At 33.6% G+C, this 144,179-nt stretch overlaps 1 protein-coding gene across 2 annotated transcripts; it reads right to left on the bottom strand.

Moving 5' to 3' along the window:
• Positions 1-40,038: 40,038 nt before the first annotated feature.
• On the bottom strand, positions 40,039-127,929 carry LOC115452486 (thyrotropin-releasing hormone receptor). Of its 2 annotated transcripts, XM_037440165.1 has the most exons (4): positions 127,771-127,929; positions 75,746-76,347; positions 62,289-62,469; positions 52,475-53,520 (listed from the first exon to the last, which is right to left on the bottom strand). In XM_037440165.1, exons 2-4 carry the CDS (start codon positions 76,251-76,253, stop codon positions 52,488-52,490), a joined length of 1,722 nt encoding a protein of 573 aa, XP_037296062.1. In that variant the 5' UTR covers positions 76,254-76,347; positions 127,771-127,929; the 3' UTR covers positions 52,475-52,487. The 2 variants fall into 2 exon arrangements, with proteins under 2 accessions (XP_037296063.1, XP_037296062.1); XM_037440166.1 differs by lacking the exons at positions 52,475-53,520; positions 127,771-127,929 and adding an exon at positions 40,039-43,960 and having other exon boundaries at positions 75,746-76,272.
• Positions 127,930-144,179: the final 16,250 nt, after the last annotated feature.

The raw sequence follows: 144,179 nt of genomic DNA, 5'->3' as shown, positions 1-144,179 counted from the left end.
TTATTAAATAGCTGGAATGTTCTAGGGCAACTATGTCCAAAGACCTTATTCCTACTGCTAGAGAAGTTATTTTTATATAATACCTATGTTCATCGTTGTTAGAGAACAAATTGCATGATTGTAGAAGTATCAATTTATCGGCTCTTTAGAAATGTACTTTTCCTACAAAATATTATAAATATTCTTCTTAGACTGCCTCGGTGGCGTAGCTGTATTGCATACGCAAACGACACCGCTCTGAGGTCCCGGCTTCGAATCCCAGATCGGGGAAAGCGCTATTAGATTTTTCTGATCAGTATCAGTCCGGAGTTTGGAATTCGTGTCCGATATGACGATAGGTTTCGTCCCTATCACATCATGAATCGTAACGCACGCGGTGAAAAGTGATTTCTTTGGTTGCATCTCTCCTTACCCCGACGGCGATAAAGGCGTGTTATGTGGTTGTTTGGTATGACTGACACACCGCACCGGTAGGTGATATTATGGTAATATGGGTGTAGAAGCCTGAAATTTGGTACAAAATTACATTATGTAACATAGGTGTACTATACGAAAGGACTTTCGGAAGTACAGAATAAAATAAAATCATAACAGGGCTCTCAACTAAAACTATATAAAAATTCCATAATTTTACGATAATAAATTTAAATTCTTCAAAATTCGTTATTTTCCAGACGTAAACATTTAAAACAATATGCGTTAGGGAATTAAAACAGAGCCGTTACATGTTAAAGTGGGTCCGACCCACAAATTGTTTGAGACACGTACAGATTGTTCTGTTTTTTGTAAACTGGGGGAAGGTTTTGCGTTAGCTAACCCGTCGTATCCATTTTAAAACGCTCAGCGCTCGGCCGCTCGCTTCTCAAATTTAATTTTATACTAAACGAGATTTTGCCTCGTCTCCTCTAGAATATAAGAATATACCTACCGTCGAATACATGATCGTAAGCTAGATTTTTGAACGATTAATCATGGTGGATTAACGAAAAGATTTATTTTTATTTAATGACATTAAATAGGATTATGTGAAATATTCATACCAGAAAGATTTATAAGCAAACTTTAACATAATACTTAAGGCGGTAGTCAAGATTCCTTTGTACAATCTTTAAAATTAATATAAACAGAGAACAGGAATAATATATCCTATCTATAAATTTATAGTTAGTATTGTCATTATTCATGACGTTAGGGTTAATAATCGTAGAAAAAAACAAACAGTAGATACACCATACAACACCTTGAATTAAAAAGTATTGGGTATTCCACTGCGCTCGCCATCCTGAGGTATGCGATGTTAAGTCTTATTATGTGAAAATGTAATCACATTAATATAATTTAGCTTGGCTGAATGTTTCCATAAACACATACGAAATGAGTGTTTACGGTCGACTGTTAGGGTCCCCTCGAGGCTTACATATATTTATCTCAAAGTTAGTCTGTACTCGTATAAAAATAAAACCGACATTTATTTCCGGAACAATTGTGAAAACAACTTTAGGTTAGAAAATTAATATTGACGAATTTGTTCCTTACAACTAGTTCTTTAGAGCCTTAGAGCATATAGGCCGTAGGGTCCTTGGGAACAAATTAATGTGCTAAACATGTATACAATTGTTTTCGCTTCTATCAAGCATGTCTATAGAATTTTATCCCAAAACTTTATTCTGTTTTCAACGTTTTAATTTGTTCTTGACATGCGTATATGACGATATAGGTATGTGATTTAATTTTACCTTCTACTGTCCTTATTTTTGAGATAGCAGAGACATCCGCGTCTCCGACATCGTCTGGCATCAAAAAAACTGTGTCAAGAAGGAAAATGAAGAAAAAAATGTTATCCAACAAAATGAAATTTCAGCGCTCGAGTAATATATGCTTTGGACGTGTCGTCTCTGATATATTACATTGTTGCTAATAAATCATAACCGGGGGTGGGCAGAGACTTCGCTGATTGACCTAAGTTAGATAGGAATTATTGATCATCCATTTACCTATTGCCATAAAAGTGTAGTGGGTGAATGATTTATTTTATTTTAGACTAGGTGTTGCTCGTGGCTTTGCCTGCGCAGAAAACTCTTCGCGTTACAAAATTCCCTAGATCAGCTTAGTCTCTTAAATCTCTCAATCGCTTATAGATAAATTTGAGTGACCAGTTACATGTCGGATATATTAAAAAGATATGTTTTTATTCTAGCATGAAAAGATGTCTAAAGTATAAAATAATAAGAACCAACAGCTAGTTTAGTTAAATTATTATAATTGCACAACCAATAAGACGTGGCGTTCCGATTTTTATCAATTTTGTTTTACATGAAGACATTATCCACTCTCTATCTTTCTTGGTTATATTGGTCGACCTTTGCATCTTTCGCTGCAAAAATACAAATAATTATATTATTAGATAGGAACATTATATTACAAAAATAAATGTTATAAAACATTCTATAAATTACCACGATAGTCTTAATTCAAATTATTTATTCCAGACCTTAGTCCATAATTATTGTTATTAATTATTACGTCTGGGCAACATCAGCAAATGTTTTATCTGAAGGCTCATACTATTTATTTACTTCCATGCGCACCGAAAATAATAGGGTTATGTAAACAGAAAAACAGGTTATAAGTGTACACACATAAACCTAAACTTAAGCTCGTATGGACTTAGTCACGTCTAGCCATTTCGTTTTATTTGGTTTAGGTTGTTTGCCAAATATTGAAATCAATCAATGTTTCATTTACGAGATTTATTCGACCATTGACAAGAAAATTATCATGAATCACCTACGAACACTGACTCCTTGCCCCGATGGAGTAGGGCGCAATTAGTGACCACTTTTCGCCGTGTGTATTCCATCCCATGATGTGATAGGAAGTGAGCCTATGCCCATATTGAGAACATATTCCGGATTCCGGATTGATATAGAGTAAAAATCCAATATCACTTTGCTAATCCCGGGGTTGAACCCGAGACCTCAGCAATGCAGTCATACTATAATACGCCACCGAGAAAATCAATTCAATACTATAGGACTTAGGGACTTGTCATTGTAATTCATGGTATTATATGTGAAAAATATATATGTATATTTTATAGATTTATAATCATTTCTATGAATATATCGTGGAATATGTGCTCGAACAGAATTATAGTTCATTTGAATGGCGTACTTTCACTAACTTCTAGACTGTCCAGGGTTTAAATGTGGCCTTCAAAACCCACACAACCTAAATAATTTCTATGTTTTGAAAAAACAACTCTTTTTCAAACGTCGCTTGAATATGAAAAGCGTCCGCGGTTACATACACGAACACGAAAAGTAAAATGCAAATCTAAGCGTCCTACATCCAGGATTTCAGGTTGAGAACACTTTAAAAATAAATGAAGAACGGGGCTATTTGCATAAAGTTCATCTCAGTAATTGTGATATGTTGTGTTGACAGAATTGTCTTGGGGCCGTATTTATAAATAAAACTCACAATTGAATAGGAACTTAAGTAGATATTAACAGTCTTACTTATAAAAAAATCGCAAAGCTATGCTTAGTTAAAACACAAATTTACTCGATCGGCTGTAAGTCAAAACCCGCCATCTTGCCTCTTAATTATGTTTAAACTAGGCACCGATGATGTTTTTGACAGCTATTTAAGCAATACTCACCCATCTCTTAACGCTAAAACATGTTTATAAGTAAAATAATATATGTATTAAACAATTCGTCAATCTTCATTCAATCTTAAGAGCTTGTTTTCAGATGAGTCGATGCTTTATAAACAAATCTCAACTGTTGAATTTAATCTGTAAAATTATTTAATAAGCCAATCTTAAGCTGACATTTTAGAGACTGTTTTCAGCTGTGTCGCCACTGTTAAAAAAACTCTGCTGTCAAAATCCGAAAATCATGCACACATCTAACTTACAGTGATATTGTTTTTGTATTTCACAAAACGGTAGTGGATGATAGTCTAGTTGGGAATGGAACGGTCTGCTGAGACCGATGTCCGTTGGTTGAAAACTCAAGGCACAAACCTCTAATTTTTCGAAGTTATGTCTAATTTGTTTATCAATTATCGTTCGCTTTTACGGTAAAGACGTCATGAGGAACTCTAGCTACCTAAAACTTCACCAAAAATATTTTCTATAGTATGTGAAGTCTACTCACCAGCACTAGGCCAGCGTGCCCGTGCTTAGCAGTGGGCAGTATATAACACAGACCTGGTGTTATTATATTTCCCAAAAAAATTAACTACCGAAGCACTAAATAATTGTTCATAAATATATTGTACAATCAAGCAAATTACCAGTAACAATAGAGTATAATCTCTGTAGCTACTAGTAATTTATGTATATTAAAAGTATTTTATACGAAAGTATATATCCCATGCCATAACAAGAAAATTAACAAATTACCATACCGACATGTGACGAATTAATCACATGTAATAAAAAAAGCAATCACCCCATTTCGGGCCATTCTTTTCCAATCTAGGTCTAGTGTTGCCCCTGTCTATTTAACACGATGTTTTGCGTAAATGGGCCCGTTTAAATACGGCATAGGCCCAGTATGTGTTTAACGGTCCACGTTAAATGGTACAGGGTTGTACGCCGCCGCACCACTTACTGCGAGGGTTTTCTTGATATCGCCGGAAAAAATAACATTATTCTGTTAGGCTGGGCGTAGTGTGGCGGTTGTGTTTGGCGGTTTATTTTTTATAAATGTATTGTCTATTTTGATTTGTAAAATTTATTTATTTATTAACACGTATTCATAACAATATCACGGATAAAAAAGAATCATTCTTTCACGAATAATATAAACACAGATTTTAATTCGCTCTACATTTGCAGATTTATTTTTATGTATTATGAATTATTTCTGTACAAACTTGATACTAAAAAGCTATTTATTAACCTAACCTAATCTAACCTAACCCACAGCTATTTCGTAACTACTTACTATTATTTTAATTAAGTCGTGCGTAATAATAAACTTATAACAACTTCAATGGGTAATTCTGTACATTGCTTGAATAGACTTGGCTATATGTACGTTTGAATAGATACGTAACCATAAGATACGTCTATTATTATCTTATTCAGTACAAACGTCACAACATGTAATGTGGCTAATTGTGGTAGATTATGTTTCCGATATCTAATTAATTAATTATAACACAATGCCTTTTGTATTCATCACCATACACCTGAATGTTTGGGGCTGTGTGCTTACAAATATTATAATAGAACTCCTTAATTTGCTTTTAAGTTATTTTACTCTTATTGTAGTCATTCGAAAAAATATATTTTTTAGACTCTATTTTGTGTAGTTTATATACTTCCACCTTATTAAATAAACGTGGTGCAACACGACTGACGGACTAATTGAAGCAGATTATTATTCGATCTTAATATCCATCGATGTATTCCCCAATGTACAATTTTATTTGTCGAGATTTAATAAACGCTACGTGTAAATCCAGCCTAACACAAATCCATTAAACTGGGCGACTTCTCAGTACATTTGTCAACGAGTGCTCGCTGGCATTAAGTTTTGGTATTCGGCACAAAACGCCAACTTTCGGACAAACAACTCATCTCATGAGCCCACTGAGGCTTACATCACGCGAACTGTTACTCGCCTCCACAGAATGCGGTAGTGCCGGTCTTTACATTCCAGCATGAGTGGGATCGGCTTATTTATATTAAAGGAAGTATATAGCAACGTGATAATATAGCAGCTTGGGTTGAGAGCGTCTAAACTTTACGCCCAAATGTTCAGTTTCGCTCAAGTCAACGAATTTTCGTAATACTCGACTCGTTTCAAAGGTCCTTCAAAACGTCATCAAACTAACTTAGTACTAATAATACAATCATATGCTCAATTAACAACACCACCACAAAAATACGATGAGTCGTAATACACAGTAGGTATATAGTTTCGCTCACAGCCAAAAAAGCAATATCCGAAAGTTGCAAGGCGCTAGTTTTCCGTTGAGTATCCGGTTAAGCATAGCGAGCATCGTTCATTGGTCGTGAAGACGCGTCTGCACCGCACCTATGGCAATGAACCCCAGAGACGCATTCAGGTTAGATGTGGGGGGGGGGGGGAGGCATAATATTTTATTTCCTTCATGGAGAAAACGTATTACGTTAAGTGAGTATTTGGTAAATATAAGAAATCATTATGAGTATTTGGTCTTGATTCATCCATAGACAAATGAATATATTTAATTTTAGTTTTTAATTTAATTTCTCATCTATGAGTATTTATCATGAAAATGAGAATAGTTAAGGTTGAAAAAACACGCTGACGTGCTATTTGTACTTATATTTTGCGGTTGACACAGGTCCATGGAGGCCTATAGAGACTGCAATAGCATATTACGGGTTCGCCCCGTATGCATCGCAGAAGCTCACCGCGGGTTTCAGTAGGTATGCCAGTGTATGGCGTGTATGGGATTCGGCTCAATGCTCGCCTTAATGACGCTATATTATACTCCCTAGGTTCGACATTGGGTCGTAAGCTCGGTGGAACCACTACTTCCACTCATACCTCTAGTGAAGGTGGAGTTAAAGCGTTATTTCCCAATAAGCAAAAACAGCGTCTTATGGGGCTTTAGTAATAATTATTTGTTTCCTTTGAAGCTATGTTTTTTTATTAATGTTATATTTGTGAGCCCAGCGTGATACATTAATCAATGTTGAATTATTCTGAACGATACAAAGCTTGGGTGGAGCTTAAGAATAGTATGTGAAAATAAATAGATTCTCCCGAGCCCAAAAAAAAAAAATCCAACTACGTTCCCGTTGAATATAAAGGGTGCTCTAACTTTTGTTATAAATATTTTTTATTCGGCTTTTTATTGGGAAAGGGGAGCGGGTACAGACATACTTTAGCCAATTTGCGAGCATAGTTCAGGAGTTTTTGTTAAATAGATATTGTTTATGCCACGCTATAAGCAGTGATGGTGCTGAAAATTAATAGTTAATATACAAACTAATACTGTAAATGGCACTAGTGTCGCGTCAGACACTCATTATTAAGTTTTGGTTCAAAAACATCAAAATGAAAAGTAATTTATATTGCAATTAACATAAAGTACTTCTTCGAAAACTGTTCGTACATACTGAACTTGTTTATAAAATATGTATTATGCAGCTACGTTTATTTATACGCAAATGGACTTTCAGATATAGCGAAATAAAACTGCTCAACTTGAAATAAATAGATCTTTTATTCAATTATTGTTTTTTCTTATAATATGTGTTTCTTAGTGTTCAATCACAGTTATTGTAAGCATTGTTTACTTCGTGTAGCAAATTATATTTGTTTTATTGTTTTTTATGGAAAAATCTACTTTAATTAATCAATAAGACTAAGGAGGAGATATAAGTAATTTTAATTATCCCATGAAAATAGTTGAGTAGTTCTTCGTAAGAAATGAGGCTTTCCCGTATATTTAATGTCCGTCCTGTATACTGTCCCACTGCTGGGCACGGGCTTTCTCTACTACTGCGACAGACTAGGCCTTAGTCCACCACGCTGGCCTGTTGCAGATCATCAGACTTCACATTTCCTCAAAATTCTTAAAGAGAACTTATCAGGTTTCCTCACAATGTTCTTCACCGTTAAGGCATTCCATACCTAAATATTTTATCTGTGGGTATAGTAATATAATTACATGGACTATAAGTTCATTTATGTCACTCCGTTTCGCCATTTCTTTTTACCGCGCACGTGCAAACTCTGGAATGAACTCCCTGCATCAATGTTCCCCGAGTGCTATGACTTATCCTTCTTTAAACAAGAAACATCCGGGAGTGGACCAGTATCACCTCCGTTGAACCTGTTCCGCCTGGTCAATGATAAAGAGAAATACAAGCTGACGGCTCATCTTTAACAATGAAGAGGCACTTAAAGAAGAAGAAGAAACGAGGCTGAAAAAGAATTCTCACCTCCAGTTAGGCAACGGCTTGGCTGTGCCTCTGACATTACAAAGTCCATGGATGCTGCTTTCCATCAGGCGGACCGCATGCTAATTTGCCTATTAAGGCAATAAAAAAACCTCCCTTAAGTAGCGTGTGCCTGATACCAGTACATATTGAAAAACATCTTGCATAGCCTTACATTTCTTTCCTTATAACATCAACAAAGTAAATAAAAAAAATATTCAATTACAGTACAAAAAGACATGGCGATATTTCCTCTCGGGTCATTTGCACGGTGACCTCTTACTAAACGCAAGCGTATAAATACTGCCTTTGGCAAATACCATAAACAGACTAGAGGGGAATGAGGGGTGGGAGGTGGTGTTCTATGGTATTTAGTTATGGGATGGACTTGGATAGCGTTTTTATAGTCGGATAGTTGAATATGTTTGTGGCAAATGGAATTTAATAGTCGACCAATGATTACAGTAATTCATTTAATTAATTTATATATTTATTCAAGAAAAGTACGAGTAAAATATTTTTTATATTTGCCAGTGGCACCCAAACTAAGCTACGCGTAATAATTAGTTTTAAAACGATACGACGTTTCCAGCCCAATAGGTTCACATTCGAGAGGTGAACATTTATTTTGAATTGCACTTTAATTTCTATTTGACTCACATGAATTACTGTAGTCAAGATAAAATCCTAGAAATCAACACCCTAAAACGGGGGTCCTATTATAATTCCACATTAACTGTGACCCGCACTTGACCCTGACCTCATATATGAAAATGAAAAGGTTATCAAGCTTTCATTATTTCTCACCCGTGGCTCGGGGAAATCGTGCGGAAGGATTCTCTGATTGCGTGTATTTTATTACGCAGTCCTTTCAAATTCTCTTTATTTATCGCATTCGCATATGCGATATTAATTATTAATAAGGCTGTGACGCATTAATGATTATTACAAATCCTATTATGTTTTATAAAATAACTAACTGACCCGACAGACGTTGTCCCGTCTTAACTATGAATTTGCAGCGCGCATTCTGTCAATCGCTGACAGTTATTTCAAACAATTGACAGTTATATAAAATTAATATTTTCGTTACGTTTTCTTAAATTTTCTAATTTCCGCGCAAATTTTAAATTTTTTTCTTTCATAAGAACCTTATCCTGAGAATAACAAGCGCAACAAAAAAAAATTTGGAAAATTGGTCCATCCGTTCACGCGTGATGGCGTGACCAAGGGAAATAGGGATTCATTTTTATATATATAGATACACACACTTACGCCTTTTATCCCATGATGATAGGAGGTGAGCCCATCATCATATAAGGCACAAATTCCAAACTCCGGGCTGATACTCTGGAGGAATACCCAATTTTTTTTTAAAAAAAATTGTTGAATATGCGATTAGTAAATAAAAAATTGTAACAATAAAATTCTGAAATTCTCATATCGAGGTTCGAGGTCACGATAGTCTAAAATTATTATAATAATAAAGCTCGATGACTCTAGTTATAGAGACAGAGTCGACAGCCGTTCAGTTTCCAGAAAAAGAAAAATTAAGTACTGGTAATAAAGTCGCACTGTTGTGGATATATTTAACTATAACAAGAATAGGTGTCCCCGACTTAGGAAGTATGATGTGAAGTAAGTTACTGTTGCATTTTATATAATGTATAATTACTGGAGATGTAAACATCCTGCTTTCCTAATCCCTATTACACGAAATACAATACAATACTGTTGTTTTTTATTATAAGTATCAGCATGCTATTTGGAATTTGTACCCGATAAGGCATTAGACTCGCCCCCTATATCATGGGACGGAACACACTCGGCTAAAAGTAGGTGCGCTAGTCACGTCTCTGTCTACCCCTTTCAAAGTAAAAAGACGTGAGTATCTGTAATACAAACATTTATTTGCACGTTATGAAAAACCTGTTCACATCCTTTAACCCTTCCTTTTGGTATTATGCGATTCTATGGCTGGCGGATGTTACAAAAAATATTGAATAGTCGGGAAGCAACATCTATCAAACTTGAAGCGACATATTCAGCAATCCGAGTGGCTGACATAAAAAACCACCAAAAGTTTTACAAGTACGTGTAATCTAGCCTCTCAGAGTGACCGTAAACTGTAATCTATCCTTCACCCTTTTCACGTAGTTAATGGTTAATGGTTTCAAATTTACCCCACTGTAGGCTTTTACCACATTGTAATAGGGACGATGTTTCTTTGAACTTGCCATTAATGTGTAAAGTAAAGGCTTTTGCATAAAAGACGATGAGTAACTATGTAAGTGCTGAAATATTTTTCGATTAAAAAGATTTTGTAAATCTGTAATCTTTGGTTATGGCGAGATGTTTTTTCAAATAAATTAATAAGCTTTCAGTGGAATTAAAAAATATGTTAAATATTAATAGAGACTAATGTTAACGAGTATGTGTGAATGTTTTAACCGATTGCAGAAAAAGAGGAGTAAGGATAATGTTCTTAGTACTAATGAATACGAATTATTCCTTATTTATAACAAAGGCCTATATTAAATAAACAATTATTCCTATAAATGTAACTTTAGTAAAAAATTATCATCATCATTATCATCCAGACATCCTGTGGCTGATGATGATTATGATGAAAGAATTATAACGGCCTCCATTGAGAATAACTTAGTTGACTGGAGTCACCATTCCTACAATTAACAAAGCGAAACACATCAACAGAATGTTCTCGTCTTCATGTTTTTTTTCTTCAACTCAGTTCAAAAATACCCAAGCGCAATCGTGTGTCCACGGGCTGACTAAGACCGCTATAAAATTCTATGATAAAGTTCTGATATACGTACTTTACGATAATTTTACGTACTGCAGCCGTCTTGAGTAGCGATATTCTAACGAGATAAACTGTGATTTTTGTCGACGATCAAGATTTTTTGCTACTTATTTGCTGTCAAGTGTGTTTGATGCTTGACATAATAGTATAATAATAATATCAGCCCAATATATACTGTGCCACTGCTGGGCACGGGCCTCCTCTGCTACTGAGAGAGATTAATTAGCCTAGTGGTTTGGCAGAATTCACATACCCTACAAATTCTTACAGAGAACTTCTAAGGTATGCAGGTTTCCTCGTGATGCTATTCTTTACTGCAAAAAATATATATATAACTTTAAAAAAGTCATAGATGGGTGCGCTTGGGATTTGAATCTGCGGACATTCCTCCGTTCCATTCCCAACTAGGCTATCGCCGCTGTAAGATAATTGATAATTCTTTATCAATTTATACTACAACTTTAACCTAATAAAAATATAGTATACAATAGTATTATTTTTTTGTTCATCTATTTAATGCTTCAAGATGTCAAGCGCAGTTCAGTACCATGCAAAGCTTAGTAATTCGATTTTGAGGATGGTATTCCAACCGTAACCAACAGACTGGCTCATGTATTCGATTGGTGATATAAAAACACAAGTACGAGCAAAACGTATAGATCTAAATACGCCATGCCATTAACGTTATAAATACCGGTTTACGTGATTGATACAGTTCCGATCGTCGAGGAGTTATTATGGATTAAAAGATTTCATTAATGAAATGTTCCCGATTTCCCCGAACCGATAGCAGTGAGATGAGAGATAATGTCAGCCCTCTACATCCCAAGAGATATATGGTTAATTTAAACCAACGTACTCCCTTTATGATGAATTGTTCGGATTTTATAATGATGTAACGTAATATTTTTATACAATTATTAAGTATTTCTCAAAATAAATGTACGTAACGAAATAGTTTTTAAGGAATGTTTTTGCGAATTTTTTGTCCCATTTTCTTTTTATTTGTTTTAGTACATTCATTGTACACATTATTTGATGAGAGAGAATTTTTTGTAACAATATTACGTAAAAACTATTTTTTTTTATTAATGATTTCACTTGTTATTTATTGTCTCGATTAAAATTGATTTAAATTACAGATGGCAGAATGGGGCGAGGTTCTGTTTAATACGTAGTTCGCCCCCCTCGTAAAAATAATTTCGTTACGTACATTCATTTTGAGAATACTCTGTTGCAGGTAAAAATGGATAACCACTAATTATATAATTTTAGAATAATTCCGGATCGCATGCAACTCCTTCCTAGAACTAATATTGGTTTCCATATTTAACGCTAAAACTGGTGGCAAAATAACATGTTCCATATGAGAAACCTAAGATATTGCTAATACAACTCAAAGAGCTGAAAATCTTTTCCCACCGATGGCGACCCTGACATTTTAAAAGAAAACAACCTTTTGTATTACAAGTTAGGGTTGTCATTTGCCCGTGTCTAAGGTCCCTGGATGTTTGTAGTTGTAAAGTGTTCAGGTGCCCTAAGGGGGCGATTGTGCGGAGTTTTAATCGAGCGACATATCAAAGTTTTATACTTCGCGTTCCATAATTATTTTGTAACAAAGTTTTCTATCTATGTTAAAAAAAATGAGTGAAGTAATGCCGTCTTCGTTATAGTAATTAGATGTAAAAACTAAACTGCCCTTTCAACTATTTTATCATCTCCATCCAATGGAAGAGATCGCCTCGAGCGATAAGACCGTCATTAGTACCACCGATATTTAAATTATTTCCATCATATGTATAATAAATTAATAAATAAAATAAAAAATGGCAGGAAATCTTTCAGGATTTCATCATGCCGATATTGTAGTCTATACTAAAGAGCCGGTCAATTCGCCAGCCCTATGTCAAATCTATGTTTCGCGTGCCACCTACTCCGGCAAAGTAGACTATTCGTAAACAAAACTGGAATGCATTGATGCGACGAACATATATTCAGTGTTCACGTTTGGTTTGATGAAGTTTTCGTTCACTTCGATATGACGTATGGTAAAAGAAATGGTTGTGTTCTTAAAAAAAATCTACAGTTACACGAAGGAGACATAATAAGACTTAACATCTCATGTCTCAGCGAGCGCGGTATTATACCAAAAAATACTTTTTAATTCAAGATGTTGGATGGTATTTCTACGGTTTATGGGTGGTCGTATCGCTTACCACCAGGCGAACGACAAGCTCGTCTCGTCATTCAAAGCAATAGAAGAAGGAGAGGTATTAATAGCAAATCAGAAAATATTCTTCCGAAGACGCGTAGATTCTATGCTTGACAAACAGAGGTCTTGGTGTGCTTTGGCATTCTATTATACAAGGTGGCTTTTAGGGACGAGATTCTAAGGGCACGTACCTTAGCCACGGAAGCTACGAGAATACTTTCATAGGACTCTATATAATATCTTCAAAAATTATAAACAGTATCCCAACAAAGTTTTTTTTTGTAAGAACAGTAAGGGATTACTACTCCGTGTTGAAACATCCTGTATACGGTGTCATAAAAGTAAAACTCAAACCACCGTTTAAGAGAGTGCAGAAACCAGGTGATGTGGTAGACATCGGAGACTTGAGGAGTTGGAACATCTCAGTAGCTATAGGGAGCTGTTAAGGAACCATCAGTCCTCCCGCAATGAAAAGAGATAAAACACCTCTGCGGGTAAAAGTTTCAACCCAGCATTCCATGAAACTGTAAAAAATTTATACGTAAATTATAAATTGAAATAAAAGACTACTACAATGAAACGGGTTGAACGGTACAAAAGTGTCTTCGATAACTTTTAATTGGGTTTCTAAAGGATTTTAGGGACTTCCATTAGTAGCGCACAATTTCGAGATTCTTTAGAACTGGACATTGTTTGGATAAGGCACGCGATCAATATATCAAAAGTACTATAAGGTCGTATGGGATTGTATTTAGTTACTTACTTATTTTATTTATATTATAAATGCGAAAGATTGTGAGCACATCCAAAATGATGTTTGTTAAAAGTATACGCAGAGAGAACTAAACGCATTAGGATGAAATTTGGCATACGTGTAAACCATGTCCCGAATTAACATAATATAATCGTTTTTATTCCGGTATTTACTTCCATAGAATATAATATATTTTTTAATCTGATTTGTTGAGTAGATGGCGCTGGTGTCTAGATGACGTTGCAGTGTTCTAGACTTTTATAGAGGAAAAGACTATTCACATGGGGAATCCGCGTCCAACACCTAGTTAAGAATACACGCTCATAAGAAAGTTAACATGCTCTACAATTAATAAATGAATCGCCCATTTTGTCAATACCGATATCATAATTTTCGAATCGTTACGATCAATGTTCTCATGACCATTACTCTAATTAGAATTTATCAGAAAAATATACTTAATTATGCATTAAATTACGCACTCTATTGAAAACAAATGCTACCTTTTACGAAGTTAACAAACCTGTTTATTTTAAGTACACTGTATTTTAGCTCAATATATTTGTTTTAAGTAACGTTGGGGCGTATTAAGAGAAACCTCTAGTTCGCAATTTGGTTGAGTGCAATTTGGCAAAACGCCTGCCGTTTTGCCTCCCGCGATATTTGATGCCAATCAAGGATTACTGGTTGGTAAGTGGTTAGCAACATTCGCTTGTTACGCTTTTTAAAATCGTATTAGTATTTGAATTTCAAATGGTTTTATTTAAAAAAAAAGAATAGAATATTATTTAAAATGTTTAAAACAATAGTCAACATTTTGTCGTGTTGTTACGTTTTCTATTTTCGTGATTAACCATTTAAAATGTTTAATTCCATGGCTATTGTAGATTAAAAATCAAAATACTTATCAATCTCGAATTCAAATTGCACAAAAGTAAGTTAAATAATTGGTAACATAATATACTAATTATCTTTCACACTGCTATGTTGTAAGACTTCATGTTCCTATGTTTGAAGTCTGAAACCTAACTTAGGATTAAGAATAAAGCTAAAATATTACACAACTGTATTATCTAGTTAAGTTACTTTCAGAACATTAGATAACAAATCTTTTAGGTTTTAAGCCCTGGAATCTTAGATATAGTTATTCTCCAGCTTGGTTTAACACAAGCTGAGAGTTTATTTTTATTATATTAGGCGAGTTGAACAATGTTGTTATAACAGTATGATTTAATTATATTTATGATGCTTATATGACATTTGGTGTAAAATATAGTACATGTAAAAACGCGTTTGCTTTCTGCAATATCAAAAAAAATCAACTGTTCTAGGCTATATGCTTTATACACGTGTAAAATATATCTACCAATATCAGTAAAAATTAATTTAAGAAATATATGTATAGTACCCAATATATCTAGTAGATATAGTATGGGCCGCGGGGCAAGTTCTCTACGTCATATATAAATATACTTACCATACACTACTCTTTAAAATGATTTTATTTTTATTTTGTGTAAATAGTATTCAAAAAGAAAAGCGGATAAAAATATTGAATTCACCTGCAAAAAGGTTGCTAGCCCCTGGCCGTGTGCGCAACAATTCAGCTTTTAACAAATACTTATTTTCACTAACCTTTAACAAAACATTTAACATTGACCGTTGTATTGTTTCGGTATCGTTACTCGTATAAACGCGAACTGCGAAAATAATACGGGTACACTCGTCTACAAAATCTTTACATATGCAAAAAAAAAATATTTTTAGAGCACAGGCTGACTTCTTTGTCGGTCTATAAGTGTGTCATATTGTTAAGTCCACAGTATAATCAGCCCTACATAATCAGCCGGACATAATATGAGTAAATTCATTAATGCGCTGTTGGTCTTTTAAAATAGACTATAAAGTGTTAAAAAAATATAACTTACTAATATAAATGAGAAAGTTTATAAAGATGTTTTATGGTACGGATGTTTGATAGAAATAAATGCCGTTACCGCTGAATGGATTTAGATAAAAGTTGACACAAAGATAGATCATGTTCTGTATCAACATATAGTATACTTCTATCCCGGAAAAGTGAAATGAATCTTATAATAACCATACGGGGTAAATATTTCACTCAGGCGGAGCCACGAGCCACACTTAGTATAATATATAAACTGAATTCTTCTATAGACAAATTGTTTTAGAAATAGATGTTGTTGTATTCGTATTGTGAATTTTGTCGGCGGGTGTACAACTTCGGCCAATATTATTTTTGCCCTGGAATTTCGTCACAACAAATTACGTTGGGGAAAGTTTTTATTTGATAACTTGGAGGTTTTCATTACTGAAGGCGGTCAGGCCATTGGCCCTGTAACTGAGTAAAAGTTTAATTTAAATATATTTGTCTATGCTCTCTTTATTTTATGGTGACGAAACATGTAAATTTCCCTTTTAATATTTATATATGGTTATCTTATTTTAAATTCTTTTGGTAAAGCGGGAAACAAAAAATTACAGGATTTTACGTCTCTTTAAACCTGATTACACAAGTTAGCATATTCAATCGTCATCATTACGTCAGTTAGCAGCTTACATAGATAGTTAAGGGCTGGGATCACCTAATAGCGCGACACCTCTTCTCACCTACGATTTTTAATATATACTAACCTAATTCGCTCTCCGATACCAATCCGTACATCGTATTTTCTTGTATTACAATCCTATTTATTAAAGAAAAAGTCCTCGAATGTATGAGAATGTAATTATTGTGGAATGTTTTCTCTTAATTTGCATTTGTTATTCAATATAAAAAATGAGCAAAATTTGGACGTGTTTTTTTCATAAAAATACGTGATGTGCCGGAAATATGTCTGGCGAGCCTTGTTGATAGAGATAACACTGGAAATGTCACCATTTTTAGGCACGAGTGAAATTAATTCTTGAATATTTAAACCTTTGCTCGAAATATTCGACGTGCTATGTGAAGTGTGGCGATAGGCAACGACTGCAGAATATCCAAAATATATATCGCGATAAAATTCGTAAAATAGTTTAATTTAAATGTCTAACATTCGCGTAAACTTAAGAAATCATTATAAAAACATTTACTCCTTTGCTGGTATAGTTATATTATGGTACGACTGCAGTGCCAAGGTCTGGGGTTCGATCCCCGAGTCTGCCAAAATGATATTAGGTTTTTCTTCTGAGTTTCAGCCCGGAGTTTGAAATTTGTGCCTGATATGGTGATCGGCTCGCTCCCTAGTACATCGTGGGACGGAATACACACGGTGGAAACTGGATGCACCTGTTGCGCCTCTGCCTACCTCTTTGATAATAAAAGGCTTGAATGTGTGTGTTACAAAAATGTAAATTGTCTATTCATCATACTAGTTAAAGTAAAACTATTATGCGGATTTTACCGCGGTTTTTATATTATCATTTTCTCCTGACGTTTTGAAGAGTTTTCAGCCTACATGGTCACGGGGCAGACGGAGTTTTAATTTAATGTATAACATTCGCGTAAAATCATTATCATACTAGTTTTAATAATAAAGAAATCATTATGGAACAGTGGAGAAGCGTCCATACAACTCGATTACTACCGGCTTCCCTTTTAGGTTTCTTTACGTTTGTCTTTTTGTTTTATGTTAAATTGACCTAAGGATTTTTTCATCGGGTTACCTTTTGAAAAATGTCACCCTTCGCCCCTGTTATGGAATCTTAACGTGATGAAAGTTACGACTAATGTTTTAACACCACGCCTCTGTACTATGAATTTTCAAAACAAGCAACGATATCCTTTGCATGTACGGACGACTTCCTGGGTAGTGACAACATTGGCCTAAATCTCACAGGATTAAGGGTTGGACTTATGCCTAAAGCAAACTATTAAGATCAGTCGTAATCGCTATGGTGTCTATTAAAAATAGATAAATGGGATGTTTTGTGCCAATTTTTCCGCCGAAAGTAGAATAGGCTCGTTCACAGAATTAATATATTAACATAAATGTTTATGGATCAAAGGCGTGATTAAGGATAGAGGAATTCAGTATTAATTACTCCTATTCACATTATTTGGATGAAAATATCCGGATTTCTTTGTAGACTACAATGAGATACGGATATTTTGATATCCTTGTTTTAAAGTATTTTATATTATAGGTACTTAATGGAAATATTATTATGTTATTATAAAAATTAAATAATAGATCCAGACATAAAAATCAAAACACCGTGTAGCGATAGTAATGGTGATAGTAACTAAAGCCTGATAGAGTGTATAGACTATGCATAGTGCACGATATAACTAATATCATACTCTCAAAAAAACAGCCTTAGGATATAAAAAATGGTAGTTAATTATCTTTAACTTATTTTGCTTTAAAAAAAATTGTTAATGTATCCAATACCTCACAACCATTATTACTCGCATTTACGCATCCCCATTTCCATTCACATACGCTTTGACACTATCGCACGTTTCCTTTCAGAATTCCTTAACAAATTCTATACTGGAATTAATTCAGTGTGCTGAATGGCTTCCATACATTACAGTGACATCAAAGGGCTAGCTTATCTCGACGCGGGGACCGTTAATCATAGTTCTATTGTAATTTATCGAGCTAGGCTGAATTTGGTGTTTTCCTTTGGCAATATCACTTACGGTACATAAAATATTATGTGTTACTTTTTGTTCAGATTTGATGTTTGAGGTTATTTTTGTAGTGTGCCAATTGAGGCGGAAATTGGACGATAAAATTATGTTATTTTTTATACCTAGGTCCTAAGAATAGTATATTATACAAGCTTATCACCAAGGAGTATTAAAACTATGTTTTACGCATCACGATTAAGACCTTCCCCAAGCGAAATGCCTTGACCATTCGTTCCATACAAGTTTAGCGTACGAGTTACGGCGGAAATATGTAAAAATATACAAATAATAAAAAAGAAACAGTTTTACGTCTGAAAATTTCAACGTACTGAATTATTCTTTGTTTAATAGTCTATTTAATAGTGTTGGTTGCAGATTAAAATAGTGTGTCCTTAGGAGGAGATGTACAGAATAAAAAAATGTACTATTTTTATTGTGAAATAATGACACAATAAGCACATTATAATTTTGAAACTACCAGGGATAAGATAACATTGTAAAAAAAAAATGTTTGATTTCTTCTCTATGTTTTATAACTTTCGAGTGATAGATTTTAAATATACGATGAGCACGCCGTTTTACAGAAGGTAGCGCTTTAATTTAAACCTCAATGAGTAAAGTAAGTTTCATTGAAAAGATTAAAAAACCAAATCTATTCTACGTCTAAACTGTTCATTAGCGGTCCTGCTACTTAAAAAACAACCCACTATACATGACTTTGCTCTATATCTCTATGGCATTACTCAAGCAAAAGCCCTATTCGCGATTTGTTAAAAGTAGCCACTACCATGGATTTTCGATATCTAAAACGTTGAATGAAACAAAATTTCTCAAGTTCCATTTCACCAGTTGTAGGTTTCCAATATCGGTTTGAATTCTTGTAAACTATCCCTCGCTTTAACGACAAAGGAAAAAAACATCGTGAAGTTCCTGAATACCTATTTTTTTTTTGTTTCGCGGAGAAAGTCCCTTATTACTACCGCCCGGCCTTCGTGGGGGGCGACTGAGCGGTTATGCTGGGGTAACCGTGCCTTACGGCCCGGCGTTGAGCCGCCCGGATGGTGACCTTCGGGCGACCGCCGGGCCGAGTCCCTAACCCTATATACAAGTTAACCTATGCACGGCCTACCAGCTAAAACTCCGCGGTGGCCCTCTTCGGCGCATTAGAAGTTTCTGCATACCTGAGAAAATCTCTATAAGAATTTTTGAGTAATGTCATGTCTTTTTTTTATCCTAATTATTCGAAGTGGGCTTTAATGTTATCGATGGGTGACGATTGTGTCTCACATAGGGCGAGGGGGGGGGGCGAGGTTCCGCTATTTGATACGTAGTTCGTCCTCCCCGGTTATGTAATGTCTAGGAATACGCATTAGGTCAGCGTGGTCGACTAAGGCCTAATCCCTCTCAGTAATAGAAAAGAACCCGTGGCCAGCAGAGGGACAGTATACAGTTCAGGGCTGATAGTATTATATTATATTATTAATGCCAGTTGCAGTCATTATTCGTCAATAATTACCCGAAGTTCGTGAGGTATGATGTCAGTGTGGCGCGCGCGGTTTCTATTAAAACTTACCAGCTTCAAACTTGCTTCGATTTAGTTTCATGGACAGTTGTAAGGCCAGTAAGTTAGCGAGCATAATTTCTTATGAAAAATATCGTAAAATGTGATAGAATATATTTTTTTTATTTCATGTCGTCAGTTTTTTCATATTTACGGAAATAGCAGTTATATTTGATATCATTCTAGAAAAAGTTTTAATTTAGCGCTTAATCATGAAGCGTTGATTCTTACATCGTTTTTTTTCAACAATGGTAATTAATTCAACATGAATAAATATTAGTAATTTTATTTGTATGTTTTTCTACGAACTAAGCACGTCGTTAGTTTCCCTCGTAACCAAAGTTATAGTTATACTGTTGAATATTAAAAAGCATTCTCTACAATCTACAGATTTAATTTAACTCTGTTTTCGTGGCCACACATACTCAACAAACTCACTCGGAGTAGCTGTGGACAATATCTGTTTACTTGTTTGTTTCACTTCCATACTTCTGTCATTTCGCGTGTAATTTTACCTTATTTATGTAAACAGAATGATCGTGTGTCGTTGCCCTTTATTTAGTGCTGGATGGATTTTAATAGTCTACATAAGATGGTAGCCTAAATATTTGGTTTAACAGTGGACGTGGCGGGAGGTAATAATATACAATAATATCAGCTTCGTATTATATACCTACTGTTCCACTACTGGGCACGATTAGGCCTTAGTCCACCACGCTGGCCTAGTGCGGATTGGTAGACTTCACACACCCTCGAGATACCTATAGAGAACTTCTCAAGTATGCAGGTTTCCTCACGATGTTTTCCTTCATCGTTAAAGCAACCCATAATTCACGAAGAATACACACATATTTTTTTTAGAAAAGTCAGAGGTGTGTGCCCTTGGGTTTTGAACCTGCGGACATTTGTCTCAGCAGTCCGTTCCACACAACCATATAAAAAATTATGTTGAATAACTTTCGTTACTTTGTTACTAGGTCAAGTCTGTGCAAGCGCCGTGCGTGCCCATCTGCCAAGATTGTTGAATCGTTGTTAAAACACGCGTTGACCCACAAAGTTGTAATTTTATGTAGACGAGTGCTGTAAGTTCTTTATAATATTCACGAAAGGGTTAAAATTGTTTACACATGAGACACACGTATAATCAACCAAATGAAGTTTACTATTCCATTGTTACACTTGGAATTTTGAATAAGGATTTTAAAGTCTATTTTATTTTATGATTAAATTTCGTAGAATTTTGGATCGATTACAGAATAGTAATTGCATGTCAGGGGCTATGACAGGACAACGAAAAGCATAATATATTCAATGCATAGATAGATACACATCCTCAAAATTGCTGACCAAAAACTCCAACTTAAGGAATACGTTTTGCCGGAGATAGAATATATTTTATATCCGCCCGGATAACAACTACCTTATACAAGTTGTTAAAACCCGCCATAGTGGCCCACGTAAATGTGTGGCGTACCGAGATCAGCCCGTGTAATATTCGGTTCCAACAGGCCGGCATAAGTGTGTCGACTGGCGAGGGGTAATCGTCAGTCCACAATTTCACGTCAATTCTATTGCACCCCACTACACTTACCATCAGGTACTATGGAGTGATTATGCCGTACTCGTATAAGAAAACGTTACACTGTTTATCTGATTTATCCTTTTTCGTGGTGGATTCATGACGATTCAAAATAAATTGTGAAAGACTATATAAAAAAATTGAATTTTGAGTTTAATTGGAATTCTTATTCACTCAAGCTTAATGGAATGTATGTGGCGTAATTCGGGCTCTGTTTAAACAAAATGAATTACATTATCATAATGTTCCAATACCAATTGAATTATGGGGCTATAATATAATAAAGTCTGTCACGCATTTGAATTATGATCTGATATAATAGTAATTATCACGATTATGACAATTAATTATTACAATCAGTTATTATGTCGGTGTCGTCACGTCCGCGTCGCGTCGCCGTCACGATGCAATTAACACAATGTGATCAACATGTCGGGCACGTACAAATTGGGGTTAACTAACTGATGATGCACTCCATGCAACGGCGATGCATTCGACCAGTTTGAAATTTAAAATTATAATTATAAAAAAAATTACTCTTTTTTATTTACGGAGGTTTTTTATATATTACTATAATCGTTTCGTTTAGAAAACGATTATATAAGAACGGAAACTGAACGGTCAGTATAAACTATAAACGTTGACTTAATTTTTTAAAATATATTATGTAGAGGTTTTATGTTATATATGACACAAGTATTTTTCTCGAATCAATTAATTTATCAGAAACCTTCAATTAGGTCTTAATGCATACACATTACCATGAACAAAGACCTAAATAAAACGAATTGTATGCACTTGTTTCCAACCAAAATAACTGACGTCAATGAATCACAGCGCTCGTATTAATGTCGTGTTACACATTTTATTTTAAACCGCGCACTCCGACGCAGGTGCTAGCGATGTGATAAAACACAAGTCATGTGCGAGATTGTAAAAATTTTATGACCCTTATAGAGCTAGAGTGGGGAAATTGAAGTCTATGATTCCCTTCTTTTGTAAAACGGAGTTTTTAAACACTATTTGAATTTAGCAGGTTTTATTGAAGGAGAAGATAAAAGTAAATTGCAAATAACTAAGCTATATCTATTGGATATATAATTATCTATTGGCAATCTGCATACTTGAAAAGTTCTCTATAAGAATTTTGAATTGCATTGAATTTTCGTCTGTGAAGTCTGCCAATCCACACTAGGCCAGCGTGGTGGACGCCCAACACCTCTTAATAGTTGAGGAGGTCTGTGCCCAGCAGTAGGACAGTATATGCTAGGTATATATATATATATATACCTAGCATACATGTGTGTGTATATATACCTAGCAGCAAACTACATCTTAGCAATGGTGTATATTCTGGTATAATATAATTTAAGAAAATTAATATCTAATTCGTAATGGGACGAAAGGCTCGAAACAAATGAGAACGTTATGTATTTGAATTGTAGTAGGTTGTTGTTTTATATATATATATATATATATATATATATATATATATATATATATATATATAGTTTCTATCAATTCACATTATATTTCTTTATCCTGCCTAATAAATTCTTTGTTAATTGTACAGATACAGAGTAAGATCATACGTTACATTAATGTAAAAAGAAACAATGACACAAATAAATCATTTAATTACTGTCCACCATAAAAATTTACACGAAGATAAAGTATGTATTTTAAAGTATTCTACAACCGAACCTAATTTATAGTCGTAAACAAGAGTCACTTTATAAAATGTCACAAAACGCGGGAAATTTCTTTAGTTCTTTGCAAATTTCTTGCATTTATCCAAAGCGTTCTCATTAAATTTCCCCTTTTAACCTTATTCCTGTTACTATTATTGGCTGTTGGAAGTGAGTTTCATTGGATTGTGAATGCACAGTTTTAGGGATCGTTTAATTAAAATGTAAATTTATGTATTTACTTATTTTCGCTCGCCATTTTTTTCAATAATATTAAGAATATAAGACTGTACTCATACCAAGATATCAACGTGCCTTCTGCTTGAACATTTATAATAACAAAACCTTGCAAATTGTTAGTACAATTTGACTTCGAATCATAGAACGATTTGTTACTATTTGAATCTATTATATCTTGCATAAAGATCTTTGAACGAGATGTAATGTCTAAATATACCTGAGAGTCCCACTTGTTTAACGGGATTGAAAAAAAGTAGAATAATGCGGATAATGCAGTTATAAACACCTATCATACTGGCGTATAGCAAGCAATGTTATTGGGGCGCGAAAGCGCAACGGATTCGCAGCTAATACCTACACAGCGTACGCATAACAAACACGCTGCTGGTGCGCAGTGGAAATGCTGCAAGCACAATGTTTTTTAGACAGTCGGTAATAGGAAGATTCTGATGAAGAAATATTGCTGCTAGGTTTATTAATTCGAAGACGCAGAAACCGAACGCGAAAGCAGGTACATCTATGAATTTAAGACGCCATTTTTAACGAATCAACTGGAAAAGGTCGGCTACTATATTATTATTTTGCAAACTAATGAAAACTTTGTTCCTACATGAGAATGTCAACGCCTGTGTACATTTTATGAGTTGCATCTGATACAAATTAGTAAGGACGATTCACACTTATGATATCTAATTCAATTGAAGAAAAGTGTTGTACGAGAGTGCACAAAACGATGTCGGTGAAGCGAAGACGTTGCGCACCCGCGGCGTGAGCACTGAATATTCCCTGTTATTTCGCTATTTATTCGACAATTTGATAAGAGGCTTATATATTATTCTATCCTTTTACACCTAGGGACAGTATTCCACTTTCGTTCATACACACACACAGAATATCACGCATTTATCCCCGGGGGGTATGCAGAGGCGCACAAGGGCACCCGCTTTTCGCCAAGTGTGTTTCTTCCCATGATGTGTGTATGCCTATCGCAACGTCAGGCACAAATTCCAGACATCCGGCTGATACTGAGCAGAAAATCACAAATATCACTTTTTCCGACCCGGCATTCGAACCCAGGACCTTGACGGCGCTGTCGTACCACGCATGCAGTACAACTACGCCAACGAGGCTTGTTACATAGACAAAAAAAACACAAAGGCCCAAATAGCATTCCATTTCATACTTGTATAGCTTTCAGTACATTAATAATATCACATGAATATCAACTCAAGAGCTGCCATACTAAAATGTAAACAGAATATAAAATTTTCCTCTTCGGCGAAGGAACACAACCCATTCTTCCACATAGATGACCTCAAATACCTATACTTTAAAAATCAATCTCGTCTAAAGATTGTAAAGAACCACCCCTCCGTAACAGCAGTGCAAAGGCGTTTATCTTGGGCATTATAAGCGTTATAGAGCTCAGGAATCACCGGCCATACTCGCCTTAGATTGAACGCGATTTACGGCCAGTATATTGTTATGGACATCTTAAATTGGGAGCCAGAGCTTAAATTTTTATTATTCGATGGTAACATTGGAAGAAATAAGACCGAGTATATTCAGAGTTCTTTCTTTAAGTGAAGTAAGATTCTTGTGCGTTAAAACGCAAATCTATCACTACAAATCTATTATAGTATTTATTTTAACAACTATCTAATTTATTTGGGAGAAAATAATAATATAAAAAACCGCGATAAAATCCGTTTAAATAGTTTTTATTTCAACTATTTAATGTTTGTTAATAGAAAGTGAAGACCGCGTCTCGGTAAGCGTAGCGTAGGACGATCTCCGACCCGCTGGTCTGACGACATTCGCAGGATCGTCGGTGGACGCTGGATGAGGAGAGCGGAGGACCGAGCAACGTGGCGCGCTCTAAGGGAGCCCTATGTTCAGCAGTGGACATTTGTAGGCTGTTGAGATGAGATAATAGAAAACGCTCTTTAATTTAGTCAGATAAAATTTTGTCATTCTTTATTTTTAGCAGTGCTAGTTTTATTTCAATATTATGTTTATCAGTGAAAGGTCATATAAGGACGATATAGATAATGTAATAAAGTATAAATTAGTATTATCTCAACAAACAGAATGATCATGATAGGACACGAACAAACGTGTGCAATGCTTTTTAATTAAAAATCTGAAAACTGAATGGTATAATATAAAAGCCTATCAAGGCATGACGACTGAGGCCTATATTCATTCACGATATATTCATTCATTCACTTCATTCACAAAAACGCGCCTCATCAACTTTTGAGCGGGACTATAGACTGAGTAAGAAGACTGATCCAAACACTTTCCCCGACGCTATCCATGTGTGCGTGTGCACTTATGCTATTCACGCACACTGTAATCAATTAGAAAAAGTAGTGGGACGCCTGTATGTAAATGAAACGATTTTTACCGTCGAAATATCTCTTTTCTTTTTTTTTTGTAAAAATAATGTATAACTATTTTATTTACCAAATACCCGTATGTAACTTTTTTCTACAAAATATAAATTCTCAAAGATAAATGTTTCAATCTCAGACATGCATAAAGAGTTTGTGTTCTCAGATCTAATATCAATAAAAATATACTGTCGGTTTTACTCATCAAATCATAGTTTTATGTACTGTTGTTATAAAGTCCTTCGAAATGTCCACAGCAAAGTACCGAGGCAGATCGTAACTTGAAACTAGATTTTATGTTTTACAATAAAAGTAATACATAAATAAGAAATACCAATATATATTTATTTTTGTTTTACACATTACTAAGATGCTTATACAACCAATGCGGTAACGGTTCCATTGAAAACTTACTTCATTTTAAAATCTTTATAACATCCTTTCATGGAAAAATATTAGGAAAAATCTTTAATTAAATGAAACATATCATATCACTGTATATAATATTATTTAGCATTAAAAGAAGTAAGAACAAATAGCAGATATTTTTGCATTACAGAAAAAACAAACATAGATTGTGGGCCATGTTAAGTATACGATACAATCTTCGAACACAATACCTTGGAATGTTTTTCTTAATGAACAAAAAACATTTTCTGATCAATTCTATTACTATATGATATATTTAGTCGTTACTACAAGAATGATCTAAAAATATAATTTTCAGTGCATTCCAGTAAAAATTAAATATATATTTATCGTAAAGATTTATAAGCCAAAAAGAGCTTATTTTCTAAACCAATAAATATTGCCACAATGTTTAAACCAGTCCTTATTTAGTAGATATCAGTATCCAAAGTTTTTCAATATCTAGCACTAGAATGGCTGCGTGTGAACACAGGGAAATGCAAATAAACGGTCGGCGCTTGTTCAGTATTTACAACAAACAGAACGGAGCGAAATTAACCGCGCGCCGTGTAACATGCAACTAGTCTGCTGCTGACGTGCGGAATTTGAATTTCAATTAACATTTTCGTATATATTGCCTGACCAGGAACATAAAACCACCATTAAGGGACTTTCGCTTCTTCGTTTTAAAGTTTACGTCAGTGCAAGAAATTAGCTCCATATTTTAGCACAACATTGCGATTTTTTTCTAGTTTCCAAATTTCGTATGAAGATAATTAGATACCTTAGAAAGCTACTTCATCACAGGCAATAATATAGTGGATCTTTTATTCCAGATAAATTCTTTCACTCGGCGAAACAGCGAGTAAAAACTGCTGTAACTATGATAGTAATACTCAGCAAGTTTTAGAAAAAAAATTTTTTTTTGACTCTAGTATTTAGAACGATAACGTATACTTAGTCCTTAAGTCTTAAATCCCTTCGTTAATAAGACAGTATATAAATCTTTGAATAAAAGGGATAAAACTATTTAGTTATGTGTTTCTAAAAACTCGTAATTCTAATGTAATGGGACAATTTTAGAATTTCACTTTATCTCCCAATTTAATTACAAATCTCATTTTTGTCGTAACGTCTCCCAAATTAACATTCTTCGTGTAAAACAGTGCATTTCTACGCAAATCCTATCAACTCTTAATTAAAAACTCGCTAAATGTTAGCACAGCTCTCACTGGCGGTTCCGTACACTACTTGCCTCTGAATAAATTCTTTTTTAATTTTTTTTTTTATCAAATAACACGTACTAGGCGTGTTATTTTTTTTTAACTGTACTTCTTACTATCTTATTAATAGGTATTATAATTGCGAATGTTTGAAACGATGTTTGGATGTCAGGAAGTAAATAAGAAGTAAACACAAACTGCTGAATAAATTAAGATTTAATTTAGTTGCCAAATAGAAGACATTGTGACAAAAATACAGACTTCTTTTTAAGTTTTTATCTCGAAATAGTGACCCGTGGAACTTTTTCCGAAAATGGTGTTTGATGCGGGCAGAACCCCGAGCAACCATTATTAATGTACTTTAAATAAATAAATAGGTATTATTGTGGGATTTTCGTGTATTACGCCTTCTGTTTTTCGTAGTATAGAACGCAGTGTAACAAAAATATTTTTTTTTTTATAAAATATAAAAAATTCAAATACTCAGTTTTGCACACATGAATCAGCTAAAACCCCTTTGTTACAAATATAGCATATAAAGACGGCCAATAAGTGTGAAGTGAAAGGTTCCTAGATTATGGGTTTGCACGAGGGCCGCTGATTAAGAGAAATGGACCCTAGCCGAGACATTGACCTTCTAGGGTCGGGTCATGTATCGACTATCGATGTTTCGTACGAGCCAATCCTACGAACTCGCATGTCTAAATTATCTATGTCCAAAGAAAGGGATTCCAATATTCTTCGATATTTATCAACATATCGATATTGTGTACCGATTTTAATTTTTAAATGTGTCGTGTTTGATGATTATAATTATTTGTTTAATTAGAATATATTTTTATATGGCCGCACATTTCATAGCCTAAAAAAGTTTATTCTTTATGCGACATCGATCAAACGACATCATAAACAAAAAACGGTCTCATTTTAGTGGTACTAATAATAATAGAATGTTGAAGAAGCATACATAGGAAGCATTTCAACACCACTTCATCATTATAAATTTTCAATTCAGATATCAGAGTTGCAACCTAAGTATAACATACGAAGCTACTTAAAGGCATCGATCAAGTTGAAAGATTTATTCCCAAGTCCAAAGTCATAAATCAAGCCCTAACCATAAGTTAAGGCGTGGTATAGTAGGTTATTATTCGATTTAGGAAACTGAAAAGAAACATTTCGGAAAGAGCAAAGTTTTATTATTGAACTAGCTTTTGCTCGCGGCTCCGCCCGCGTTATAAAGTTTTTCAGGCTAAAGTTTTCCATTATAAAAGTAGTAGTTTCCCGGGAGCCTATGTTCTTCCCAGGGTTTCAAACTGTCTCCATACCAAATTTTATCTTAATACGTTGGGTAGTTTTTGAGTTTAAGACGTTCAGGCAAACGGATGCAGCGGGGGACTTTGTTTTATAATATATTTTTTTAGAACCATTTAAGAGGAATAATCCCGACATACATCATTGTTGCATAACTTTAACCGTTTACGCAGCGCACGCAACGGAAGCTCTCACAACGAATAAATTGTCCCCGTATTTGTAACATGTTTCATTGCTGCTCCGCTCCTATTGGTCATAGCGTGATGATATACAGCCTATAGCACCCCACAAATAAAGGGCTATCCAACACAAAACGATTTTTTCAGTTCAAACTGGTAGTTCCTAAGATTAGCCATTACTGCTCCGCTCCTATTGGTCATAGCGTGATGATATATAACTTAGAGCACTCCACGAACAAAGGGCTATCCAACGCAAAAGAATTTTTCAGTTTGGACCGGTAGTTCCAGAGATTAGCCATTGCTGCTCCGCTCCTATTGGGTATAGCGTGATGATATATAGCCTATAGCAATCCACAAATAAAGGGCTATCCAACGCAAAAAGAATTTTGCAGTTTGGACCGATAGTTCCTAAGATTAGTAAACAAATATAATGAGAAAGCTTCGAACTGCTAAGCTATCGGGAGTTACACGTGTCATTGTGAGTCAACCATAAAAGATAGACATATGCTGTCGTGGGATATTTTTTACATAATTTTAAGGAGAACATTTCCGTCATACATGATTTCTGTGTAGCTTTAACCATTAAGCTTGCACACGCGACGGAAGCTTAAAAATGGAGTAACTTCTCCCGTTTTCCCAACATTTCCCTTCACTGCTCTGCTCCTATTAATTGTAGCGTGATGAAAAGTATACTATAACCAGCACAGGAGTATGACAAATAATTGTACCAAGTTTCGTTAAAATCCGTCGAGTAGTTTTTGTTTCTATAACGGTTATACAGACAGACAGACAGACAAAAATTTTACTAATTGCATTTTTGGCATCAGTATCGATCCCTAATCACCCCCTGATAGTTATTTTGGAAATATATTTCATGTACAGAATTGACCTCTCTACAGATTTATTATAAGTATAGATATATAGAAGATATAGAAGATAATATTACTTTTTACTAGATGTTACTTGCGGATTCTCTCGCGTGAAAAACATAATAAGTTAGATATAAATCACAACATAAGTTGATATAAATCACAATATGTATGGGGCTATGGATGTATATAACGATCCATAGCGCCGTCTATACGACTTCAGCGCCATCTACTAAAAATAAAATTTAAAGTTTAAATATTTCCCACAGGAGCATATACCGGGTTCAAAAGTCTTCATGTTAATCTAGAACATGGTCTTTTCCTGGGTCAAATTTCAACTGTTCAGTAATTACTTGTTCAAATATTGTCACAAACTAGAATTTATATTATTAGTCAGATAAGATAGCATTTCATCGTTGACTTGTTTTTATTCTAATTCGGCTATTAAATGTTTATTAATTTAATTATTGTACATAAAAGGAGAATATGATTATTGTTGTTTGATTGAAGTTCTTACATATACATATATACACTTTACAATCAAACTTTACCAGTTTTTATTCTAATTTGACAATTAATTAGCTATAAATTTTATTATTCTAAATAAAAGCAAATATAAGTTCTAAGATATATATACGTTTTTCTTTTCTTTGCTTGTATGGAGCATGCAAATAAATTTGTATAAAAATGTTTAGGTATATAATAATTTTAATTACTCATATTTAAAAATTTATCGAAATTCCCGCATCACTAAATATTTAAAGCACTGTTTCACGTATCTGGGCGGTCGCGGCCGCAGCCGCGGCTCGCTGTTCAAGCCGCGGAAACGGAATGCGTTAATGAAATACCCGACTGTTTTTCATCTTTTTAAAAGCATGATAAATAGATTTACCAAAAATAACACGTAGAATTAATGTTACAGATTTATTAAGGACATGGTAACAAGAATGCGCTATTTGAAAAACCGGAAGGTTTATTATTACAAAAAACAAACATTTTTGTAAGTTTTCATACTATTATTTTCTTAAATTCTTTTGAAAACGCCTTAATTCATCTGTATTCATATACTTTTGAATGCCCGAGATAATTGGCCATCTTAGTTATAAAATAATGCCTTATCTTTGTAACCTTTAAAGTTTAATGAATATAATCCATTATAATCCTGATTACCTATCCCATCTAATACTCCACAATCTTCTACGTTGAATTAATATAATTCTTAACTAGTTATATATATTATGAAAATAACCTCTTCATAGTATGCATATTTAAACGTGCATAATAAGTATATACCTATATATAACATTCATTCAGCGGACATTATGTGAAACATTAGTTCTCGACGAATAATCTCTGAGTAAAACATTTGCATTTGTTGATCTTGATGTTGGGTATGCATCGATGGAAATTTATGCAGCGAAGCACGTTATTTGCAACATCTAGTGGCATTTAAATCAATTTTGTAAAATATTTATATTAAACAATAGTTTTGGTCGCGGTTCCGTTCGGACACTTACGGATAATATAGCTTCCTATTAGTAAAACTCTTTTCAGAATCGGATTAATAGTTTCGGATATTAAACCCATAATTACTTCGGTTGCAGAACAAGAACTAAGCTGTTAGTTCAGGTTAGCTCGCATATCCGTGAACATTACACATAGAACATAATTTATAGCTTAATTTATATAGGTATAGTTCGCGGTCTGCACATGATATGTAAAATATGTTGACAATGTGAACTTGCTTAACCAATTCAGCTTAGTTTTCGGTCTGACACCCGCATTAAAGTTACAAACCTTACCTTTTATTTCTGTAGAAACGAGATTATGTTATCACTCTTAATATTATAAAGGCGAAAATGTGTGAAAATATTTAGATGTTTGTTGGAAGTAAAAGCATAAGGAGTCGAACGGCTTTCGATGAAATTTGGCACACATGTAGGACACACGTTGGCATAAAATATAGGCTATTTCTCCTGGTAGTTTGCTCCTGTGGAAAATATTGACGTTTATTATCTGATTTTTAAATAGATGGCGCTGGTGTTTCAGAGGTTTTGTAGCGGGAAACGGTTTTAACGCGGGTAAAGCTGCGAGTAACACCTATAAATTGTCTGTGGAACCAAACCCAAGTAGCCGGGAATAATAGCTGGTATACCATAAATTGACTGTGAAACTAAACCCAAGGAATCTAAGCCGATAACCAGTAGTCCAATGAAGTGATATAATTTGAATAATACTTTAATAAATTAAACTTAGTCTGAATACTGGAAAGCATTTACGTTTTATAGATGTCTCCTTAATTCGCGCCTTAAAAATAAATGGGTTCTGAGCTGAGGAATCGTAACTCGGTTTTATAGCTTTAAACACCATTTTAATATTCTGCTTCACTCTCCAGGTGAATAAACTGAGATTTTTATTAAATCCCATATAATTTCTCGAAATGATTATTTTTTGTACGAGTCCTGTTCTATGAACATTTATTTTGCTTGAATACCAACCTATCTTTAATATTTACTTATTGTTTTCGTAAAATATTTCTGTATAGTAGCATTAAGTTAGGTTAGGTTAGTTTTTTAAGTCCATAATACCTGGACGCTTAAGACTTTCAAACACGATTCCTGTTTAGTACGAGTTAGAAAATGCTCCATAGTTTTTATATTCCAATAAATCTTAGCTAGCACTAAGTTGTTTCATCATTAATATTCATCTATCTTACAAATAAGTACCTTTTACCCACGGACTTATCTACTTCACTTTTCCATTTCTGCATAAATGTGATTTAGAATTTGCTTAAGAAACCTTGAAACCTAACTCGAACCTGCACCTCTACACTACAAGGGGTACCACGTGGGCGCCAAACTTTCGCAGTAACGCCCACACAACTTGAATAAGTGCATTACCTTAAAGAATATTGTATCTCATAGTTTGCGCTAATTTAAATGCGTTTTTAACGAATTCCTTGGCCTGGATGTAGTGATAGCTTCAGACAAAAATATACAATGTTTGAACAAAATATAATACCATCGCATTCTTTAAGGTCTATTTAGTTGGTAAAGAGCAAATTGTGAGACTTTTTTGTACGGGCATAGCAAACTAACCCGCTGAACCTGATGGTTAGTGAAGTGGGGTCCAATAGAATGTCGACTGACGAGAGATGATTAACCCTCGACAGTCGACACAATTATGCCGGCCTATTGGAACCGTCTATGCACAGGCCTCCTGGAAGGCCTCTATGGTAGGTTCTAAAACTTGTGTATGTTGGTCGCCATCCAGGTGGATATAAACTATATCCTACTACCAGTAAACTTGATGAAATGATATAACTTGATAAAAATAAGGTAATGGCTGTAGATCTGCCTCTTTAACCTGTTTCTATCATCTTTGTGTACATTTTAGAGAATATATTATATTTGCGTCTTTAATCGAAATGTTTTAGACCAAAAAAACAATCTAACCATATAAGTAATCAACTTATGTTAGCATCTTATTCTAGTGAGTATAATATTTCATACTCTTATTACCTGTCTCATCTCTGCATCGCCAAAGGTAGAATGTAAGAGAATGCCTCAGACATTAAGTCCACCTATAAACATTAATTGTATATCAAGTGTAATATATAACCTAAATGTCTGTATCATCAATGAGTTCCCAGAACGTTTAACCATAATATAAACTAGTGCTTGCTTTATCTATACAATTATTCAGCATTTTCAGAAATACATTTAAAATAAAGTACAATTTCGATGGTAACGTCAGCAAAGGAATTCTCTCAATCCAAACTGGTCGGTCGTAAACACCATCACAACGGAATCGATGTATTTTCGATACTCAGGGATGTAATTAAGGTTTACGTTACGGCTATTCTTACCCTTAGTTCCGAACGTGATTAATTCTCTAAGGATTTGATTTTCTGAAGTCATTCATGAGGAAATAGTTAATACTTACCCATTTGTCGAAGAAATCGTGGGTCTGTAGATAAATTAATGATTCTCGTAGAATTTTAGCATCGGATAATTAGTTTTAAATTGTAACCAATGAATATCTTCTGTTCCAAGATTTCCAAATGCCATTATTGCACCGGTGGAATTATGAATTGATTTTTATTTCTTTAGATAATAAAATGTAATCAGAAAATACTATAGCCAAGATGAATAGACAAATATAAAACAATGGGTCGAACCCCCAAAATCGCAAAGCCTCGATTACGCCCCTACAATGCAAATATCGTTTGGTTTGAAACAGACCGAACGATCGTAAACTGTTCGTCCAAAGCTGACACATTTTTATTTCTCTCGTATTACGTTATTCGCGATCTGTTATTGCTATTTATTACCGTTTAACGGTATATTTATAGTTTAAAATAATGCTATTGTAAGTGCCGCTTAAAGTATAAGAAGCAATAAAACTGAGTATGTTTTGAAACCATGCAAATGTTTACCCCATCACTCAAGAGAAAATCTTTGGATTATATGATTGCCGAGTAGGAAAGTTATACATAGTGAAGTATCGATACATTTTTGTTATATACCAACATTGTTGCTCTGCGTCGGAAAATTTATTATAAGATGTGTGTTACAGAGGCGAAAGGTCCATATAATGCGATTCCTGAAGACTTTATTTGTTTAGAAGTAGTGTAGAATCATCGGCGCCGCTAAGATTAATTTAAGGGAGGTGCATCTGCACCTACACACTATACTACACAATATCAATAAGTTTTTTTTTTTCAAATTCAAATCACGCGGGTTGTTTGGAAATGCTTTATCATAAAAAACCTCTGCGTTCGATAGTTTTCACTATTACAGATTTATTCAGTGACTTATATTTTTTGTGATTTTATTCTGGGCAGGGAGGTGCACGTGCATCTACTTGCACCCGCCTCCAAGCGCCCATGTGTAGAATCTAATTACCATCAGAACAATTTGCAGACCGCAATATGTATATTAGTAGGTACCTATAGGTTGTGTTGAGTTCCCATTCGAAAAATTTCACCTTTCTCCACTGGTGTGGTACCAAATGTAATTACCACAAAAATAATATTGGTCTGCTAACGCTCCACGTGCTGTCGATATATTGGGCGACAGCTTATAAACAGTAAACATAATAACCAGATCTTTTAATTTACAGAGTACACATTAATCTGCGCTGGTCATGATGAGACATGAGATGTTAAGTCTCAAATTGTCCAGCAACAACATTGACTACAATGTCCTGTAAAGGGACCGTTCAAGTATTAAATGAAAGGAAATTTAGAATTTTTAATCCCCCTTGTCAGCAAAAGTAAGCAATGGTCTTACCCCCTTCTGCCATGCTTACGTTAGGGTAGATAAAGTTTACAAAATCAGTTTCAATTTCTTTCTTATTATTTATTTAAAAAATAATTATAAAATTAAATAAATATTGCTGACTGTTACTGTTCAGACCTCCCGTCCTTCGTGACATTGAAAATAATCATAGACCTTCCTGTTTAGCACTTACTTTAATACTTGGACGTCCCTAAATCGGAACACAATGGGCCTTGCACATTACTAGTTACGGGTAACAATATCTGTATTTCGGTAGTATGTATCTACTCAAGCTAACTGGCACGCGAGATACCTGCCTTGTAAAGTGGTATTGTAAAAATGTTTATCCTCATTGTATGCCGCCAAAACCAAACCCAAATCTTGTTCACATGACTTTATTATGGTCAACATTATATTTTTACTGTTATTGTGAAGTAACTTGCCTCATTAAGACTTGCATTTAATTGTATTTTGATACGAAGCTGAACATAAAGAACGTTCGGCAAAAATATTTTTTTAAAATATGTATTTTTATGGCTCAATTTTACGAGTTGAAGATAAGATTTCGTAATTGAAAGCGATATGTAAAAGCGGCGAAGAAATAGTATGTTAACAAGTTTTTAAAGTACAATATTAATTTCGTGGTTGAAAAAGGAATGCCGGTGGCCACAGATTATAAAATATTCTGCACTGTCGTCGAGTGTTTGATCCTTTGTCGATTATTGTGTTAGTTACTTTATTATAAGTGTAAAACCTTGTACTTCTTCGTCATAAATAAGAACTAATAATAATGATAAATTCCTTTAGATATTATAGAGTATACAGACGGGGTTAGCAGCGAGCGGCGATAGGTTAGTTGGGTGTGGAACGGACTGCCAAGACAAATGTCCGCAGGATCAAAACCATGGGCACACACCTCTGACTTTTCTAAAATTATGTATGTATTGTTTGTGAATTATCGCTTGCTTTAACGGTGAAGGAAAATATCTTGAGGAAACCTGCACATCTGAGAAGATCTCTATAGGAATTTCGAAGGTGTGTGAAGTCTACCAATCCGCATTAGGCTAGCATTGTGGAAGGCCTAATCCCTCTCAATAGTAGAGGAGGTCCGTGTCCAGCAGTGGGACAGTATAGTATAATAAAGGGCTGATATAGTATAGATGGGATAATGTGTGGTTTCTGACTTTTATTTTTTTGATACAATACCCAAATTAACGTGGCTCTATCTAGCAATATAGCAACCTTTTTGGCCATTATAATATATATATATATATATATATATATATATATATATATATATATATATTTGTATATTGTATATAATATTGATTTGTAGTTATATCATAGAATTTTGTATATCAGTATTCATATTGATCACTGGCTTTATAAATATCACAAGGTGTCCTAAGATTCAAGGTCGCATTTTACCACATCATTTTTATTCTATGTATTATGTGAGTCGGTGCAATAAAACTAAAATGAATAATTTGTAAACATACATTTATTCCAATTTTGCACATATGAAGGCAGTACGAGAATACATTTTCGTTTACTTTTCTTACACATACATATTTTATATTCCAATATGAAATCATCTATGCTGCGATTTATTGAGAAAATTAAATCAAATTAAGTACCCTTTTGGCTCATGTTAAACTACATTATATAATATATCTAAGGCAGCATAGATAATATATTCTAATTTGTTCTCTAACACACATACAAAGTTTACAAAATGAAAAAATACTCGTTAGTTTGACTAACAATTTTCTGTACCATGTGCAGTCGGCCACGAAAGTAGCTGAACAATGTCAAAACTTCAAAACGCTTCTACCAATATATTATTAATGAACTTCCATCTAAATATTTTTTTCATGATCTAAAATAAATTCAATCCTTTAAAGTTTATTTTACTAAAGAAAAAACGATTGTCCATAAGAACACAAAAGGTAAAAAGCGATTGAAAATTTTGTATTTGTTCAACTACTTTTGTGGCTGACTGTACATATTGTGACTAAGTCATCAATGAAATAATTAGCTTAGGTGATAAATGCTTAAATATGCTGAAAAGATTGTATTTTGACTTTGTCCAAAATTAATACAAGTTTCAGTAAAATACGAGGTGTGAATACACCAGAGTTTTAATAAACTCTCAAGAAATAATAAGAAGCGATTTATGATGGAAACTTCTTCAAATAATTATATTTTTCTAACAGGGGCAGCAAATATGTGTCCCAGTATAAAAGTAATTAATTAAGGGCAGGAACCCGCTGGATGCAATCCGCTTTTAACAGGTTGGTCTGTCACCAAGAATTCCGGTTTTAGTTTTCTGATTCTTTAATCACTCTGAATTTTAGTGTGAATTTGGTGTGTGCGTGGGGTTTGTATGACTGTAAATGTGAAATTACCGCTGTGACTCAATGGCTGTGACGAATTCTAGAGTAGTAGTATAGGAATAAGGGCGTGCAAAATTAAAAGTATATTTAGTAATATTTATTCTGTTCAGAAGTCATTTTTTTTTAAATTTACATATACGGTTAGAGTAACTCATTATAGTGTTATTTTCAAGAAATTAAGTATGTGGTTTCTTAGTAACGCAATATCAAAATGACCCAGTTTAATATCTATTCATTCATCGACATAATATAGACAAAGATACAGCTTTATGCCTTTGCAACGAAATATACGAGAATCCGAAGAAACTATTTGCTTCCACAGTAGTCAATATTACGGGCCACTATATTGGATCTTTTTCAAACAGACAACAAAAGCCGTAGCTTTAATGTTGCCATTGTAGTATTGGAACTATTTAAATGCCTATTTGATATCGTAAAGAACAAGCCAGGCGTCGATGGCGGGAACAACATCCAATATATACATTTCGCATAAGTTGGTAAAATTGTGTGTGAAATCTCGTCCCATTTTGAATTTGATGGATTATCTCTGTATAGTTACAGTTTGCCTCGGTGGCGTAGTTGTACTGCATGCGCGGTACGGCAGCGCTCTGAGATTCTGGGTTCGAATCCCGTGTCGGGGAAAATTATATTTGGGTTTTTCTGCTTAGTATCACCGCGGAGTCTCGAACTTGACGTGGCGATAGGCTCGCCCCCTGTAATCATGGGACGAAACAAACTTGGCAAAAAGTGGGTGCCCTGGTTGCGCCTCTGCATACCCCTTCGGGGGTAAATGCGTAATGTGTGTGTGTGTGTGTGTTTCTCTCTTTATGAGTGTTAATATCTACTGGGAAAAGGTATTTGAGTGTGTTTAGATTCGAGAGCTGGGGTCATCTAAGGCGGACCCCGGTCCGCATGCGGACAGCGTAGTATTTTAGTTTTAAGAAATCGACCTATAATTTAATTATTTTTCCGCCGCTTTGTTTTTCCTGCTAACAATTGGACATCGGACGAACGTGGCACGTGCGATCTTCAGCCACCATACCTAAAGATGTAAAGCCAGGCAGAGGAAGGAGGCGGGGTTTTGATCCCGTATAAACCGCAATAGTCATGTTATTTGGAAAAAACTGACCACAAATGGAAGTAATTGTCGGCCTTTGTTCCAGAGTCTCGACAAATTTGTATTAACGCGCGGCTAACGTGAACGGGCAATTTATATCATAATATAATTATTAGATATCGTAAGTAAAACACAAAACCATATATTATATTATAATTAGATATATATGATTTTTCTCTACTTACGTACTTACAAATGTGTGTTAGTGTCAGTCATAACTGAATTGTTAACAAATACTTGTTCAGATATCAGGAGTTCCGCGTTATTTTTATACATACATAACATCACGCATTTTATCCCCGAAGGGGGTATGCAGAGGCGCAACTAGGGCACCCACTTTTCGCCAAGTATGTTCCGTCCCATGATGTGATAGGGGGCGAGCCTATCGCCATATCGGGCACAAATTCCAGACTCCAGGCTGATACTGAGCAGAAAAACCCAAATATCACTTTGCCCGACCCGGGATTCGAACCCAGGACCTCAGAGCGCTATTGTACCGGACATGCAATACAACTACGCCACCGAGGCAGTCATGGCGTTATTTTTATACTCAGTCAGATATCTAGTAATGTGGCGGAATGTCAGGCGATAAAATGAGCATATTTAACCATTTACACCGGTGTATTAAATACATGTTTCATTTACAATATCCGTTCTTATACTTTCTATATTTTCGTCACATTTGTTCATTTCCTCGGTCCATTTTCGTTATTTCTAGAGGTTTAATTCACGTATAAATTAACGACATTTACCCGTCGAATATAGAATTTGAGAACAAAATGTCCTCTGTAAAATAAATAAAATTAAAATAGCCTAAAACTACTTGTGTATCGTAACTACTGTATATTGAAGGCGATTTCTGGAATTGATACATTTTATATATAATTTGATATCCTACATGAAAAAATTCTATTCAGTAGAATTGTTTTTGGTGGTTGGGTACTTGTATCAGTCTAGATAGAAACCACCGTACACAAGGTGTATTACTCGCCACTGAGCCGACCGCCGATCTCGCTGGCATCAGTCTCTATGTGCGGTTTCGCTAGCGCCATTTCAATATATTTTCCATTGCTAGACGAGACATAATCTCTCGTCAGTCAACACTCTTTCTCGACCTCAATCTGATTCAATGGGTCACTTTATCCGACCTTAATAAAAAAATGTGACATGCACGTACTGGCATATTTCAGAGATATCACTTTTGCATTGAAACCACACTGTAACTTTATTACTATTAAAATAAATAACAAAAAATATTTAATAAACAGACTGGCTACACTAAAAACAATACTTAATTATTATTATTTTATTCTGTCGAAATACGTCGTATTTGCAAAAATAATAATATTTTATGATCGCATAAATTATTCAATAATTGTGTGACAAATCGCCGGAAATATTTATTAAGTACATACTTACTTAATTTCTACATATTTATTAACACATTCATACATTTTCGTAAATATATTTTTTATATTCTTTAATACAGGGTGCGTACGAAACGAAAGAGCGCGAGCGAACGCGAACGAATGATTTTCAACGCTCGGGTCCGCATGCTCGCAACTGAGACACCTTCTGTGAATCGTTTTTACATACTAATTCGCGTTCGTTCATTAGCGTTCGTTCGCGCTCGTTCACTTAGTCTATACCCGGCATTCTTATACTATTTTTGGAGTATACGAATTGTGTTTTGTTGATAGTACTTGATTCTGGCAGTGTATAGTTAGCTTTTTTATTTGGTTAGCGGAAGTTAAATAGAATGAATTTATGTGTAAACAATTGTATAGTTATAAATTAAAATCAAGATATTATACCTTACACGAACAACTTAAAAATAAAAATTATTTATATCGGTTCAGGCCTCAAACATTATACTATCCTTACAAAGGGACATAAAATTTTAACCAAGAATATCTTTCCTTTTTGAATTATAAAAATTGTTTTTATTTTCATCCAATAAAAAGCAAGTACATCGTTATTAGGCACAATCGTTTTGCTCATTTTGCCAATGTTCACTTTGGTTTCATTTAAACTCAGCTGCAAATAATGGACAAGGCTTTTACAGTAAACGTCCACATTTTTAGCCGACGCGATACTCTAAAAATACCGTACCCTTTCACAAAAATGTTAGTTTTAAACCCCACCCGTCTACCAAACGTGCTTCCGACAAATAAAGTGAATTAGAATTCTGTGCTACGTAAATATATCTCTCTATATCTGTTAACAAAAGTTATGACTGCTCATGAAGAAAGTAAACGATTATGTTAAAAAGATGTTTTATTCCGAAATATCTTAATAGATACTATAATTTACTAAAAACTAATAAACTTCTTTGTTCTTCATTTACGTCAATTTTATTGTGGAATTAATGTTAAACGTAAAAGACTTGATAACTACGCTGAACTAGGATGTAAAGTAAAAGTTCTTTTGTCTATAAAAAGATATTTTCCAAGAACATTTCATATACTCCAAAATTAACTTATACTAAATTGTCTCAGCTTGGTCTGTACATTGATCTAATATAAACTTAGCAGTTAAGATTTCGATTGTTGTTCAAATCAAATGTTATTGTCATTCTCTTAAACTATGATAAAATATTAGAAATATATTGGAACACGCTGTGATGTTTTGACGTAAATGCGTTCTTTCAAAGGAATGTAAGTAAATGTATAGTTTGTAGTTCATACCAATTCATGCTCGTAATCGTAGTGGCTAGTGCGACTTTATTGTAGGTAGAAAAATAGTGTGAGTACCGACTATATACCGACTGTATACTGAAGTGACGTGTGTTCGAATTTCAAATGGCGGAATTTTCCGTGACATGACTGTTCGAATTTCAAATAGGAGAATGTGGATGGAATGAAATCTTAAATCCTATTTCACAAATCCATGTTAAGCTAACAATTCGTTGTTGTAAATATTATAATCTAAGCTGCTTTTACTTAGCTGATGTACGTAGTCACCTAATATTGAGTACCCGAAATTAAATGACGCGGGTAGTAAGAACTAAACACCCATTATTATTTGTCATACAATGTCAATAAAAGAACCAATTATGTATGTTATTCAAATAAAGGATAGACAAGTCTAATTGAAAACAGTCTGTCCCGTAGAGGACTTGTATTGTAGCTGGCGATCAACTCACGCGATGTAGGCTATGTTAACAAGAATTACGTCATAGTTCGGTGCAATCTATGTTGGCTAGGATTTGCCTGTACCAGATATGTATCGTGTTGTAAATTTATACGTTGGCAGAACAGCAAGTCTTGCTTTACTGTAAATTATGTGAATAAGATTCAAAAATGTTTCTCTTAATATTTTCTCATCAAAACATCACAGTATTTAAACGTTGGTCTATTTTCACATAAAGGTTTTATCGAAAACTAGAAATGTATAAAATGTGTACTACAAAAAATAAATGCATTCAGAAACGTGATAATATATTAAAATAGATATTGGGATGGAACTTCTAAAGAAAATGTTTTATAAGATAGCAAGTACATAATAGTTAATATTATTTTAATACCAAAATGCATGAAAAGATTGATGAAGGTGGAGGAAGCGAAAGAAGTATGCCAGAATCGTGTAAGGTGGCAATCCATAGCCTACCCCTACCCCTATGGGATTGAGACGCGATACTATGTATGTATTATTACCAATATTGAGTAAGTATATTAATAAAAAAGATAATTTTAAATTGAATAGTCTCTGCCAATCGTGCTGTGTGGTTCATGTCTTTAACCGTGATTGATAGAGCGTAGTATATTTTCATGCATATTCATTTCTATCTAATTACGAAATCAATTAATAGTCTCTTAAGCTTCTAAAACTGTTTCAAGATATTTTATTCGAATTTACTAAAAATGCTCCAAATATCTGATATTTTATAATTTAAAGTTATTATTAGATCAGACGGGGTAAAAGCCGTTATCAGTTATTAAGTAAATGTAGCCGGCCCACTGCCACTCGAGCTATCCAATTTGAACCGTGACGACAGTGTTTGCCTATCCAATCAGACTAATCCACTTTACCACCGAAATTAAATATTTGGAATATTATTTATCTGTCTGCAATACCTTCGATGTGACCTTAATTATGTATATTTTGGTCTTAGTATGACGGAGTAATTTTGCAAAAATCTGATCTTACAAACGAACTAACTGAAATTGATGTTTAGTTTAATGTAACCCAAAATTAAAAGAGGTTACTATCAATCGCTTTCCATTTAACAAAAACCATGGCCCCGAAACATGACATTATAGGCAATAATCATTAATATCAGATTTTTTCGTAATTTAATCTTCAGAAGTTCCACTCCAATTGTTCTGAAATCAAACAAAACTCTCCTTAGCATTATAGTTACATATGTATATATTATTTTTATATTCAGCATCTTGCGGGATGCACATGAACCTATTTCCGCCTTCATTATTTACATCTAAAGTTATTGAATAAACGCTATTCGTCTTTTTGTCTAAATTTAATATATGTATTTGTTTATTGTGTTCCGTATACTCTGACGCTTCGTCCACTGCTTCAATGCTTTCGTTCAAAGCAGCTATTACTTTCATACTATTTCTACGTGTGTTCTCTACGTTAACAATCTCTCCGATCTTAAGACTCTGTTTCCTTTCTGTGTCTTGTAACCTTTCTTTATTCAATATTATCTTCTGAGACGATGTACGGTTACTGTACCTTCTCCAGAAGGAATCGGACGTGTTCTGACTACTGGAGAATCCTGTTGACGTCGTTGTATTAAATGTGTCTCGTCTTTGCATTGTCTCCCTCAAATTCCTACTGTACCTCATTAACTTATTGATCTTCAACAACTTCACGAAGCCCTCGCGGAATTTAGACGACATCAAGTTGTACAATATAGGATTAATAGCCGAATTTAAATATAGCATAACTCTACAAAAATATAACAGAATGTAATAACCATCTATACCTAATGACATTATTGTCTCTGGTGGGAATATTATGATCCATAGTGTCAATGCTTTAAAAGGTAGGAGGCATATGAAGAACGATAGTACAACGGTCCCTAACATGAGAATGACTTGTTTTCTGTATCGGACGACGTTGCCGGAGCCAGAGTTCTTGTTGTTTTGGGCTATGATGGCTGGATTCTCCATGAGGTTCTTGGCTATGACGCTGTAGAGAACGAGCAGAACTCCAAGGGGCACGATGAAGAAGACAGCGATGGTAAGAATGAAGAACAGGGCAGACCAGAAGGTGTCGGCTTGGGTGAGGCACACAGGAACTTCGGTGCCATCTGAATACTTTTCATAGGTGAATTTTGCCACTCCCAGGATCGGACTGTGGAGAAAAAATATAGTTAGTACTTAGGTTGTTTACGCGAATTTTTTTGTTTAACTTATTGCTAAGTTCGGTTACTGAATATAGAAACGCTTCTGTTGGCTTTCACCCCTGTCTAATTGAATTACTGTTAGTTTAATAAATCAATTAGTATCAAAGGTTACTAAGGCGATAGCTTTCTAAACTTTTAACTAATAATCCAGCGATGGAATTAAATGTCGTGCTATATACATATTTTATAGTGGTATTTTAGGAAGTTTTAGCGAACCAAACTATTAAAACTTTTGATTAATTTTGATGATCTATTTTAACTTTTCGTATCAAAGGAAGACGGATTTTTTTTTTTATTATTTGCCATTTTGGATATTTAAAAATACACATATTATTATGACCAATTATTATAGCTAGTGTATACTAAATAAATTTTAATAATATTAACTCGTCTGTACTTTTACGTTAGTACAAAGCTGACTACAACCGTGACGCTTTATTATCAGGTGGCCGCAAGCTCGGCTGTCTTCAAAGTCAATAATAAAATACTATATATTCTGTGGTTTTGTTTTCAATGGCCTATAAAATGAAGCCTGTAAGTATTCTAGATTTTGCTTGTAAAAATTATCACTTCTTAGTTCCTACCACCTTTCGATATTTTGATTATTATAAATATGTAGTTTCTGTATCGTAATTATTCGCCACCTTCTTGCGGCCTGAAAAAGCTAAAATCCAAACCGATCATTCGATTTGTTGATTCCTAGCGAAAAGAACAATACAGATACAAATATCCGTGCGATTCCCTAAAAGAATAATTTGGGAACAATTGTAGGTCCTGGGGGATTTGGATATTTATTGGCAATAATGCGGGAGCTATATGGAAAAATATTACCGAGTTCTGGACTACGGACGCCCACGAATCGACGGATATGTACCTTTCTTACTCTATGTCGTGATGTAGTTATTGTATTTATAAGTGTTCTGAAAAAATCTTTGTTTTTGGAATCAGATCAGTACTCTTAGATACCTTTAAAAAATATCCTTTTAACTTAGATAATAATATAGATACTGACTGTCTTTGTGACGCAGCGGACGTTTGGTAGTCTATGAAACAAAATAATACTTTTTCTGTAAAGGCTAAATCAAATGTTTGCGTAGTTCGCAAATATATATTTCGGGCTTTACTATGTGTGGTATAGTTTTAATTATATATCATAGATAGTATTCGACTTTTCATCAAATCGGTCATTCATTTAAGAAAATTATTTCAACAACAACCTTTTTAATTTTTGATGCGTAACAACTATGACCGCTCACAAGATCAAATCATGCTACTGCATAATATAATTATCATTTTTAGCCGATATATACACAGTCACAACATTTATTCCCAAGGAGGAGAGCAGAGGTGCAATTGGTACACCTACTTTCCGCCGTGTGTATTCCATCCCGTGATGTGATACGGACCGAGCTTAACGCCATATCGAGCACAAATCTATACTCAGAACTGATACTGAGTAAAAAATCGAATAATAATTTGCCTGTCCCGAGGATCAAACCCAAGACCTCAGCACTGCAGTCGTACCGTAATACAACTACGTAACCGAGGAAGTCCTATATATTTGTAGCAAAAAGCACCTAAATACGTACCAAGTAACCCTTAATTAATCCCAATAACTTGTATTTTTACGAGACGGTCGTATTTTTGTAATAATGTATGCAATAATTTTATTATTCAAGTTGATACCCATCGGAATTTATAGCCCCTCCTATTAGGGGTAACGACGGTTTTACGATTATCTTTTATTCGTGTTAGTCGAGTGGTTTTGTTCGATAAACCAGCGATATAAGAAACGAAATCGTTCCTTGTCGAAGTATTAAATCTGTTCTTTAGTACCTCGAAGATCTATAAACCTGATGGCAAGTTAAGTAGGCCAGTCTAGTGTAGGATTACCAGAGTTATTTTCGTTTAACAGGTGTTAGGCAACAACATAATGTGTAAATGGAAAGTGCGGTTACAGACTTAAATTTTACAGTTTCACTGAGTCTTCGTGTTCACTGTGGCTTGGTGCCATTTGTAGCGATTCTCGGAAATATAAGGTATATTAACTCGTAGCAACTCTACCAGTATTGCAATCCCATATTTTTGCACTATTGAACAGATTTTAAAATTTTCCCACAAGTTTACTACCATTTTTACAATTTGAAAGTGTTGTATCTTGTCGTTAAAGTTCCACAGCACTGAATATGTCGCAATATCGGTTTCCGTACACTTTACCAGTAAATTGATTCGATAAAATTATGGATTTATGACTGCGATCACAGTTTACGACGCATGTTGTCGTTCTTCCTTGCTAACAATGTTTATGCATGTGGGTATTCGAGTATGGATATCTTCGTATATTGCTTTTTCAGTGATACCGGATCTAAAGGATTTCCTCCATATTTGAGCGTTTTTGTAATTTGGTAGATGAAATATTTCGATTGAAAATTGGACAAAAAATATTTAATATCGTTACAATTTTGAACAAATAAAATAAAATTAACAGTTCACATAGCAAAATCGATTAAAAAAATTTAGAGATTTTAAAAAATGGGTTTAACACTTTTCTAAAGGTTTCTTTCTCGAATTGCATTTTTTGTGAGTTACTCAATTACATTAGAGAGTATTACAAAGCAGCCATCTGGCATCAGTGCTCTTATTCATCACTGTTCGAGACACAAACTATTTCTTAAAGACTTTAAATTATGATGAATTGGGACAAGAGTATTATAGTAATGACGCTTTCAAAATTAAAAACCAAATAACCCACAGAAAATGTATTTTTATTAAGATGAGTCATGTACTTAATGGTCTGAATTTATAGTTTCCCGTGCCCGCGTCTTCGCCTGAGAGGAAATCAGTGTGTCACCAAGTTTTTCCCGCGTAAATCCCGACCCACGAGATTTTTTACAATCACGCGACCTCTTCACTAGTAATCTTTATATTTTAGTTAATTTACATAAAACCGTAATGTACTATTAACCTAAACCTTCCTCCTTCCTTCTAAGAATTGACTCTCTTTTAGTACAACGCGACGGTACAAAATCCGTTCAGGGGCCTTATTCTCTATCCCGCACGTTATTTTGACAGTGCGTAACAAGCACGTAACACAAAGCATCATGTTTAGGACTGTAGAAATTTGGCCCACAGAATACCATTCCACGCACATTTCTCGAAGATAACATGACACGGCCGCGTTACGCGTTTACACTATCATACAGAATAAGGGCCCAGTAGATTTTAAGAAAATCGATCACATACATACAGACAACTTTTGGGGAGTTTGTTTTATAATATGTATAGATTTTTATATAAAAATCACATTCACATAAACACATACTAAAACACAAAGGTTGCGACGAACAATCAAAAAGGTTTTGATTATTAAATTACTTTAATAAATTCTTCCTAGAATTAACATCCCTCTATCGCAATTATAATAACAGCTTAATACAAACATATATAAATATATCTTCGTAGTATAACATAGTACATTTTTATTCATGTAAAGCTACATAAATACAATTTTATTTAATTATTCTAATAACTCAATGACTAAGAATACGATTATTATATTCTGAATATATTTTTACTAAATCACTATTATGGAGCGGCATAAAGTTTAGTTAACACTACATTCACTAAAAGGTGAGCGTCCTATGCTAGTTAGTGCCAATGATAAAAAAAAAACAAAATCTTATTGATAATAAAATAATTATTGTGTTATCCTCAGATATCGAACAATTTTACAGAACACAACATCACGCATTTATCCCCGAAGGGGTATGCAGAGGCGCAACCAAGGCACCCACTTTTTGCCAAGTGTTTTCAGTCCCATGATGTGATAGGGGGCGAGCCTATCGCCATATCGGGCAGACAACTTTAAATTTATATTATTATTATAAATAATAATTATAAAAAGAAAATTGGTTGATTATAAGTGAGAACGGTTATGTACTTACCTACCCAATACCCATATCCGCTTATACAGGATAGTTTTAGTGTTGTTAGATATTGTCATGTTACTTAACAGGGAAGTAAGCAGTCTGGTATAAAAATAGTCCCATCTATAGTGATGGTGCTCAATACGAACCAATATGTCACCACTAAACATAGATTTAATTAATCGCCAATCTTTAAGTTGTAAAACGCATGACATTTCAAAAAAGTTTTGCGTGTCCAAATTCCAAGTTTAACTTTAATGTTTGATGATAAAACAATTCATTTTGGATTCTTATTAAATCTATTATGAATTGCCCGCTCTTCTAAATTTAGATATAATAAATCCAGTTGTCAATCCGTTAGGAAACAAATTAAAAGTTGGAACGAGGAAACCGTACGGAAAGCTGACACTTAATGGCAAAAGTTTTTTTCTTTTAAATCTTCGGTTGAATTTGAAATTTGATTTGGTGATATTAGAATACTAGAAATCTTTCGTAATTGAAATTGAAGTTTAATTTAGGCACACTTGTTGATTAGCATGCTTTAAAAACCTCTTGGGATTTTATTCATTACATGGTTTGTGGATTTTCCCTTATACTGCTTAATTATAAAGCGTTTCCTTTGCTAGCAACTTCTTCTCGACCTTGATAGCCCCTTGAGACACCGGAGACTGTTTTAAGCTCATTAAAAATGGCTCCGATATTTTAATTTAGAATTTTTATTACCTACAATATTAATTAATTTTCAAGTAGCGTAGTGCAAGACTTACGCAAATTCAGAAAGATTAACACTGAAGCTAAAGTCAATATTAAAATTCCAGAATCGATAATCAAATTTTGAGAATTTTATTAGTAACAAATAGTTAAGGAATGCCAGTACTATATCGAGCGGGTTGGGGGATAAAAAAAGAATTTAGAAGAAATGGAACTAACAGGTAATGTTTTAAAGTTTCATAAAAGGACAAGAATCAATGGAACCATAGACATATTTGAATATTATATAGAAAGTAGAAACGCTCACCTTCTAGTAGATTTATAATATTGGCTAAGTTTTAACCAATAGATTTAGAACAATGTTATGGAATATACATAATAACAAATCAAACTATATACATTTATATCAAATCTATTTATATACATAGTATATTTGGCCGTACAGCCAATAATTTTATATGAATTAATATATTTATTCTTCTACAATTTGTATATAAACCTCTATATTTTTATATTCCGTATTTCACTGGGGAATCTCACTAATTATTACTAATGTGCTAAAACATACTTTTAATGGAGTTAATTGCGAATAACTGCAAGCCTCTACAATCTGGCTACGTTAACTACACTAAAAATATTTTCATCATAAAATAATGCTTTGCAGAATATATATTCCTGTATTCCACATTTTCTCTACTTATTCTTAACACTTTAATAGTAATTTACATTTGTCGCAGTATACGTATGCTGGTTGTAACAATAAACAAAACATATTATCGTCGGGGATAGTGCAATATCGGGTAACCAACACTGGCAAATGACGTGTAAGACAAAAAGTCAAATCGAGATTAATACACAAAAATTCAAAGTAGTCACCGACACTTTTGCCTTTTTAATCGTGGTAGGATATATTTTATATCCGACCTGATAGTGACCACCGTACACAAGATGTTAAAACCTGCCATAATAGCCCCCGTAAGTGTGTCGCGTTCTGGGATCAGCCTGTGTATATTCGGTTCTAACAGGCCGACATAATTGTATCGACGTTCTCTTGAACCTCACTCCACTTACCATAAAAGCAGTGGGATCACTTTGCCGTCCCCATTATAAAAAAACTCTTTCCTGAAAATCATTTTTTTTTCACTTACGCGGTATTTACTTTTAGTAGTTAAACAATAAAACTTGCTCTGTCCCCGACGATACCACCCATTAAATTTAATACGCATTCGTAGTATATAGCATTCATTTAGATGTTATTAGTGTTACATGTATGTAATACCTAAATGTTAACCAATCCACAACTTTAGACCTTTCAATTACACAATATAATCTAGATTGTTCCTCTTTTTACATTGTACACATTCTTTTAGAACTAACCTACTGTATAACTTTCAACAATGGCACAAATTAAATTTATTAAAATTAAGAAAATTTGCAGAAAAACTTATATAACAATAATAATTAATTTTAGCAATATGTTTTTGAGTAATACTACACTATAAATCGGCCTCTCAGAATAAAAATAATTTTAAAAGTAACGCATAGTACTACAAAACATTTTCGAGCAGAAATGTTCATAAGTAATTAATATAATTTCCAAAATAAATATAAACACTTAAATGTAATTAATTATTGTTATGAAAGTTTTACTGCCATACATTTTACATGACAATATACAATACGTTTAATGGACTTAATAATAACTCATAGCGACAATAATATAATGAAATATAATGATGTCTTTAATAGTTGCTACAATTAAGATTTTTCGAAAATTTTACAATTTATTGTAACGGACAATAAAAAAAAAACACGTAACAAAAATTGGAATTAAATTAAATTTTGAAAATTCACTGTGTATTAATGTTTAATATAACGCAAATGACACCATTCGAATACGTAGCACAATTAAATGTTCTATCTACAGTGATAAGTCTAATATTAAAACTGTGTCTATAATATTACCGTCAATCTTCAATCAATTTAAATTAGAACATTTTAGCCCCGAATATCAATATAATTGAGATCATGTAAATGTTTTAACAATAATATTTTTTGTGATATCGTGGACAATAGACAAAACTTAAAATGTAATCGTGTCCACTACCGTCTATTTGTTTTAAATCTTGTTTTCAGATTCAGCTTGAGGTATCTACATTAAATTAATATGGAATTTCTACTAAATTCCGTAGCCTCATATTAATGTCTTGATACATTATTCGCTATTAATAGCGTAATACCGAATGACAAACTCTAGTGCTTCTTTGGATGCAATATTTTCAACTTAAATGCATACAAATAAATAATGCACAGTACAATTTTTTGTATATTGTAATTCAATTATTATTTAAACTTTCAATTAATTAAATTTATTTACATTTTGTATTTTGTTTAATACCAAAAACATATTTTTATTTTATTAAGATTTTATATGTTATGTGATATTTAAGTAACAGTGCCAGCTTTTTTAATTTATTTTTGTAAAGTAAGTTATTAGTTATTCCATAAATAGTTACAATGTTACTTTTCTACATCATCATTAATTGAAGGAGCGACATATTATTAATTAATTATTAAAAAAACAAACCTAATTTCTTAAAAGTAATGTATGAAAGGTTTCGAGAAGATTTAGAGGTCCCGCAGGCAACATAACATAACTTTATACTTAATTATACCTATACCTTCATAATATTAGTAGTAAGTAAATGTGCATTGGCCTGTCTAGATCGAAACATTCTTAAAACATCTTTGGCACTCATATTTTACGACCGCAATTGATAAGTAAATCTAAAAATACTTTAATATTTAAAACGGGCATTGATCACGTCATATTGAACAGTTTTAACATGTCCCGACCTGTATCAGCTGCAATATTACATTATGTATTAAGTTATACAAAGTTATCATTAATGTAGTTAAGTTACAGCAACATTCAAACATTATTTTACATTAACTTAATTTACTTTATCAATGTTCCAAATCCGATTGAAGATAACAATAGACTCTTATTTTTCAGGTCAACGTTGAACATAAATCAATTCTCTACCTTTTTCTACCAGCCACATTAAATCAAAAACCTCTTAGAGAAGATATCTGACCCTTCTAGATAAAACGATTGATTCAAGTTATTCAGAATGAAATCTCATTTATAGCCGTTTCCTCTTTCAATTTAGAAAATACAGGGAAAATTAGGCCTAAAATTAGTTCATCGGAACAAATGGTGGTATTAAAATTTTATTATCCTTTTGTCACGTACAAATTAATCCCAAGCGAATAATTCGCTGCCTTTAAGTGAACTAAAAGTTTTAAATGTTGTAACGTTGTAGTCTGTCACAAAATTGGAAGCCAAAATTATTTTTCACTACTGCATAAAATTTTACTTTTTGATGTTTCAATATAACTAGATCTTATTAAAAAATTATCGTATAAGAAGTTTATAGTATACTATGACTAATAATACTTTTCCTTAGTACATTATGCATTACCTGCGCATTCTTTATTTGTTTTTTTATTCGCGGCATACGTCAATATTTTGTATCTGACTTGGCTTTTAGACTTGTATATACCTAAGTGTTCAAAAAATAAACGCGATCCTAAAATCAGCTCATGAAACAAAAACGGCTCGTTGACCTTTGCGAGTTACTTTATTCTAGTCATAAGATTTTTTAATATAAATTCAGATTTAGTTTATTCTCAAATAAAGATTTTTTAATATGCATGGACAAATATATTGTATAATTAAATGTATCACGGCAAAGAAGTGACCAGAGTCCCTTTCATTTTAACATCAACAAGAGCAGGGATATTTACCAATAAAGTAAATTGAAACTACTACAAATCAAACGAAACTTTCGGGAAACTCATAGTCAACACTTTTAGACTTCTGAAATGCCACAACACAATCTACCTTTATCTTTTGGTAGGACACAAACTTTTTATCCGAATCTACGCTCTTAGCCTTCGCGCTGTTGATCAGAACACTGCGCCTTAGCGAGTTAGCTCGCGGCATATCCAAATCTACACTGGACCTTATATTTTTATTATTAAAATTGGAATTGGAATGAACTCGCCCCACATCTTCAATCTTGTCTATTTCCATACAACCCTCACTTCGCATTCGGTTAATCTTGTTAGGATTGTTGCTGGAGCATACTGGTGCTGATTGTTGTCTGATAAAGGATCTGTTGGGGAATATCCTCTCAAACAATCCCTTCTCTTCTTCTCTATTGCAAGACTCTATTTCGCTCCTTTCAACACTACCTCGGTGACTGAACAACTTCTTCAAACTGTTCGTAGTTCTTGTCAAACTGCTGCTCGTTGTGGAACCATTTGTGATAGTCCTTTGTGCTCTCCGATTCAACTCTTCCTCCTTCTTGTAACAAATACAAACTTTGCAAAACCCGATTCTGAATTTTGAGGACATTAAGTTGTACAGTATGGGGTTTATAGCCGAGTTGATGTATAACATAACTCTAGAAAAATATAGTATATTGTACCATTTCTCAGAGCTGACATCGTCGAATCCTGTGGGTGTTATAATGATCCACAAAGTTAACGCTCTGTATGGCATTAGGCAAAGGAAGAAACATGCAACCACAGTCCCTAACATTAAAATAACTTGCTTCCTAGCTCTTGCGTTATATGGATCAACTGTCTTATTCATAACTACTTTAGAAGCTGCCGTAATCAAATTTTTAGCTATGACGCTGTACAAAACGATCAGGATAATGAGAGGTAATATGTATAAGAGTATTATTATCATAACGAAGAAGCTAATCTGCCAGAATGTGACTGCTTGGGTGAGGCACTGGGAGGTGGTGGTGCCGTCGTGGTGGACAATGGTGTGATGCTCAGCGATGGCCAGGATCGGACTGCAACAGAAAAAATGGGACCATAGACTATATAGATATTTTCCAACATTGGTACTTAAATCTTTTTTTACAATTAACAGCCAATATTATTACTATTGCTATATTGCAATGTTCAGTGTTTTCTTACTGACAAGTTAAATTATAAATTTTGGCATAAAATTTATATTATACCTATTTTAAATATATTCTAGTACACGTCGTTATTTGGATATTTGTTCCAAAGTATTACTTGTACAGTGTAGCGTGAAGCGAATGTTTTTTTGACTGTCAAACTCCCTGTTAAATTGTCAAATAAAACTTGATGAAATTTACAAAACAAACGTTATTCGTGAAGCCAATTTATTTTTTATAGTCCTTTTACACTTATTTGGTGTATCAAAACGTCACAAATAAATATGTTCTAGATTCTGACCATTGCATAAAAATTATAGATAGCATTAATAAAATCTACTTATTATATATAACTCGTTTTCACCGTACAAAATCTAAAAATAAATAAGTTCCCTAGAGTTTATTCAATAGTACATAAACAATTTCCTTGTAGATTAATCTATATCGAAATCTTAATTTTTGTCTAGGACTTGGATACGAGGAGGCGCAATGTTTGGACAACAAAGTGTTCTATCGTCCCATTTGGCGCCGAATCCGGAAAATGAGTCATCTAATGAAACCGAATTAGTGGAGTCAGCTTTCTATCGGTCAGTTCCGCCCACTGGCGATTTCTGTTTAATGGAACGCGGCATTTTCGGAACTTCCTTATTCGGACAAATATTTTATGTAAAAATTCATAGATGGCGTTGACTACAATATTTTATAAAGACATAAAACATAACCTATTCAAAATTTCTCGATTTTTTTAAATAAAAGCATAATATATATAAATAATAAAAGCGATATTTCAAATAACATTGAATATAAGTTATTTATAATAGCGCTGCCCTATTAACTTGTAACTTGTTAGGTAAACGTAAAAATTATTATTAATAATGAATATTTAATCTGTAAATAAATAACAAAATGTCACCAGTGTCGACTATAACTAAGTAGATCTCTTTTGTTATTCAACTAGAAAATGTGGTTGCGAACATAAAATGTCTTGAAATATAAAGTAATAACAAAATTATTATAGCATGAATCACCATAAACATAATTAAATTAAACAATATTTCAAAATGAAATTACATTTTATAAAACGCATTTATACCTAATCAAGACATTTGGATTCAGTTTACTAACTTTCATCGTCATATCGTATTATTTCTAAAATAAAAACCTCATATGGAACCTACAAACGTAAAAACGAGCTTAATATTTTGCGATACGTGAAGAGAAAACACTATTTTACTAGACATATGTGACGGGTTAATGAAAGTTTCATTTTTTAAATTAATATTTTGTTGAATGTATTTTGACAAAACACATTCAAATGCTAAAAAATACATCTATGTACATAGATTAGCAACAAATGATGTCCTAAATTTAAATCATTCAAGTAAGTCAAATTCCGTTTGATAGTGTTACAGACAATTCGCGACTTTATTATATAATTTACTTTTAAGTTACAATAACCAAAAATGTATATATATTTATGAAATATAAATGATTTTTATAAATTACTAATAAAGGAAAATTTAACAAAATCAGGTTACAAACTTAGTTATACACTTTTGTAACATAAAATTACCTTATGTATGTATTTATTTCAATAATTACTACTTTCTCATCTCCATTTAATCAATATAATGGAAGAATAACAAAATTAAACTTGACGATTTAGAATGTAAAATGTTTATCCCTATATCCCTATATCCCTGACGTGCTAAATAACGAAATTATTCCGAGCCCCATAATACTAAACTAATATTTTCGTTTTTTGTTCTTTGTTACTTTAATAAATATAGCATCTAGTCAAACCCAATTTCGGTTACGGACACTCTCTCCGAAACTGATTATGTATAAAATAATTAAAATATTGTCTATCAGTATATAACAGATACTCTGTCTGAAACTGATTATTAATAAAATAATTTAAAATTAATATGGTGTATATAACTTAATTTATTTTGGCGACATTAGCTAGGTCTACATTTGTCTTCTAATATTTTCTCAGCCAACCGTAATCCTAGCCGCATAAGTACTACCATTGTCCCCATTGTATCACCATATAAATTCCCATTACACATGGGTCGTCGACTTTTATGATATGTCTTCGGATAACTTGCAAATTGAAAATAAAATCCTTGGGGAGAGTTTGACAGTCAATGAGAGGATTACAACGGACAATACATGCAATAGAAAAACGGTGTAAAAATTAACAGAGCGACACAGAAAGCATAGTTATGGCGCACGGACGGACAAAGCGGGAACACAGAGCTTACATGACATTAGAAATGAGAATTTTAAAATAATATACATTTCTTTAGTGTTCAGTTTTTGATCCTTTCCGAGTTAGGGTTTCAAAAATTTTTTTTTTTATTAGGAAACTTATTCGGTTTATAATAACAAAGTGAAATAATTCCTTTTATAGACGTTAGGTGCAGCCTGTTTGTACTTAAATTATTTGATTCTGAACTATTTTTTTTTTCGTTGATTACGTAACTCGAATGACTTCTACGTAAAGATGATATTATAGAATGGATATATAGATCTTCAAATTGGGCCTTATCGACCTTGGATTTTATAATTAGGCAAGGTAAAAATCAGGACACTAACAAATAATACCCCCAAATTATAACAATGATTAAACAAAAATTCTTATTAGGACTTGATTTAAACTTGGGAGCAATCTCCATGTGAACTGAAAATATATCTCAGTCGTACATTGTCACGTAAGCTCTGCCATTCCCATTACACACAATAGCTGTTACATTTATATAAGCGAAAATATGTACGAACCTTGCTTCTCAAAGGGTTTGTCAAGAGCATTATAATTTCACATTCATTGTTAATTTTTTCTTGATAAAGCCACGTCATAATCTGTGGAGTGTGAACCGGGCCGATATGTCAACAGAGTTTTCATTTACAACGTTTTTTTGATAATTTATTTTCACTCAAATAAATTACTTAAAATCTAATTTCTTTAAATAAAAATGGATTCGCAATGATGAATCGAATATAAAATGTTAGGTCAGTGAAAAACATATGGGTGAAATTATATGGTGGCATTACTGGCAGCATTCCAGGGGTTTTCGTATCTAAAAGAATCAACCGACATAACGCAAATAACTGTTAGTAGTTAGGAATTATATTCGGTTCATAATTTAAGAATAGCTTGCCTCGACCGGTGTGTAATTAATCTACCGATAACTATATAGATATGTATAACGCACGGAATTTGGACTATCGTAGTGATGATCATTTGGGATGTATGCAGTTTTTATTATAAACTATTATTTACTTATTTTTTGGTCGTCTATTAAAAAAATAAGACGTATTTTCAAATGTTTTGTGTTTGGTTTATGTTTACATAATCTAATATTGGTATTGTAATTCTTTAAATAATTATAATACCTATACTAAAGCTATGTTTATCACTTTAACTGTGTTGGTTTTTGAATTGGCTCACCAACTGCCTGATATCGCATCTATTTATGAAAAGTCCTTTAGAACTCTACAAACAATCATATCTGGTAATACATTTACATAATTAGAGAGGTATAAATAAGTATATACATATTCTTTTGTTAAATAATAAAGGAATACAAGAAGCCTATGGATCGTCATATTCACTAGACAAATTATTGCTCAACATGATCCGGAACTATCAACATAGAGAGATTTATTATTACACAGCATCTAGTAACACAAATCTTAATGAGCATCATATGCAGTGCAATAAATATCACTGTGAAACTTAACCATGTTAAAAATTTGGTGAACCAGTCGTAATAAAACATGGCGGAAATACCAGTAATTCTTGCTTTCAACGCCACCTATTATTTAAAACGCGAACCAATATCGGCTAGTCTCTACTTGCGACGTCCGCTTTCCTTCAATAAACTGGGGGTATATTAAAAATTCTTGAGAATAATGTAGTGTTTGCCGAGCTCCAGTGCCGCAGAATCTTTTGTTATGTGGCGCCTTTATTGCGTAAACTTGCAGGCCATTTGTATCTAATCTTGGAGATATATTACTATTGCAGTTGTTACCATCCATCTATGCTAGTAGTTTTGCATGTTATGAGTTTTAAATTTATTGAACAGTTAACTCCTCTATTTTAAAATAAATAGGTGCAAACTATCAAGTGACAAAAGACTAACCCCCTCATTCATAGACGTTATTTATCTAAGGACGGAGCATTGCTGTTATAACAAGTCTGTTTCTCAACTTTGTTTACCTGACAGCTTGCTGGTTGTTCAGTTTTGTTTATCTGACAGACAACTAGATTACAGTTGTATCTCAATATTATCCAATCACAACGGCCCTAACTCTACGCACTGCGAAGGCCGTCAGACTGGGAAACAGACTCGTTATCACAGCAATGCTCCGTCCTTAGATAAATAATGTCTATGAATAAGGGGGTAAGGTCTTAAAATTCAGAGGAAAACAAGGGTTTAAGAAGAAAAGTGCGACTCGACTATGGGTAACAACTTATTGCTTGCGACACTTATGGCAGCGAGGGTCAAAAATGAAGATGGGGGGAACTCCGTTGCCCCTTTTTGCGATCTAATTATGTCCGCAAAAGAGACGGCAAAAACAGGAAGAGAGTGGTATTTTAGACTTCTATCTAACAGCATACGTAGGAGAGACAACCTCTGGCGGGCTGTTAAAACCGACCATTTCGACAGAAATCCACAAATGAATATACCCGTGTTAAAAAATGTAAGGACGAAGACAGTATCACGCCACAGAGAAGAGAAAATGAGCTTATTAAATATGTTTATAGTAGTTAATCTCTCGTTTCGTGGAACTGATATATTATAGTTGGATAAAAGGGAGAAGTCAGATGTATAACGTTTTTATTGTTTCAGATGTTTTTATAGTAATTAAATAACGAGCATATTTGAATAAAAACCACCACGTTTTAACGTCAGAATCCACACTTAATCTAATATTCGCCACAAATGTAATTTTCACGTCAGTTTTCCCAAAATGGGCAAACACAATGCAAAACGTATGTGGCCAGTCTACAGATGTTCGTAATAAAATGCAAAGCGTTGGAATTCCTTGCAAGTAACGTTCTGGCGCACCGAACAGTTTTATGTGCGATGACCTTAATATCCCCGGGATCTGTCGCCGGGAATGTGACGGGACTAGCATACGTCCTGTTTTCTATTGATTTATAAAATTAGAAGTTGAGATGTTATTATAGTCAACTGAATAACTTAAGTCTCAAGGCTCAATGTAGTGGTAGGTAAAATTTTGACATTAAGCTATTCAAAAACTGCAGGTCCTTCATGCTTTTAGCCATCAGTCGAGTAACTTGTGCCCTGAAATATCATTCTAATATCATTATACAGGGTAATTTTGATACTGCGTTAATAAATGAAACATACTCGTCTACCTCTGCTTACATAGTGTTAAAACCATTAATGAATAATGAGTATTTTTACTAAAAATCCCGCTTTTACTTTTCTGTTTTTTTACCGTTTTGCAGTTTAGTGCGATATGGCTTAGCGTTAATGTATTTCAGACTGAAAGTATCATGTTGCCATTGCGACGAATTTAGAATAGTAGTAGTGGCATTAGGGCGTGTAAAATTAAGTTACTTTTTATTGATATTTATTTTGTTCGAAACTTACACCTTTTTATTTTACATCAACAGGTCAGGATATTACAAAGTGTTATTTTTAAGATTATAAGTATGTGGTTTTATTTAGTATCACAATGTCAAATTGAACCTGTATAGACAAGATAAATAAATTGTTACGCGCCGCTATCCTAGCCGATAACATCGGGCGTTTCCGGAAGTATTCGGCTGCGCGGGCAGACTGGCAGAAGAGAAGATATGTCACACGGCGACTATTCTATTATTCTCTCTGGTTGCACGTAGTCAAAAAATGTCTAAAATTGTATTCTGTAATTATTTTTGCTAATATAATGTTTAATACTGTAAAAAGAGAGTTTACCAAAATATTTAACATAATGTTTTCTTATGTTTACGCGAATGTTAGACATTGAAATTAAAAACGTCGGGAGAAAATAATAATATAAAAAACCGCGATAAAATCCGTTAAATAGTTTTTATTTCATAATATTTAACACATAAAATTGCCACTCGTTCAATATAGAGCTTCACCTCACCGTAGATTATTCTCTGAAAACATCATCAGCCCTAAATCTCCCTAACCTCAATACGTTCAGCTATCGTTGATCTATTCAACATTCTCAAACTGGGACGGGACATAAAAAAAAACTTTTCACGTAAATATTGTGCTTAAACTCCGTCAACTCTGGGTGTTCGACCAAATAGGGTGGCCTGCGATCACCACGTATACTTATATGACAAGTAGGCCTCCTTAATTTGCCCGGATTGGAGGAAATATGGTCGTATACTTTAACGACTGTTATCAGACGCGTCAACGACTAAAAAAACAAATGTATCGAGTTGGCAATTTGTATCGTAAATATTGTTGTTTTGGATAACATATTTATGTGTTTCTAGAAATTTCTTTACAAAGTTAAAAAAATATACTCGCATCAGTAATTTATTGTAAGAGCCTAATGATAATAAATAGGATACTATTTTTAAAATAAGTAAGTAGTCAATGTATGTTTAACCCTGAGTAATAATTGTAGTCGATTATTGATTTTAAGGAATCATTCCCTGCATCCAGCACCATAGGTTTGTATTTGTACGATCACGGCAAAATGATCCTAATGAATATGATGGTAAGCGGAGCGGAATCCATATAGAACGTCGACTCACGAAGGGTGACCCCTAGGCAATCGACACAATTATGACGGCCTGTTTGAACCCAATATACCTACACAAGCTGATTCCGGAACAAATTGTGATAATGACACTAACGTGGGTCACTATGGCGGGTTTTAACACCTTGTGTACAGTGGTCGCTATCCGGGTGGATACAAATTATATCCTACTACTAGCAAACCAGATTGCCACCAAAGCCCTTTTTATAGGCTTCAATTATATACCAGTTACTGATCATAATTCATTTCCTTGTCTTCTTCTGCATTCCGAAGAAAGGACTGTACTCCTTGATTTTAAATATGTAAGCCATCATAATTAACCTCACTAGAAAATTTACAATGGTTAGGACAGTAACAGTAATTGCTTCGTGAATCAGTTTTCTTTTTTTGCGTGTTATGAGCGATCAAAGGTTAAACGCTTTATATAATAAAGTATTTCGAACATGGATTAATCAATAACATATTTGTCATGTCTAAACCAGTTTAGTCTACAAATAAATTTAAGCATCTTAGTTTCCGTAAAACGATAGGTTCCTCGCTTAAAACTACGATAAAATTTTGCAAATGACCACATCGATTGCAATAAGAGCTCGAATATGAAATGAGGATGTGATAAAATGTAGAGGAGACGCTGAATATGTGAATTTTAGTGCGTCTCCGAGGGGTGGAAGTTTCTACTACGGAGACTTGTTATTGACATAAATGATCGGAATATTTTTATTGTGGCTCGTGTATCCTTGTAGAACTAGACCAAATGCGATATGTTTAACTGTCTTGCTATTCTGATGAGTGTAATGTTTTATTAGGTGGCGGCGTAGTAATATTGATTTCTTCATTTATTGTTTTATTCGTGTGCTAATTGGATTTCGTTTTCATTGACATGATTTGTTCATAATGAATAAGGTTGCTAAATGAAATACTTGAGCACGTGTAACTATCCGATAGCTCTTTGACCAAATAAATATCTTGTATATAATTTTATTTTGTGATTTTTATTTCATGACAATGACGAAGATTTGATAATCTGGAAATAAATATCGTACATGTCCCACGCGATGTCTGGTTATGGTTTTACAACCAATTTTAAAGATAATACATAATATACACATTAGTAATAAGTTTCCATAAATGTTCACGACGAGTCTTTGAATCATAAGCAATGCGAATATAATTATTAATATATTTTATATGTTTATATTGCAAGAAAATTTGTTTAAAGACTTATAAAATATATTTTACATTATTTCGTATCCAATACAAAGTATACCTTCGTCATTTTGGACAACGTTGCTTTTTAATAGTAATGTTGACAGCATTTTATTATTGATCCTAATCAAGAATTCGTTAAGTATATTACAATATCTCCCGTAATAGTATGTCGAATAAAGACTATTATAGCTTGATGCAGCCCGACATAAGATACAGCATTCACAAAGCAAATTTTCACTCAACGTATTCTGAGCGTGGATTCTTCACAGAATCTTTGGTATAGTGTACATTATTGTAAAGCCACAGGTCACATATTAAGACGATCGATATATTAAATATGGCGTAAGCTTAACACTGTATATAATAATAATTCATAATGCATATGACACATATGTATTTAGGTATAATTTGTAAATATTTTAGTTCTTAGTAATTAATGTCATTAATTGATGTTTAGATTTTGATTCAATTAAAAAATAGCTACCTTTATACCAATTGATTGTTGATTCAATAAAAGCACTGGTCAGTACAATTCGTGTAGCGATTTTACAAGAATCCATTGGATTTCCAATTTCTTTAATTCTGTCTTCGAAATATTACTTCCATAATCCTTATCAAACATTAAAAGTTTACCCAAACCTTCAAATATAACCCTTATTTACATCACAATAAGCCACATAACTCACCTAGTAAACAGAGCCGCGAAGAACCACACGAGCGCGCAGATGAGCGTCGCCCGAGTTTTTGTGCAGACGTATCCAGCTCTCAGTGGCTCGCAGATGGCGTAGTATCTCTCGAAGCTGATGGCGAGGATGGTCAGTACTGACGCGTGTGTGACCGTCAGCTCCACGAAGGGGACTGCTAGACCTGATGAACGCGGTAAAGGTTAGTAGGAACGAAAGCAAAATTGTGGTTGCCGCTTACGATGCCTTTCTGCAATCGTTAACGCTAATGGCAAACAATAAATAATGCCATATCCTAGCGATGGGCTTATCGATAAATCTGATTATGATATTAATTGTGATGAAGGTAGAAAAAAGGCGGTGGTAATATGACAGCCTCTGAGGAGTACCTTAATTTGAGAATAAAAGTATGTTTTTTCTCGGGATACAAACTTACTTCTTATCCAATGTCATGAAAGACATAATTATATTATTAATTTATATTATTAGTAGCTATATTAAAATATAAGAGAACAGAGTGATTTATTAGATATACTGATTAACTCTTCTTATAAATTCTCGTGCACAAAACTAACTACTTTCCAATAAAAAAAATAACTTTTCAGTAGCCTGAACCACATACCATAGGGTATGGTTTCCAAATCCTTGTGGTGCTTAGTAATATTATAAAATAGATAATCAGGGTTCTTACTACAAAATATTTAGCAATCATAGTAACAATTGCGGGGGTAGAAAAAGGCCAATGCTTTCGATCTATCGAACTTATTTAATAGAAAAATGGTAAGCTTCATAAAAACCTATTATCTTAAAAGAATACCTGGCATTTTCGAAACAAGATTTTTGATAATAATGTACGAAACTTATGTGTGCGTAATCTGAGAGAATTCCTTTTATGACTATTTGTTGTACACAATTTTCTTTACTCGTGTTTCGCAAACGATGTGAGATTTTGGGTATAATAAAATATATATGTATGTTCAATTCATTTTACTTTTATTATAAGCATTATAGTCATGATAGGATAGGGGAGGCAAAGATTCAATTATCATATCTACAGCATAATTAAGGCGTTTAAAAAAACGGACAATTCCAGTTCGACTCGCGCTTCGAGGGTTCCTTGTAAACTAGCATGTATTGATATTAAAGTACATATTTACAGTCTTCAGATTTTTTCCTTTACATGTGTAAGACACTGCTTCTTGCCAAACTAACAATTTAAGGTCAACAGCAAATACACAAAGATTTAAATTCCCTTGAAAAATCGCAAAACATGCGATATAAAGGGTCATATCTTTTGATCGCGTTCACTTACAAGTTTAAATTTTTCATAGTTGAAAAAAACCGTCGACACGAGTATTTGATATAAATAACTTGATATCACCACACGTTCCTAAGAAAAAGGCTCTTGACAGAATGCCAGACGGACAAATAGCTAACATCCTATAAAGGTAACGTTTGAGGCACGCCACCCTAATTACATAGACTACCAAATATTTAATAAATAATTATCCTTAAAAAACAATATGTGTCTACTTTCAATTGCCAGCGAAGAGTATTTTCACTTTTAGTTTATTAGACATGTTGATAACAAAACTCTGTTAGTACAATTTGAATACAAATGTCTATCGGGCCACAATAAATCAGCGTTGGAGCCGAAAATCCGTCGGCAGATAAAACGAAAAACTATTAGCCGGATCATGCGGGCGGAATTTGTAACTAAATCTATAACTTCTGTATAATATCAATTAGATACAATTTACTGTATTTTGTGTTTACTTTTTACTTGGTATTAAGCTAGCAGTAAGTTGACTGCCTCGGTGGCGTTGTTGTAATGCGTATGCGATAAGAGTACGTCTACCACGCTAAGGTCCTGGGTTTGAATTTCGGGTCGGGTCAAAAATATAGCTAGCTGGGTTTTTATTTTTTTTTAAATCACGCAGTCGCAGCCCAGTGTCAAGAAGTTGGCAGTGTGATATCCCCGTTCCTCGGAAAGCGCGTACAGTCTGCCGCCTGTTATCTCTTCGGTCATGTCATGTCAGATTGCGGTCTCAACTCTCACTAGACTATGAGAATGAAGGAACAAAGAGTGCACCTGTGCATTGCGCGCACACTTATGCACTATAATATCTCCTACGTACCTCGCTGATCTCCGTTGAGATTGACCGCCATAGTCGAAATTCGAGAAGGAAGCATTCAGTAATAATTTTGTAATAAGTAGCTGGTAATAAGTTATTTGTATCTCTCAAATAGCACTTGCTGCACACAAAAAGCAGAATTTCAAAACATCTATTGTAAACAATAGAGTAACTAATAATTTATTTAAGTACTTACACCATTGAAATAGACAGACTGACTCGGTGGCGTAGTTGTATTGCATATCCGGTACACTAGCGCTCTGAGGTCCTGGGTTCGAATCCCGGGTCGGGCAAAGTGATATTTGGGTTTTTCTGCTCAGTATCAGCCCGGAGTCTGGAATTTGTGCCCGATATGGCGATAGGCTCGCCCCCTATCACATCATGGGACGGAACATACTTGGCGAAAAGTGGGTGCCCTAGTTGCGCCTCTGCATACCCCTTCGGGGATAAAATGCGTGATGTTATGTTATGTATGTATGTATGTACCATTGAAATATGATGATATCATACGGGAATCGTTCATATATTTAAAATGAATCGATAAAAAGTAGTATAATTATATTAAATCATGTCCTTTAATATGCAAGTTGTCACATCGCGTAGTACCGCATAGTGGGATGGCGCCGGTGGTCAAGACACTTGGCACACAGCCCGCTACGCCACACTGTGCAGTGATTTATGGACATAGCCACGTAGCAAAATAAGGATAAAAATGTTTGATTTAATAGCTACAAAAAATATTTAATAATAACGTTTAGGATTTATTTATGTTTTTGGAAACAATGTTTAATGCTGATGTAGTTTGTGTCGTAAACATTTTCAGAAAAGTATACACTAATTCTGAACATTTCCAATACGTACTGATATAACACTGCTTTGAATTTTGGTTTCTAGTCTGACTAATATTATGATAGATATACTATCAATTTATTTTTTTGTGAAATTGGTTGGTTGTCTATTTGAAGTAAATGCAGCAACTGATTTTTTTATTATTTTGAATGACGAGACGAGCTTGCCTTTGGCCTGATGGTAAGTGATACGACTGCCCATAAACAGTAGAAACACCATCCAACACCTTAAATTACAAAGTATGGTTTAGTACTCCACTGCGCTCGCCATCCTGAGACGTGAGATGTTAAGTCTCATTATGTCCAGTAGTTACACTGGCTACAATGTCTTTCAAACCTGAACACAACAGTGACTACACACTGCTGCTTGGCGACCGAAATAGACATTACGGTGGTATCTACCATAGCGGACTCTCACATCACATATGAGAGACCTTACTCTAGTAAATGACCTGCTTAATGGATTTGGATAAAATTTGGCGTAAGGATAGATTATGTCCTAAATTAATTTAGGCTGCTTTTTAACCCGGTAAATTGCTCCCTAGGAAAAAAATACAATGATTTAAGGACTTCTATAACGAGTTAAGCTTGTCACACAAGCAAAGCCGTGAGCAACACCTAATGACCTAGCAAAAAATAGTGATACTCAGGTCTTCTAAAGATTCCCAAATTGGACTGGAACGCAACCAACCTAACAAAAACATCAAAGTTTTAGACTCACCTCTTGGCGGTTAGGAAATCATTTTTAATAGTTAATTACATACAATGAGTCCTGTTTTAAAGATATTTAAAAAAATCTCGCCCATTAATGGCCATACGTCTGTTAGCCCAAACGTTCAATGTATTGTTCTATTTTTATAGTCCACCCAATATTATGTCTCGCGAACCATAGTTTGGGAAATGCTGCTATGGATTGTTTCTTATTACTCTGCTGCATCAAATAGTCGCTATATAACACTAAATAAAGAATAAACGACTAAGTGATTAACAGTTCTAAGACATTTTTGTGTACGGCAAGAATTCTTTCAATAAACGCTAACTACTTAATTACTAAACTCGTAACTTTAACGAATTTATTTATTACTCCACATTTACTTTTTGACTTGCATCGTAAAACCGAGCGCATTGAACTGTTTATTATCTTAACAATTAGAAAGACTCCAAGCTTCTTACCTAGGGAGATGTTAAGAAAACAAAATCTAGCTTTTAATGTAAGCGATATTCATATTTTATCTAGGAACGACGATGTCATTCGCAAAATTTAATATCACTCAGTTTATAACCCTTTGTATACAGAATCTGACAATACAGAACGTTTGGACGGATCTATTTTGATGGGCGAATTACGAGGATTTTTTTATGTCGGCGTTATGAAACCAAGGAAAATTGGGGGCGGGAAGCAGGAAAACTTGTAGATTATTCGACGTGGCTTCGTTGGAGTTATTTGGCCTAATTCGGTACTAAATAGTCATTTCGGTAACATGAGTGTTATATAAAAATAACAGAATAAAAAATAAGTAGAGGTTTGCTTTTTATATATAAAATAATATGATTGGTGTTTCATATGACGATGATGGTGGAATGTATTTTATAAATATTTACCGGCGACAATAATTATTAGAAATTCATAGTTATTGCGCCGATTTTGCGACCAGCTCCAGTAACCGACCACTTGCCTAAATAACTTTTCGAAATAAAAACTTCTTTAATATTATTTGAATAAATGCATCATATTTTATTGCATTTTATACCAACCGCTTAGCCTAAAATAAAGAAGATAAGCATCTTCGTGTTGACTGAGAGGTCTATGGACATGCCGTAAAATAACAACAAAAAAGGCACGCGGCATTCAAAGGGTAAGTTTTCATTTCCTGAAGTATGAAGTGTAGTTTAATAATTATATATTTTTTTCAATTGTATAATAGTTTTAAAGTATTTTTTTACCTTACATACAACTAAAAGTGGCGGTTGGCTACTTCAATGCAAATTTTATTAATTCGTTAAAAAGCGACCGTATAATTTTAACAAGTAAAATATTATATTTTTTTGCTTATTCTATTGTTAATATTTAGTTAAAGATTATCAAATTTATCAGTTGGAGTTGTAAAACCTTAAACGGTGTAAACGTTTAGTTAACAAACACATGTATTCTTGATAAAACTTTGTCTAATTCACTCATGTAAACTGGGTTTCTTACTGATATAATTCACAAAGTACGATCGATGGAAGTTTGCAACCACCAAGACTTTAACGAAACAAATTATGACTGCAAACTAAAATAAACCGCTTAGATGTGTTCAGAAGTCGACCCCAAGATTTTTAGTATTTTTTTTTTCTTCATTTAATGAAAAAAAAATCAAGTCATTGAATACTATTTGTATTGATTATTAATTCGTATTTAATTATATTTAAAGAAAACACATAATAAAAAAACATTCTGGATCTATAAACGATGTTTTAATAATTTTAATTTATTCTTAAAAATAGTAGTCGCAATCTAACACTTTAGCTATTTTTGTACGATTACTCTTATTTTTCATAATTTATTAACGAAAGTGCGATGTTTTATGTTTTGTTTAATAACTGGACTATGTTTAGGAGTAATGTATATGTTCACTATCTATTTTACATATAAAATACATATTTTTTTACTTGACTGAAGTTAACAACTCAAATAAGTGGTTACCAACCGGCGCAACTACCCTACATTCACTTGTCTTTCTCCGCTTCTCATTTAATAACCCAAAAATATAGAGTATTAAATAATTTTATTATAACACTTCTTACTGGACACCAGATCAAGCTTATAAGTAAACCAGTAATATAATTATACACAGGGATATTTATCCAAAATTACCAATCATTCAGAGATAACAGTCACATCGTGTAAAGCAGAACTTAAAAATAAATTAAAGGATCATCAACATTTGCAATCGAGTCGTTGGTTCGTTGAACTCAATCAAAATGCATTTAACGATCACTTTACAGTAATGTCAATTTTGTTCCGCCGAGATTATATCAAGAATCGTAATCGTAAAGATTTTAATAAAAATATCGCCTTGTTAGTTAACGACAGTATACCTTATGAAATTTACATGTTATTGGTTTAATGACAAAATTAATAAATTATGTTTTGTTAATTTATTTATTTCATGACAAGAGTAACAGTTTAAAGCAAATAATAATATTAGCCTGTAAATATATGTCCATGTAAATATAAATTTAAACTAGCCTTTGCTTAAGGCTTCGCTCGCGTGAAGGATTTTTTCCACGATAAAAGTCTCACTATATATTTTCCCGGGCCTTATAGCCTTTAACCTTCCCAGAGTCTTAAGCTATATCCATACCTAATTTCATACAAATCTGTTTTGTAGATTTTGAGAAAATCGAATACGTACAGACTTTTGGGGTCTTTGTTTTATAATATGTATAGATACCAAATAGACAAGAAATATCTAACTAGGCAAGAAGACCGTTACATCAAGATTCTGGATCGTGTGTCACGACTCGAGACCGTCTCGAGAAGATAGATAGGGAAAGTATTATGTAAAAAGTTAAATGTTAGAAACAACAACAAAAAGTTTGCTCTAGGACGTATACCACGACTTTTCCATTTCGCAGACTATATGGCTTCTTAAATACTCTCTTTAATTGCGTTTGTTATTTTTAATTTAGCACATTGTGCGAAGTCGCGGCGGGTCACTAGTCTTTGTAAACACAAACTCTTCCAAGAATCTTAATTTAACATGTGGCAAGGATCGTGAACTAATTACAAAAAAGTTTTTATAGTTGTGATGCATTTAAACATTTTTATGATTAATTTGTTCGCGGCTCCGCCTGCGTAAAAATGCGTTCCTAGATAAAAAGTGAAGTATAGCCTTCAAAGACAAGGGCTTCCTGTTAGTAAAAGATTTTTTAGAATCTGAACAGTAATTCGAGATTAGGGCCTTAAATGAAAAACATAATATCTTCACAAGAATCTTTAACTGATATACCTTTTCCTTAAAATTCATGATACACGGTTACTTTGACATTGCGTTAATACTTATATGAAAGCAGAACCTCGTCTTTACCACTGATTACATTGTGCCAAAAATCGTCTATAAATATTGAATATTTTCACTAAAAATCCGGGTTTTACTTTCCTGATTTTTCGATTTTTTTGTAGCTTAGTGCGAATATGGCGTGTGCGTGAGTATATTTTTATCTGGAAATGTAATATTGTCGCTGCAACAAATTCTCTTAGAGTAATAGTAGTGGCATTGGGGCGTGTAATATTAAAATTACTTCTTAGGGATATTTTAAATTTCTATTTTTATTTTACATCCACGCTTCGAGTACTCATGGTAAAGTTTTAATTTAAAAAAAAAGTATGTCTTTTCGTTTAATAACGCAATTTCAAAATGCCAAAACAAATGTAACGTCTTGAAGTCGCTTAATAATTATTATAGTAATATCTTGCAGAAATTGCCACAATAAACAATGTGTTCTAAAGCTTTCTACAAACCGAGCGGATGAAAAACGCTACAATAAGTCGCAAGCGTGCAATATTCCCACGCGAGCGTTTACTTTATTGCGCCTAATTAGGCCGTACTCTGATTCTCACAACTGTCCCCACAATTTAAAGCAATATAGACCTTAATATCGGAGCAGTAAGCAAAAACTCGAATAGTTTCACACATGGCATATGTTGGTAATGGGCGATGTGTGGTCACAGTGGTAGCGATTGTTAAGGATGCAATCGTAAATTTGAATACTTTTTGCAATTGTATAACATTTTTCTCTGTTTTGTAGCTATTTACGTAAAATACGTATCAAATCTGATACACAAATAACTTTAAAACGGGCGATGAATGAAATAATATTTACTCTCTAAATTCTAAATTGATACCCCATCTTGATAATGATGTTATTGGATTAACGATGTTTAAATAGAGCTGTTTTAATTTTATGAGAACATTTGATAGCGCAAATTAAGTGTATGTGGAACGCCCAAAACATTTGCGGCCTGATGGGTTTATAGGTGTTTTTCAAGTATATTTGTCAGTGTTGAGTCATTTGATCTAGTTTTTTTAGAGGCGGAAATATTTTGATTCTAGATGTCAGCCATTTCTAGCGTATTAAAAATTGGAAGTATCGGAATCGGAAGTACAGTGTTTTAAAAATTATTCAATAAATTTACTCCCGTGGATATTTTAGACCATATGTGGGAAATAAGTAGATTTTTAATAATGTAGGTAAGTTTACAAAGACATTTTTATACACACTTATACGAATATATACTACAAAATTTATGGATCACACTATGATAGCTATCAAAGTAAGGTGTCTAGGGTTGGAAGCATCTTAAAAATAGATTATTAGCATTGATTATTGTTACAAATTTCATGGATTCAAATCATGTTTGCATTATTTATAATTAATAATTGATAATATTTTAAAGAAATTAATCATTTGTAACTATATCTGTTTTATTCACATAAAGTGTTCTAAGGATGCATATATATTAATATTTATTTAAAATAATGATAACAATTTGTTTTATTTTCTTTGCTAAATCGATAAATTAAAGTTTGTGGTAAGCATTACTATTATTACAGTTACAACAATAAAGTCTGATAATTTTTCGCGTACATTTTATGCGTCAGCGGGTACAAAAATGGCATAGCTCCATATAATTTAGACTATAATCGAAATGTTCTGAATGCTAGCATAATAATAGAACAAATAATATAACTACTAGAACAAATAGTAATAATTTGTGTAACTACTGAACACAATGAGACTTAACATCTTATGTCGGAATGACGAGCGCAGTGGAATACCAAACAATAGATTGTCTTTCAGGGTTTTGGATGGTTTTTCTATTATTTATGGGCGGTCGTATCGCTTAGCATCAGGCGATCGACAAGCTCGTCTCGTAATTCAAAACAATAAAAAAATTGAAATCATTATTAATTTCCACAAACAAGGAAACCTAAGTACCAATATTTTAATATAAATAAGTCCCGCTTATACTGGCAATCAACTTTGTCCACAATTTCTCGAGAGCTGACGACACGCGACTGCCTACAGACAAATGAAGAAGCCTCTTTTGTTTCGTAACACACATTATAAATTTATTGCTGTGAGTGCTTTTCTTAGAAATGATCTTCAATTGTTCCTTTACATTTGGCAGATTAGTTTTTTTTACTGATTTGTGTCGTTTGTTTAGAAAATTGGCTATTGGGGTATAAGCAGTGGCGGCCATAAACGGCGCGCGGCCCCAGGCGAAAGCAAAAAGAAACAGACGCGAAGCCCCGGCCAGAGAAAAAAAACGTTCCCCTGTTTTAACAGTTTTGTCGGTAAGAACGTAAAAAAAAGGTCCTGCTAGGCACCGCACGAGGCCTCTGTAAGCGCGAGGCCCCGGGCGATTGCCCGGTTCGCCTCCCCTAAAGGCCGCCTCTGGGTATAAGCTATAACTGTTATACATACGAGTGTTAAAAATCATGCTAATTATAATGGCAGTATATTCTTCTTTTTATTTAAAGTCTATTCCACGTTATCCGATTTTAAGATACTAAATAAGTAGTTGTATTACGGTACGACTTCAGTGCCAAGGTCTCGGGTTCGAACCCCGGGTCCGCCGCAATTATATTAAGACTTTGTAATTCGTATCAGCCCGTAGTCTGGAATTAGTGCCCAATGTGGCAATAGACTCACTCACTATCACATCATGGGACGAAAAGTGGGTGCACCAGTTACGCTTCTGACTACCCCTTCGAGGATCAAAGACGTGAGTGTATGTGTGTGTGTGTGTGTGAGTGTAGAGTAATGTTTTTTCTAATATAAGCCTGGTATTTTTGGCTAACTACAGCCTAATACTTTATCGGCTACTGATGGTGTCCTGAGACTTTTGCCAATATTGCTCGTTTACCCCTCTTTTATATAATTGGCAGGCTCGTCTCGTCATTAAGAGACAACAAAAAAAAATACAAACATTCGCTTTAACATAGGATATCATTATTCAAACTAGTTCCAGATTTTATTTATCGAAACTATTGGCGACATCGGTAATTAGACAAAGGTACTTAAGTACTATACAGCACATTCTTTATCAAGATGGGTTGATTGTCCTCTTAAATTATTCCATGAATATTGTAACTGTAAGAAATATAGATTCAAGGCATGAACTACTGTCTACGCATATGTTTTCCATAGAAGTATTCTAGTTACTTTATAATACCAATGTAGCTAGAATAATAAAAAATCTTATCAAACTTTGCCAGTGAAACTGTGGAAACTAAACAAGACTTAGAGGAAACACTCGACAAATACGGCATTTTGTGTCATTTAGTATTTGCTGAAACATTAATTTATTGTATTGCGACCCATATCATTCGCACGCCAAAAGTAAACAATGAATTTAGGGACCGAGTTATTTCGAAATTATTCTATTGTTAGATTATACCCTTAAATAGGAATGCGTTTTTTAATATTATAAATAAATGTTTAAAATATATTTGTTAAAACACATTACAAGTTGCTACAAACAAAAATATAAAAGAGGATTTCAGAAAATATTGGATATGCGCCGTTATTTTATATATAAATCTACTTTAGCATCTACAAAATATGCAAATGTAACAACATGTACAGAAAACGGCTGAAGAAACAATAGCGTGTTGATCCTTTCTTTTATTGTTTGCCTCTACGTATCTAAGTCAAATTTATTTCAATAAAGTTAGATCCACGAGACACCGTTCAAATATTAAAGTAATTTTATGAAATCGCTCCCCAATAATACATTTCTGAAAGGAGAGAGTTGGAAACAATCTCTGCTGGAATCCGTCAAATTTAGACCCATTAAATGCTCGTTTGTGAATCACAAACACTTTGGAAATACGATCAAAAATCTCTTTATTACGCTATTTTTTGAAATTCATTTTCCATTTTAAAAATAATGTCGGAGCTGTGCATCAAAACTCAAGCAAAGTAAGCCATTTGTGTGTTTTTCGACACTAGTTAGAATAGTCTCTAAAAGTCCCAATACACTCGACCTTCTTTAAACAAATTTTCATACATTAATCCTAGCTAAAACGACCTTTTTAAAACAAGCTAACACTTTAATCGTAGTTAAAATGCGCAAAGAGCGCGCATATCAAAAACTCACGTTGCGTCGGCGCATAACAATGTTAAACATGTCGTTTACGAAGGCCTATTTCGCTGAGATCAAACCGAAACAAATTTATTTAATAATACGATTGTACAATGATTTCTTATGTTTTCTCGAATGTTAGACATCGAAATAAAATAACTTTTCATTTCAATTCCTTCGTGTTAATGGGGCGGAATCTCTCTGAGGCTGCAGTCTAGGAAACGAAGAAAATAATCTATATCTATACTTTATTATATAAAGCTGAAGAGTTTGTTTGTTTGTTTGTTTGTTTGAACGCGCTAATCTCAGGAACTACCGGTCCAAACTGAAAAAATCTTTTTGCGTTGGATAGCCCTATGTTCGTGGAGTGCTATAGGCTATATATCATCACGCTATACCCAATAGGAGCGGAGCAGTAATGCCTAATCTCAGGAACAACCAGTCCGAACTGAAAAATTCTTTTTGCGTTGGATAGCTCTTTGTTCGTGGAGTGCTATAGGCTATATATCATCACGCTATACCCAATAGGAGCGGAGCAGTAATGGCTAATCTCAGGAACTACCGGTCCAAACTGAAAAATTCTTTTTGCGTTGGATAGCCCTTTGTTCGTGGAGTGCTATAGGCTATATATCATCACGCTGTACCCAATAGGAGCAGAGCAGTAATGGCTAATCTCAGGAACTACCGGTTCGAACTAAAAAAAATCATTTTGTATTGGATAGCCCTTTGTTCGTGAAGTGCTATAGGCTATATATCATCACGCTATACCCAATAGGAGCAGAGCAGTAATGGCTAATCTCAGGAACTACCGGTTCGAACTAAAAAAATCATTTTGTATTGGATAGCCCTTTGTTCGTGAAGTGCTATAGGCTATATATCATCACGCTATGACCAATAGGAGCGGAGCAGTAATCGCTAATCTCAGGAACTACCGGTTCGAACTGAAAAAATATTTTTGTGTTGGATAGCCCTTTGTTCCTGGAGTGCTATAGGTTATATATCGTCACGCTATGACCAATAGGAGCGGAGCAGTAATGAAACATGATGCAAAAACGGGGACAATTTATTAGTTTTGAGAGCTTCTGTTGCGTGCGCTGCGTAAACGGTTAAAGTTATGCAACAATGATGTATGACGGGATTGTTCCTCTTAAATAGTTCTACAAAAATATATCATAAAATAAAGTCCCCCGCTGCATCGGTCTGCCCGAACGTGTTAAACTCAAAAACTACCCAACGTATTAGGATACAATTTGGTATGGAGACAGTTTGAGACCCTGGGAAGAATATAGGTTCCCGGGAAAATATACAGCGTGACTTTTATAACGGAAAACTTAATCCCGAAAAACCTTATAGAGCGGGCGGAGCCGCGGGCAAAAGCTAGTTAATAATAAATAACCGCGATAATATCAAATAAATAGTTTTATTTTAATATGAATGCATGTTAAAATCCGCACATTGTAACTTGGATATAATTAACCGTAAACGTCTCCAATAATAATATATTCATTACATTAACCAGGCCTGTATCGGCGGCTTAACAAACCCAGTAAAACTAAGTAAGTAAACTAACTAAATTCGCAAATAATGATTTTAGAATAAATGAATACTTATATCACAATAAGTGCCAATTTAGATAATGTGGCGGATGTCGCCCGCCTCCATCACTAATTTATTGGTTTAATGCATTCCAAAGCATTCAACTGCCTTATAGGGACAGTTTTATTAAAACTCAAAAGCAATAGTGCGATTCAATTTCAATTAAAAATCCGAGAAAGTTTCTTTATGACATCTTAAAAACTGTTTTTAATTTCTTTTTAATTTTAACAACAGGAGGCAACTTTCTTTAATGTAGTTAATAAGCAGTTAATGAACACTCATGTAGTCATATATGGTTATAGAATTATTAAACAGACGGCTGAATTGTTATGAGTTTTCTGTCTGAACGATATTGTGCACCTAAAGTGTTACCAGTAGAGGGCAATAACTGACGTACTAAATATATACTATCGCCAATATTCTGCAAACACCACAAGTGTTTAACCGGTGGTTGGATATATTTTATATCCGCCCGGATAGTAACCGTACACAAGTTGTTAAAACCCGCCATAGTGGCTCACGTAAGTGTATCGCGTTCCGGGTTCAGCATGAGTATATCCGGTGCCAACAGCCGACTCAATTGTGTCGACTGTCGAGAGGTAATCATTTCTCAACAGTCGACAGTCTACTGGACCCCCATTTCACTTACAATCAGATACAGTAGGGTCACTTTGCCCATATAAATAAGTGTTAAATTTTAACCATAATATTTTAGTTCTATATTTTAAATGAATGTATACTTACAGAGTTCCTTGCCGAGCACCCAAGTCTCCGGCTTCGAGTTCACCTCGACTAACACCGTAGGAGTACACACAAGCAACACCATCAAGTCGGCAATACTCAGGTTCACCAGAAATATGTTCGTAGAGTTCCTCATATCTTTCGTCTTCAGTATCACTATTGGCACCATAACGTTTCCGATCACGCCTAGACACATAATCACTATGCAAAAGGTCATCGACGTCGCCTTTATGTAATACGGGACCTCAGCGTACTCCGTGAAGTTATCGTTCGGCATTTCGAACGCAGAATCGGTGAGGTTCGAATTTTCGAATGTAGAATTGATAAGATTCGAATTTTGAAATGAAGAATTTCCGAACTCGAAGTCCGAATCGTATAATCCATTTTTTCCGAACGTATCGTTTTCCGTAGCATTTTTGTATGTGAAGTTGTAGTTTTTTATGTTTGCGTCGTAGTTTAGTGTTGTGTTCACATTTGTCTGTGTGTGTGTGAAGTCGACTGTTGAAATCATGTGTGTGTGTCAGTTCATATTATCACATTGTTGGTCACTTTGGCTGTCTTTGGCACTGGTTTATCACTGTTTCTAGTTACGACGTAGTCATTATCTGAAACAATATAAAAAATAATTAGCTAATATTTGAGACAAAATTAAAATAAATTCTATAAAACATGTTTTAAGTCATAAAGACTTAAAATACAGTACTTTTTAAGGTTGCCAACGCAATAAATATTAATATCAGCGTTTATATTCCTTGTCATTAGCAATATCACTGAGTCGACTGTTTATTTAAATTATCCATAAAGATTTTAGATGAATCAAATTTATTACTTTGAACATTTTACTAATGCAATTGTAAAGCAAATAAGGATATTTTAAAATATAAAAAATGCATATGTTCATGCTACGGTAAAGCCAGCATATCATCCAAATTCTATTATATGTTAGACATTTACTAAAGGCAGACGTATTAGGGTTTAAAATCCAGCAGACGTTTCGTTAAGTAGTCCTAAAAGGTTACGGATACGTCTACGTATATAAAATTGTAAAATAAGTATACTTTGTATAGTGTTGGATTAATACAAAGACATTATACAGTAAAGTTAGTTAGAGACCGGGCATTAGGACCAAATTTGTGCTCCAAAAGTTCTGCTTCTTCTTCTTTTGTATTATGGCTGCCACCGTTTATTTATTGTTGATTTTGCCAATGTCAAGTAATAATAGCAAGTATAAAACAAAAAGAGACTATTAATTCAGGTCGCCATTTTCTCGTTCCAAAAGTTGTTACCAATTGGTAATAAGTATTTGTCTTAAATTCGCTATAAATTCGTTCAGAGGTTTCTGCTTTTACTTCTAACAAAAAATTAAACATTATTATAAAGTTCTACATTTATGTTAGCAAGAGTTCGACAATTTAACTTTATAAACGTCTTCTGTGATAATTTAAAACACATATACGGTTCTTGCTACCGCTTTTATAACTCCCATTCGATTGCGCTGAATTTTTCTGAATATCCAGATACCTGGAATCAAAATGAATCTTGTCTCCACTGTCCAATGTTCTACTAAGTAAAACAAATAATATATGTAAGCAGGTCGGCGTGCCGTAAACATTTTCCAAAATGTACCATTAGGTGAACGTATGGGATTTGGCTGTAATACCATTCAGTCTGTCTGCGTCTCGTAGTTAAGTCTAGACAAAGTTTTCAGATTCTGATGATAGATTAGCTCTTTCACTACATCATTTGTCTGTGGCGCGTGTTTTGAATTGTTTGTCTTGAAACATTTTGATCGTGTGAAATGGAAAATCATTTTTAGTTCTTTTTACTAATACAACCGTATCATTGGTAGCACGTTTGATCACTGTGTATTGATAAAACTTTGAGAAAGTACTAATTCCACAAGATTTTAATTCAATATTTATACTAATATTTATGGAAAATTCTATGTTTTGATACCATCTCTATGTTTGCTTCCGATGGACTTGTCATGAGGTTCTTGATAACTTTATAGTATATAGATCTCTAGTTTGCTCTATGAGTGTAAAACTGAAACGTTTCTTTTAAGTCCGCGAATTCATGATTCTTCTGGTTTAATAGTTTATGAGAGGTGGAGGTTGCTTTTCAAATAACTTACTTACTCCTCTGCTGGCATCGACTTTCTCTGTTGAAACCACTTCTGAACAAATCATATGAAAACTTACACAAAATTCTCGATCTTGAAATCGAACCCAGAACCTCCCAATCCGCAGTTAATTTACGCTGCCACTAAACCAAAGGCTTATTAAGCCTAATAAGATAAAGGTTTGAATATGAGTTAGTTGGGAGCAGCTGGCCTACATAGATTGCCAATTAGGTACCAAAACGCGGCAACGGTATTCCCAATTTGACTTTGTTCAGGCGAAATATCCTGTTTGTAATTAACGGCTCCGATATCTAATGACGTTTCCCATTGAGAACTTTTCAGTATACCCTTTAAAGGTTTAATTTTCAAAAAATATTTCATAGTAGCACCTATGCCAAAGTCTCTATAAGCACGATTTAAGCTGTGCATGCCTCATGTGATATTAAGCATTGTATCAGGTATGTGTTACAACTTGAAACATTATAATAATTTTTAACAACTTATATCATTAACTACATCTTTGAACTTGTTATTAATAACAGGTTTAAAGATATAATTGTGAACAATGTAACATTTTTTTATGATTATTAGACTTTTAATATTTATCTAGATTATTTTACATTTTCATCAAGCGTTGAACCCCGACTTGAACAATTCAAAGGTATCTCCGTTGCGCTGCCGTTTCCATGATGGACGAACAAACTTTCCGACATTACACCAATTACGTTCCACTTCAGATAACCAAGTTCCCTCAGACATCCACAATTAAACATTTGAAAATCTTATCTTGTATGTACAAGCTATATCTATGTAGCCTCGCCATTGACATTACACGAAAAGACAAAAGAGAGTAAGTAATTTATACTTTTGAAAATAACTTGTGACTACGAGTAACCCTACAAAACCATGAGACTAAAAAAAACTATAAAATATAAACTATACCTATAATTTTTTTTTTAGTAAAAATCTCGCGTCTTATATGCAAAATGAATATTATTATATTGATGCTCCAGAAACCCTGGAGCCAAGTTATTTAAAATTAACAAGAAATCATCTCGCCAAACCTAAACATTAATTTTGCAACACAAAAGATTAAATCAATAATTTGCTAAATAATTTTAAGTCACAATAAAAAAAACACGAGAGTACGTATAACGTATTGTAGAATTCAGTTTCTTGTATATCATTCCCCAAGTCTAAGTCCTAATAAAGTCTTTCGTACTTAGGCCTTGTCACTGGCGTATTCTCCTGTGAGACATTAGAAAGATGAATTTTCCCCCTTAATGACTTTCATTTTAGTAAATAATTCGGCTTTACGGAGTTTCCTCGGAACAAAGTAATTTCGGTTCATTTGCATTCTTAATTATATTACTTAATGTGGATACGCAAATTCCCTTGTTTATTTAGAGTTTATTCTTAGCACACATAAAACCTACACAAAACCGAATAAGATAAGATTAATTTTAAAAAATCAAGCCAAGTGTGAAAAGGATAAAAATAAATTCAGCCCCATCAAAGCCTCCGTTACATAATACAAATATAAAAAATAACATCTTATTTTAGGTAGATATTGCTCGAACTACAACCTACAGCTAATTTCATCAACACGATAAACAGCTACTCAACATCCCGTACTCAAGTTAACTGCATTACTCTTGTGATAACGTCTTAATAAGTGATAAGAGCGTGTAATTTAATTACCCCGCGTCTCCCGGGGGACTTGTCCCGGACGCGACCCGGTCAGCAGCGGCCCTGGGTCATCGTGACACGTGACGTTCCTTTAAATTGTTGGGGGGGGGGGGGGACGAATTACGTATCAAATAGCGGAACCTCAATATGTGAGACACTAATTCTACACCTAATTGATAATTAAATATACTCGAATAATTCGAAAAAAAAATGTTTCCCAAATGCCACTTGGTCTCGCCAAGATTGCGTTGGAATGACTAAAGCTTAAGATGACATTGTTATTTTTATATATTCCATCATAGTCTGTGTTATAGTAGCTTATTGCTTGGCAGGGGTTTCCTTTTCTCCTTAGCTAGACCTTCTACGCCGGTTTAGTGGGAGTTTCCAGTCTCTTAGAATACCTACGAAATTTTTAATTACAGTTCTATGTAAATTTTCTTGATTTTTAATATTAAAAATCATTTTCAATAATATCCTCATTTCATAGATATAATAGAACAGACAAAACAAAGGCACAATTTATAAAAAAATCAAAACAGGGTTTTTGAACATACGGTAACCAAAAAAAAAATAACTTGACTTATGGACAAGATTACCGCGAGCTGCTGTAATTGACAAACAAAACAAACGTAAGTCAGAGGTGCTTTGAATTTTTAATCTATGAACCATTATTTCGGCAGTACAATCTATTCTACTGAACCGTTACTTATTACTCATTATTTTTTACGTCATACAACCCTTTAGAGACACCGCAAAAACTTAGAAATACTTTCAACCGAGATTAAAGTTCCCGTAGATAATAATCAAATTGAATAAGTTGCCGGCCATGTTGAGATTGCTATCCAGGCTGCAGTTCGTTTTAAGTAAGGGAATTCAATTTGCCTGCCCCGCGGTCCCAACGGAGCTGCCCTTAATACTCTTTAACCTCATTTATATTAGTAGTTTTTAAATAACTCTGTTGATTTATATTGTTTTGAATACGTTCCAGGGTTAGGAAGCAACAAGTGGCATGCGAAGGAATAATGATGAAGAATGAACATTAGATTGGGTAAAAGTTAGTTTTTATTACCTTGGTTTAGCCGCAGCAGTAGCAGCTATCAATAATGTTCTGTATTTTTAATAATTTTTTTTTATTTATTTTTTATTTATTTACTAGGGAAAATAAACAATTGTACATTACAAGTTAGGTAAACAGTATTTAACACAACGTTTGGTAAATGCACAATCCACACCATTTTCCACGGATTATATACGTAGTATTATTATGGGACTATGCTAGGAGCATACATCCTACTTGGCGTTACAATATAATACGCTTAACAATAATATTAACATTAATAATCATCAAGAGTCTATACATTAGTTGTGACAAAATCAAAAAGAGACATTACTGTTATTGGATACAACAGCAGTACTTAAACAAGTCACTCTTTGTAGAGGACTTCAACAATCTTCCTTTTAAATTGACATTCAGTTAGTGCAAACACATCAATATCTGAAAAGTGCTTGTTGTAGTTATTAACAAGTCGACGTAGGGGAGAACGCTCACCGGCATTGGTTCTGCAACTTCCGGCCGCAAAGAGAATATTATCACTCATTGTTACATTCCAAAGCCATAGATATCGGCTAGCTAGTGAAAAGCTGGTAGGTTACCTAGGCTAGGGCTCATGTCCTCATCGATGAGGATCACGACGGGTTAGCCTTATATTTCCCCCTACCTGCCCACCCGAGCTGGCTACTTTGTTTTACATTATGCCTTGTATTCCATAAGAATTTTATCCCTAATTTAAAACGTCCGTTAAGTGATCTTTAAGTGTTATTCAGAAATAATAATAATTATTCTTATAAATTGTACCATAAGTGCAACTTTATTCGCCTACGTAATAAGTAAAGTATTTTATTTTATTTATTTATTTAGTTTTAATAAAGGCCGTCAAACCTATGTAAGGCAGTAGTGTACTATTACTTACAGCCTTATTCTTACCCCAGTTTTGTTGAAGTGATAGTTACCCAAGTCGACAACGATACAGTTTTATGAAATGCACGTAAAAAATTCATTAAAGTAAAGATTTCACAAGGGCAGACATAACCACTTCACTGACGGACTATTTTAATTAATCCTCGTAACCCGGGAACTCATTCTTGTAGCGTCTACTTATTAATGAATCCGCCATGATGGAGCCAGTTGTGTTTTATTTACGCGGGCTATTTTTAAACTATAAGAAAAAATGTTCTTGGAAACTGTATACATTCAAGGACTAATGAAACCCTTATAAAAGCTAAAATGGGTAATGTAGTGTTTCCATTATAAAAGGACGAGAAAATTAAAACGACGGTGAAGTTTTAAGTAGGTATTATAAAAATAATTAAATTAAGCATTAAACAAATAAAGAAAAGAGTTCAAGAATTCTTTTTTTAATAAATCGTATAGTACTTGTGTAAAATCCATATTAAGTAAAAAAAAGTAAACTCGTAATATCGAAACATTTTTTTTTAATATTATAATTATCTCCCGACGTTTCGAAGACTGCAGCATTCATGATCACAGGGCGAACTGAGGTGTTGGTCTTCCGAAGAATCAAAGTCTATACCTACCTAATTTTTTTTTTTTATTAACTAATGATGCTCTTATCTACTCATAATAAACTCAGTTTCATGAACTCTATCAACCAGTCGCGGGTTCCGATTTAACTAAAAATTAATAATAGGTTCGCAGGCTATTTAGCACGAGATAGCGCTTCCAATCATCTTTATTGCAACATTTTATAAGTCGTACATCATTACATCCATACGTCATTAATGTTGTTAATAACTAGTCTAGTCAAAACATGTGTGGATTGGTTACTAACCCAAGTTTTCAAGGACCATATCCATAATATTAACGATGAATAGCACAAGTAAAGAACAAGGTGAAGGCCAAAGACGTCATACATATACATACGTATACTTAAAACAGGAGACAGTAGAACAAGTTTTTGTTAAATTTCGTCTCTCAAAAAAATCGAACACATTTATTTATTGAATTTTAACATACTTGTGAAATGTGGAAAAAATATATTTAAAAAATTTGTATGCTCGTTTTTGCTCAGTATTCTACCATAGTTTTACCCATGTAAAAAAAATACCATGTTCCGGCTTATATTCATAGATTACTCTCTGATAATTGTTTTAGCCATGTAGGTTCAGCTGTTTCGGCGATGGAACTAAACATTCTGAAATCCATTTTTAGGTTTTTGCAAACTAAGACGTTTCAGCAATGGAATTAAACATTTTGAAACCTATTTTTAGGTGTGGTAACATGCAAACACTAATAAAAGCCGCTCAAAGTAATATTAACATGAGATTTATTTTTAGCAATTATAATACTAAAGTATTAGCTTTATATATTTATTAAAATTATCATACATTATTGGCCATAATTACTGAGAATAGAACATAATTTAAAAGACATTATCATCAAAGTTTCCAACCATATTGTTTTGACATCTACGTGTTAAATTATATTCCCCAGTTGTCAGTGAATACTTAGAATTAATTCATATTGTAATTTACAGTTGTGACATGCTTGATTATGACAGCTGTCATTATAAATGTAACATAGCCAGGTGTCAATTCCCAGTTTAGGAATAGAACCACTTCCCACGCGATGCCTGTAAATGAAATGTAAGGAGCATATTATTACGACTGGTTCTCGCTAAGGTAGTGTGACGTAAGAAAGCCTGGTTCCTAACAAGGTCCACATGTTTTTGGTATATTTTTATGCAATATAGTGCAAAAACATGCTCCGATTTTTTATATATTTTTTATTATTAAATTTTGTATTATACTGTGTTACAATTATTTAACCATAGGTTTTTCAGTATACTTTTTCATGAGACGATTTTAAAATTAGATGGACCTTTAAAGGTTCCTTTATCTTATATAAATTATTTTCTGGAAGAATATAAGTAGTGTTTAATATTTTTTTCATATTAATATTTAATTTTACCTTTGAGAATTATCTAACCTTTTACTGGTTGATTAGATTATTTATGTACACCATTTTAGTTTTAAGGAGAGAAGTATTTAAATTATATGAAATCGTACAAAACCATTCCGTAATTATCAAACATCTATATTCTTGCCTCTAAAATATTATGAACCTAAATAAACCTAACTAACAATGTAATGCAAACTTATAACCAAAACAAGTATAAAAATATGAAAGTGGACAAACAAAGGCGCTACAGATCCCATTACATGATATTAAGTTGTGTAAAAAATAAAAATCACAAAAGCGTACAAAACCTTTTGTCGCGACATCACGTTGCTCTTCAAATGTTGACTGAATAAATGGAGACGGCACAGCGCTGCCGGCGACCGCCTTCGGATCTCAGAATGTACACGATTACACTTGCGGACAATGGTATGAGAATACTGTCTAACAACTATGAATAAATTGCACACATCATTGGCAAGGATTGGGTGCAAAGTTTTATATAAAATATTTTAAAAATACTCCAGTATCCCCCAATTGTATCATGACATTTTTGAGTAATAAAATAAATAATTGGATATTTTACACAACATATTCCAATTGTACGGCTTTGTTGTTATGGAATAAAAGTAAGATAGTAGTAGGTATTACAATATTTCATGATGAGTATTATAAATAATATGAGTAAAACGAAACGTATAAATATTTAAGGACCTTTATGTGTTCAATGTTCATTCATTAATACAATAAAATGCGAAGAAAGTAAAAATGTCTTAGAAAATTTCTTTTATCGTGCTGATATCACACGTGCGGCCAAAAAAAGTGACACTAATAATTTGTTTGCTTCGTTCTGTTTCACCTTGCGAAGCGACACATACACTCTGAAGGCGTGAATAATGAGTCGCATAAATAACTGATAAACCCCTACAGACGTATCACTTATAAGTCAAAAATATATGAGAATGCTGAAGATTACTACGTTTAAATATTCTTAAGTGACGTCATGTTGTACCAATTTTATAGAATATTACACAAGGCAAATTTACTTCAAGAAAAGATTGGAAATTTATTGTTTTTTCCATTATAATAATGTTTTAGGTCACAGTACACCTACGGTCAATACGTAGTTTACGGAGGAATGTTTTATACGTGACCACGCTAATGTCGTATACAAAAGTGCAGTACAAGATTTATGACTGGTGTTCGCAATTGTAGACATTAAACTAAAACAGGGCTCTGTCAATTTACTTGGTTTTTAGGTAAGATATTGCCACCACTCGTAAGAGATGAAATATGTGGATTCATACACAGAGTATTTCTTTTATTACTTTGAATGATGAGACGAGCTTGTCGTTCACCTGATGATAATAGACCATAAACACTAGAAACACGATCAAACACCTTGGATTACAAAGTATTGTTTGGTATTCCACTGCGCTCACCATCCTTAGACGTGAGGTGTTATGTCTTATTATGTCCAGAAGTTACACTGACTACAATGTTCTTCAAACCGGAATACAACAATGATTACACACTGCTGTTTAGCGGCAGAAATAGACATTGCGGAGATATCTATCCAGGCGGACTCTCACATATGAGAGACCTACCACCAGTAAGAATAATATTTTGGAGTCAACCCCCCTATTTCTTTAGGATATTTTTCGCATGATTATCCTCATTATTATTCGTTTATGTATGGTACAATTTGTTGTTAAAATAATTGCCCCATTACTACGTCAACGTACTAAGCCTTGTTAACTATGCATCAATTCCAAAGTTCGTGTCTATGAAATGTTTGGTTAGACGATGACGCTTATAATAAGGCGATTATATAGAATAATTGACGTGAAGAATATCGATTGACCCAAATATTACGTAGAAAGTGTCAATTGACACAATGGCTGGTGTTAAACCAATTCAGTGACGTCAAATTGGACAGAAACAGAAGAGAACTCTCGACACTGAATATAAAAATCCAATTCCCAGACATTGCTGACGCGTGGAGAATTGCTGGTGAAAATAGATAACTATGAAAGAGAGTCGACATATCAGTATTAATGTGTTATACTTAGCAAGTGTATTTGACACTAACAGGCATAAGATATTGGAGCTTACGCTTATTGAATATTTAGTAATAGTATTTGTAAATGACACATAGGTAACAACGGCGGAAGGTCCATATAACCTAATTACTGCAGGCTTCCTTTTATTCAGAATTTATTGAGAATTTAATTATAATTTTAACTTACTGACCGCATGTGAGAAAATTAGTATGTATACATTGTGCCGGGTTGCCTTTAAGAAAATTTCATTTTTCACCACTGATAACTAAACACTTACTTGAATCACAATTAGATTCCCGTTTTGTTTCATAAACCAATAATCCATTATGCTGTTCCAAATAACTTATTACTTACCCGTTTTTAGAAAACATAAAAAAGTATTGTTTGTAAATCAAAAACTGATATTCAGATGTTAGCGTGTTTTTTTATATTTTAATTTTCTCCCGATGAAAACTAGATTTATTATAATATCTAACATTCGCGTAAACATAATAAATTATTGTTTATAAGTGTTACTAGTTTACGATGACGATGATATGATAACCAAAACAGTCTCTACCAACTATTTACAGAAAAAATACAATCGTTATATTCTAATAATTCCGATATTCCGGGCCACGAGTGTACACTAACAACACAACAAGTTACTTAGCAGCCACTGTTAACAACGCCAACCATGGATCAAATATTTTCATAGCTTTCCTTTTGTTTGCCATTGGTTTCACTGTTCATGATGGATGCGTGTCGAATGGATGTGAAAGCAAAAACTGTTAGAATTCAATTAAGGTTAGTTTAGTTTTATGAATATAGGTACCTTTTAACTCGATAAAACTACATCACGCCTCTATCCCCGAAGAGTTAGGCAGTGGCGTAATCAGGGCATCCACTTTTCGTCAGTGTGTTCCTTCTCATAATGTGATAGGGGGTGTGATATCGCCATATTAAGCACAAATTCGAGACTCCGGGCTGATAGTTAATAGAAAAATCAATATCACTTTGCCTAACCCGATAGCCTAGTTGGGTGTGGAACGGACTGCCAAGACGAATGTCCGCAGGTTCAAATCCCAACGGCACACACCACTGACTTTTCTAAAATCATGTGTGTATTCTTTGTGAATTCATCGTTTGCTTTAACGGTGAAGGAAAACATCGTGAGGAAACCTGCACATCTGAGAATATCTCTATAGGAATTTCGAAGGTGTGTGAAGTCTACCAATCCGCACTAGGCCAGCGTGGTGGACTAAAGCCTAATCCCCCTCTCAGTAGTAGAGGAGGCCCGTGCTCAGCAGTGTGCAAGTATATAATACAGGACTGATATTATTATTATTGCCTAACCCGGGACCTCAGAACGGTGTCGTACCGCGCACGCAATACAACTACGCCATCGAGGCAATCAAAGTCAGTTATATCCGGGATTAACGAATAAAATCATATTTAAAGTGAATTATTGCTGGATAAAACCACTGAATGATTTTTTTCTATATGTGTCACATAAACAAATTAGTAATTTTACACAAAAATAAATAAAACAAGCCTTTTAATTTATCACTTATCGATAGTTTTATATACATTATAAAACTCCAAAATGGTTAGCATCGTTCTAATATTGGCAAAAGAATAAAATTCCTCCATTTCAAAACGCTGTAAACATAAAGAACAAACAAAGATATAGAAAAATTCTCATTTATACATGAAAACCCGAGTCCAGTGTCGAAACGCGAGCGTAACAACCCGTCGAAGTCCGTATTACGAGGTGCGGACAAAATGATTGATATTCCACCGACGGACGACCGCGCGGTAACAAATTACTGTTTTCAGTTTGAGAACCGGGTATTTTTGTGTGTAAATATTTCGTGTGAATTTCCACTGTGAGGTAGGGTTGAATAACACATAGGCTACAATTTATAATGATTTTGTGTAATTTGGTCATAATATAACGATACATATCAAGTAAGTCGGAAAAAAAAAATCCGGAAAACCCCTTCACGCGGCCGAAGCCGCAAGCAGAAACCAACATTTAATAATTATTTATATATTTTGAAACAGTACGAATAATGTTGTATCTACATTACATTTAAAATTGGAATCATCTCTAGAATCACACGAATACAATATATAATTTTAGTCAGCCACAAAACTAGCTTGACAAACCCGATACTTCATCTCACATATAAGTCATATCTATACGTCAAGTATGTTTATTTTTCCTTAACCAAAACAAACTCAACCCTTTGTTATTTCACTTATTGAAGGAAAAAGTTATAGCCAAGGACGGAAAATTACATATGACATGTGAAGTTTTCAATAACTTCAGCTACTTTTGTGGGTGACTGTACTATAATAATATAGACAAGTATTATACTTGAAACATAATCTCTATGCAATTGTAATCCCAGAACTAAATTAATAAAGAACAAGATCCCAAAATTTCACATTTAAAACAAAAACATCATCTGCAAATAAATCAATTTGATTTAGGACAGGAAGAAAATAAAACTGGACAAAAACAACAAAAGGAATGTTATATAATTACTGTGTCATTCCAACGCGACAGACAAACGGACAGGCATTTTGGATGTGTTGAAATGCGGATGCGTTAACTGTAGCGTAACGAATTGTTAGAAAAGATTTATTTTACGCGTCATAGAAACACGCCTTAACAATGATGATAATATATTTTAAAATATTTATATTATGAACGTGTTGAACTAAGAATTTCAAAGCTTAGCATTCGATAAATTTTGTTAAAAATGCTGATAATGAAGATTATAAAGAATACATTTCCAATTTTTATATATAAGTATTGTAAGTAACATTCAATTAGATGATTATTATAACAACGCTATGAATTATGGAAAAGATTATTCAGTCATAATTTTAATAATAACTTATTGTCCTTTATTCATAGCGAAATAAAAAATATCGTCGCCAAAAACATAAAAGCGCCCCAACTGGGACTCCTCTTCATGTAAATAAATAGTTGAATATTCCAACAATATTTTACACGTGAATTATTCATCAAAAATGACATTTATAACTTGATCAAATATAAACGTAGCACCAGCAAGATTACAGTGGAATCTCGAGAGACTTGCCCACGCTGAATCCTAATTTATACACACATATTTAATTGAAGAGAGCGGTCCCGTGAATAATCTGGTAACACGAATACGCTATACGCTTGTCATTCATTCTTTGTGACTCATTCAGTTTTAGCTCTATTCTCAGTATTTTATAATGGTTAGTAGAACACACTAAAACGACATTGACAAAGCTATCTGAAGTCTGATATCCAACTGAAATTCTGTTTCTAGTGACCTTTCCCATCTCAATGTTAGAGCCATGCAGATATATCTTATCAGCATGTATAAGTCAAGCAAGTATAATATTATACTTAGGTAGTGACTGGAGGACCAAAACAATCTGTCCTCTCTCCCGTATTAAGGCCTGTATGAGCTAGTTTGAAGACGTGTCCCAAAAAAAATATACACCGGAGTACTGACAATTTATTGTATCACGATCTTTCATCTTCCACCGTGCTATGACATAGTGGTCGATAACGCACAATACTTTTACAGTAAGGTTTCTGTAAAGGTGGATGTACGGAGCGTCAGGCGTGCAGTGTTTAGCCTCATTTCTGCCCTAGGTAGCTAAATGGCCGCTTCTTACAAAACTTCAAATTCTAGATAGATTACACAAATGAGCAATCGAAGGAATATTAAAAGAAAATAATAGTGTCAATAATCGTAATGATTAAGCGTTTATTTTATTTATTTGGAATAAAAAATTATTGTACAATAAATTTGATAAAATTAAGACTACATACACCTACATCGGAGATAATTGTACAACTTATCCACAGTTTATAAAGTCAAAACCGTGAATGAGTTAGCGTTTTATAATAGCACCGGTCAATTTAGCTAAGTACTTATGTGTTCCTATTTGTTATATTTTGTTTGTGCAAATAAAACATTTATTATTATTATTATAATTTCCCAACTTTGGTTCACAATGGCGCATGTTAAATACTTATATAATCTACGTATTGTTTTGTAATATAACATTGTGCTAGTAAGCAAATTGAAAACGTGAAATGGATGTTACAAAGGTACCAATATCGTATTCGACGACACATTGGGAATTAACAATACAGTTTTAATATCCAGTTGACATAGATTTTTACGACTTATTTAACAAGTAAATAAAGTCTTGTATTTATAATTATGTTACGGTTATTGAAAATGACGGCAAACAAACGAAATTAAAACCTAATAAAGGGCAACAGGGAACATTTTCAGCATTGATGGTTGAAAGGCTAATTGACTTAAGCGTCACTAAGTTTCATACATATTTAAAATCAGTACATTTTTCTATGTTTTTTAACCTTGTTAAAAAGTTTCGAAAAAATATGTCGCTTTTAGCCTTTCAACCTTCGATACGAACTTTAATTATGTCCAATCTCACTCTTCATACAATGTGCTTAGAAAGGGGTAAAAAGTTATTTCTTCACGTAATAGATTTATAATATCAGCCCTGTATATACTGTCTCACTGTTGGGCACGGGCCTCCTCTACTACTGAGAGGGAATAATAATATCAGAGAGAGAGAGAGAGAAAGTAATAGATTTATTACATTGAAATCACATGACTGTAACAATAAGACTAGCCTGTTGATACTCTTTCATTTTCTGTACGAACCGTTATTCAGACCACTACTGAACGTACAAGTTAATGTGTCAAGTAGGTTTGTTCTTCCTCAGTTTTTTCCACTTCCAGCGAGCAAACTGCATCGCGGTGTTTTCCCTCGCATGACGTCAGACAAGTTTAAAGTGGGTTTCGCTTCGATATCAGTTTTACTAGTGCTTTTAACTGGGTAAAGGTCTTGTGAATTTTATCTTCACGATTTTCTACGTTTAAAGATATTGTACCTCCCGTTAAGTGGCTATTGGAGACACGTAAGCTTGTCGTTTCTTGAGTTCTTTCGTTTTCATAGTGATTTTAATCTCAGCTGGAATATGTGGATCGCGGATTCTTATCTTCTTTATGTTTAAACCTAACTTTACTATCTAGGAAATACATTAATAAAATACGACTCACGCGAAAACGCAACTAAGGTGTTTTTTTGCAAATGAATATATAATTGTACATATATCTATCACTATATTGTTTTCAGTAGTATTTACGCAAATAAGATATCAAAGGGCAACGAGATTCCACTATTTTATACGTAGCTCACCCCTCTTTCTAACTAAGGGATAGATTAATGGCGGGTGCATTTAAAACTGAAAAATAATAATGTAATATGAATTCTTATGGCAGCAGTAACTACACAACAAGGACGGATAATTCAAAAACTATTGTCACTAAATAATAAATAAATTCCCTCATGAATCTGGTAGAACTTTCTTATTACATACCATCTCTACGGGTCATTTTGCACGGTAAATATTTATAAATATTGCCATGGGAAACTAGTTTATCGGATACGAATGCAATCCCAGGAAATACATGATTTTTATGAAACTTCTTGGAACTAATAAATCCGATATTCGCTCCGTCTCCTCCAGTTACACTCAACCTTCTTTGCCAGATATTACTTTATTTTTTATATACTACGTGGACTACGACTCGCAGCTGTTTATCATGTCATATACATAATATTATTCAACACAGAAGGTCCAAATTGGCAAAGTTGATCAAAATTTCTAACTTATTAATGTGTCAATTTTGATAGATTTTTTTTTTAATTTAACATTTTAAAATTCTTTAGTCTGGTGATTAAGTGGCCTATAATAAATACACTAATAAATGAATGATTCGCGTCCACGCCATTAATGATATATTTCACGAAGCGAAGAGACGAAACATGTATAAAAATATGTAAATTCGCCCCGTGACCACGAAGGCTGCAGTCTTCGAAACGTCTGAAGAAAATTAAAATATAAAAACCGCGACAAAATCTGAAAAATAGTTTAATTTTAGAAATAAGCAAAATAAACACAAGGCCTTAAAAAGACATATTCCAGTTAATGTACTCGCTGTTGGACCACCCAATATATTTTGGTCCTCACACATCATGTAGATATTTACATTGGATTGGAATTAACTGTAAACAACTTGTTATTAAACAAAAAAAAATGTTATTAAATAGCAAATTAAAAACATTTAATAAAGACGCATTTTCTTTAAAGTAATTTTTTTTTTAAATGCGCAAAACATAATATTTAAATAGAGGCATCAATTAAAGTTAATTTTTCACTATAAAATTGTTCATATTTTTGTTTATCTTTCTAATTGTAGATTTGTATAATTAAAATAGAGTTGAATGACTCCTACTTAAAAAGCTTAGTAAATTCGCTGGACCTAAGTTAGACCACCTAACTGAATATTAATGTTTAGATCTCAAAGTGAGATCTTGCTACATGAAAATGTATTTTAAAGAGACGCGAGTCTGACCTATCTTTTAAATTCAAAATCTGGTTTAATTCTTGTTTGAGTCGTGGTGCTGTCAGCAAGTTACTAGCTGAGAAAATTGCGAATTATTTTCTCCCAATAGTATTTTCTTTTCAGTTGCTAAGAGAAAGATTACACACTTGTATTTCGATAAATTCTCAGTTGATTATCGATAATAATAAGTAAATTGAAACTTAAACTACAGTATTTAATAACTACCAAATATAAAAACTCGCTGGCATCAATTGATCTCTGTTATTGTCGCCGACATATCATGTTCAGAATTCTGCTGCAAAGCTTAAATTATGACGTTACACACCAACCAATAATATTTTCCAATAAAGCTATGAATAAGTTTGGAGACAATGGGTCACCGTGTCTAACCACCCTTTTGATCTGGGACCATGGGCCATTTGTCTCAAGTTTCATTCTGCTCCTTTTTTTTATAAAGGTTTTTTAATATTTAGATGTAACCATTTTCCACGTTTTGTGCAGGTAGACTATTCTAAATGCTATTATGAAAAAACCGTATCGAATGCTATGTTAGATATTAAAATGTCCATACCTCAAACTCAAAACCATACTAAACAACCCCTCTAATATAGCGCGAAAGCTAACTTTGGGGTAATCTCATTACGGCTTTTAAAAATTAAACAATAACCATTTCCTAGCAATTTTGGTATTAACGTAACGAGCTCAGGTTTCGTGCGCAAACTTTTTATACAAAAACAAAATTGCTAAACGCCGAAAGTGTACGAAATAATTTTACATAAATGAGTTCCGTTTGGAGTTTTATCATTGAAAATTCTTCTGGGTTAGTTGTGTGGGGGGGGGGGGGAGTCGCAGTCTTGTACCTTTTTAGTTAAACTATAAAAAGCTGTAAGTATGTATTTAGTATATTTTGCGTGCAACTCCGGCTGCGTGAAAACGTTTTCGGGGATAACGTTTTCCCGGAATAATGAGTACATCATAACATTTAGAAGGAGCTTCCTATTAGTGAAAAAAATTCAAAATGTCACAAGTAGTTTCTGAGATTAGTGCGTTCAAGCAAACTCTCCATATTTATATATTAGTATAGATTAGGTACATATATTGCCCACGTCCCAATTAGAATTTATGTTATTATATTTATCGTAGTATGTTATTATATTTATGATATTCGTCTTGTAAATGCTGTAAGGTTTCGGAATCTAGCCCGAGAGAATATTGTAACATATACTATTATAGTAACTATCCCACTTTTCGTATAATTAATTATCGAACACAAAACATACTCGCAAAACATTAAACAAAACACTCAACATTTAATTGCAACCCCAAAAATACGGTAAAAGTTTAATGAAAAATACCATTATGAAAAGCGCAATATTTGGGGCAACGCGAACACTTAGCAACCGTTCAGACAATGGACAAACATCCATTACCCGCCGTGTTTATATAATAACTGTGTTCATATGTTGGGTATAATCGTACACTGAAGCTAATGGCTAAATATTTTTATAACAAGTGTTAAAACTGGCCTAATTTATTTATTTATTTATTTAAGGACCTCCAACAAAGGATACACGGCATATAATAAATACAATGTCGTAATATTGGTACAATTAACAATGTGACGTGCCTGTTCAATTATAGGAGACCACAGCATGCAAATTTATATATTAGTACAGCGGCAAAAAAATTAAAGTTTGTTACTAATATTATTTAGGTATATAAGTAGAAACTTAAAGTAGACGAAAGGGATAAAACATAATAATAAAATAAATAATGTCCTCTTATGCACGTTGACGGGAAAAGCCTATATGTTGTTCATCGAGAACTTTTTTTTTATTACATTGTATGACGAGACGAGGTTGCCGTTCGCCTGATGGTAAGCGATATGGCCGCCCATAAACAGTAGAAACACCATCCAACACCTTGAATCACAAAATATTGTTTGATATTCCAATGCAGTCACCATCTTAAGACATGAGATGTTGTCTTATTAGTATGTCCAGTAGTTACACTAGCTACAATATCCTTCAAACCGGAACACAACAGAGACTATACACTGCTGCTTCGCGGCAGAAATAGACAAAGCGGTGTACCTACCCAGGCGGACTCTCACATATGCAAGACCTACCACTAATAACTTTGTTTATCAGTATCTAAGCGATTACTTCTAGCAAACATTATGTTAAAAAACTTTCGCATATACATACCTAAAATAATATTATGTAGAAGGTTTGTTATGAATTTGTGGTAAAGCTAATTAATTATCATCAACCCGATAAGAAAAATATGTTCGTGAAATGAAGTCCACAATACGATGATTGAACTGTCGGACGCAAATTAAAAACACACAAACACTCTTATTTATCGGACAATCGATCATGAGCTTTCGATGAAATAACGCAATGCGAATCTCGCAATCTCTCGACAATTTGTCACCGAGAATTATAAAACCTTGGGCCTTATTCTCTATCCCGCACGTTATTTTGACAGTGCGTAACAAGCACGTAACACAACGCATCATGTTTAGGACTATAGAAATTTGGCTTACAGAATACCATTCCACGCACATTTCTCGAAGATAACATGACACGGCCGCGTTACGCGTTTACACTATCATACAGAATAAGGGCCCTTGTTAAAATAACTCAAACGCGTGCGTTATCTTCGTTCAACGTCGATGGTTATCGGTTCAGAGCTTCGCGACTTTCATTTGATTGCTTTACCGATATTTCACTGTGGACTTGTGGTTTAATATTCAATTGTAAGAAATTGAATAAAGAAGTTTTTAATATTCATTAATTGAAATTTTCAAACACAGCTCACTTGCAGATTATGAATATACTGATAGAATGATATGTTCTATCTTACAGCTTCGTGTTGATGAATTGGCAACACAATATGATGATATTCAACATGCTTAGCGACATTACACGAAATTTCGTGTAATTGGCGGCCATCTCACCGGAAATCAACCAAGCACGCAGAGGATATTATAATGCACAAGTATGTACGCAATACTCAGTGCACTCTCTGTTTCTTCACTCTAAGTCTAGTGAGACGGCAATCCGACATGACCGGTGAGAGATCAGGCGCAGGACCAACGGTTTAACACGGTTCGTCTAATCACACGACACTGCATTGAAATTCAGCAGTCTTCAGTGTATTATTTATTTATTTATTTAAAACTTTATTGTACACCGAAAATATAAAAAAAAAGAAGACAAATTTGTATACAGACGGTGGAAAAGATTACATTGGTGGTACAAATGGTGGTCTTATCGCTATAGTATATTATATTGTAATATCGTATATTATATTGTACTTATATTGGTATTACTTCCCTGTATCATTCAATTGGACGGATATCCACGGAAATCCGGATTACTCGACAATAAGAAAGGGAATTATACTCATCTTAAGATTTTTGCGATGATCCGTCAAACCTAATTTTCTTAAGACAGAGGTAATGTAAATGTAGTTTGGTGCTAAGCTGCCCATATGTGACCGACTGTACTTATCGCGCTTGGCCGTTAGCCAGAGCTTTGATGTCGCCGATAATTCAGAACAGTGCAAGCAAGATTAAAATTTCTTTAGTGAAAATACTTTTTATACCTCTCAGATCAAATCTGTTACTTAAATTTGAAAACAGTTTACGTCTTCGATATTTAAACTCCTACAACAATGACTAGAAATGTCTAGTGACTACGGTGCGAGGTTTCCTCGCTGCCAACAATTTTAAGATAGTACATTAAAAATGTACCTACTACATACGTATACAATATGTATACAAATTGCGTGGTCGCGACTCGCGGTGGCATTAATTAAGTAGAGAATACCATGTATCTTTTAAAAACTATTAACACAAACCATTTGTAAACTTTATGAACTATGCAATAAATTTCATAACTGCAAACCAACAGGCGACTAGAATGACTATTATTAACAAACGTTGGACCTATTTTTCTATGCGTGTATACAAAGCAATTAATTACACAGCAGCCGATCGACTAACAAAGCCCACGAAAGAGATTTACAGTGATGGAATTTTCGTGTACTTTGAAGTCGGAAGTCCGAAATAACATGATTTGCGCACTGATTACAGATAATGTTAACACGCATATTTCCAATCTGCAAATATGAGCAACACCTAAATATTTAGACTGGTTAATAGTTTTACGTGTGAAAATCAAAGATGCAAAATACAAGGAATTTTTCTATAAATACAAAACATTCTTGTTTGAAATCGTATGTTTAATGCTATTTTAAAACGTGGCTAATGAATGTTTTATGATTCTGCCAAATACGTAATACTGTTTAGTTTATACTAACGTAACTACAATGAATATATAACTTGTAGGCTGTAACAATAATGATAATTAAATAAAACCTTACCCTTATTTATTGAAAGTACTTACTTGGCTGTATTTATTGTTCTGTCTACTTACTGGAGAAATGTGACAGATTTATCGTCTAGTATAAGAATTTTAAGCTTATAGCGACTTACGAGGCCAGAACTACATCTATACTTATAATAAATCTGTAGAGAGGTCAATTCTGTACATGAAATATATTTCCAAAATAACTATCAGGGGGTGATTAGGGATCGATACTGATGCCAAAAATGCAATTAGTAAAATTTTTGTCTGTCTGTCTGTCTGTCTGTCTGTCTGTCTGTCTGTATAACCGTTATAGAAACAAAAACTACTCGACGGATTTTAACGAAACTTGGTACAATTATTTGTCATACTCCTGTGCTGGTTATAGTATACTTTTCATCACGCTACAATTAATAGGAGCAGAGCAGTGAAGGGAAATGTTGGGAAAACGGGAGAAGTTACTCCATTTTTTAAGCTTCCGTCGCGTGTGCAACCTTAATGGTTAAAGCTACACAGAAATCATGTATGACGGAAATGTTCTCCTTAAAATTATGTAAAAAATATCCCACGACAGCATATGTCTATCTTTTATGGTTGACTCACAATAACACGTGTAACTCCCGATAGCTTAGCAGTTCGAAGCTTTCTCATTATATTTGTCTACTCTTACGTTTATAACACTCTCAGTCATCCCTAATTAAAAAAGTTAACATTATTAAATATTCCATAAAAAAAGAATCATAGAAATCGGTATAGAAACACCAAAGTTATACATGAAATACGCTAATAATAAGCCATCATGCGTGAATACTGAATCATGCTATAAGGATTATTTTTGTATATATATAAGGTCGCGAACGCACAGGCAGGCGGCTTGCTTGGCACCTAGAGGCTAGCGAATCACCTATCGAGTAGCTTCGTAAAACGAACATTCTCGAACGTTCGCGACCGGCTCCATTTTTGAAGTCCGAAATCCACGCGGGCGAAGCTGCGAGCGGAAGCTAATTAATAATAAATGAACTGATTATGGGAAATGTTTCCGATTTTGGTTATTTTAGTCCCTAAAGTTAGTTTAACTCTTTCGCTATTCGGACTACTTCGAAGACATGCTCGCACAAATTGGGTTGTACCAATTATAACTATACTTGATTTCGCATGGAGTTATTCTCGTATAAAAGTTCTATAGTTAACATGTTTACTACTTTGGATTTCCATATATGTTTTAATTTTAAAATCCCAATGTAAATGCAGCGACTGGATGCATAAAGCATCAGACCGGGCTCTGCGGCTTACCTTCGGAGAAGCCTATATCCAGCAGTGGACTGTAAGGGGCTGATGATAAATGATGAATAAAAAAAATTGTAAATGCAACAATGTAAACGATGACTTTCGTAATTTGCAATTTCCAATCAAATACCGCTAATAAAAATAAATATGATTAATATTGAAACAATAAAGTTTATACGAAACTTGTACATATTAATTGAATTAACATAGCGACTATTTAAACATATCTTCTATAGTAAAACTGAAAAGATCCAGCGCCACTAACCCCGATACCGAAGACGTCTCCGATGGGGACCATTTGCAAACGTCTAAAATGAATTAAACACGACCCGTTCAACTCGCTGATTTTTTGCCGACAATTCAACAACTTACAATGATAATCAGATAATGCTGAAACTTCTAAAACTTTTGTAGTTGTACAATTCAGTAACTGCAATAGTATTAAAAGAATGGAAGTATTGTGCTGTAATAACAATGAAATTAATTAATAATAATGTAGGTAGATATTGTATTTTTGACTTTTTGGAAGGCCAACACCTCAGACCTTCCTGTGAAAGATGCAGCATCTTCTAAACGTCGCGATAAAATCCGGAAAATAGTCAAGGCAATAAAATTCAAATCATTTTCATACTCCGAATTATTTAAAATGAATTGTCTCTATTAGTACTCTAATCATTAGTCTAGACATTAAAACCCGTTAGAATAAAGCGATATATTTTTATGTGATCAAAACTTATTAACTAATAAATTTTAAAAATAAATTACTTTATATATCTACTTATTTTATGCAATATAATTTTAATTTATCCTTCTCCTTTACTTACTCACAAGGTTAAGGATATTATTATATAATAATGCTTTATATAATACGTTCGAACCACAATCCTTTAGTTTCGTGAACCTAAACAAGAGTTATAAGAGTATCAACGCAGGCACCCTAAACTGTTTACCAGATATTCTCGAAATATTCATTATAATAAGTAGGGTTAACACCCACTGTTACGGCGACGAGACATGAGAAAATCTTAGATAAAATCTCAAGGACCTTCCTTGGAGGTCCGCTTCCCTTAGATATTGTGGCTAATAATATAAAGTCGAGGCTTGGCCTGGCTGAGGTGTTTAGATTCAAACGAAAAACGTATGACATACGTTAGATTCGTTTTCAACTGTCATATTAATATTATAAAGTATATTTGTAAAATGAAGTATGAGCGAATTTAAAATAACGGTTAAATGAGTAGAATAGTTCAGTTACCAGTTGCGAAGTGTGAAATTTTCCGAAAGCGACACGACAGAAAATATATCTAAGTTATAAAAGTAATTATAATTGGATATTAACCCGTTACTGCTATGCCAAACGCAAAAGGAGTAGAGATAGCACTCGCATTTTGTTCATCGCATTACTGTGTTATAACATACGTATAAGGTTGTAAATTCCCTGGTACATTTTTGCTGATTTGTGTAAGTCTATTAATCAAAATATTGATAGTAGTTATTTGGTCTCAGCAGTTAGTATAAACTCTGAAAATACCTACACTAGGCAATTAATCTGTCGCTTTACCCCACTAAGTATTTATATTAATAAGTAAAAGTAAGATTGCATAACATTAATCTAGCATCAATTTATAACCGCAAACAATTCCCACTATTGCATAAAATTTGACAAAATCACTAACACGACAATGATATAATTTTGATTAAAACTGCTTTCACTAAAGGCCAGAACTGCAGTTGCCAGAATCAAAACCAATAGAAATAGCTAGGGTCACCGCTCTTCAGGAATTCTATTTACTTAAATAGATAAGCTCAAACCAGCATTATTTTCCATTTGGCCACCCCACACATAACCTAGATACGAAATAATAGATCGAACGTCGAGATAAAGCGCGCATACATTTATAGAGTAAGCCGTAGTTCCACCATCTATCACACACTCAACATTTGCACTAAGTGGTAAAGTGACTATACATTGGAGATAAGGATTTTCGGTACAGTCAAATGCGAAATGATTTTGACTGATTTTACGAAATTTCAGATATAAATGCAATAGATATTTAATGATTTCTTAAGTTTACGCGAATGTAAGACATTTTAATTAAACTATTTTTCGAATTTTATCGCGGTATTAATATATTACTTTTCTCCCAGTAAAATATTAAAACCGCGATAAAATTCGAAAAATAGTTCAATAGATATTTGATAATGTACAGTTGAAACAAATAGAGTTTAGAGAATTATAGTTGTAATAATGAGGAAAGGACAATAATTTTAGAACTTACGTGGACGTGTCCCAGACTCAGCCTGTGTAAATCCGGTTCCAACAGGCCGGCATAATTGTATCACTGTAGAGGGGTAATCATCTCTCGTCAGTCAACATTATATAACTTACTCCATTTCCGATCGGGTGCAATTATACTGAACTGTAACCACCTGAGTAAGTATTTTTTTTAATAATTCTATAGTTATGAGCATTTATCCACACTGACGACGAAGACATCTTATTTAATGACAGCGACATTCTCTCTTGCACAAAGGCTTTTAGGAAATAGATAACGCCCGATTATGAACCGAATGCACCCAACGAAGTTTAATCCTTATTCAAATAACTGCTCAAATGTAAAACAGTAGCACCTACCATTGTGTGTCATATTAAATAATTTTAAATATTCTATAAAAATGGAATAATTCTTATATATTTTAGGAGTATGGGGAGGAATAAATAGGCATCAATCAAAGTGTACATACAGCGACATAGTCGTGAGCATACGACAAAACTCCTTAAATCAGGATGTCCCAAATAAAAATTCCAATTATAATCTGGTGCTATATTAAAAAATGGTAATTTGAATAACTTAATAAGACCAAATGAAGGTTTGACTTCATAATGCCCTACCTTATTCACATTAACGGCTTAAGCCCGACGCTTGTGCAATACATGAAGAAAAATAAATAATACTTATCATATTATCCTTTATAATACAAATTTATGTAATTAGAAAGTACATTCGCAATAACAATTTGATGCGTGGATATTAACTCGCTCACGTACAAAGTTATCCGCAAATCTGAATCATGAATTGACATTTCGTGCCGCCAACATTAAAATAAATTGCTTATATCTTTATTTAACAACCACAACTGTCGTGAAAAATATAGAAAGCTTTAGTTTTCAAACCAATGAATAGTTTTGAAGATATAATGATCAATTCTTTCAAAATAAAAAGACTACTTCGATTTACTTTTATAACTCAATTGTCTGATAGCCAAATTCAAAGAACCAACCTTATATACCCCTGAACTTTGCATATTAATTTCAATTCACTTAATATGCTTTAATATTAAACATTCGATTTTAAAAATACAAATTATTTGTTTATAAAACCTTCTTTTCAATGTGGGAGTATTTCTATTTAAATTTCAACATCATTGCAAAGATAAATTTAAAGTAGTCCATCTAATAGCTATATTGCGGTTATCAAAATACTTGATGTTTAATTTTAGCTAATAATAAGACGTTGAAAATACAGTTAAAATATCTTTAGGTTTCTGACTTGGTTCTTTGAAGATCTTGTATTTGTGTAAAAATATTTATGTGGAGAAGATTTATTGATGTAAAACCGATTTTATTCCCATGGTAGGGTCACGGGATATCGTCCCGGACTATCTTAGATGCTCGATTAAGTAATTTAAGAAGCAAGAAGAAAGACGGTTTTATCTAAAAAAAAAACGGAAAAAAATAAGAAATTAAGCTATATGACTCAACTATAGGTCTAAAACAATAAATCTGAGAACTATCGCAAGTGAAATAATCTAATTTGTGGCTTCTTTACGTCTTCCTGAATCAGAAAAACACATAAGTTTTACTTATCAACATAGTTTTTATCTTTCTCAAATAAAAAATAAATTAAACGCGCAAACTATTCTCCCTAAGCATATATTTGAAAACACTCGAAACTGCAATCTCAAGTAAATTGATACTTCAATTCTTTTACAGCGAAATAAATTGTCTAATCGAGCTTGTATTTCGTGAATCTAATGAAATTCTCGTGAAATTAAGTAAAAGGGACCAATTTTCAAGGTTGTTTCAATTATACAAATACAATCAAAGTTGATAATTTAATTTGACGTGAACAAAGTTGAAACTCACGTTATTTGTTGAGTGTGGTTTCCCGCAGTGAAACAAATTTGGTAACTTTATAATATGTGTTTAAATAATATATTTCTCTTTTGGCACTCTATTAGCAAAAAGGGGAGACATTATTGTTGAGAATCATCCCATTCATCTGTAGCAGAGTACTTAAGGTACAAAATCAAATGAAGTCCTGGGAATGAACTTAGGTAAACGAATTATATTTCGAGTAAATTCCAAACCAAAAACATGTAAATTCGTGATCGTCTTTCATATCAAAACATACAGCGATAATGACAATAATGCAGCTACCCATCGATGCATTTCAACTGTACTTGCAACTCCTATATAAAAAAAAATCTATTTGTGTACGTCAGTGTACCACAAACGGCTACCGATTCGGCATTTACTGTACGTCATTGGACGTAAACGCAGAAATCGAATAAACAACTCGATAAAGTAAATTTATTGTTGCCGTTCGACACGTCCATTTACGCTGATGTGTAAGAAGTAATAATTAAGCAATTTTCATTTCTTAGTGGTGTGATAGAATTGTATAGAATCAGATTTCGAATTTGGATTTTGTTTTTATGCCTAGGAGTAGCAAAATATATTGATAAATAAGTTTAGGTGTGGCGAGGGTCCATATAACCCGATTCCCGCTGACTTTTCTTTATGTAGAATCTAATTATCATTAGAACGATTTAGAGACTGCATTCATGCATATTAGTACTATATATTGTGTCCGGTTCCCTTTTGGAAAATTTCAATTTTCGTCACTGCTGTTTAGAGCAAGATTGTATAGATTAGAATAGTCTTAGCTATCACATGAAATGCACAATATCGCTGTTACTTCAGGACGATTTTCTATGAGACAGTCTAGCCGAAAAAAAGCGACCCAAGTGGTTGAAAAAATATGTTTTTATAAACTTACATAAGACCTAATTTATCTACTGTAGATAAAATGGTAATTAATTGTTAATAAAACCACTATGACGGATCACTGTTATTTAATTTGATATCTTAAACATAAACTTAAAGAACTACATTATTGTGGCTGCTCGCCGGCAGCCCGTGACAGGAAGAAGGAAGTGGAGGCGTGTTGCCACAAAAACAAATTAAATTACATATTAACAAATGTTACCCTAAACAAATATAAATGTACCCATTCAACATGCCTCCTTACATTTATATTTTAACTAAATCATATCATACACTACTCATATCAAGACAATAGCTCTATAAACATTACCTTCAGTATAACATATTAATTGTAACTTATTTTTTTTTTTTTTTTTTTTTTTTTTTATATTACAATTATCATCTTTTAATTAAACAATTTAAACCAATATTTATCTCAACATAATATCCATCTGAAAGATAAATTACTTTTACAACAACTTTAACATATCTCTAAATTTATTAAATTTATTACTTCCCAATGGTTTTGTTAAAATGTCAGCTATATTTTGATCAGATGCAATTTTATAACATCAATTAAACCAATTTTAACACTTTCATGAACAAAATGATAATGAACTTCAATATGTTTTGAATTTTTGTGAAATTTCCGTATTTAGCAATAATTTGAGCTCCAATATTATCTTCATATATTTTTACAGGTTTACAATCTTTCTGACAAATCTCATTAATTAAACAAACTATAAATTTAATTTCAGTAACAGCTTCTGACAGCGCAATGTATTCAGCAAATGTAGATGACTTTGTTACACAATTTTGTTTCTTTGATTTCCAAAATATTACATTCCCTTTGATCTTGCAAAGTCAAACACTCTTTTATTAATGTATTCCTTTCCATTATCACATCTCAATTCTTTAATATTTTTCCCAGTTAAATTTTGTATCTCATTAACATACTGCATTAAACAATTATATACTTTATCTTTTGACGGAATACAATAAACTTTTGCCAACTTACTATAGTCATCTATAAAACTTAAGAAATATTTTTCACCATTAAAACCTGTAGTTCTGTGTGGCCCATTTAAATCTGTGTGTACAATTTCTAATATATCCTGTGCTCGTTTTCTATTATTTTTAAATGGCAAGTTATGCATTTTATTTTCAATACATATAGCACATTTCATGTACTTACATTCAATCTCCTTTGGTAATCCTTTCAATAATTCACTTGTACACATAGTATTCAAATTGTTAAAGTTTATATGACCAAGCATCCTATGTAATTTCTCCTTCACTGTCATACTTGATTTCTTCACTAAATTAGCATGTAATGTACTTGCATTTATATAACCTTTTAATTTATACAGTCTATCTTCTTTCACTGCTATAGCTATAATAGTTCCATAGACGTTATATATTTTTGATTGTCGTCCCCTGGAAACAATTTTATGATTGTCTGTAATCTTTGAATAGCTCAATAAATTTGCTTTCATCTCTTTGACATAGAAAACATTGTTCAAAACAACTTCAGACTTTTTTCCATAGACCATAAAATAAGTTTGTATATTTCCGACCTTTGTAGCTTCTAATATTCTTCCATCACCAACTTTTACTTTAATAGGTTGTTGTAATATTTCACATGAATGATAGTACTCATCAGTATTAATTATATGATCTGTACAACCACTATCTAATAACCAAGTTAAGTGGCCAGACTGCTCAATATTATATATTTTACTTGAAGTTGAAACATTATTATTCTCAATAGTTGCAAGGAAATTATTACCACCACTCTCATTACTGGGTTTATTATTATAAGTTCTTCCTCTAATATTTCTTGAATTATAATATGATCCACGTTGATGTCCACGATTATTATTAAATCTAATAAATCCATTTCCTCTACCACTGTTAACATTTCTGTGTCGACAATCTCTTTGCATGTGGCCAGGTTTTCCACAGGTAAAACATTTAAAGTTTTTATTAGGTGATGCAGAACTACTAGTGTGAGCTTTAAAAACATTTGAGTTGTCGCGTGATGGTTCATTACATTTTTCAGGTTCTTTATCCAATGATTTTAACATAATTTTACTTTTCAAATAATCTACAGTTCTGTCTTTTTCTGGTAAAACGTCTATTAGATCTCCAATATGACTGTAATTACGAGGTAAGGCCTTTAACATATAATTTAATTTTTCTTGTTCACTTACCGTCGCGCCGGCTTGTTTTAACTGATTTATTGATTTCTCAAAGTCGTCAAAAATACACTTACTTGCGAATAGTTCGATAATTTTATTGCTTCTACATTGTTGCGACATATAATCTGTAGTGCCGATGATTTCTGCAGGTACATTTCATCAAATTTTGCCAATATTTTGCATGCGGAATCTAAGTCGCATATATATTCGAGTTGCTTGTTGCTTATTGCACTATAAATGTAGTTCGTTGCCTGGATATCCATCTCTTCCCACTTTGCAACATCATCCGAATCATTTTTGATTCGTATGGCAGCTTTCTTTACATTTCTTAAACTCCAAAAACTTAAGTATACGTATTTTCCAGCTACTATAATCCGATCCGTCGAATATTGGAATAACTGCGTCATTGCATTTAGTAAACGCCATTTTGCTTATTGTATATATAGCACGTTTCCACTTTATTTGCGAAAATATCTTCTTTTCTTCTTTGTATTTGCAGGCAACCACGCTCTGCTACCATGTTAATAAAACCACTATGACGGATCACTGTTATTTAATTTGATATCTTAAACATAAACTTAAAGAACTACATTATTGTGGCTGCTCGCCGGCAGCCCGTGACAGGAAGAAGGAAGTGGAGGCGTGTTGCCACAAAAACAAATTAAATTACATATTAACAAATGTTACCCTAAACAAATATAAATGTACCCATTCAACATTAATTCAAAGTTCTCTTAAAAAATATTTGTGATATAGAGGTAGACCTTATTTACCTAAATTTAAACTTCATATTCCTCTGGTAGGCGCCCTAAAATATTGTTCGCCAGGTGGAAACTTAAAAAACTTTTCGAGCCATTAGATAAAGGTGCTGCTAGAACTTGAAGACGTTAAAAAATATTTGTTATCAATAGCACAGCAACAGAAGCGAACGAATACATTGTTATTTCAAATGATCTGGAAATTGCGATTGGATTGATTTTGGACAATAGACCCTTATAACTCGAAGATGATACCAGATTTTTTTACAGCGGAAATAAAAATAATATACTCATGTACACGAAAACCATAGTAAGGGCAAGTCGACTCGAGTGCCGTGGAAAATTTTCGATACTCGTCGTTCGTGGCCCATTTGACTAAACGCATATGCACTGCCGCATTATTCAAATCTAGTGTCTTTGCCCTCACCTTGTTATAGCATCTGAACCATCAATGGATATGTTATTTATTGTTATTGCAAATAAACATATGATTCATATTAAATAAATGTCCCAGAACATGGAATGGTAACGCGTCTTGGCAAATGTAGCGTGGGACGCCCTTAGCAAAATGGCGGGACGACTTACGCTAGAGGGTCGGCAGCGACTGGATGCAAGAAGCAGCAGGCCTCTGTGGCGTACCTTGGGACAGGCCTATGTCCAGCAGTGAACTGCAACGGGCTGATGATGATGATGATTGGATAAAAGTAAAATGTGTTTTGAAAACATTTTTGTGCTACGGGTGCGGCGTAGATTAGTTTATTCACCAATGTTGATGTAGTATATTTTTACAGTCATTGTAGTTCTGTTTTTAGAGAAATGTTTAATGTTGTGACATATCTTTAAGCAACCAAAATATTGCTTTAAGTATTTAATACATACTGGTATTGTTAAGTTATCTCTATCGGACTAGCGTTCTTCCCATCCGCTAAGCGGGAACCCAATATTTACCTCACTCTGCATACCATCTCAGATTTCTTGTCTCATGTAGAACAACCATACGTCTGGATCAGGTTGTATTGTATATAATATATTAGTTATATTTATATGAGTAATTTCATTGAAAGAAGTTATATGTATGAAGTAATAAATTACTATAAAATTCTGATTTTGTATACCAAAGCCATATATACAATTAGAATAACTGGAATTTAATGAGGATACCAAGACATATAAATTACAACATCGTTTAACCGTGAAAGTAAGAGATGGGCCCGGGGCAATCTTGTCCTACAACTTTGATAAGCTTCTATCTGTTGCGTGCAAAGAGGACGAGCTCATCGTTATACCGAGCACAAATCAACACAAATTCTAATCAGTATAATATTGAGCTTTTAAGCAGAATAGGGTTAACCAAGGGGACATGCCGGCATAACTGTGACGATTAACAAGGCATACGATGCCTCTCGTGTCAGGAAAGAAAATCTAATATTTGAAGAAATGAAAGGTGACAACTTCAAAAAGCTGATAAAATTCTACAGATAGCCTTGGAAGAAATTATGAACTTTGGTAGACAAACGTGTAAGAATAGTGTTTTGTTACAAAAGGTAGAATAATCGACCTTAATTTTTAATAAATATGTAGCACATAATAAAATGGCGGATTATAACTCTAAATGTTCGGTAAATAGCTACTTAATTAACTCTATTTCAGTGCTAAAAAGGTACTTGTCAAAATAGGAGAAAGTCTTAATTCAAATTCTCTTTAAGTCTTTTGCAGTACGTTGTTCGCACCAGTTGAATAGACGTAGGTACCTGGTAGACGGATCCAGAACACTCTAAGTGGGCATTAACCCCCATCTCCCCGCAGAATCTAATTCTAAACAATTTTGTCCACATACATGTATTTTAATTTCGAGTTATGTTAATTGATTTTTCTCATTTCTCAATTCACACACAACACGTCTTTTTCCCATATGGGGTAGGCAAAAGTAAAACTTGGGTATCCATGATACTGGTCTAATCACGTCGCCCGACCCAGGATTTAGATCCGAGACCTTAACAAGGAGATAAGCCACAACAAGTAACTGAAATTCAAAATTAGTCGAACATCATTTTACTATATTATATTCTATCTTATTTCAAAATGTAGGGCAATCAAAATTTTCACAAACAATTTGAATATTTTTATTCTCTTCCAGCTTCCAAATACGGCCATAGCATCTAATTCTTATTCAACACAGCACTGTAGATAAAGGGGAGTTGGAAATATCTATTTATATTCTATGCTGAGACTAGTTGAAGTGCGTGGGAGACCCCTGTCTATCCTCAAATAACTTGAACAGACAGATCAGAAGATACAAATCTAATTAAATATTAATTATAATTATACTTATATACATACAGGCTTAAAATGATAAGTATCACCAGGCGTATTTTAATAATAAATTTGTAACAACTAAAATAGTCCTATATCAAACACCACTACAATTATTAACATTGTACTAGCGACCCCAGCAGGCGTTATTCTTTCCTAAAAAGGGGATAAAATCCTAGAACGTGAATACAGCGTCACTTACCGTTGCAACTGTAAATTTAACCCATCCAGGGATCCATCCGAAAATGCATATAATGTATTAAATCAAATTAAAATCGGTCCAACGGTTTGGGAGTTCAGTGACATTCACATATAGAGAAGAATTATACACATAATATTTGTTTTTATATTAATCCAAAAATAATCTAAATTTATATTCATCAAACACGCGAAGTCAAGAAATAGTCATTAAGTTTTCTCCCATTTTTCAATTTTCTGTGCAATTCTTAATATTTCTTTCCGTAAAAACCTTCTACAAAGTATTAGAAAACTTAAAATCAAAGTCGCTCTGAAGTTATAGCGTGACCAACTAGGGAACATAAGTCAATTGTCTAAGATTACCTCAAGAAATTTTACAATATCTGTGGTACTATTGTAATGGTTAATACTTATAACATTAGACTCATTCCACAGTGTCTTCATATTTCAGTTTGGTACATTAAAACGATCCTTATAACTCTCAGAAAGTTGTTTACGTGTAATTTTCTTGTTAATGTATGTAAATAACGTTTTATATTGTGTTTCAAGAACATTAACTTCATTGCTGAAACGTTAATATTTCTGTTATAATAGATCAAGGACTTTATGGTTATTATATTTTACTATACCTACATTTGAGCATATGTTTCTAATTCTTCTAATGTCCTACCTTTATCGGATACAGCAATCCTTGAGCACGCTAACCACGTACCACGCGCCATAATATCTCACGAATCGCTTTGGAATCTAGAAAATTCTGCACTTGCATTTTGAATGATCACCAACACATTTAGCATTTTCCTATCAAACATTTTCTTTGTGTTAGTTATATATTTGCTTACCATGGCTTAAGTATTGTCATTCAATATGCAGTCTATTGTTTGTCGGTGTACAACCAGAAACAAATAGCGTCAGGTAAGTCTAATTTAGTTTTAAATCTATACATATAAAAATGAATCCCTATTTCCCTTGGTCACGCCATTGCGCGCGTACAATTTTTTTTTTGTTGTGTTTGTTATTGCCAGGAGAAGGTTCTTATGAAAGAAAAAATTAAAAAAATTGCAAAAAAAACTTAACGAAAATATTAATTTTATATAACTGTCAATTGTTTGAAATAACTGTCAGCGATTGACAGAATGCGCGCTGCAAATTCATAGTTAAGACGGGACAACGTCTGTCGGGTCAGCTAGTTATAAATATACTATCGCCTTTATATATTTAATTTCAATCATTATCGATTCTAAGCATTGTTGCCATCTTTACTTTTATTAAAGAAATACTAATTCCACACCAAACGTACATAATGCGTTTAGGAGGATCTGTTAAAATTACTTTAATGGACGATTTCGCCACTCAAAATGGAAACTTTTATCTCTTCTTTATTGTCCATATAGCTTTATTCCATATGTGGTTATGAGCCGCTTTCTGATTCTAGATATTTAAATAACGTTTTGAATCATTTCCGTCATTTATTATTAACTATGTAAAAGAATTTAGGAGTCTGTAATTTCCTAAACAATAAATTAATTTATTTCATTGCTTATTAAAGTCCCCTATTCCCCAAAATTCTTACATTAGAGTAGAAATTTGCTAATAATTTCAATGTTTTAATTATCATATCATAAACCAAAATACAATTCACTTCATATCATCAAAAAGAAAAATTTGCATACTTTGTACACTACCCTTACCAATACGTTGCTGCACCGGATATTATTCTAATCTTCATGAAGGAAGATACTAATCGTATTCCCTTCTACCAATATTCTGAAGGCACGTACAGCGGAGACCAACCCTTCAACGTTAGATAAATCCAATAACAGCATGTAATAAAGTTGAAACAAGCCGAGCGTGCCTCTGACCGGCAATTAAGAACAGATTTTCCGACCAACAATTTTATTATAAGGCGCTCTATAAAAGATCTGAAACGCTGGACACATGCCCCCGTCGCTTATTGAACTTTGTTCTAAAGAAATCGAGTTTATGACGAAATTATTTTAAAGTTAAAAGGAATTGTGTAGAATTCGTTGTTTGGGACTATTTCTGTTAGTAGTGGTTTAAACTCATGATATTACGTATTCGGATGCAAATCGCAGCTATTTATCAGTACCACAAAAATGAATGAAGATACCGTAACAGGGTGAAGAATATGAAACTCACAGAAAGATCCCGCTTGGGACTTGTGGAAGCGCAATCTTTTCAATAAGACTATCTTCACCTTACTCAAATGTTTCCTAAGTTTGATTATATATGGTAGTAATAGAAATAATCAGCTAGTGAAACTGGAGGTTATTTTCATAGATAAATGTTTAAAAAATATATAAAATATGTTCCTTGTATGAACTTAACCTTTTTAAAAGGTATAAGATCAAATGATATAGCACACATTAAAATAATGATATTAGTATGCGTAAAACCCATAATCGTTAAAGATTTATGTATATATGCGTTGATATTGACACTAAACGGTTTGACTATGCGTATTATATTTTCAATGTAGTAGTAACACTGTAATTGACAGAATTTTTTGTTCGCGTGGAACATGGCGCGTCCTTTCTAGGCGATATAAGTCCGAATTGTGTCGTGTAATTATAAGGGCTTTACTTCTTATATTATTAAAAATTACTAGAATTTCTACTTTTAATTATTCTAGAAGTTATTATAGCTGTAGTTATGCAGCTACGTTAGCTCTAAAACTTCATAAACCAAAGTGCCATTAGAATTCAAGAGCGTGACCTCATAACATAAAAATTCATGCCGTAAAAAGCACACACAAATAACTTTCTGGGTTTTTAAAGCAATTCAAAAGAATGTAAAACGGTAAGAAAATTCTCGAGCACCTACATTAGTATAATGGTTTCCTGCACGGTTATCGGCGTGTAGTTTTCGTTAAATGCGGCTCGTACAAGTCGCACCGGTTCATGATAATCGTTCATAATTGCTTTTGTGTTGATAAAGAAAACGTTTTGTTCTTGCTAATATGGAATATACTTTAATGTTTTATCAATGTACTGCATTCCATTTTTAAAAACTCAAGAATATTCATATACTAGCTTTTGCCCGCGGCTCCGCCCGCGTTTGAAAGTTTTTCGGGCTAAAGTATTCCGTTATAAAAGTCACGCTATATATTTTCCCGGGAGCCTATGTTCTTCCCAGGGTCTCAAACTGTCTTCATAACAAATTTCATCTTAATATGTTGGGTAGTTTTTGAGTTTAACACGTTCAGGCAGTCGGATGCAGCGGGGGACTTTGATTTTTATAATATATTTTTGTAGAACTTTTTAAGAGGAACAATCCCGTCATACATCACTGTTGCATAACTTTAACTGTTTACGCAGCGCACGCAACGGAAGCCCTCAAAACTAATAAATTTTCTCCGTTTTTGCAACATGTTTCATTACTGCTTCGCTCCCATTGGTCATAGCTTGATGATATATACCCTATAGCATTTCAAAAACAGAGTGCTATCCAACACAAAAATATTTTTTTCAGTTCGATCTGATAGTTCCTGAGATTAGCCATTACTGCTCCGCTCCTATTGGTCATAACGTGATGATATATAGCCCATAGTACTCCACGAACAAAGAACTATCCAACACAAAAAGAATTTTTCAGTTCGAACCGGTAGTTCCTGAGATTAGTCATTACTGCTCCGCTCCTATTGGTCATAGCGTGATGATATATAGCCCATAGTACTCCACGAACAAAGAACTATCCAACACAAAAAGAATTTTTCAGTTCGAACCGGTAGTTCCTGAGATTAGTCATTACTGCTCCGCTCCTATTGGTCATAGCGTGATGATATATAGCCTATAGCACTACACGAATAAAGAGCTATCCAACGCAAAAATATTTTTTGTTTGGACCGGTAGTTCCTGAGATTAGCCATTACTGCTCCGCTCCTATTGGGTATAGCGTGATGATATATAGCCTATAGCACTCCACGAACAAAGGGCTATCCAACGCAAAAAGAATTTTTCAGTTTGGACCGGTAGTTCCTGAGATTAGCCATTACTGCTCCGCTCCTATTGGGTATAGCGTGATGATATATAGCCTATAGCACTCCACGAACAACGGGCTATCCAACGCAAAAAGAATTTTTCAGTTTGGACCGGTAGTTCCTGAGATTAGCTATTACTGCTCCGCTATTGGGTATAGCGTGATGATATATAGCCTATAGCACTCCACGAACAAAGGGCTATCCAACGCAAAAATAATTTTTCAATTTGGACTGGTAGTTCCTGAGATTAGCGCGTTCAAACAAACAAACAAACAAACAAACAAACTCTTCAGCTTTATATAATAGTACTAGTTATATAATATAATAGCTTTTGCCCGCGGCTCCGCCCGCGTTATAAAGTTTTTCGGGCTAAAGTTTTCCGTTATAAAAGTCACGCTATATATTTTCCCGGGAGCCTATGTTCTTCCCAGGGTCTCAAACCGTCTCCATACCAAATTTTATCCTAATACGTTGGGTAGTTTTTGAGTTTAACACGTTCGGGCAGACCGATGCAGCGGGGGACTTTGTTTTATGATATATTTTTATAGAACTTTTTAAGAGGAACAATCCCGTCATACATTATTGTTGCATAACTTTAACCGTTTACGCAGCGCACGCAACAGAAGCTCTCAAAACTAATAAATTGTCCCCGTTTTTGCATCATGTTTCATAATTGCTCCGCTCCTATTGGTCATAGCGTGACAATATATAACCTATAGCACTCCAGGAACAAAGGGCTATCCAACACAAAAATATTTTTTCAGTTTGGACCGGTAGTTCCTGAGATTAGCCATTACTGCTCCGCTCCTATTGGGTATAGCGTGATGATATATAGCCTATAGCACTCCACGAACAAAGGGCTATCCAACGCAAAAAGATTTTTTTAGTTCGGACCGGTAGTTCCTGAGATTAGGCACTACTGCTCCGCTCCTATTGGGTATAGCGTGATGATATATAGCCTATAGCACTCCACGAACATAGGGCTATCCAACGCAAAAATAATTTTTCAATTTGGACCGGTAGTTCCTGAGATTAGCGCGTTCAAACAAACAAACAAACAAACAAACTCTTCAGCTTTATATAATAGTATAGATTAAACCACTCAAATGACGCCTTACTGTATTTTCTCTAATAGCCCCTGCATCCAGATGTTAAGCGACTTAAGCATTGAGTTGATTTAAAAATAAATCACCGTAACAAAGAAAATTAACTTCAGCACATCTCACACTATAATTTAGTCTAAGAGAAATGCCTCTTAATAAATTTATGTCCTTGATGGTCACCTTACCCACACACTAAATTTGATTACTGTTTGCACCTTGCAGCACAAATGTAAATAGAAAGGATCTCTAAGATCGACGGTCACTACGCAAATTCAGCAGACCATTTCAACCTGCTTTACGTACAAGTGAACTTAGTATTATGAATGAAGTAATTTGACTACATGAAATATACTATTGTAACCAAACAACAAATATAAATCGATTCTAATTAACTCTTTCAAAACCATTGCGATCCAATAACGCGATAGTAGTAGGCTGAATACCGATCTATTACAAGTTGAAAACGATATTCGTATCGATTATTACACCCGTATCGTAATCAGTACGCAGCACCCGCATAAGTTTCACTCGAATAGTTAAAATCTCGTCTAGTTACCGTTTGAAATGATCCGTGAATGTCTATTAATACGGTTAGGTTGTAAAGACGGTTTTATAGACGGCGTGAAGTGCCGACGGCTGGAGCCACTAGACGCGGTTTTGTTGACTCCGTGTAGTTCTGCACATATATACGACAGAATAATGTAATTATTGTTACTTACTGCTGAGACAATGAACCCGAGTAAGGGTTAGATAAAAAATGAGGTGTAATAAACACTTTCTTCCTGGCATTGTTACTATCAAAGTATACCTTACGCTAATTTTCCTTAAGCAACATTCCTGGATAATGATTTCTTTTGTTTAGGCGAATAATATAACTAGTTTTCGTATTTTATATATATATATTTTATGTATAATTGTAAAATGTAGGTAGATGTAACGATGACTTTTCGAATGGCCTGCACCTCCGCCCGCCCTGTGACCATGAAGGTCGCAGTCTTTGAAATGTCGGGAGAAAATTAATATAAAAACAGGGATAAAATTAGAAAACTAGTTTCATTTCAACATTCCTGAACTTAATTGAGCCGTGTTGCATAAATCAAATTTAATACGCACATTCTTTTCAAATCAAATAGATAGAATACCTAAGATGTTTTTATTACATTTGATTTTAGAAACGTCATTGGTATCAATTATAATGTATGTAACTAATTCAAAATGCGTAAATAGACACATTGTTCTATTACAGGGGACCACCAAACGAACAAATGATTTACTTAATTGTATATGCCATATACATTAATAGACAGATCGTAAGAACTTATTCGACCTTCTAAAAAAGCGAAGAGAATTTTCGTAAGGGGGAACCTCATACAATCTTACTGGCCACACGAAACGGAACAAATGGTGCACATTGGTTTCTCTAAAAGACAGTAGTAACATCCCGATCGCTTCGGCCTTTTTTTTGCTATAGACAAAAATGATTCAACCATAAAACTACCACATTTAAATAAAGAACTAACGACAGAACAAAGAGAAATTAGTAAAACTGAATGACAAACAGCCTTTCATAAACAGACGAAGAACTAATTAGCCATTAAATAAACTCAGCGGCAAGTATAAATCTACTTAAATCATCGACATCACAGTACTAATTAAACCATCAAAAGTTTTACCATAAAAATGAAATAATGTTGTCGCAGTTAACGATATGATTTTACTCGATAACTACCGAAAACTTGAAACTTTCAGTCAATAAAAACCAGAACTCGGCAGGTTTAACAAACAATAGGCGCTATAAAAGGGGGGCAAATAGCAGACGATTATTTATTCCGTTCTAAATCTGCAAATTCATGACATGTTAGTTTACATATAGCGTTCTCAGAAGTTTAGTCTATTTTATTCAAATCGATAAAGTTATATTACTTATTAATGATTATTTAATTTAATAAATGACTGCCTCGATGGCGTCGTTATATTGCATTCGCGGTACGGCAATGCTGAGGTCCTGGGTTCGAATCCCCGGTTTGGCAAAGTGATATTTGTGTTTTCCTGCTCAGTGTCAGCCCGGAGTCTGGAATATTTGCCCAATATGGTGATAGGCTCACCCCCTATCACGTCATGGAACGAAACACAGACACTGTGCTGTAAATAATATTACCCACACTGAATAATATGACTAACCGAATAATTACAAATTTATATTATAAATACTCAGAGTATAAGAAGTTTGATTCTTCTTACAAAGCTTTAGGGTTTTAATTGTTGCTAAATTTTCGCAGAATATTGCAATTTGGATCACTGCTGTGTTTAATTTCTTACGTCAAAAAAATGTTCGTATATATAATGAAATGAATGAATGAAAGTTAACAGCGCTTGGCCAAAACACTTACATCTAACAATATAATCAAACTCTGAATTTAACAATATTAAGACAGAATATTAACACATATATATATTATTGTTACTTACGCAAAAAGCTTTCTACTGTAAAATTTTGGCTCAAATAAGCTCAAATAGCTACACGTCATCACGACTTAGACCAGACCACGAACTTTTTCTTATATTTGTACTAATTCTGAATAATTTCGGGAACAAATCCCAGGGCGGCAAGTTGGGAGCAAAACGTGAGGTTTGCTCAATTTGTGTCGCTTTCCGGAATCGTGTGAACCAAGTTATAAGGAAACTGAGTTAACAAAATCAAAGCAATATGTTCTACTTGGTTCGTGTTTTCTTAACCCTTGTCTGTGTTTATAAAACTTATTTCTTATTTCTAGAAAGTCTTTATTTGTTGGTATATTAGCTGCTTAAGTTATTGTCAAAATGTAAATTGAATATAACGTTTTGAGTGCCATGCAATTAAAAAAAAACAAGAACTTTTACATACCTGTACAATACATACCGAAGATACCGATAAGATAATTTGATTTCATTCTTAAAACCTGCCTATATATTTTTTCTTACTTGTGTGAGACCGCAAACTATTTAACTATATTTACCTATGCCCTGTAGCAATTTGCTCAGCTATGCGAGCTAAGCTAATTGCTAAGATATCTTAGCTAAGTTCTAGATCTACAACCCGCATAAATCTTGCTAATACTACCGAGTCGTTGTTACTTATTACAATAATAATATTATAAATACGAAAATTTACTGGATACTAGAAAACATTTTTGAAATTAATTCAATCTAAATAGACACAAGCCACATTTCTTATAAACTAAGCTGAACTAACAGTTACGTCAGAGGTCCAACATGTTAAACAAATTAAAACAATTCATAGAATGTGCCAATTGTGACGTCATCCGCAGACCTTACAAGATATGTCCTACATTCTGTTGTAAATATTCATCAACGAATCTGATATTAACATATTTTAACAAAATGGCGAATTGCTTAATAGTTATTCAAATTTTATTGCCTCTCTTGCTGACATTCGATGAGATAGTTTGGCATAGATTGTTAATGAAACCTACGGATGGATATGTTGCTCTAGTTTACGGATTAATATAGAGTTGTACCATGTGAGTAGTAGACAAATATACGTTGAAGTTAGTAAATTAAAACCTTTACATTGATTACGTAATAGTAAAACAAATAAAAAATATAGATTATCCAGGCGCGGTATACAAGATACCTTTCTGCAATCGTTAATAGAAATAGAAACCAAAAAAAAATATGATGTGCCATTATTCTATCGATAAGGCTATCGCTTTGATATGCAACTGTCATAACTTTAGCAATCTTATCCCCTGGAATTAGTAAAATTAATAGGACTTTGACCTTTTAAACGTAAGCTAAAGAATTAGGTATGACAATATATCTAGGTTTATCGTAGTGTCTTTCGTATATAGGTACTGTGTCATAAGTGTGGTCATTGTATTATTTGCTTACTGCCTCATTAATAGAATATTGAAGGTTACTCTGTAGGTAAGTACACCTGCGCATCTGCGTATCGTCTGTAGTTAATCTATGTTTCTGAGAATGTTTGACAAACGCAGTGTTTACGACCGTGTGTCAAGGTCTCCATATATCTGTATACAAATAACTATATTAATAGAATATAATAATACGTATAGCAACAATCAAAATAGAAATATATTTAAATCTATAAGCAGAATTTGATGAACAATTAAAGAGCCACTTTAAAGTCTCAGACGCTTGCTGTAAATTAGTTTATATGATGAATTGGCCAGTCTGGGATAGTACTACTGCCTCACAGATCACCGACATAAAATGACATCTTGAACATATCACGGATAATATAACTATATATTCCAAACAAATACACATCACGCCCTTATCCCCTAGGGCGTAGGCAGAGGGGCAACCGGGGCTCCAACTTTTTGACCAAGGTTCCGTTTCATGATTTGACACGAGACAAGCCTATCGTCATATCGGAAACAAATACCAGACCCGGAATTATAGTGAGCAAAAAATCCGAAATATCACTTTGATAAATAGGGGATTTTTTACCTATATGTCTATAAAAGCTGACTTTCAATTAAAGTGCCCGTAATTGGAAAAAGACGGATTTGCTCCGTAAACAAAATAGCCCCCCCTAACTTTATAAGCAATTTATACCCCGAAAGATCAGAAAGATAATGTTAATCCAAAAATGGTAACGCGGGAGAAGTCGGAAGCAATATCCAGCCAGGAATAAAAGTAGGTGTCTACAGAAATTCGGATGCGTACCGCCAGTGTATCAGACGTGTCTGCTGCACCACACGATTGCCCCGTCTAGACGCCTCCGATGACAGATTGCATGCATCTGTAAACTGTTTTAAAGGTGGATGGTAAGCGCAAACTGACATTGATTAATGACGATGACTAAACCTACAACATGACGCTTCCATTTTGAAGTGATTATTAATTAAGTAAAGCGGCGATAGCCTGGTTGGTTATGGAACGGATTGCCGAGACGAATGTCTGCAGGTTCAAATCCCAAGGGCACACACCTCTGACTCTTCTAAAAATATAAGTGTGTATTCTTTGTGAATTACTTATCGCTTGCTTTAACGGTGAAGGAAAATATCGTGAGGAAACCTGCATACCTGAGAAATTCTCTGTAGAAATTTTCGAGGATGTGGGAAGTCCACTAATCCGCACTAGGCCAGCGTGGTGGACTAAGGCCTAATCCCTCTCAGTAGTAGAGGAGGCCCATGCCCAACAGTGGGACAATATATAATACAGTGCTGATATTATTATTAGAAGTAATATTTGCTAAGCTCGAGGGACATTTTCCTTTAAAATATTTCTTTCATAGAAATGCGAATGAAAAGGAGCAAAGAATAAAGTTGCCTATTAACAAGGGATCTGCTACAAGCGGATCTAGGTTGCCGTCATGTCGACTTTAACTTGCGTAACAATACTATTAAATATCCAAGTTGTATTCTTTAATCCGGTTGGCTATGTCGAAAATCGGTACAAATTTCGAAAAATAGTGTAGATAAAAATAGCTATTCTATTAGAATTTTGTTTATAAATGATTTTAGTTGACTACTAAAATTAAACTTCAGTGAAAAATATGAAACGAGAGCCTACTCTCGTTAGAGAATATAACCTTTTATATTCTATTACTTTATGGTAAGTATTTCTAAACAAAAATAATGTAAAATAACACAAACAACCTACAAAGAATCTACAAGGTTTTTTATTTTACGTACCTACCTATTTCCAGCAACATTTTCTAACCGACGTAATTTTCGGAATAGTTATTATTGTTAAACTTTATTTTATTGTGAACTCTATTAACTACGTTTTTGAAACTTCGGCATTGTCTCGTTACTCTTTGAAACAAGTCAACAAAGAGCAGTGCCTATTTCAGGCCCGAAGGTGGACTACAATAAAAAATTCAAACGAATAGCTTATAATTTTAATTACAATTTAAAAATAAAATTAAGCTTTATCAAAGTCTGTCAAGAATATTTTTTATTTTATGTATTTAATGAGGATTGCAAATGATCGTGTGACTTTCAAAATGGCGGAAATTCAAAGCGGGCATGTAACAAAAAATAAATGTCACTAAAATCACAGCAAATTCAATAATAATAACATTTTTGTTTGAATGTTTGTAAATAAATCGTGCACCTCGTAAATAGGTATCTATTTGTTCTTTTTTATAATTATTTTTAATGAGGTTAAGAAAATATATTTTTTTAATTAATACGGTTTGGCAGCGTTCTAATTAGAATGTACAATCCTTTTAATATATTTATATTTAAATAAACAAAATCACAATATGATTTCAGTTTCCGCTTCTGGGACTAAGCCCCTTCAAGTAATGGGCATCGCTCTTTAAATGACTACATCGCAAAATAACTAAAATAAGAAAATATTTGACTTGACTTACCCTCCATAATGTACTAGTCCCTTAAAATCAAATTAAAGAGTAAATACTAGATGCAAATAACTGGACCATTCATTCTGTCAAACTCGACTCGACGCGTCAGACATTCATTCAAGTGAGGAAAACAATTACGCGTCGGTCAATTAATCCGATATATCACTTCTCAATGTTGACACGTTGATTTACACTACAATTACGCGTAAGTGCAGTAGAGGTTATGTTTGTTATAGTAAACGTGTATGTCATGGATTTATAGTGTATTACAATGCGTCCTAAATATGTTCGGTGTTATTAAAAAAAAACATTTCAACGATTGGTATACTAGACTTACAGCCGGTTTTAATAAATATCAATCTCAATCTTCAACTCGATTTCGAGACTGAACCAATCAAAATGACTCATTTGTATATCATAAATACTTTGTTCTGATTGGTCTGTTTTTGAGATAGATCGAAAGAAGACTGCGATGGTTTATGAAAATAACGGTCAAGCGACAATTTGTTTCAAATAAATTAAGTCTGAAAAACGAAGCAAAATGTGTTGCTTGTGATCCTAAATATGTATAAAATTCAATGTCGCAAAATTGTCGCTTAAGTTAATAACCTATCAACCGCCCAACTTCATATTATTATAAAATCCAGCCCTATTTAAAAACTTAAAAAAGGAACGTAACAATAAAAACTTTATTCCACTAATATAAAAATATTTCTAAGTTACACCTTTCTGCGGCATTTGTAAAGTAACATAAAAATACACAATTATTATTTATTGTTTTTGTTTTAAACTTTATATAATACAAACGATTGATGTTTTAAAAGTTTTTTAATGGATACTGTTACTACTAACCCTTAAATATTCACTAATTTCTTCTTAACTGCATTAGAAAAATATTTTCTTCGGGTTAAATTATGTCATCTGAACACAAATATTTAAAAATAAATGTAAGAAACTTTACCATTTTCAATATTTAAGATAAATTTTGGTTTCGTCTCGGTAAATAAAAATAAAACTAAATAAATAAAAATAAGTCCACAAATAAAAATTTAAATTTGATAAAAAAAGGTCTCCCAGTGGACCTATTAAATCAGCGATGGACTTTGCAATTTATCACTAAGCTACAAAAAGAGCTTTAAAAGAAATTGGGCCAATCACCGATGAATCTCAGATGGCCTCAAAGAAAGTGAAATCTCCTCCGAACTGGATTTAATCAAACGATAGAATACGCGTGCGAATGTCTGCGGATCTACTCTTAAACACCAACAATTTAATTTGACAAAATTCAAATCTTCTGAATGATTTTATTATAAAATAAATGGATTGTTCTCATTATCATTTTTGGTTATAAATAAAAAAAATATTAAAAATAGCTCATAATTTACATTTTGCACGGAAAAATAATACGAGACGTAATGGGATTCTAATATCGTAAATGTTGTCTCTGGGTTAATCATAACATTAAGAGGATTAACTAATCTTTCTATCTACCAAGCCAATCCAGCGATGGTATCTAGCCTAAACAGTAAACATCCACCAGTAATATACTATAAACATACTAATCTAATTATAACTTAATTCTTGCAGCTTACATTTAATTATCTTTTCTTTTCATTAATATAACATTATCTTTTCTTTTAACAGACATTTAAAGTGAACATTATTCCAATCGTATAATACTTTAATTAACAACTTAAAAAGACTCCCACGATAGCATTTAAGAAATAGACTCAAAGGCAAAAGCTGAATAGCTTTTAGAAACACTTAAAAAAAAACTGAATTACTTATTTAGTCCTTTGTAAAAATCAATTTAATTTCTCAAGGTTGTCATCCAATTTTACGAGTATTCGAACAAAACTTCGGAGTAGTGTAGCACGAAAAGTAGAAAAGATTTTTTACGACAAACAAATTTTTTATTTAGGTAAAATGAGTGCGTAAAAGTTGGCACAGGATAGGGGTTGGCCCCGTGTTTTATTGTATACAATATTTAGGCCGCTTGGAGAACACTTGTTTTATATGCCCGCAGTGTCAAGATGCAGTGTTGTGGTGTAGATAATTTTAACATATAAAGTAACTATTTTCTTCTAAAATATTGTGGCCTATATAAGCAGCGATGACCTATTTGGAAGTGCGCGCGACTGCCGAGACGAATGTCTGCAGGTTCAAAACAAGGGGACACACCTTTGACGTGACGTAAGTTATGTGTATTCTTTGTGAATTATCGCTTACTTTAACGGTGAAGGAAAATATTATGAGAAAACCTGTATACCTCAGAAATTATTTACAAGAATTTTGAGGATATGTGAAGTCTGCTAATCCGCACTAGGCCAGCGTAGTGGACTAAGGCCTAATCCCTCATTATTGTTATTATCATTGTGGCAAAATGAATACATTTTTCGAGTCATATTTTTATGGGATTATAACTTATAAGACATTCAGGATTGTTGATACTTGAATTGATGCAAATCGCTGTACGTGGAGGCTTGGCATGAAATTCCGTCCTTTTACGTAAACTGAATTCTTTTATTCATTAATATTTCTCTATAATAAATCAGAACCACATATATTGAGAAATAGTTTTTTTACAAGAAAATCTTTATGTAATTGGCTATTCGAAAATTCATTAATTTCCAAAAATAACTTCATCCATTGATCTCGGTTTTCAAGTTTTACAGCGCTGTTCTCAAAGCGGCCGCGGGTGCGCCACAAACGAATGTCTATGGCGATTAGTATCAATTCTGTACTCAATTGAACGGATTTATGGTCGCCCGTGCATGCCGGTCTGCGAGAGTTGCCTCACCGACGCGCCGGCGTGTAGGGTGACTACGTTTTATGTAATTTTCCGGATTTCTTGTCCTCACTATATGTAGTGTGTACCCTAGGTGTAGAATGTACAATTATATCAAACCTTTTGTATATTATATTATCTAGACGTTGGGCACGGTATGTAATATCATTCACAAATATATGTTTGTTTCAACATAAAATATTAAAGTAATATTTTTATTTTCAAACTAAGATATATAGCAATTATCAAAACACAATAGTCCATTAAAATTTAACAATGCCAAAGCTAAGTAGAAATACTAATAACAAATCGCTAAAAGATCAGATGGTTCAAAAAGTACTAGACTGACAATAGGAAATTGCGAGCCGGGTGATTGAAGTTTTTATCAATACGGGTTTCAGTAAAATTATCTCAAGCATAGATTCGACAAACAATTATAGGTGCGTTGCTTAAATCTAAAATCCAAATACAAGTACTTTTTTTTCATTAAAAAAATAAGTTTATAATTGACGTTTTAAACCAAAAACTATTTCGAACAGATTTATTCGAACAGACAGAATAGAACAAAGAGATTGGACCTCATACCACAGCTATGGAACAGACATTTTTTAACGCGCCGATAAATATTTGACAACCAAGTGACATTTTTTTATTCCTAAAAAGACAAGACATCAAATCTTTCACAACTAAGCTAGGAAAATTTTCTATTGTAAAATTTAATTGTTGATTTTAGTATTTGCCGCTATTTATTATTTATATTTCTCACCGTTTAAATCTTTCCTGAACTTCCACAAATATTTAAAGATTAAAATTAGTCAAATCGGTCCAGCCATTCTCGAGTTTTAACGAGACAAACGAATAGGAATTAATTTTTATATTTATAGATTATTGAGTTGTAGGTATTTTTGTCTCTCTCTCACAGCAAACCAGCATTAAGTGAAAGCTTGCTGTCACATCTCGTACACTAAGAGTTCTGGAAGCCGCGACAACCTATTATCCTATCTGGCACCTACTAATTATGGGTATTTATAGGTGTTTAATAACACTTAACATTAGATGACTGAGATATCAATTTACAGGTTATGCTATAAAGAATAAGATATATTCCATCATATTCATTAAAATTACAAACTATAAAATCCGTTCGGCAAATTTAATTAAAAACAATTACTCACACAAAACGAGCCGGATCGTATATTTATAAACAAATCAAATGAATCTAATACATTTGGCAAACTTTAAAACCAACAAAGATTTATACACTCGCACATTTATCTTAAACGCTATTGTTCTCTAGAATAACAAATGAACTTTCCACAGGCACAGTTCAGCGGACAATCCACGTCATACTGACATACGTTTATTGCCAGTAATAAAGTGAAGTAGGAGACATAAACGTCCAAACATATCAACTTGTATCTCAATTTTATACGCTGTCTAAAATCTAAATTCACGCGGAACTATTTAATTTTAATACAGTCTTATACATGTATAGATGTGTATGTGACTGCCACGATGGCGTAGTTGTAATGCGTATACGGTACGAGTACGACTACCGCGCTGAGGTCTTGGGTTCGAATCCCGGGTCGAGCCAGTAATAATTGTGATAGGTGTTTCCATCTTAAAAATTACACGTTGAAAAAAAGTGACCCTTAGATACTCCCAAAAGCACAAGTGAAGCCGTTGATCCTGATCTCTCTCTCTCTCTCTCGATCATGTCGGATGACCGTCTCACCGCGCTATGAAAAGAACAGAGAGTACACCTGTATACTACGCACATAATTGTGCGCTATAATATCTCCAGCGCACCGGGTTGTTCTCCATTGAAATTGGCCGCCGTGGCCGAAATTCGGCTAGGAGGGATGCATTCAGATGTATATATAATGATTTCACACATTAAATATGTCCACATCGTCATTCGTCCAAATTAGTCGATTCATATCTCGGTTTGTTAGTCGCACGTCGTTAAACCAAATCTGGGCTGAATATCTGACACTGGATAGCAATGAACACTGCTCATCCGAAATTAATGAATGACTAATGCAAATTGCAATACACTTCCAAGTAGTCTAGGAACGTTGGGTCGTAGAAACATATGCGGAAAAATACCGGCCCGATTCAAAGGAACTTTGCCCCACATATTCATTTTCACCCGATTTGTTTATGACGAAACGAGCACATATTTTAGCAACACGACCGATTAAATAATTGATTTTAATAGTAACATGATCCAATACAGTGAATTACCAAGCATTGCGTGGTATTGCACTAGGCTCGTCATCATAAACCTCAACAATTACTGTGATTTTATTAATAACTAAATTCCAGGAGTATCTCGATTATATACTTTATGATGGTAACACGAAATAAACGCATTATCCAACAGTTGTTTCGGCGTAATGAAGACGCATGAGGGGTCATGTTTTTATGAGAATAGGTCGCCATTGCGCTGACCAAATGGCTACTCGAATTGATACAATAACAATAAAATAAATCACTTATATATAGAAATTGATTATAGTTAAAAATTATGCACAAATATAATTTAGTAGGAAAGTTGAGTCAGTCTCTGTTTTGGAAACACACAAGTTTGCATGCCGAGTAGGGCTTTAGAGACCCGATAATGCCAATATTATAATATTTACAAATGCCTTCCGACATTAATGATTTCACTCCGCTGATTCGTGAATGCACATAAATTATCTTTGTATCATTAGCAAATAATTATTTATGAAACAGTTTCATTACAATATTATAAAATAGCACAAACTTTTCTACTTTTAACAAAGACTTCAAAAACAATTATTATATTCTTACCTTGTAACAGACGGTCAAAACTTTACGAACACGTTGCAAACAAAACCTAGTTATGGAACAAGAAACATCCTTGAAAATCTGTATTTAGACGCAGGGCAAGGGACTCATTATGCAAATACCTAGTGCGCTTAGTTCGAACGGACGATAGTTGAGATGCGGTTTAGTAACGCTATACTGCATGTGAGTAGCCGATTTCTATCCTTTGTTGAAAACACTGATCAGATACCGTCAAGCCCGCCTTTATCTTTCATAGAGTAGGATATAATTAAGTACACAATGGCCAAAGAAAGGTTAATACCACAAAAAAATGGTTAAGTGCAGTTAAATAACGGAATACTTCTAAATGATATTGAAAAATATAAAGTAAATATTACGGATAGCCGTCGCAAAGGGCCCGCTGGGACCAGCTTCCCCAGAGACATAGTTTAAATCTCCTCTTCTCTAAATAGTCGTTACTATATATATTTCATAATATTTATAAATAGCTTTATGAATTATCTTCTTATTTTAGTATTTCGATCAACGTGACCGTCTGATTGTATCAATGTTCATTTGTTTGACATCTATGTGGGCGCAAAAGTTGATTAAATAGAGTACATCGATTTGATTCCCACGGGACGAATGTTTGCGCGGTCGGTCAATATTTGTTGCGGACTTTGGTGTACCAAATTCGTCGTAGGTTAAGGTATTCCAAGGTAGAGAATTATTATGTGGAAGCTAGAGTTAACGCATAATAGCTAATAATCATATACAGTAAAACCCGTTTAAGACGATTATTAATTTGGAGTAAATATTAAATCGGATATTTATAATGTTATAGTAGAGTTATTATAATATTGTGTGTGTTTATAAATTACGTTACACTGTGGTATTACTATTTATAAATAAATTACTTAAAAGCGGTAATCGTTTAAAGCTTTTAACTGGACATTGAAATAAAGACCAGTCGTCCACGTTATGCATCATAATATGCTAGAAATAACGTTCTTACGTTTTGAAAGCAACTTGAATATTTTACTTGAATGTTAGAACTCATCGGAATTCTCACAGGCCGAGACAATCGTTCTCTCTTTACTTGCTTTGCCTCCATGGCAAGTTTCGTTAAAGACATAGAATTAATTGGTGTCTATTTAAAAAAAATTACGAAATCGTCTAATAAAAAATGTTTTGCGGTTCATACTTAAAAAAAACGCGTCTACAGATAGCGTGTTATAGGATGATGAATAGTATAAAGCTTGATGAATTATATGAAAACATGCCTCAAGTTGAAAGTGACATTAATTGGCGTAATATGTTGGAAATCGTATTAAGTGTGATCGTATTAAGCGGGTTTTACTGTATACGAATCTTTTTCCCTTTGTTCATAAACTTGTGATACCATTTAAATAAGAGGAATATGAAATACCGTCTGACATATTTTGTAATACAATGGTCATTCTTTATGCCACAAATGTCCCCAAGAATTGAAAAACAAAGAGAACAAGGCGAACTCGTCCGCGGGCCAACGTCATAACTACAAAATAAATCACTCTTAATATTTTTACAGCCGGAAAAATGATGTCTACTAAAAATTTTAATACACACTTTATCATAAATAAATAGCTTTTTTGCGAAAACACATTAACACAGCACTTTCCTTAGAAATTAAATATAGTACATTATAATAAATTACTCGTATGGAAATTGTCTGATATTATGAAGAAGAAAAAAAAATTGTGTGTTCTTAGTTGTATTTATTGCGACATTAGAGGTGGGTCACGACTTTCGGCACTTTTTCACATTTAAGTATAATATAAACATACGATTTTATTAAAATATTAATTTAGCCTTAAAAAATTTATAGCCTAGACTTTGAAGCGGTAGGGACACTCACATATTTAGTAAACCATAGTTAAATTTAACTAATTGCTGATATTCCCAAAGTTAACTAAGTTATGTCAGCTTATTATATACATAAATTCGTTTTTTAACCATTGAATAAAACATCAGTATTTAGTAAACTATAAGTAATAACACGATACTGGTTCCACTGCTTGAAAATCAATGTATTTCACTTACATCACAAACATCGCTAAGTTTTTACTCATTTGACGATATTTTTCATTACCGACCCATTGCAAACGCATTGGTATGTATGAAACTTATATCATACGAGGTACTTTGATAAGTCATATATTTTGCAATTCAATGGCGGTTTAAGAAGTCATTGAAAAGTGTTATATTTCTCTCTTCTCGTATATTTCCAAAAAAAACTAAGAAGTTAAAGTTGTCAACTTATTTATATAATTAAAAAATAATGGTAATATAAAATTAGAAATTATTAAAACACTAATAAATAATGCAATGTAAAAAAATAATATGATTTTTATAAACAGGCTGCATCTTCTAAAAAATCAGTAATAAATGTTTTGAAATCAATTTGTAAAAAGTCACCCGAATAAATAAATTTTACAATTATATCAATTGATAAACTTTTTGTAATTAATAAAAATAATACTCACATCCAAATTATTTTCTAAACACACAATAATGAACCACAAAAGCACATAAAAATAAAGAACACTTTCAAATAAAAATTTCCGATCTGTACACTTTACGAAATACGCGGTAAACTTTAAAAAGGAGCGGCAATCATCTCTCACACGTGTTCACTCGGCGCCAAACGCGCGGCAACTGAGTTGCGAGTTGTGAATTTTCACGCCTACTATACAATTTTTCATTTAGATCACGCGGGAAAGTCGCATTCGTTATGTATGTATGTATGTTTTACACGCATTGTCCGTAGCGTGGCGCTTTGGCAGCAAAAGCTTGTTTGAAAATACTGGCTGATATATTAACGAAATAAAATTATAGAAAAACAAAATAATTTATGAGATGGCTGTATGGATTTTTCCGTTGCGCTTTACGGAAATATAAAAGAGTTTTCGGAACATGGACTGGAATACTTTTCTTAGTAATAATATCTTAATTTGTATCTTATCTAACTTCTAACTAATATAAATGCGGAAGTTTGTAAAAGTGTATGGATGTTTAGATGGGTATCAGAAAGAAACGCAGAAACAGCTAAACGATTTTACGTGAAATATGGCTTGATTAACATATTAGCTACTTTTATCGCGGTGTATATCGTAGGAAGTAATTCAAATTTTCAATAATATTTCTTAAATAGATGGCGCTGACATTACTGTTGCTGGTGTGCTTTTAGGACATTTGTAGAAAATATATTTTATAAAAAAAAAATACTTTTACGAATAAAAATTAAGTAGTTAAAGTGCAGTGCAGTGTCAAGTGTAATAAGGTAGTGAAATCTATTGCAATGATTTCGAATAAATGGATGTCGACGATTATAAAACTATCCATCCCTTTTATCTATAGCGGGACATAACGTTATTTAGTCCTCCCCCTTCCAATTATCCCAAAAATTAACAAAAGTCTATAAAAAATATTTAATATACCACGTTGAAATTACAGATACGCTAGCCGGATTGTATGCAATACGTGACATGTCTCAGAAAGAAATGGCGCGCGACACATCAAAGACATGGAATATTATAATTTTGAAAGCGTGTTTTTTTTCTAAATTGAACCCGATTTACTTGTTATTCTACTAAAACGTGTACGATACATATTGGTTTTGAGTGGGCGTCATTGAGAAAAAGGTTCCGTTTTTCGAAAAGGTGACTCCTGAGTCCTGAAATTTGAAAAAAAAAGTGTCAGATGATTATTCTTGGATCGCTTTACTTGTAAAATATATATATTTATGACCGAATTTCGACTTTTCAAATCTGGAGAGGACCTTTACTTACAATAAATAAGTCCCAATCTTAAGGGATACTGAAATTGACGTATGTATGTACCTACAATTCAAAATCATTTATCTGTTGGTATAGTGGTCATAAAAAGCGGCGATAACCTATTTAGGTGTGGAACAGACTGCCGAAACGAATGTCCGCAGGTTCAAATCCCAACACCTCTGACTTTTCTAAAATTATGAATATATTCTTTGTGAATTATCGCTTGCTTTAACGGTGAAGGCAAACATCGTAAGGAAACCTGCATACCATAGAAGTTCTATATAAAAATTTTGAGGGTGTGTGAAGTCTACCAATCCGCACTAGGCCAGCGTGGTGGACTAAGGCCTAATCCCACTTAATAATAGAGGAAGCCCATGCCCCTTAGTGGATTAGTATATAATACAGAGCTCATATTATTATTGTAATGTTTATAAGCAAAATGCAACGGCCTGGCGCTGTAAACCATCACCGAACAATTAAAGATCTGTATGGATAGATTTATAACTAGTTAGGTATTTCGCGGAAAGTATTACAATTACGATGTATTTGCTACTAGTTGGATATATGACGTCAAGTTTCATGGTACATCCAATTTCACTTATAAACATTTAAAATGGTCCAAGATGATCTTTATAATCTGCTAGCTTGCTTGTGGCTTATTCCGCGTGAAAATTTTTTTCCGGGATAAAATTGTCTCGGGATAAAAAGTAGCCAATAGCACTCAGTCGTAATGTATTTTAGTATTAGTGAAATAAAATCAAAATCTGTTTAGTAGTTCCTGAGATTAGCACGTTTAATCAATTGAATTAACAAACAAAGAAACTCTTCAGGTTTATATATTAAGATTTTTAATACTACAGTATTGAAATATTATTTATAATACTGCTACATTAATATTGATATCTATTATCTATTATCGCAATAAATAAGGCATAAATACATTGCGATATCATCAAACGTCAATGTAAAATAAATGTCAAATACCTAATGCCACAATGGATCCCGTAATCAAATTACGCTTCGTCTGAATTGAGCATTATATTATTTTATCGATGCTGTTAAACGTCAGTGTGGACTTAGCTTTAGAAAAACGTTTTACATAAATTTATAAAGGTTGTCTCATGACGACCAGATATTTTCGAACGATAGCATTTTTGAAATTATTACTTATTGATAAAAAGTATATACAACATTTTTTTTTTTAATATACCATTATATAAATGTCAACTGTTTTTTCACGAAACTCTTCAATAAATTACAGACGTTGCGCACTAAATAGCAAATACAAAGAGCATTATAGCTTCCTCTACTAATATATGAATACAAACATTTCAGCCAAAGTCGGTGTTCGGTCATTGACGCCTAATATTCAATATACAAGAATCAAATACTTAATATTATGGCAAACTACGTCATGTTGTATCAAACTGCTGAATAATAAAAGATACTAATCCATACTTTTTTATAATAATATATTTATAAAACAAATTCAGGGTATGTGTAATCTTCTTTCTTAAATATTACACACTATTAGTATAAGTTATGATTGCTTTGATGGCGAACTTATATTGTGTACACGGTAAGTACCACATTCTACCCGAGCTGGATTTGAATCCCGGGTCGGGCAATGATATTGAGTATTTTTGTTCACTCTTAACCCGAAGTCTGAAATTTGTGTCCGTTATGGGTATAGGCTCGTCCTATCATATCATGGGACTGAATAGACATTATACGGTGGGTGTCAGTTGCACCTCTATCTACCCCTTTAGGGATAAAGGTGCGATATGCGTGTGTATACAAAAATATATTGTATAAAATATTACTTTGTATAATTTGACTCGTAAAAGAAACTTTCACAATGTGTTTGGGCAAATAATATTGGCATCAAATTAAACCAAATGGTTAGTAAAAAATAAAGGTTAACGTTTTGCCTACCTGCAAAGCTCGTAGAGCCCTCCGTAGCAATAAACGTAGCGTACTACAGTCGTAGACGGTCTTAATGCTATGAGGTTGTACTTAAAAGGTCTACGCCACGTGAGTAAATTCTTATCTTATGTTGGTACCCTAAAATCTTGATATACCTTTTACATAGTGTTGGTTATCCTTTATTGTTTTCGTTTTCATACATATTGTTAAATATACATTAGTTAATTATTGCACCAGAAAACTATGCTAATGTACCGTCAGCTACAAAAAAGCTGATCAAAATAAAAACTTCAAAATGCTTCTACACCGTAACTTGAATCAAAATATTCTTTTCTCTTTATTTAACATAAATTAAATCTTCTAAATATATTGTAGAAAGAAAAACGATTGTTGATGGGGACACAAAAGTTTAAAGCCGATTTAAACTTTTTGAATTTTGTTCAGCAACTTTTGGTAAGTAAATTTTTATAAATATCCCAGATTTGTATAAAATTACACTGATTTATCTTGCAACGGCATACGTTGTTGCTCAAATATAACTGTAGTTTAAAAGTTTTACATGCGTATTCAATTTAGGCACCCGAGCAATGGTGAAGGGATTCGATTCCTGCCGGCTTCCCTTTCGTAATTTATAAAAAATTTAATTATCACTAAACGAATTCCAGACCGCATTTATGCGTATTTTCAGTGGCGAAAGGTCCATACAACCCGATTCCTATCGGCTTCTCTTTTAGGTTTATTAACGTTTGTCTTAGTTTTCGATTTCAGTTAAATTGGCCGCGATGTGTTAACTAAGGCTTTATGTTAAAACAATGTTTTTGCATCGGGTTACCTTATGAAAAATTTCACTCTTCGCCACTAATACCTATAAGTCGAGTCGGGTATTCTTTCGGAAAACTTCATCCTTCGCCACTGCACCTAAGTAATACACTATATAATAATAACCCAAACTAAGAGTAATATATGACATTATAGGGACACACAAACTTCATTCAAACACGTATAACAATTCTTCAAATATTTATTTTGAAATTCACATCATTAAGCTACACCGATGGGAATATTTAAAAACGCCGTCAAAAGCAATAACAGTCACATAATTAACCTAATAGATATATTTACCGTCATCATTTTCCCCAAACGAAATTTATAGCAAATATTACGAAGAAAACACAACAAATCACAATGATTTACACAACCGACGAAATGCGAGATCTGTGTGTTTATTTGTTTACATTATTGTTATAGTTATGAAACTGGATCAAGGAATGTTCGGTTAGATTAACGGCGGTATTTTAATGTTTTTAATGTAGGCTTGTTGACGGTGTGACTACGAGTAGACGCGGCTGATCTGATAGAGTTGAAATTAACCTCTAGTATAATTTAGCGTCGCTTGAAAGCAATCATATCTAAACGACAAATATACAGAGAATTAATTATATAAATATTTAGAACCGCCACATTTTTCTACGTTGTTTGATCTAGACTTTGTAGCTTTAGGGCAATTATAATAGCATAAAATTATATTTTTTTAAATAAAGAGTTGTATTGTCCTATTGTGGACTTAACTGCTGCAAACTCTAAATTTACATAATATTGTGTCTAAACAATAATTTTAAAAAACTAAATAATTATGTTTTGAATTAAAAGTTATTGTACTATTTTCTCTATATGCACGCATTGTTGTTTATACCTTAAAGTAATTTTGAAAAAGCAACACTAGAATTTCTTGCCCGTCTTTCTCTGGTAAAAACTGTTTTGCGAGCTGGTGGCAGAGTTAATATTAACAGAATCTAAATACTGGATAACATTTTACAGTTTCAAATAAATTATTTCCGTTCATTTCAATTCGTGTAATCAGTGAAAAAAATGTTTTAAAAAATTATAAATCATGTTTAAAAAACTCAAATTATCGAAAGTCACGAAAATTCATATAATACTGGGTGTAACGTTTAGTAATTTTCTCACCATAGTGAAAAGAAAGACTTCTGTAATTATATCTATACAAATACAGACCAATTATATCGTGTCATCAAATTTATTCGCGGTTACATCCGCGGACATTTAATTTTACGTATCCTCTGTCAAACGGAGATCACTTCTAGGAAAATAGTACGAACGCAAAACATAAATCTAATTTGCGTCTAGTGTTCTAAGAAAATGGTATCAAAAGACAATCTTTTGTGAAAGTGACAAGTCATAAAACTAGTGTTAATAAAAAAATATCGTTTCCTCTCTATTATCTACTTCAAAGATTTTAAGGTAAGTTTTTGCCCATGGCTCCGCTCGCGTGGCAAGTATTATTATTAAATGTGAATTTTCTAGAACAATATCATTACCCAGGAAGCGAATCTGTGAAATGGCATGCGGTTATCGTAAACAAATATATACAAATATCCAAACATTATTATAAATTAATATTAGTTGCATATCTATGATAATGATAAAGTTTTGAAGATTATTTGTTTGTTTGAACTTCTGGTTCGAATTGAAAAAATATGTTATTGTTCGATAGCCCATTTATCGGTAAAGGCTACAGCCTTTACCGATATAACATTACGCTATAACCAATAGGAGCTGATTATAAATTAAAAAAATTGCAAATACGGAGAATATTTATTCCTTTTGTGATCTTCCTTTCCTCTTAAAATGCTCTAAAAAATATATTTTAAAACAAAGTTCCTGCCGCATCTGCCTGTCTGTCTGTACGCGATAAACTCAAAACTATCCAATGGATTTTGATAGAATTTCGTATGGAGATAGTTTGAGACCCTGAAAAGGACTACTACTCTCTATCCCGTGAAAATATATAGCAGGACTTTAATCCCGAAAACTCACTCAAAGCGAGCAAAAGTTACTAATATTATATGTATCTAGGTACTTACTTAATTCTTTATTGTATTAATCGAACCATTTAAAACAAACACATTGCAATGTTTTAATAAATTTCCACATAAAACATCCACTTTGATTCCCAAAATCTATAGTAGTATTAGAAGGTATTTTCATTGATCACAATACCATAGATAGATACGATACTTCAAATGTACAAATTGCAAATCCAACACGCAATTATTGATTTCTTAACTGGCTATTTTCCTATTGCATCACGGATGTCCTTTGGTTTAATTTAGTAATCATTTTAACCTTACTGTAATTATGATTATTTGATTGATTTTCAATCGTTACATTCAAGAATTAAAATAGATATTCATATATTGCAAAATTCTCATTACCAAAGTATACGAGAAAGTCTTATATGTGTGCAGAAATAGTAAATATAAATAACAAAAATATAAAAACAAAATGAATATTCAACAAAACGGAAACTAAGATCTGGGATAGCGTTGGCATAAATCAACTTTGTCCGTATCTGTTGACCGAGCACATTGCGACGTGTCGAAATAAAAAAAAATATTGTCTATGCTCGTAAACCTAGCACTGTTTATTAACCATAAAGTATAAAACAAATTCGCCATAAACAAATTGGAGAAATGACATTTATGTTTCAGTATTTCAATAACTATATGTTTTTATTATTTAACATATCTAACAAGGGGCTTAAACATTAAAACTGCATCAAATTATCATAATGCTAGACACGGCTCTCTAACAAATAAATGAAAATACTCGTATAACTTACATCTAACCATTCGTTTAATGTACTAAACTTCCATCTGTTTTTAGTATAAATTGGAAAGAAAAAAATATATAGATTTGATAAACTGCAAAGTAAACAAACACCACAGTTTCCAATAGTATTACCCATATCTTTGCGTAAAAAGTATGTATACGACCCACTTTCCCATACCACAACAGATTTCAAATTTCCATTAACACGACATTATTAAAGTGTAGCGTAGTTACAGTCAACTTGCCTCGCATCGTGACGCAATAAACGCTTCCCGTACACCATACTCGCCACATATTATATTTTATGTGTTCAACATAAAATCCGGCTTTATATTGGATGCCAATAAAGTATCGGGATTTTGGAGATCCGCGGGTATTGAAGTTTAACTTTTAAAAGTTGCATACGCTATAAATCTATCTACGATAGCCACCTGTCTACAATATGAATGGGCTGTTTCAACTGGAAACAGTAGGGTAGCAATATCAGTTAGATATTCTGGATATCACAGAGACTGAACGTGAATTAAAAACCCGCTGTAATATTTTCGCATGGAAAATGAGAGGTTGCCCATTCTTATACCATTCCTGATCCCTATTTCTTTCGGGCAAGCAGTTTTATCGAGTGTTTATGGGCAATGAAAATCACTTAACATCAAGTGAGCTAACTTTCTGTTAGTATATATTAAAAAAAATGCAATAATTATAATCGTTCTAAATTCTACAGGTGATAGACTAGGTGTAATTGTTGAAAAGTTATTTATCAATTATAAACGTCTAACAACGTAGAATGAACTTGCCTGAGTGACGTGGACGTAGACTGTTCCTACAGCCATAAAACTGTCAAAAATACTTATGGGTTAAGTGCTACACGTAACACGCCTACTTGCACATTTATTTTCAACCCTATGTACGCTACTTAATATGAATAATAACTAATAATCACCCGCCTATAACGTTTTTCAAACCGAAAGAAAACAGTGATTAGTTATTCCCGTGGGAACTTGAGTATAGAAATACACAAAGCGATGACTGCTACTTAGCTTCTCACATACTACTTATTGAATACTATTTAACTGAATACCGAGACTAGAGAGCCACTCATATTGTGGTAAGACATGACTTTCCATGAACAGTAATAACATGTTATCTAACACATGAAATGTTAAGTCTCATAATGTATGTTATTTTTTGAGTAAACTAACATAAAGTAATATACGGAACCCAAATTGGTCGCAGAGTTTCTTACGTAACGAGATAATCTTGAACACCAAAACAGATTGTTGGCTGATTAACTGGCGGGAAGAGACGAGATGTGGCGTGATTAATGTGCTGCGAGATAGGCGCTATTCGGTGGGATTGCGTGCGCATACCTGTGTTTATTTATTGTCTCCTGAAACCGGGCTGAGGGATTACTGCGGTATTTGGGTCTTCTTTAAATCCGTTTCTATTCTTTCTTAACGATTTCATAAACATTGCCCTAAATTAACCGCTGTTCTAGTATATCTACTATGTGTTGATTGATACTGTGGAAATTGTAGTTACGAAATAATAAGAATTACGTACCCTTAAAATTATATAATTTTTTCACTAATGTCTTCAAATGTTAATTTCAGGACCCGATTCGTAAAGTTGGAATAATATTGAAATGAAAACATTGCCTGGGACTTAAAAAAATGAAATGACACTGATGGAGCGAATGCAAATATTTTAGGCAATGGATTCAGATATTAATGTTCTATTTGTACTATACAACACTATCATTGGCATATTTAAGAGGGAACGGACAAGGGCAACGACCCCCCGCACCACTCTGGATTATATACGAATAAACACTTTTATATTCTAAAATCAACGATGCAGAATTGGTTACGCTATATTGCGATATAGAGCTGAATGAGGATTTTCATTGTTGGCACAATATAATATATCTTTGTAACATAAATATATAAACCCGTTATTGTTTGTTCCAACAATAAAAACCTTCTTTCTTTCTGTATGTACTTGTACGGGATTACTAGGACCATATATAAGATATTCCTAATTGGGCCTCAGAATTTAGTCCAAAACCAGAGCAAATAATAAGCTTTACAGACCAATGTTTTATGTGACTAATGATTCATATTTATTAAAATTTTGCTACGTGCCCGCTGCCTGTTCTATCCGCACTTCGCAGTATTTAATCATTGTTTGTCCTCGACCTCAATGTGACATCGGTATTGAAGATTCCCACGGCGCACTCAGGGAAAAATATTCAATTAACCTTTACTGTGAATCACTAGACATAACACTATACTGTCACTATATTTAATTTCTTTCCTACATCTCTTTAATAAATCTCTCTTGTAAATCATTAAATTCTAAATATACCATTGTCTTATTTTATGAAGACGTTTTTTTTATTAGTTCATGTCATGAGATGTAGCCTTATATAATGTGTAGATGTCAATATAACAGAAACATCCTATCAATCGTAATTACTAATAATTAAATACAAATCCAAGAATTTTTAAACCTAAACGATAAAATTCAATAAATTTTACGATATGGGTATCGGTTTTTAGATCTCTTTATTTGCAGCTGATAAAAGAATATTTATTTAAAAAATCTATAGCATCGTAAACAACTTTGTTTAAAGTTTTACTTTTTTTTTTTTCTCCATCTACCACAGATAATATAGTAATACTACCATTTATCTTATAAATAAGCCTTGTTTTTTCTCAGCAACAATGTTTTTTCTACGAGAACTAAGTGTACTTGATCATTTTCCACTAATAGCACTATTATTTGACGAAAATAAGAAGATAGTTTTATTTATAGCGTGGTATGTAAGCGTTTCTCTATATAAATAGTCTCGTAAATCTGTTGTGTAAAAAAACATTCTATTCAAGTGACTTTTGTGGTGTGGAGGGTGACATAGAGGTTAGAAGAAAAAATTTGGCGGGAATTTTGCGCGGGAAACTGTCGTTTTAATACCGAGTTGACTATAATACGCGGTTACGCGTTACGAAATTTTATTCTACCGCTGTATTACATAAAAAAACTATTATTATAAACGCAAAATTTCATGATGAACATGCAGGCTATAATTTCTGTTGAAAATTCATAGAATACCTACGTAGATAGCTACGAGAAGTAGGTAGTAATAATTATTTTTGGCGTGTAATAACCCCAAATTACATGTGTAAAAACGTTTACGACTTAAATATTATGATAGTTGTAATATAATACTTCGTTTTGCTACGGAGCAAAACTCAACGCTCAAAATTTATTTGGCAAACAATTACGACCTGAATTAGTTTCTTTACTATAACACTGCTACGATTTTGACAAGCACTAAAACAAAGGTAAAATCAAATTTTAAATAACAGTACCAAATATTACAACTCACATTTCAAATAGTTCTCAAATAAATTAGGTCAAGGTTATGATTGTATGAATTAACTTCTACAAGCGGGTCGCATACAATAATTTAAAATTGTGACACAACATTCTTGTTAACTTTATTAATATAATCTTACATGTATGTAAACATTTCTGTTTAAAAAGAAACTATTCCACTGGACTCGTCGTTTACATTCCCTGAAACAGTTTTCCTTAAGTTAAATCACAATCATTGACATTACTTTTCCTCAACCACACGTGCTTACGCATTTTATTCTAAAGGGAGGGCAGAGATGCACAAGTATTTCGTACGTTTTAAATTGTACACGAACCCCCATGTTCATAGACGTTATTTATCTAAGGACGTAGCATTGCTATGATAACAACTCTGTTTCTCAGCTTTGTTTATCTGATAGCCAACTAGATTCAAGTTGTATCTCAATATTAGCCAATCACAACGGCCCTATATCTACGCATTGCGAAGGCTGCCATGCCGTTAGCACTGAGAAACAGACTTATTATCACAGCAAAGATAGATCTTAGATAAATAACGCGTATAAATACGGGGAAAAGGATTTCGTAATGCTGAAACAAAATTATTTGTAAGGTGTATGTAATGTATTAGTGTGTCGCCCCTCAATAATTTTGGTGTTGCAATAAATTTATTACTTAAATATATTTGCGATCCCAACGTGGCTGGCCGACCGCCGAATATCACAGCTTTCTCACAATGTAACAAAGAACAGTAGGAACACATATTATTTTGCTCTGAGATGATCATCCCCTATGAACCACACATCAGAAGCCGCACGACGTAATATATAAGTAATTTCTGACCAAAATAGTCTGTGTCTTAAAAACTGGAACGATTATCAAAATTCTTAATGTCTTTTAATTACTTCGATGGCGTAGTTGTATGATGTATTACGAAATAACTGCAGTGCTGAGGTCTTGGGTTTCATCCCTGGGTCGACCAGTTACGACCCAGGGATTGAATGAGTTTTTCTACTCTGTATAAGTCCGGAATCTGAAATTTGTGCCCGATATGGCCACAGGCTCGCCCCCATCACATCATGGGACAATACACACACGCCGGACAGTGGATGCGCCAGTTACTTACCACTCCACCTACCTCTACGGGGATAAAAGGCGTAAGTTCTCTAAAATATCCTAAATATAAAAATAGTCCTTTTTACGCACCCAACCCTAAGAACGTCCTTGAATACTACCACTTATATTTTCTAAAGAAATTGCAAGATACATAACACGGTCGCCTACGATACAGGTTGTGCCTAGTGTAGGGACCGAGGTATAGTTTTTGTCTTATGATCTCAATTTAATATTATTAGTATGATACCACCTAATAGTTTATTGTCTTAGTTCATAAGGAAAATTGTATTTTTGGTAAATTTGATAAATAAATAAATTTAATCTAAACTGTCTTGAGAATTTTATAAATTATTAACCAATTTTTAACATAACCTACAGTCCCTTCACTACAGTTGACACTCTCCAATTCTAGGCCAGAATCCAGACGAGTCTAGCCCACCTGCCGCCTCGATGTCTGCGCTGGGCGGCGTCACACCACTAAATCCTGCCAGTTTAAATGGTGCTCGAATTATTTAAGATTTACGTCATGCAGTTAGTGATTTATAAACTGTTAACACCAGGAATAAGTGAATTGCAAATTGCATATTTCGTTTATGAAGTTAGAAACACCGAATTCAGACTCGAGAGGTTTCAATAGCAACATTATTATCTGCTAGTTGCTTCTCACTCTAACTCTGTGAGAGATCTTTCCAAAATTATTTTTTAAGTATACGCGAATCATTCGAATGTTAGACATCAATAAAACATTTTTTCCGATTTTATTGCGGTTTTCTGTATTATGATTTTCTTCCGTTTTTGAAAACTTTGCAGCTTTCATAATCATGGGGTGGACTGAGGTGTTGGTCTTCCGGAAAGGAAAAGTTGCACTATGTACCTACCTTTTACAATTATACAAAATTGTATAATTACAAATAAATGATTGATGAAAATTGTTTCATTTCGAGATCTTTCCAAACATAAATCTTACTATAATTAGTCGGAATAGAAAATAGCTTGTATGTTAATCCAGAGCTTGTAACATCTTCCCGTGTGCCAAATTCCATTCAAACCTGTTCAATAGTTTCCGCATTTACTTCAAACGTACAAATATTTTGAAAAACAATATAAGTAAAATTTCACAAATTATTAAATATTTCGATTGTACAAACTTTTTTCTAACTTGCACCAAATTATGTATGATACCGTACAAATAGGAAAAGTAGGTGAACATACGTCTCGAATCGCAGCCACTCTCGCCATATTTAACTAGAAAAGTTCTCACATGTTCCGTAAGAGTTATGCAAAATTGTGTGTACTGAGGAAATCTCGAAACGTCCCCGGAATTCGGAACCGTGTTAAAGGATTCTAGAAGTCATATTACCGGTGACATAGAGTTGAGATACTGACAGAGTTGTCTTGACTACCGATCTTCTTCGGTCAGACCTACTTCAGTCCGATATGGAGGCAACGCAGTATACTTTATGAAACATATAGCAGAAAAGCTTATAAGTTTTGCTCACGGTCGCCTAACTAAAATCAACCAGCATTAAAAAAATAGTATTAAGGAAATCCCTAAAATGTTGCTCGACCTGGAACTTCTAAACTCCGGCTTATACGCCTACGCTGCCACTAGATTTTAGGAAAATGAGATAACACTAATTTTAAGAATACAACTTCCAAGCATTTGCTAACTTTCTTATAAATCAAAATATGAATTAAAAAGCGCTTTGTATAATATGGTGATGCTAATCTATCATTAAAAAAAAATATTAAGAAGAAAATAATTTACTGCATTGCAAATGAATATAAAGTAAATTTATGACTAATTACTATCGAATAAAACCCGATTATATAATATTAATAAACACATAATTATACATTATTTATGAACAAAACAATGCCTATATATATTAATTTTATCACTTTAACAACGACTTACCCTACCAAATTGAATGGTAGTTAATTAATAGTCCTAAGTTGAGAATTCTACGAATGAATAAGTCTATATTTCGGCTCCCGTGTCTAGTTTATCTGACAAAACTGGATTCTGCAAATGGATTTTTTTTCTCGTTCACGTAACAACACAGCGCCTCTGATCTTTAAAATGGAAATTAGGCTCAGATTTTTTTTCAATTTTGGTATATACAAAATTTATTGGATATTTATCCATACTAATATTATAAAGCTGAAAAATTTGTTTGTTTAAACAAGCTAATCTCAGGAAGTACTATACCGATTTTAATTTTTTCACTAATGAGACGCTACATATATCCTGAGTGCTATAGGCTATTTTTTTACACTAATAGATATATAGCTAGATTATACCTGAATATTAGCTAGTCTTTGTTTATGAAGAGGGCTTTCGCAAGAGAAGGCCGAAATCATGAAAAAAAACTTTTAAATTAAAACAGATCAAACAACAATAATTTTATAACTCAAATCGATCAATGGACATTAGTGCTAGTATAAATACGATATATATAATACGATAACGAGACTGCCTCGGTGGCGTAGTTGTATTGCATGTCCGGTACAATAGCGCTCTGAGGTCCTGGGTTCGAATCCCGGGTCGGGCAAAGTGATATTTGGGTTTTTTCTGCTCAGTATCAGCCCGGAGTCTGGAATTTGTGCCCGATTTGGCGATAGGCTCGCCCCCTATCACATCATGGGACGGAACATACTTGGCGAAAAGTGGGTGCCCTAGTTGCGCCTCTGCATACCCCTTCGGGGATAAATGCGTGATGTTATGTATGTATGTATATAATACGATACGGTCCAAAAAAATGTTCATGTACGGGTGAGGAAAGTAAGGGTACAAGAATTTTTCCTATCTGTTAAATAGATGTCGACTAGTGCCGATGTGTAGATATTTTTACCTACAGAATGAATCAACCTTGGTGTTACCAGGGTCCTCAGAAAATTGTCGTTGGGGTGCCTGTGGGTAATTATTGGTAAAGAAAAAACCATTATATTCCCTTAAAACATCATATCTCTCTTTAACACTACACATAATGTGTGCGAGTGTTTGTCAACTAACATTGAGAAGAGAATATATTTAGATTCATCAAAATGGTTATCCGATTTCACAGCTCCAAAATTATAATAAAAATATTTACCTCTCTCTAATAGAAAATTACAAGACAAACAAAAATGACACAGAATAATCAACAAACTAATTCTACGCGCGTTTACACAACTTCAAATGTCATTTTCCAGCCAAAGATAATCCGTCAACGCCAGAAGTGCTAAACACTAGGTCAATATAGATATACATTACTGGTTTTATTTGTCTATTTTTAGACACTCTCACTAAAACTCACACTATGCCACCGATGGATAATGGGCGATGCGATATCGTAGGAGACATCACGCCTAAAGTCAAGCTGTTGATATAGTCCAAGTAACACGTGTCATAACAAAATGACACGAGATTTAATATATCGAGTGTCAAGTCCATTTACTGGTAGACTTATTCTGTTTTGTTACATTGGCGAGTGTCATTTTTTAGCTGTCTTGTTGAGCGAAAGATAGGCTGAAGTATCTGGAAAATATAGAAATAACAAAGATTTTTGCCCCATATTGTAAAATCTAATTCTTACGCCAAATAAATATACATTTTTATAATTACAAGAGGATTAACGAGTCATTAAACTTTGTTTTTAGTGAACTTTGTTGCTTGATAATGCATTTCGTTCTGTTGTAAATATGGTATATGTTCTTAGTAATTAAATAAAGTTAGTAAAAAGATGTTATTGACACGAGTGTTTATTTCGGACTAAAGAGAAGTAACTATGGCAAACAAAATACAATTAGTTCTAAAAATAGAACATATAAAAAAATAATAAGTCACGACGAAGGTTACAATCTCCAACAGCCGCCCTTAATCGCAGTTGTGACAGAAACAAAACAAATAAAATAATTAAGTTTCTAAACCTAAGTTAACTACACATCGTTTGTGTGCTAGAGGTCCGAGGGCCTTCGTTAGTACATCAGCAGGCATATCGTTACTTTTTATATATTCTAACTTAACAATATTATTAGATACCTTTTCCCTAATAAAGTGAAACCTAGTATCTATATGCTTCGTCCTGCTGTGGTGTACAGGATTTCGAACAAGATTAATGGCACTTTGGCTGTCAGAAGCTAAGTTAACTGAACAAAGTATACCTGTTATCTCGTATATAAACCGACGTAAGTAACACGCTTCCTTCGTGGCAGACGCTAATGCCATATATTCTGACTCGGCCGAACTTAACGCAACAGTAGGTTGCTTCTTGGATTTCCATGATACTGGACCTCCACTTAACTTGTAAACATAACCGGTGTATGACCTTCTGTCGATTGGACAGTTTGCCCAGTCTGCGTCACAAAAAAAAACCTTTAAATGGTTCTTCATTCTTATGACTTGACCATCCGTTCTTCTTGCCATATTATTTTAAACTAATGGAGTATCCACGGTCTTACACTCCTTCATATTAAACTTTTCTAATATAGAAAGAATATAATTCAGAGATCTTTTAATGAAAAATATCTCGACAAATCTTCTCAAAAATTCAAATTCTTGACAGTGTCAAATGTCAAATTAGATTTAAAGAAGACTATTATGTCATCAACAAAATTCCCAATATCATAAGTTCTTTACCATAGAGTTTGGTAGTTTAATTTTTGTAAATCCATTTACATGGTATAACCTTTTTGTTAGGTCTATCTACTAAATTCCATGTATGGAGTTTCCTTAAGGAACTATACTCACCATCCATATTATGGTGCCACTTATCAGCATCATCGGCATGAGTAGCTTCGTAATATGTCGTAGGTTCATTAGAATCTACCATTGACGTATTGTAAGCTTTATAAAAATTTGTTGTTTTTCTGTCTCTGGAAGGGTATCTGCGCTCAGGGTTCGATTCCTGTTCCAAATTCGCTGTCACTTCTTCCACACTAGGCAGCCTTAAGTCACTGAGAGACTCTCGCTCTTCCAGAGTCACTGACTCTTTTGCACTTTCTAGATTTACTGGTAAAGTTGCTTCAGCCGCCGGGCTGATACTCTCATCACAGTCATAGAATTGACAGTCATGATCAAACTC

Source organism: Manduca sexta, chromosome 18 (genome assembly GCF_014839805.1).
Source record: "Manduca sexta isolate Smith_Timp_Sample1 chromosome 18, JHU_Msex_v1.0, whole genome shotgun sequence".
In the NCBI taxonomy this organism is placed as follows: domain Eukaryota; kingdom Metazoa; phylum Arthropoda; class Insecta; order Lepidoptera; family Sphingidae; genus Manduca; species Manduca sexta.
This window is presented reverse-complemented; position numbering and strand designations above follow the sequence as displayed.

What these genes read in the sequence shown, in the direction of transcription:
- LOC115452486 (XM_037440165.1), bottom strand. Translation starts at nt 76,253, where the DNA reads ATGATTTCAACAGTCGACTTCACACACACACAGACAAATGTGAACACA. An exon ending in GGTGCTCGGCAAGGAACTCT is followed by an intron (nt 62,470 to 75,745) that starts GTAAGTATACAT and finishes CGCGTTCATCAG; the next exon opens with GTCTAGCAGTCCCCTTCGTG. An exon ending in TTCGCGGCTCTGTTTACTAG is followed by an intron (nt 53,521 to 62,288) that starts GTGAGTTATGTG and finishes TTTCTGTTGCAG; the next exon opens with TCCGATCCTGGCCATCGCTG.